Below are 144179 nucleotides of genomic sequence, written 5' to 3'. Positions count from 1 at the left end.
GGTCCAGAAAATTTCCTTTTTGGGGTATATTTTTTCTCCCTCTTCCATTGAGATGGATCCCGTCAAGGTGCAAGCTATTTGTGACTGGACTCAGCCCTCCTCTCTTAAGGGTCTTCAGAGATTTTTGGGCTTTGCCAACTTTTACCGCCGATTTATTGCTGGTTTTTCGGATGTCGTTAAACCACTGACTGATTTGACCAGACAAGGCGCTGATGTTGCTAATTGGTCCCCTCATGCTGTAGAGGCCTTTCAGGAGCTTAAGCGCCGTTTTGCCTCTGCCCCTGTGTTGCGTCAGCCTGATGTGAATCTGCCTTTTCAGGTTGAGGTTGACGCTTCGGAGATCGGAGCTGGGGCAGTGTTGTCGCAGAAAGGTTCCGACTGCTCCGTCATTAGGCCTTGTGCCTTCTTTTCTCGCAAATTTTCGCCCGCAGAGCGGAATTATGATGTTGGGAATCGGGAGCTTTTGGCCATGAAGTGGGCGTTTGAGGAGTGGCGCCATTGGCTCGAGGGGGCTAGGCATCAGGTGGTGGTATTGACTGACCACAAAAATTTGATTTATCTTGAGACTGCCAGACGCCTGAATCCTAGACAGGCGCGCTGGTCTTTATTTTTTTCTCGCTTTAATTTTGTGGTGTCATACCTACCGGGTTCTAAGAATGTTAAGGCAGATGCCCTTTCTAGGAGTTTTGACCCGGACTCTCCTGGTAATTCTGAACCCACAGGTATCCTTAGGGAGGGAGTAATTTTGTCGGCCGTTTCTCCTGATCTGCGGCGGTCCTTGCAGGAGTTTCAGGCGGATAGACCGGATCGTTGTCCGCCTGATAGACTGTTTGTTCCGGATGATTGGACCAGCAGAGTCATCTCTGAGGTACATTCTTCTGCATTGGCAGGTCATCCCGGAATTTTTGGTACCAGGGATTTGGTGGCAAGATCCTTCTGGTGGCCTTCCCTGTCACGAGATGTTCGAGTCTTTGTGCAGTCATGTGACGTTTGTGCTCGGGCCAAGTCTTGTAGTTCTCGGGCTAGCGGACTGCTGTTGCCCTTGCCTATTCCTAAGAGGCCTTGGACACACATCTCGATGGATTTTATTTCAGATCTGCCTGTTTCCCAGAAGATGTCTGTCATCTGGGTGGTCTGTGACCGTTTCTCTAAAATGGTCCATTTGGTTCCTCTGCCCAAGTTGCCTTCTTCTTCTGAGTTGGTTCCTCTGTTTTTTCAGAATGTTGTCCGATTGCACGGTATTCCTGAGAATATTGTTTCTGACAGAGGTACCCAATTTGTGTCTAGATTTTGGCGGGCATTCTGTGCTAGGATGGGCATAGATTTGTCTTTTTCGTCTGCTTTTCACCCTCAGACTAATGGCCAGACCGAGCGGACTAATCAGACCCTTGAGACATATCTGAGGTGTTTTGTCTCTGCTGACCAGGATGATTGGGTTGCTTTTTTGCCATTGGCAGAGTTCGCCCTCAATAATCGGGCCAGTTCTTCCACCTTGGTGTCCCCGTTTTTCTGTAATTCGGGGTTTCACCCTCGATTTTCCTCCGGTCAGGTGGAGTCCTCGGATTGTCCTGGAGTGGATGCGGTGGTGGAGAGATTGCATCACATCTGGGGGCAGGTTATGGACAATTTGAAGTTGTCCCAGGAGAAGACTCAGCGTTTTGCCAACCGTCATCGTCGTGTTGGTTCTCGGCTTTGTGTTGGAGATTTAGTGTGGTTGTCTTCTCGTTTTGTCCCTATGAGGGTCTCTTCTCCTAAGTTTAAACCTCGGTTCATCGGCCCTTATAGAATATTGGAGATCCTTAATCCTGTTTCTTTCCGTTTGGACCTCCCTGCGTCCTTTTCCATTCATAACGTTTTTCATCGGTCGTTATTGCGCAGGTATGAGGTACCTGTTGTACCTTCTGTTGAGCCTCCTGCTCCGGTGTTGGTTGAGGGTGAGTTGGAGTACGTTGTGGAGAAAATTTTGGACTCTCGTGTTTCCAGACGGAAACTCCAGTATCTGGTCAACTGGAAGGGTTACGGCCAGGAGGATAATTCTTGGGTCAATGCATCTGATGTTCATGCTTCTGATCTTGTTCGTGCCTTCCATAGGGCTCATCCTGGTCGCCCTGGTGGATCTGGTGAGGGTTCGGTGCCCCCTCCTTGAGGGGGGGGTACTGTTGTGAATTTGGATTCTGGGCTCCCCCGGTGGCCGCTTGTGGAATTGGACTTGTCATCCTCTTTCCTGTTTCACCTGGTTCCATCAGTAGTGGGTGTCGCTATTTAAGCTCATTTCTCTGGTGGTTTCTTGCCGGTCATCAATGTTATCTGATGCCTCTCGGTGCTTGTTCCTGCTTCTAGACAACTACTAGTTAAGTTGGACTTTTGTCCATGTTTTGTTTTGCCTATTTGTTCCAGTTCACAGCTGAAGTTTTGTTACTGTGTCTGGAAAGCTCTCGTTGATCAGGGATTGCTACTCTGGCGTTATGAGTTAATGCCAGAGTTTAAGGTAATCTCTGGATGGTGTTTTGTTAGTGTTTTTTCTGCTGACCATGAAAGTATACTATCTGTCTTCTGCTATCTAGTAAGCGGACCTCAAATTTGCTAAGACTATTTTCCTGCTGCGTTTGTTGTTTCATCTGAACTCACCGTCATTATATGTGGGGGGCTACTGTCTTCTTTGGAATATTTCTCTAGAGGTGAGCCAGGTCTTATATTTCCCTCTGCTAGCTATTTAGGTCTTAGGCCAGAGCTGGGCATCTAGCTATAAATAGGAAATGCTACCTGGCTATTTCTAGTTGCGCGGCAGGCTTAGTTCATGGTCAGTATAGTTCCATCTTCCGAGAGCTTGTCCCTCTATAGGCTTGCTATGATCTCTGCCTGCAGAGATCATGACAGAGCTGGACTGGAGAGCTGGAGATCGTGGAACTTTCGGGTGTGCCGGTGTACATGGCAGACTGAGAGACGGTTGGAGACGGTATTGTTTCCGCCGGTGCCCTAGATGCAATATTTCCTCCTACAAAACTGGTGGTTCCCTGACCCTGACTGCTTTTGGCTGGCAAAGAAACCTGCACAGATACTGCCGGTGGTGCGGAAAATGGTGGCCTTACAGTGACGGAAGGGATGTTGCGTTGCTGACTAGCTTCATTGGCCGAGGGTGCTACAACCTTAAGGGACGTTTGGTAGTTAGTCCAGGCTTGAAAATGCATGGTGGTTAAGTGTCTATGCATGCAACTAGTATTTAGACTTTTCAGATTCTGACCTCTGCTTAAGCTAGTTGAACATTTTTGACAGATGACTTTGCGCTGATCAGTTGGATGTTGTTTAAAAAAATGCCAGACTGCACTCTTCCTAGACTCGGATCCCTTTTCAGGGATTGCAGACTGAGCTTTAACCGGATGGCCACGCTGTCCTCCAACAGGTTTTGGCTTTGACACGCGTTTTGGGCCAGATACGGGCCCGGCAGATGGAACCTGTTGCGATGTTGATGCCTGCTGCGGCCCCTCCTCCACCTCCGCTTCTGAACTACTGCCGCCTGCACCCTGTTCCCCCAATGGCTGCCAATCGGGGTCAATAACTGGGTCATCTATTACCTCCTCTTCGAGCTCGTGTGCAACTTCCTCTGTGTCACTGTGTCGGTCGGTGGTATAGCGTTCGTGGCGGGGCAACATAGTCTCATCAGGGTCTGATTGTGGATCTGTACCCTGAGAGGGCAATGTGGTGGTCTGAGTCAAAGGAGCAGCATAGTACTCTGGCTGTGGCTGTGCATCAGTGCACTCCATGTCAGAATATACTTGTAATGGGCATGGCCTGTTAAATGTTTCACTTTCTAAGCCAGGGACGGTATGTGTAAAGAGCTCCATGGAGTGACCCGTTGTGTCGCCTGCTGCATCCTTCTCTCTTGTTGTAGTTTTTGCTGAGGAGGACAAGGAAGCGACTTGTCCCTGACCGTGAACATCCACAAGCGACGCGCTGCTTTTACATTTACCAGTTTCGGAAGAGGAGGCAAAAGAGCTAGAGGCTGAGTCTGCAATGTAAGCCAAAACTTGCTGTTGCTGCTCCGCCTTTAAAAGCGGTTTTCCTACTCCCAGAAAAGAGAGCGTTCGAGGCCTTGTGTAGCCTGACGACGAAACTGGCTCCACAGCTCCAGACTTAGGTGGAATATTTTTATCCCCACGACCACCTGATGCTCCACTACCACTACCATCATTACTAGCTGACAATGAACGCCCACGACGACCTCTTGCACCAGACTTCCTCATTGTTTTAAAATCTTAACCAAAGTAACTTTATTTGTTGCTGTCAAACAACTTACACGGTGAGCTATAACTTCAGTATGATTTCAATATCCCTTAACAGGTTGGTGAGACCACAAGGAAAATCAGGCACAATGTTACACACTCTGTTTTCTGTGGCACAAAATCACAGAGATGACACACACGCAGGACTGTCACTCAAGCACTAATGTCAATATTAATCTCCCACCTAATTTATTTTTTTTTCTCAGGGAGACTTTAGAAACCAAATAATATTAAAAAAAAAACAAAACAAAAAACAACAAAAAAAAGGCTTTCTATGGCCCACAATTAGAGAGAGAGAGGTGGCACACCCAGGAGTCAAGACTGGCGCACAAGCTGAAAGGGCAATATTACTCTCCCACTGTTTTTTTAAGTTTTTTTTTTATTATTTTCAGGGAGACTTTAGAAACCAAATAATATTAAAAAAACCAAAAAAATAAATAGCCTTTCTATGGCCCACTGAATGAGAGAGAGAGGTGGCACACCCAGGAGTCAAGACTGGCACACAAGCTGAAAGGGCAATATTACTCTCCCACTGTTTTTTTATGTATTTTTTGTTTTTTAAGGGAGACTTTAGAAACCCAATAATATTTAAAAAAAAAAAAAAAAAAAAGGCTTTCTATGGCCCACTGAATGAGAGAGAGAGGTGGCACACCCAGGAGTCAAGACTGGCACACAAGCTGAAAGGGCAATATTACTCTCCCACTGTTTTTTTATGTTTTTTTTTTTTTCAGGGAGACTTTAGAAACCAAATAATATTAAAAAAACCAAAAAAATAAATAGCCTTTCTATGGCCCACTGAATGAGAGAGAGAGGTGGCACACCCAGGAGTCAAGACTGGCACACAAGCTGAAAGGGCAATATTACTCTCCCACTGTTTTTTTATGTTTTTTTTTTTTTTCAGGGAGACTTTAGAAACCAAATAATATTAAAAAAAACAAAAAAATAAATAGCCTTTCTATGGCCCACTGAATGAGAGAGAGAGGTGGCACACCCAGGAGTCAAGACTGGCACACAAGCTGAAAGGGCAATATTACTCTCCCACTTTTTTTTATGTTGTTTTTTTTTTCAGGGAGACTTTAGAAACCAAATAATATTAAAAAAACCAAAAAAATAAATAGCCTTTCTATGGCCCACTGAATGAGAGAGAGAGGTGGCACACCCAGGAGTCAAGACTGGCACACAAGCTGAAAGGGCAATATTACTCTCCCACTGTTTTTTTATGTTTTTTTTTTTTTTCAGGGAGACTTTAGAAACCAAATAATATTAAAAAAACCAAAAAAATAAATAGCCTTTCTATGGCCCACTGAATGAGAGAGAGTGGTGGCACACCCAGGAGTCAAGACTGGCACACAAGCTGAAAGGGCAATATTACTCTCCCACTGTTTTTTTATGTATTTTTTGTTTTTTAAGGGAGACTTTAGAAACCCAACAATATTTAAAAAAAAAAAAAAAAAAGGCTTTCTATGGCCCACAATTAGAGAGAGAGGTGGCACACCCAGGAGTCAAGACTGGCACACAAGCTGAAAGGGCAATATTACTCTCCCACTGTTTTTTTATGTATTTTTTGTTTTTTAAGGGAGACTTTAGAAACCAAATAATATTAAAAAAACCAAAAAAATAAATAGCCTTTCTATGGCCCACTGAATGAGAGAGAGAGGTGGCACACCCAGGAGTCAAGACTGGCACACAAGCTGAAAGGGCAATATTACTCTCCCACTGTTTTTTTATGTATTTTTTGTTTTTTAAGGGAGACTTTAGAAACCCAATAATATTTAAAAAAAAAAAAGGCTTTCTATGGCCCACAATTAGAGAGAGAGGTGGCACACCCAGGAGTCAAGACTGGCACACAAGCTGAAAGGGCAATATTACTCTCCCACTGTTTTTTTATGTTTTTTTTTTTTTTCAGGGAGACTTTAGAAACCAAATAATATTAAAAAAAACAAAAAAATAAATAGCCTTTCTATGGCCCACTGAATGAGAGAGAGAGGTGGCACACCCAGGAGTCAAGACTGGCACACAAGCTGAAAGGGCAATATTACTCTCCCACTGTTTTTTTATTTATTTATTTTTTTTTCAGGGAGACTTTAGAAACCAAATAATAAGAAAAAAAAAAATAAAATAAATAGGCTTTCTATAGCCCACTGAATAAGAGATAGCACACACAGCAGTGGCACACAAGCCCTGACTGAGGCCAATATTTTTCTACCACTGATTGATGTAGTGTTTTTGTGTTGAGGTAGAATTTAGAACACAAATCACGGAAAAAATAAATAGGCTTTCTATGGCCCACTCAGTGAGAGATGGCACACACAGGGATGGCACTGTAGCAGAAATGCCAATCTTAATCTCCCACATGGCAGTTTTACAGCAGTTACATGGATACACGGGCAGGCAGCTGGTGATGAGTGGAGGAGTATTTAAAGTAGGGACCGCAGACAGGCTATCAAAGGCCTAAAATAACAAACAATAGGCTCATGGCAGTTTTACAGCGGTTACATGGATACACGGGCAGGCAGCTGGTGATGAGTGGAGGAGTATTTAAAGTAGGGACCGCAGACAGGCTATCAAAGGCCTAAAATAACAAACAATAGGCTCATGGCAGTTTTACAGCGGTTACATGGATACACAGGCAGCTGGTGATGAGTGGAGGAGTATTTAAAGTAGGGACCGCAGACAGGCTATCAAAGGCCTAAAATAACAAACAATAGGCTCATGGCAGTTTTACAGCGGTTACATGGATACACGGGCAGGCAGCTGGTGATGAGTGGAGGAGTATTTAAAGTAGGGACCGCAGACAGGCTATCAAAGGCCTAAAATAACAAACAATAGGCTCATGGCAGTTTTACAGCGGTTACATGGATACACGGGCAGGCAGCTGGTGATGAGTGGAGGAGTATTTAAAGTAGGGACCGCAGACAGGCTATCAAAGGCCTAAAATAACAAACAATAGGCTCATGGCAGTTTTACAGCGGTTACATGGATACACGGGCAGGCAGCTGGTGCTGAGTGGAGGAGTATTTAAAGTAGGGACCGCAGACAGGCTATCAAAGGCCTAAAATAACAAACAATAGGCTCATGGCAGTTTTACAGCGGTTACATGGATACACAGGCAGCTGGTGATGAGTGGAGGAGTATTTAAAGTAGGGACCGCAGACAGGCTATCAAAGGCCTAAAATAACAAACAATAGGCTCATGGCAGTTTTACAGCGGTTACATGGATACACGGGCAGGCAGCTGGTGATGAGTGGAGGAGTATTTAAAGTAGGGACCGCAGACAGGCTATCAAAGGCCTAAAATAACAAACAATAGGCTCATGGCAGTTTTACAGCGGTTACATGGATACACGGGCAGGCAGCTGGTGATGAGTGGAGGAGTATTTAAAGTAGGGACCGCAGACAGGCTATCAAAGGCCTAAAATAACAAACAATAGGCTCATGGCAGTTTTACAGCGGTTACATGGATACACGGGCAGGCAGCTGGTGATGAGTGGAGGAGTATTTAAAGTAGGGACCGCAGACAGGCTATCAAAGGCCTAAAATAACAAACAATAGGCTCATGGCAGTTTTACAGCGGTTACATGGATACACGGGCAGGCAGCTGGTGATGAGTGGAGGAGTATTTAAAGTAGGGACCGCAGACAGCCTATCAAAGGCCTAAAATAACAAACAATAGGCTCATGGCAGTTTTACAGCGGTTACATGGATACACGGGCAGGCAGCTGGTGATGAGTGGAGGAGTATTTAAAGTAGGGACCGCAGACAGGCTATCAAAGGCCTAAAATAACAAACAATAGGCTCATGGCAGTTTTACAGCGGTTACATGGATACACAGGCAGCTTGGTGGTGAGTGGAGGAGTATTTAAAGTAGGGACCGCAGACAGGCTATCAAAGGCCTAAAATAACAAACAATAGGCTCATGGCAGTTTTACAGCGGTTACATGGATACACGGGCAGGCAGCTGGTGATGAGTGGAGGAGTATTTAAAGTAGGGACCGCAGACAGGCTATCAAAGGCCTAAAATAACAAACAATAGGCTCATGGCAGTTTTACAGCGGTTACATGGATACACAGGCAGCTTGGTGATGAGTGGAGGAGTATTTAAAGTAGGGACCGCAGACAGGCTATCAAAGGCCTAAAATAACAAACAATAGGCTCATGGCAGTTTTACAGCGGTTACATGGATACACGGGCAGGCAGCTGGTGATGAGTGGAGGAGTATTTAAAGTAGGGACCGCAGACAGGCTATCAAAGGCCTAAAATAACAAACAATAGGCTCATGGCAGCTTTACAGCGGTTACATGGATACACAGGCAGCTTGGTGGTGAGTGGAGGAGTAGTGCAAGGAGTGTCTGTCCCAGTACTCCCAAAATATAAATAGATGTTAATGTCTCGCAAAACAACCAAAACAAAAAAAAAGGTGGCATACTTAGGTACAGGGGTGGGCTCATCTACTGAGTTTCTGACATAGTAATTTGGCAGTAACTATTTAATGGTGCCAATATAGGACACAGACACAGACTACTTTAAGTTGCATCATAGATGTCTACAAATTTGTATTGTCAGTGCCAGACATTGAATGATGTCAGCGAATAGACTAAAGATTGGTGGAGCTGTGCGACATAATTTTGCACGTGGTAGAGCACATTTTGAGCTGGGGTAGGGGGGAACTCTCTTGAGGCCGGCGGGACCGCCCCAGGGCCCCTCATGTTACAACGGTGTGTCTGACGTTGGGTGCGCACCGCCACCGCCAGAGACACTACATTGTACTATGAGGGACCCAGTAGCAATGCCGTCAACCAAAAGCGAGCACACCCACCTCTTCAGACAAACAGCAGTCTCACGGGTGCTTGCGCCAAGTCGCGATACTACGGCCCCGTGTGGGGAGTTTTGCCATTTAGGGAGGTGTAAACATGTCGTATGCTGTACAATCAGCTGCAGCAAATTAGACATTAGAAAAGTAATTCACAGGCAAGAGCTTTTCATAGGAAAGCTAGGTGTCGGCCGGGCAAGGTGGGGCAAAAGATTTCGAAATCCAGTTGTGGTTCATTTTAATGAATGTTAGATCGTCAACATTTTGGGTAGCCAGACGAGTCCTTTTTTCGGTTAATATTGAACCTGCAGCACTGAATACTCTTTCTGATAGGACACTTGCTGCCGGGCAAGCAAGCTCCTGCAATGCATATTCTGCCAATTCTGGCCAGGTGTCTAATTTGGAGGCCCAGTAATCAAATGGGAATGACGGTTGAGGGAGAACATCGATAAGGGATGAAAAATAGTTAGTAACCATACTGGACAAATGTTGTCTCCTGTCACTTTCAATTGATGCAGCAGTACCTGTCCTGTCTGCGGTCATAGCAAAATCACTCCACAACCTGGTCAGAAAACCCCTCTGTCCAACGCCACTTCTGATGTGTGCACCCCTAACACTCCTAGTCTGCTGCCCCCTGGAGCTCGTGTGAGAACGATCACGTGCGCTGTGTGCTGGGAATGCCTGAAGCAAACGGTCAACAAGAGTTGATTGTTTGGTTGCTAATATTAGTTCCAAGTTCTCATGTGGCATAATATTTTGCAATTTGCCTTTATAGCGTGGATCAAGGAGGCAGGCCAACCAGTAATCGTCATCGTTCATCATTTTCGTAATGTGTGTGTCCCTTTTTAGGATACGTAAGGCATAATCCGCCATGTGGGCCAAAGTTCCAGTTGTCAAATCTCCGGTTGTGATTGGTTGAGGGGCAGTTGCAGGCAAATCTACGTCACTTGTGTCCCTCAAAAAACCAGAACCCGGCCGTGACACGCAACCAATTTCCTGTGCCCCCGGGAAAGGTTCGGCATTAAAAATATACTCATCCCCATCATCCTCCTCGTCCTCCACCTCCTCTTCGCCCGCTACCTCGTCCTGTACACTGCCCTGACCAGACAATGGCTGACTGTCATCAAGGCTTTCCTCTTCCTCTGGTGCAGACGCCTGCTCCTTTATGTGCATCAAACTTTGCATCAGCAGACGCATTAGGGGGATGCTCATGCTTATTACGGCGTTGTCTGCACTAACCAGCCGTGTGCATTCCTCAAAACACTGAAGGACTTGACACATGTCTTGTATCTTAGACCACTGCACACCTGACAACTCCATGTCTGCCATCCTACTGCCTGCCCGTGTATCCTCCCACAAATAAATAACAGCACGCCTCTGTTCGCACAGTCTCTGAAGCATGTGCAGTGTTGAGTTCCACCTTGTTGCAACGTCTATGATGAGGCGATGCTGGGGAAGGTTCAAAGACCGCTGATAGGTCTGCATACGGCTGGCGTGTACAGGCGAACGTCGGATATGTGAGCAAAGTGCACGCACTTTGAGGAGCAGGTCGGAGAACCCAGGATAAGTTTTCAATAAGCACTGCACCACCAGGTTTAAGGTGTGAGCCAGGCAAGGAATGTGTTTCAGTTGGGAAAGGGAGATGGCAGCCATGAAATTCCTTCCGTTATCACTCACTACCTTGCCTGCCTCAAGATCTACTGTGCCCAGCCACGACTGCGTTTCTTGTTGCAAGAACTCGGACAGAACTTCCGCGGTGTGTCTGTTGTCGCCCAAACACTTCATAGCCAATACAGCCTGCTGACGCTTGGCAGTAGCTGGCCCATAATGGGACAACTGGTGTGCAACAGTGTCATCTGCCGATGGAGTGGTTGGCAGACTGCGTTCTGTGGAAGAGCTGTAGCTTCTGCAGGAGGACGAGGAGGAGGAGGGGGTGCGAACGCCTACAGCCAACTGTTTCCTAGACCGTGGGCTAGGCACAACTGTCCCTAAATTGATGTCGCCTGTGGACCCTGCATCCACCACATTCACCCAGTGTGCCGTGATGGACACATAACGTCCCTGGCCATGCCTACTGGTCCATGCATCTGTAGTCAGGTGCACCTTTGTACTCACAGATTGCCTGAGTGCATGGACGATGCGCTGTTTAACATGCTGGTGCAGGGCTGGGATGGCTTTTCTGGAAAAAAAGTGTCGACTGGGTAGCTCGTATCGTGGTTCAGCGTACTCCATCAGGGCTTTGAAAGCTTCGCTTTCAACTAACCGGTAGGGCATCATCTCTAACGAGATTAGTCTAGCTATGTGGGCGTTAAAACCCTGTGTACGCGGATGCGAGGATAAGTACTTCCTTTTTCTAACCAGAGTCTCATGTAGGGTGAGCTGGACTGGAGAGCTGGAGATCGTGGAACTTTCGGGTGTGCCGGTGTACATGGCAGACTGAGAGACGGTTGGAGACGGTATTGTTTCCGCCGGTGCCCTAGATGCAATATTTCCTCCTACAAAACTGGTGGTTCCCTGACCCTGACTGCTTTTGGCTGGCAAAGAAACCTGCACAGATACTGCCGGTGGTGCGGAAAATGGTGGCCTTACAGTGACGGAAGGGATGTTGCGTTGCTGACTAGCTTCATTGGCCGAGGGTGCTACAACCTTAAGGGACGTTTGGTAGTTAGTCCAGGCTTGAAAATGCATGGTGGTTAAGTGTCTATGCATGCAACTAGTATTTAGACTTTTCAGATTCTGACCTCTGCTTAAGCTAGTTGAACATTTTTGACAGATGACTTTGCGCTGATCAGTTGGATGTTGTTTAAAAAAATGCCAGACTGCACTCTTCCTAGACTCGGATCCCTTTTCAGGGATTGCAGACTGAGCTTTAACCGGATGGCCACGCTGTCCTCCAACAGGTTTTGGCTTTGACACGCGTTTTGGGCCAGATACGGGCCCGGCAGATGGAACCTGTTGCGATGTTGATGCCTGCTGCGGCCCCTCCTCCACCTCCGCTTCTGAACTACTGCCGCCTGCACCCTGTTCCCCCAATGGCTGCCAATCGGGGTCAATAACTGGGTCATCTATTACCTCCTCTTCGAGCTCGTGTGCAACTTCCTCTGTGTCACTGTGTCGGTCGGTGGTATAGCGTTCGTGGCAGGGCAACATAGTCTCATCAGGGTCTGATTGTGGATCTGTACCCTGAGAGGGCAATGTGGTGGTCTGAGTCAAAGGAGCAGCATAGTACTCTGGCTGTGGCTGTGCATCAGTGCACTCCATGTCAGAATATACTTGTAATGGGCATGGCCTGTTAAATGTTTCACTTTCTAAGCCAGGGATGGTATGTGTAAAGAGCTCCATGGAGTGACCCGTTGTGTCGCCTGCTGCATCCTTCTCTCTTGTTGTAGTTTTTGCTGAGGAGGACAAGGAAGCGACTTGTCCCTGACCGTGAACATCCACAAGCGACGCGCTGCTTTTACATTTACCAGTTTCGGAAGAGGAGGCAAAAGAGCTAGAGGCTGAGTCTGCAATGTAAGCCAAAACTTGCTGTTGCTGCTCCGCCTTTAAAAGCGGTTTTCCTACTCCCAGAAAAGAGAGCGTTCGAGGCCTTGTGTAGCCTGACGACGAAACTGGCTTCACAGCTCCAGACTTAGGTGGAATATTTTTATCCCCACGACCACCTGATGCTCCACTACCACTACCATCATTACTAGCTGACAATGAACGCCCACGACGACCTCTTGCACCAGACTTCCTCATTGTTTTAAAATCTTAACCAAAGTAACTTTATTTGTTGCTGTCAAACAACTTACACGGTGAGCTATAACTTCAGTATGATTTCAATATCCCTTAACAGGTTGGTGAGACCACAAGGAAAATCAGGCACAATGTTACACACTCTGTTTTCTGTGGCACAAAATCACAGAGATGACACACACGCAGGACTGTCACTCAAGCACTAATGTCAATATTAATCTCCCACCTAATTTATTTATTTTTTTTTCTCAGGGAGACTTTAGAAACCAAATAATATTAAAAACAAAACAAAACAAAAAACAACAAAAAAAAGGCTTTCTATGGCCCACAATTAGAGAGAGAGAGGTGGCACACCCAGGAGTCAAGACTGGCGCACAAGCTGAAAGGGCAATATTACTCTCCCACTGTTTTTTTAAGTTTTTTTTTTATTATTTTCAGGGAGACTTTAGAAACCAAATAATATTAAAAAAACCAAAAAAATAAATAGCCTTTCTATGGCCCACTGAATGAGAGAGAGAGGTGGCACACCCAGGAGTCAAGACTGGCACACAAGCTGAAAGGGCAATATTACTCTCCCACTGTTTTTTTAAGTTTTTTTTTTTTTATTTTCAGGGAGACTTTAGAAACCAAATAATATTAAAAAAACCAAAAAAATAAATAGCCTTTCTATGGCCCACTGAATGAGAGAGAGAGGTAGCACACCCAGGAGTCAAGACTGGCACACAAGCTGAAAGGGCAATATTACTCTCCCACTGTTTTTTTATGTATTTTTTGTTTTTTAAGGGAGACTTTAGAAACCCAATAATATTTAAAAAAAAAAAAAAAAAAAGGCTTTCTATGGCCCACTGAATGAGAGAGAGAGGTGGCACACCCAGGAGTCAAGACTGGCACACAAGCTGAAAGGGCAATATTACTCTCCCACTGTTTTTTTATGTATTTTTTGTTTTTTAAGGGAGACTTTAGAAACCCAATAATATTTAAAAAAAAAAAAAAAAAAAAGGCTTTCTATGGCCCACTGAATGAGAGAGAGAGGTGGCACACCCAGGAGTCAAGACTGGCGCACAAGCTGAAAGGGCAATATTACTCTCCCACTGTTTTTTTAAGTTTTTTTTTTATTATTTTCAGGGAGACTTTAGAAACCAAATAATATTAAAAAAACCAAAAAAATAAATAGCCTTTCTATGGCCCACTGAATGAGAGAGAGAGGTGGCACACCCAGGAGTCAAGACTGGCACACAAGCTGAAAGGGCAATATTACTCTCCCACTGTTTTTTTAAGTTTTTTTTTTTTTATTTTCAGGGAGACTTTAGAAACCAAATAATATTAAAAAAACCAAAAAAATAAATAGCCTTTCTATGGCCCACTGAATGAGAGAGAGAGGTGGCACACCCAGGAGTCAAGACTGGCACACAAGCTGAAAGGGCAATATTACTCTCCCACTGTTTTTTTATGTTTTTTTTTTTTTCAGGGAGACTTTAGAAACCAAATAATATTAAAAAAAACAAAAAAATAAATAGCCTTTCTATGGCCCACTGAATGAGAGAGAGAGGTGGCACACCCAGGAGTCAAGACTGGCACACAAGCTGAAAGGGCAATATTACTCTCCCACTTTTTTTTATGTTGTTTTTTTTTTCAGGGAGACTTTAGAAACCAAATAATATTAAAAAAACCAAAAAAATAAATAGCCTTTCTATGGCCCACTGAATGAGAGAGAGAGGTGGCACACCCAGGAGTCAAGACTGGCACACAAGCTGAAAGGGCAATATTACTCTCCCACTGTTTTTTTATGTATTTTTTGTTTTTTAAGGGAGACTTTAGAAACCCAACAATATTTAAAAAAAAAAAAAAAAAAAGGCTTTCTATGGCCCACAATTAGAGAGAGAGGTGGCACACCCAGGAGTCAAGACTGGCACACAAGCTGAAAGGGCAATATTACTCTCCCACTGTTTTTTTATGTATTTTTTGTTTTTTAAGGGAGACTTTAGAAACCAAATAATATTAAAAAAACCAAAAAAATAAATAGCCTTTCTATGGCCCACTGAATGAGAGAGAGAGGTGGCACACCCAGGAGTCAAGACTGGCACACAAGCTGAAAGGGCAATATTACTCTCCCACTGTTTTTTTATGTATTTTTTGTTTTTTAAGGGAGACTTTAGAAACCCAATAATATTTAAAAAAAAAAAAAAAAAAAGGCTTTCTATGGCCCACAATTAGAGAGAGAGGTGGCACACCCAGGAGTCAAGACTGGCACACAAGCTGAAAGGGCAATATTACTCTCCCACTGTTTTTTTATGTTTTTTTTTTTTTCAGGGAGACTTTAGAAACCAAATAATATTAAAAAAAACAAAAAAATAAATAGCCTTTCTGTGGCCCACTGAATGAGAGAGAGAGGTGGCACACCCAGGAGTCAAGACTGGCACACAAGCTGAAAGGGCAATATTACTCTCCCACTTTTTTTTATGTTGTTTTTTTTTTCAGGGAGACTTTAGAAACCAAATAATATTAAAAAAACCAAAAAAATAAATAGCCTTTCTATGGCCCACTGAATGAGAGAGAGAGGTGGCACACCCAGGAGTCAAGACTGGCACACAAGCTGAAAGGGCAATATTACTCTCCCACTGTTTTTTTATGTATTTTTTGTTTTTTAAGGGAGACTTTAGAAACCCAACAATATTTAAAAAAAAAAAAAAAAAAAGGCTTTCTATGGCCCACAATTAGAGAGAGAGGTGGCACACCCAGGAGTCAAGACTGGCACACAAGCTGAAAGGGCAATATTACTCTCCCACTGTTTTTTTATGTATTTTTTGTTTTTTAAGGGAGACTTTAGAAACCAAATAATATTAAAAAAACCAAAAAAATAAATAGCCTTTCTATGGCCCACTGAATGAGAGAGAGAGGTGGCACACCCAGGAGTCAAGACTGGCACACAAGCTGAAAGGGCAATATTACTCTCCCACTGTTTTTTTATGTATTTTTTGTTTTTTAAGGGAGACTTTAGAAACCCAATAATATTTAAAAAAAAAAAAAAAAAAAAGGCTTTCTATGGCCCACAATTAGAGAGAGAGGTGGCACACCCAGGAGTCAAGACTGGCACACAAGCTGAAAGGGCAATATTACTCTCCCACTGTTTTTTTATTTATTTTTTTTTTTTTCAGGGAGACTTTAGAAACCAAATAATAAGAAAAAAAATAAATAAATAAATAGGCTTTCTATAGCCCACTGAATAAGAGATAGCACACACAGCAGTGGCACACAAGCCCTGACTGAGGCCAATATTTTTCTACCACTGATTGATGTAGTGTTTTTGTGTTGAGGTAGAATTTAGAACACAAATCACGGAAAAAATAAATAGGCTTTCTATGGCCCACTCAGTGAGAGATGGCACACACAGGGATGGCACTGTAGCAGAAATGCCAATCTTAATCTCCCACAAAAAAAAAAAAAAAAAACAGGGACTGTCCTACAATTACTATCTCCCTGCAGTAATCTAAGCCAGGTATGGCAGGCAGCAATAGGAGTGGACTGATGCACAAATTAAATAAAAAGTGTGGACAAACAAAAAAGATAGCTGTGCAGAAAGGAACAAGAGGATATGTGCTTTGAAAAAAGCAGTTGGTTTCCACAGTGGCGTACACACAGCAATACAGCTATCACGGAGCCTTCTAGGGCAGCCCAATGAGCTACAGCGCTGAGGAAAAAAAAAAAAAAATAGCTTCCACTGTTCCTGCACACCGAAGGTGGTGTTGGACAGTGGAAATCGCTGCAGCACAAGCGGTTTGGTGGTTAGTGGACCCTGCCTAACGCTCTCCCTGCTTCTGACGAAGCGGCAGCAACCTCTCCCTAAGCTCAGATCAGCAGCAGTAAGATGGCGGTCGGCGGGAACGCCCCTTTATAGCCCCTGTGACGCCGCAGACAGCAAGCCAATCACTGCAATGCCCTTCTCTAAGATGGTGGGGACCAGGACCTATGTCATCACGCTGCCCACACTCTGCGTTCACCTTCATTGGCTGAGAAATGGCGCTTTTCGCGTCATTGAAACGCGACTTTGGCGCGAAAGTCGCGTACCGCATGGCCGACAAGCACAGGGGTCGGATCGGGTTTCATGAGACGCCGACTTAGCCAAAAGTCGGCGACTTTTGAAAATGATCGACCCGTTTCGCTCAACCCTAGGTATCAGCGTACTCAGGACAAATTGGACAACAACTTTTGGGGTCCAATTTCTCCTGTTACCCTTGGGAAAATACAAAACTGGGGGCTAAAACATAATTTTTGTGGAAAAAAAATGTTTTATTTTCACAGCTCTGCGTTATAAACTGTAGTGAAACATTTGGGGGTTTAAAGCTCTCACAACACATCTAGATAAGTTCATTAGGGGGTATACTTTCCAAAATGGTGTCACTTGTGGGGGTTTCAATGTTTAGGCACACCAGGGGCTCTCCAAACGCAACATGGTGTCCCATCTCAATTCCAGTCAATTTTGCATTGAAAAGTCAAACGGCGCTCCTTCCCTTCTGAGCTCTGCCATGCGCTAATACAGTGGTTTACCCCCACATATGGGGTATCAGCGTACTCAGGACAAATTGCACAACAACTTTTGGGGTCCAATTTCTTCTCTTACCTTTGGGAAAATAAAAAATGTGTGGCAAAAAATCATTTTTGTGAAAAAATATGATTTTTTTATTTTTACGGCTCTGCATTATAAAGTTCTGTGAAGCACTTGGTTGGTCAAAGTTCTCACCACAAATATAGATAATTCCTTAGGGGGTGTACATTCCAAAATGGTATTACTTGTGGGGGTTTCAATGTTTAGGCACATCAGGGGCTCTCCAAACACAACATGGCGTCCCATCTCAACTCCAGTGAATTTTGCATTGAAAAGTCAAATGGCGCTCCTTCCCTTCCGAGCTCTGCCATGCGCCCAAACAGTGGTTTACCCCCACATATGGGCTACCGGCATACTCAGGACAAATTGTACAACAACTTTTGGGGTCCATTTTCTCCTATTACACTTGGTAAAATAAAACAATTTGGAGTTGTTTTTTAAACATTCTAAAAATTCCTATGAAACACCTGAAGGGTTAATAAACTTATAAATAGTAGTTAACACTGGCGCTGCACTTCTCAGGCAATAAGAAAATAGGGGAGGGGGAAAATTAAAAGAGAGAGTAGGGAAATGTAGCTGCTGGTGGGGTGGCAGGGTCTGTGCTAAACCCTGTCTAAAATAATTGTAATAAAATTTTACCAATAAACCACCTGCGCTCTAGTAGATATAGGTACAGTGAGAAGGCTGTGCCCAACAAGCGTGGCAATAACACACCTGCGTGCGCATTAATATAATAAGTTCAATAGGCAGACTGTGCCATCACACATATAATCCTGGTTTGAGCAGGAGCTGACAGTGTTAAAGTGCCTGTTGGTGCATATACACTTACTAGTTATGAAGATGAAGATGGCTGCGGAGGTCGGAGAATGTGCAAATCACTTGTTGCTAAGCGTGTTGCGCTGCTCCGTGCAGCTGGAGGGGAGGGGTGCCCATGCCAGCTGTCCCCAGATAGGTGGCTCAACGCTGGGTGTCTGGAAGAGCAGGAACCGCCAACTCCTAGCGTGCCCCGGCCGGAAGCAACGCCGGAGCAGTAGCGGTGTGTGCGGGGGCATGGCTAACAAAGTGACGTCACAAGGTGGGCGGGCGCGTGTCAGGGCAACCAATCCAACGCGTTTCGAAGGGGGTACTCCTTCTTCGTCAGGGCTGGAGTTCCCTGAAGGACCCGTCCTAATATAGCCACTGCCGCCCTGATTCAGACCCGCCCCTATAGTACACAGAAGGTGTAGTTGTCATAATCCCTTGGTGTAAAACCTCTACTGCAATGTATACTGGGCATGTATAGGAGAATGTGTCCGTGAGGCTATAGACAGATCTAAGATAAAAAGGGGACTCCTCAGCGGGGCATTTAAAACTAGATGGCCTATGTGGTGTGCATATATGAACATAAACTAACCTATAGGCCTGGATAAGGAAAAAGACTGTGGGGGGGGTGAAAGAAAAGGGGGATTGTGCAGTGATCGGATGCGTGAGGGTTAAAAAGACGTTACTTAGATGACACTTTATTTTAATTCAGCTAAAACTTACATATCTAAAAAAACAGGTAAATATGCACCTGGTTCAATACTGAAGTGCAAACTAAAAACAATGAAAAAGGATAGACCTTTATTTATTTAAAAGGTTTGAATTAAAATTACATGGTTGATTATCTGAGCTCACCATGGGGTACTGACTTATATCCCCGTACCTGTAGTTAAATTGGGTAAAACATCATGTACTTAACTAGTGTAATGTAAAAAATATTAAAAACTAAACAAGTTATTGAAACGCATATAGCTCTATTCCTTGGTTGAGCCCCTTAGGGGCCAAAGTGTCCAGTGTGAAAATCCATTTGGATTCAACCCTGGACATTATTTTTAGAAAATCCCCTCCCCTGGGGTTTTGTTGGACTACTTGTATACCACAAAACAGGACATTGGTGTGAGACCGATTGTGCTTCTCAAGAAAGTGGCGAGAAAGAGGGTGACCTTTGAAACCTTTCTGGATGTTATCCAGGTGTTCTTTAATCCTGACCTTTAGGGGCCTTTTAGTTCTACCTACGTATATTTTCTTACACGGACAAGTAAGTGTGTAAATGACCCCAGCTGTTTCACAGGAGATGGTGTTTTTAATAGAAAAACTCCTGGTGCCACTTGAATCTGGAAATGTAGTTTGGGTACATCTTTTACGAGATGTACATATGCAACATGAACAATGTCCACATGGTGTGAACCCCATAGAACATCAATCAGCCATTGATATGGGTGCGTATTTTTTCGCTATGATCGGTTTTGTTGTAGGTGCTACCAAGAGTCCCAGATTTTGTGCCTTCGTATAGACAAATCTTGGGTGTTCAGATAAGAGATCTCCAATAATCTTATCTGTTTGTGGGATGGGCCAGTGCTTCCTAACTATATTGGTGAATTTCTTATACCCTGAATGGAACTGGGTCACTATCGGCAAACTATTGATTTGTTGACGTATATCTTGCCTCCTTTGTGGGCCAAACTCTCCCTGGGTATTTGGCTGACTGCCTGCCTGGCCCTATTCAAAATCTGTGGATTATAACCCTTGGCTTCGAACTGTTTAGTAATATGTGTCGTTTCATCAACATAATCTTTCAGGTCAGTGCAGTTCCTTCTAATACGAGCATATTGGCCCTTAGGGATGTTTGTGAGCCAGACTGGGAGGTGACAGCTGTTAATGTGTATGTAGCTGTTTGAATCGACCTCCTTGTGGAAACATTTAGTTTTTAATGTGTTATTTTCCACATAGATTGTAAGGTCTAGAAAATTGATTTCGGAACTGCTTGTAGTAGGTGTAAATTCCAAACCGAATTGGTTATTGTTTAGATTAGAGATGAAAGAATTAAGTTCGGTGGTTGTACCCACCCAAATAAACAAAATATCATCGATGAAACGACGCCAGAGTTTCAGGCCAGTATATAGAGAACCATCCTTAAAGATATATTGTTGCTCCCAGTTACCTACATATAGGTTGGCATAACTGGGCGCAAAACGCGTGCCCATTGCGGTGCCCCACGTTTGCAGGTAATACTGGTTATCATACTGGAAATAATTATGTTTGAGTATGAACTCTATGCTCTCCAAAAGAAATTGAATTTGGGGTTCCTTAAACATGCCTAGGGAGCATAGGAATAGGTGTGCTGACTCACAACCCTTTTCATGGTTAATTACAGTATATAAAGACCTAATGTCCAGGGTGCCTAAGATGAAGTGACTTTGCCAAATGATGGGTTCCAAAATTTGCATAGTGTGGGTAGTATCTTTAAGATATGCCAGAATCAGTGGCATACATTTTTGGAGGTGTACATCAAAATATTTTGAGAGATTGGCGGTCAGACAATTGATGCCCGATATGATGGGGTGACCTGGTGGGTTTACCGTATTCTTGTGAATTTTTGGTATATGATAAAAAATGGCTATTGTCCGGGTGCGGTTATTAATGAAATAAAATTCCTTTCTATTTAGGATTCCCAATGATTTGACTTTTAAGGCAAGGCCATTGAGTTTATGGATATAATTGGTAGTAGGATTAAATGTCAGTTTTTTGTATGTTATAGTATCATTGAGAAGCCTCAATGCCTCATTGTGGTACATGGTACGGTCTAACACAACGATGCCACCCCCTTTGTCCGCAGGGCAGATGACAATGTTGTGGTTGGTTTGTAAGTCCATAATGGTTTTCTTTTCACTCGTGCTTAGGTTATGAGGTGTGTTGTGAACTCCGTTTTCAGGCTCCCTCTTGTGGTCACAGATGGTATTGTGTGACTTTGGTTTTTTGGCTCCCCCTGGTGGTTTGGTTTATTTCCTGCGGGTCTGCTGGATCAGCTGCCTCGTTATTCACCAGGGAGGCTCCTACTTAGCTCTGCTTCACTTCCACTTGTTGCCGGCTGTCAATGTATTCAGTGCTATTCTAATTACTCCTGATTATCTCGTTTTCTGCCTCTTCAGGATAAGCTAAGTTCTGTTTGAATATTTTTTGCTCATCTGCCTGCAATATGATTTCTGTGTATGATGAGTCTAGTCCAGCTTGCTAACATGTGATTTCTTTTTGCTGGTAAGCTCTGGGGTACGGAGTTGCTTCCCCCGCACCGTTAGTTGGTGCGGGGGCTCGAGCAATCTCTGCGTGGATATTTTGAATAGGGTTTTTTATTGACCGCACAGTTTCCTTCCTATTTTCTGCTATCTAGTATTAGCGGGCCTCATTTGCTAAATCTGATTTCATCTCTGCGTTGGTGCTTTCCCCTTAACTCACCGTTAATATTTGTGGGGGGCTATTCTATATCTTTGGGGTTATTCCACTGAGGCAAGTGAGGACTTACTTTCCCTCCAGGAATAGTCAGTTTCTCAGGCCGTGACGAGACGTCTAGGATTTTTTAGGTAACGTTCCACGGCTGCCTATAGTTGTTTGCGGATAGGATCAGGTTGCGGTCAATCTAGTTACCACTTCCCCAGAGCTAGTAGTCTGTTCAGTTACTTAGCTAGTCCGACCTGCGATCCTTGCCACTAGGATCATAACAGTACAGCCGGCCTATAAAGTGTTAATTGCATGGCAGAAGCAGGAGAAAAGAAGCTTGGAGATATTTTTTTTTTTTTTTTTTTTTTGCTGCCGTGTGTCTAGCTGCTGTGTGTCTGGCTTCTCTCCTCCTCTTAATCTTGGTGTGGCTCTGAGTTCAGCTGCTGATATGGATATCCAGAGTTTAGCCTCAAGTGTGGATCATCTTGCTGCAAGAGTACAAAGTATTCAGGATTTTGTTGTGCACAGTCCTATGTCAGAGCCTAGAATACCTATTCCGGAGTTGTTTTCTGGAGATAGATCTAGGTTCCTGAATTTTAAGAACAATTGCAAGTTGTTTCTTTCTTTGAAACCTCGTTCCTCTGGGGATTCTGTTCAGCAAGTTAAGATTATTATTTCTTTCTTGCGTGGCGATCCTCAAGATTGGGCTTTCGCATTGGCTCCAGGGGATCCTGCATTGCTCAGTGTGGATGCGTTTTTTCTGGCCCTTGGATTGCTCTATGAGGAACCTAATCTTGAGAACCAGGCTGAAAAAGCGTTGTTGGCCCTCTCTCAGGGGCAAGATGATGCAAAGGTGTACTGCCAGAAATTTCGGAAATGGTCGGTGCTTACTCAATGGAATGAGTGTGCCCTGGCTGCAAATTTCAGAAAAGGTCTTTCTGAAGCCATTAAGAATGTCATGGTGGGGTTCCCTACGCCTGCAGGTCTGAATGAGTCAATGACTCTGGCCATTCAGATTGATCGGCGTTTGCGGGAGCGCAAACCTGCGCACCATTTGGCGGTGTCTTCTGAGCAGACACCTGAGTCTATGCAATGTGATAGAATTCTGACCAGAAGTGAACGGCAAAATTATAGACGGCAAAATGGGTTGTGCTTTTGCTATGGTTTTGTTTTGGAGCCTTTAAAATTCCCTATTCCACTAAGGGGAATTGATGCTACACCATTGGCTACGAATAAACCTCAGTACTGGACACAAGTGACCATGTGCATGACTCCTGTTCATCAGGGGGTGATTCGCTTTCTTGTATTGCATAATTTGCATGATGTTGTCGTGTTGGGCCTGCCTTGGTTGCAGACTCATAATCCAGTCCTGGATTGGAAAGCAATGTCTGTGTCAAGTTGGGGTTGTCAGGGAATTCATGGCGACGCTCCTGTGGTGTCAATTGCTTCATCCACTCCTTCTGAGGTCCCTGCGTTTTTGTCAGATTACCAGGATGTATTTGATGAGCCCAAACTCAGTTCTCTACCTCCTCATAGGGATTGTGATTGTGCTATAAATTTGATTCCTGGTAGTAAGTTTCCTAAGGGACGACTTTTCAATTTGTCAGTGCCGGAGCATGCTGCTATGCGGAGTTATATAAAGGAGTCTTTGGAGAAAGGACTTATTCGCCCCTCCTCCTCCCCTCTTGGTGCGGGGTTCTTTTTTGTGGCTAAGAAGGATGGTTCCTTGAGACCTTGTATTGATTATCGCCTTCTAAACAAAATCACGGTCAAATTTCAGTATCCTTTGCCATTGTTATCTGATCTGTTTGCTCGCATTAGGGGGTCTAGTTGGTTCACCAAGATAGATCTTCGTGGTGCGTATAACCTTGTGCGTATTAAGCAGGGTGATGAATGGAAAACTGCATTTAATTCGCCAGAAGGCCATTTTGAGTACTTGGTGATGCCTTTTGGACTTTCTAACGCTCCTTCTGTCTTTCAGTCCTTTATGCACGACATCTTCCGCGAATATCTGGATAAATTTATGATTGTGTATCTGGATGATATTCTGGTTTTTTCAGATGATTGGGAGTCCCATGTTAAGCAGGTCAGGATGGTGTTTCAGGTCCTGCGTGCCAATGCTTTATTTGTGAAGGGCTCAAAATGTCTTTTTGGAGTCCAGAAGGTCTCTTTTTTGGGTTTCATTTTTTCTCCTTCTGCTATTGAGATGGACCCAGTCAAGGTTCAGGCTATTCATGACTGGACTCAGCCTACATCTGTTAAGAGTCTTCAGAAGTTCTTGGGTTTTGCTAATTTTTACCGTCGCTTTATCGCTAATTTTTCTGGTGTTGTTAAGCCATTGACGGATTTGACCAAGAAGGGTTCTGATGTTACTAATTGGTCTCCTGCGGCTGTGGAGGCCTTTCGGGAGCTGAAGCGCCGGTTTTCTTCGGCTCCGGTCTTATGTCAGACAGACATCTCCCTTCCTTTCCAGGTCGAGGTTGATGCTTCTGAGATTGGAGCGGGGGCTGTTTTGTCGCAGAGAAGCTCTGATGGCTCTGTGATGAAGCCATGTGCTTTCTTTTCAAGAAAGTTTTCGCCTGCCGAGCGGAATTATGATGTTGGTAATCGGGAGTTGTTGGCTATGAAGTGGGCATTTGAGGAGTGGCGACATTGGCTCGAGGGAGCTAAGCATCGTGTGGTGGTCTTGACTGATCACAAGAATTTGATTTATCTCGAGTCGGCCAAGCGGCTGAATCCTAGACAGGCTCATTGGTCGTTGTTTTTCTCTCGTTTTGATTTCGTGGTCTCATACCTGCCTGGTTCGAAGAATGTGAAGGCTGATGCTCTTTCTAGGAGTTTTGTGCCTGACTCTCCTGGTGATTCAGAGCCAGCTGGTATCCTCAGAGAAGGGGTGATTTTGTCTGCCATCTCCCCAGATTTGCGACGAGTGCTGCAGGAGTTTCAGGTGGATAGACCTGACCGTTGTCCACCGGAGAGACTGTTTGTCCCGGATAGATGGACCAGCAGAGTTATTTCCGAGGTTCATTCTTCGTTGTTGGCAGGCCATCCTGGGATTTTTGGTACCAGAGATTTGGTGGCTAGGTCCTTCTGGTGGCCTTCCTTGTCGCGGGATGTGCGTTCCTTTGTGTAGTCTTGTGGAATTTGTGCTCGGGCTAAGCCTTGCTGTTCTCGTGCCAGTGGCTTGTTGTTGCCTTTGCCTGTCCCGAAGAGGCCTTGGACGCACATTTCCATGGATTTTATTTCAGATCTCCCTGTCTCTCAGAGAATGTCGGTCATTTGGGTGGTGTGTGATCGTTTTTCTAAAATGGTCCATTTGGTGCCCTTGCCTAAGTTGCCTTCCTCCTCCGAGTTGGTTCCTCTGTTTTTTCAAAATGTGGTTCGTTTGCACGGGATCCCTGAAAATATTGTTTCCGACAGAGGATCCCAGTTTGTGTCTAGATTTTGGCGGACCTTTTGTGCTAAGATGGGCATTAATTTGTCTTTTTCGTCGGCCTTCCATCCTCAGACGAATGGCCAAACCGAGCGCACTAATCAGACTTTGGAAACCTATTTAAGATGTTTTGTTTCTGCTGATCAGGACGACTGGGTGACTTTTTTGCCATTGGCCGAGTTTGCCCTTAATAATCGGGCTAGTTCTGCTACTTTGGTTTCGCCTTTTTTTTGTAATTCAGGGTTTCATCCTCGTTTTTCCTCGGGTCAGGTGGAGTCTTCTGACTGTCCTGGAGTGGATGTTGTGGTGGATAGGTTGCATCAGATTTGGAATCATGTGGTGGACAATTTGAAGCTGTCACAAGAGAAGGCTCAGCGCTTTGCCAACCGCCGTCGCTGTGTGGGTCCCCGACTGCGCGTTGGGGATTTTGTGTGGTTGTCTTCTCGCTTTGTTCCTATGAAGGTCTCCTCTCCTAAGTTTAAGCCTCGGTTTATCGGTCCTTATAAGATTTTGGAAGTCCTTAACCCTGTGTCATTTCGTTTGGACCTCCCGGCATCGTTTGCTATTCATAATGTGTTCCATCGGTTGTTGTTGCGGAGGTATGTGGTGCCTGTGGTTCCTTCGGTTGAGCCTCCTGCCCCTGTGCTGGTTGAGGGAGAATTGGAATATGTGGTGGAGAAGATCTTGGATTCTCGTATTTCTAGACGGAGGCTTCAGTATTTGGTTAAGTGGAAAGGCTATGGTCAGGGAGGATAATTCCTGGGTTGTCGCCTCTGATGTTCATGCGGCCGATTTGGTTCGTGCCTTCCATGTGGCTCACCCTAATCGCCCTGGGGGTTTTGATGAGGGTTCGGTGACCCCTCCTCAAGGGGGGGGTACTGTTGTGAACTCCGTTTTCAGGCTCCCTCTTGTGGTCACAGATGGTATTGTGTGACTTTGGTTTTTTGGCTCCCCCTGGTGGTTTGGTTTATTTCCTGCGGGTCTGCTGGATCAGCTGCCTCATTATTCACCAGGGAGGCTCCTATTTAGCTCTGCTTCACTTCCACTTGTTGCCGGCTGTCAATGTATTCAGTGCTATTCTGATTACTCCTGATTATCTCGTTTTCTGCCTCTTCAGGATAAGCTAAGTTCTGTTTGAATATTTTTTGCTCATCTGCCTGCAATATGATTTCTGTGTATGATGAGTCTAGTCCAGCTTGCTAACATGTGATTTCTTTTTGCTGGTAAGCTCTGGGGTACGGAGTTGCTTCCCCCGCACCGTTAGTTGGTGCGGGGGCTCGAGCAATCTCTGCGTGGATATTTTGAATAGGGTTTTTTATTGACCGCACAGTTTCCTTCCTATTTTCTGCTATCTAGTATTAGCGGGCCTCATTTGCTAAATCTGATTTCATCTCTGCGTTGGTGCTTTCCCCTTAACTCACCGTTAATATTTGTGGTGGGCTATTCTATATCTTTGGGGTCATTCCACTGAGGCAAGTGAGGACTTACTTTCCCTCCAGGAATAGTCAGTTTCTCAGGCCGTGACGAGACGTCTAGGATTTTTAGGTAACGTTCCACGGCTGCCTATAGTTGTTTGCGGATAGGATCAGGTTGCGGTCAATCTAGTTACCACTTCCCCAGAGCTAGTAGTCTGTTCAGTTACTTAGCTAGTCCGACCTGCGATCCTTGCCTCTAGGATCATAACAGAGGTGTATATTTGGAGTAGTTTATGTTGAGCTTTTTGATGTCTGTTATGACTAAGGTCTCAAAAGACCGGAAAGCATTTGAATGTTCGTTAATAGGATTAAACGTAGATTGCGGTGCCAGATTGGTATGGATATATTCCGTAGTAGTGATAGGGTGAGTGCTGTTTGTGTTAGTGCCCTTCTTTAAAAAATATTTTTTTAGGGCCAAATTGCGCATGAATTTCTTAATGCTAATGAATAGATTGAATGGGTTTGCTTTGGCTGTAGGTGCAAACTTAAGACCTTTTTGTAGTAGGTTCTCCTCGCTTTGAGTCAGTTGGTGTGAACTGAGATTAAAAAATTTTTGGATATGGGCTTGTGATTTGTTCATTCTACTTATGTTTTTCTTTTGGGCGAGTTTCCCACCCCTCTTACCTCTTTTAGTTTTAGAGTTTGAGGGTGGAAAAAATCCCATTTAATAGTGGAGTGCACAATGGGTTTTATACTTTTTCTTTTAGCTGCATAGTTTTTATTAGCTACGTAGTTTTTACTAGTGACCCTGTTTGGGACCCTCCTCTGATTCATACTGGGATTTGTGCCTCCTATTTGTTTATTTATCAAGTTTGTTTGGTTGGTGGGTTTACTTTTAATTTTACTTATTAAAGATTGATGTGGTAGATGAATGTTTGTACTTGTAGTGGGAGTGGGGTCATCCCATTCTGTAGTGGTTTCCACATCATCCCCCATCAAGGAAAGATGGGAAAACCGGTTCAAAGTAGGAATTTGAATGTTTTCCACAATATTGGGTTCCCCTAGTAGGGGACTAACTTCCTTGGTGTATATATCTGGAGAATCAGTGATACTTGGGGGTTCCCTTTGTATTGCTCCCCCATTAGTGCTAGTCCGAATTTACATTGGGGTGTATTGAGTTGAGTTTGTGTTGTATAGGAAGAGAATACTAGAGATACATCTTCCAGATGGTTGGTCGGAGATAAATTATATTCGTCTACTGTTACGAGTTCGTTCCTAGGACTGGACATAGGTTCATTCAAAAATTTGTTAGGTACAATGTTTTCAAAAGGTAGATTATCTCTAGCAAATTTTTTCATTTTTTTATTAATGATATCTTTTTATTTTTCCTTTATTCTATACATGATTCTAGGAATGAGGTCGTGTAGGTCCTCAATATGATTGTATATTTTTAATTGATCAAATAATTCTGTAATTGATTGATTGATTTTAGCAAGGTTAATGTGCCGTTTTTCTATTATAAAGTGGAGAGCTTTATTGGAAAAAGTTTTAAACATAGCGTCTCACTCGTTCTGGATTGCAGGATCTCCAAAATCACCTGCAAGGGTTTTCTGGATCACCAGCCCTTTGGGGACGATATCTGCTTCTGCATACTTTTCTAATGATGCGATCTCCCAAAGATTACGCATCTCATTGACTAGTTGTTTTTCCAGTGATCTCAATAGGGGTTTGACCTGGTCTATTTCATTGATAGACAATTTGTGTTGAGAAAATTGGGTCTGAATAAATTTTCATCTGAAATCTCTGTCGGTTTTTAGTGCATCCAAAGCCATAGCGTAGCTGCCCTAGTGTAATTGCACAGAAAATAGAAGATATAAATAGTAGTTAACACTGGCGCTGCACTTCTCGGGCAATAAGAAAAAAGGGGAGGGGGAAAATTAAAAGAGAGAGTAGGGAAATGTAGCTGCTGGTGGGGTGGCAGGGTCTGTGCTAAACCCTGTCTAAAATAATTGTAATAAAATTTTACCAATTAACCACCTGCGCTCTAGTAGATATCATAGGTACAGTGAGAAGGCTGTGCCCAACAAGCGTGGCAATAACACACCTGCGTGCGCGTTAATATAATAAGTTCAATAGGCAGACTGTGCCCATCACACATATAATCCTGGTTTGAGCAGGAGCTGACAGTGTTGTGCTGTGGCCATGAGAGCCTAGTGAAACTATATATATGTGAAGTTTCTGCCTAGTTTGCTATAAATATATGACTTGGTTGTGGTGATTCACCTATGCAGACAATTATGGCAGTAGTATGTAAATAGTTTATGGGCACAAGAGCACTTTATTTATTTTTTATTTTTTCAATAAAGCTGAATTTTGGAGGCCTTTTTGCTCCTTCCCTTTGTCCCTCACAATCTAGGTGACTATATATACATCCTAATAAATACAAAGGGTGAGCCCAGGGAACAGTCCTGGACTAAAAGCGGACATAAGTGCAATAAGTTTTTCAGTGCAATACTATATCTTGTGCATATCTACTGAATTAGCTTTTCTAGTTTGACCAAGTGTTTGTGGTTGTGTGTATGGTGTTGGGATTTGGGCGTGGGTAGATGTTAGGGTCCAATTAGGGCCAGAAGGGACAGTCTACACAGAGTGGGGGCGCCATGCCAAATTTAGGGTGCCAACCTCCACTGCCAGGAGGGTACAGTCCATTAGGAAGAAATTAGGGATAAAGTTAGGACTGCCTTTCTCTATCAGCACTTGGTATTTATTGCTGTACTAATACCCCGCTCTGATTTTAGGTTTTGGTGTTGGTTGTCATTTTTTCTATATATTAAATTTTAACATGGTTTATTAAAAGATATTTTTAAGGGTTGTTTTTCTTTTTTGGTTTATGTAAGGGTTATCTGAATAATATATTAATATATGATACAATTACATGTTTTGGACAAGTCCATAAGGGGAAGGATCAAGGGCCAGTAGAAAAGGGATGACTTCCTGATAGTTTGTTAGCTAGACATAGCGAAAGTGAGTTTGTTGGTCACAGTGGCAAGATCATACGAGTACATTTGTTCTGGGTAGTATGAGACCTTACAAGACTCCCTGCAGACATTTTTACAATGTTTTGCACCTAACGCTCTAAATAGATGTTATAGAGACTACCTTAAACCAAGGAAAATGGAAGTGGAACTGAGTGGGGGAAAGGTAAAGGATGTCGGCGATACTGTGGGACTGTACGGGAAATCCCTGGGGCTGAAGGAACCAGTAAGTGTAGGGATAGTGCAGTCAGAACGGAAAGTAAAGAGGGAAATGTACTGTATTGCAAAAACAAGAAATGGAGAATGCTATTCCTGGCACTGCGGGTTAAATTCTGATGTACTTGAACTGTCCAGTAAAGGTTTGAATGTTGAATCTAACTGGGTGTCCCCTGATATGTGTGCGGCTGTTCCTGAAGATGGAGACCAGAAGACAGCGGAGGCCTGCAAATGAGTGTAGGTACACTACACTAGACAGCACACTGGGCCTGGGGCACATTTTCCTGGAAAGTGTAAGGGTGTAATGGGGAAGCGTCTTAACCACGACTACCTCCCTCCAGCACCTTACATCAATAAGTCCCATTTTTGTCTTGGACGCAATAATAAGTGGAAATTGGTCTGGAGCCATCACGAGGGATCAGGAAGTGTCCCGAGACCCAGGGCCGGTTTTAGGCAAAGTGGAGCCCTAGGCAAAGTTTAAAATGGGGCCCCAAATGCTAAGATATTGCACATCATACAGAAGCATTCTGCTGTATTTACATGCGCTGATCTCAGGCCGCTAAACGAGTGTGATCGACAATACTGAAGTCGTTGGACGCTTGTTTCCCGGCCTCTTTCCACCGTCTGAGAAAGAATGAAGGGGACAGAACAATCACTAACAGATCACCATACAGTATCATGTTATCAGCAGCACATCTACAGTTTATACCAGCAATGTGCTGCTGAGAACAAGGATTTTTATTCCGGCATAAACAATCCAATCACCCAATGAATATGCAGCATTTTGCTTGTTTAGTATAATACACCCCATAGTCCTCCATATAATATAATGTGCCCCATAGTCCTCCATATAGTATAATACACTCCTCATAGTCCTCCATATAGTATTATACACTTCCCACAGTCCTCCATATAGTATAATACACTCCTCATAGTCTTCTATATATTAAAATATACTCCTCAGTCTTCCATATAGCATAATACACTCCTCACAGTGCTCCATATAGTATAATACACCGCCATAGTCATCCATGTAGTACAATTCACTTCCCATAGTATAATGCACCCCATAGTTCTTCATATAGTATAAGGTATTCCCCATAGTCCTCAATACAGTATAATTCAGCCCACATATAGTATAATGCAGCCACCACCCCACAGAGTATAATGTAACCCCCCACAGAGTATAATGTAGCCTCCCCATAGAATATAATGTAGCCCCCTCATAGAGTATGATGCAATCACCCCTCATAGAATATAAATATAATACAGCCCCCCCCCCCCCTAGAATATAATGTAGCCCCGAACAGGATATAATACAGCCCACCTCCCCATAGAATATAATGTAGCCCCATCAAAGGGTATGATGCAATCATCCCTCATAAAATCTAATAAAGCCCCCCACAGAATATATTGCAGCCCCCTCCATAGAATATTATGTACTCCCCAAATATATAACACAGCCACATAGTAAATAACACAGCCTCCCCCATAGAATATAATATACCCCCATAGTATATAGCACAGCCCACACAGTAGTGTACAGCACTGCCCACAGTAGTATACAGCACTGCTCACAGTAGTACACAGCACTGCCCACAGTAGTATACAGCACTGCCCACAGTGGTATACAGCACTGCCCACAGTAGTATACAGCAGAGCCCACAGTAGTATACAGCACTGCCCACAGTAGTATACAGCACTGCCCACAGTAGTATAGAGCACTGCCCACAGTAGTATAAAGCACTGCCCACAGTAGTATACAGCACTGACCACAGTAGTATACAGCAGAGCCCACAGTAGTATACAGCACAGCTCACAGTAGTATACAGCAGAGCCCACAGTAGTACACAGCACTGCCCACAGTAGCATACAGCACTGCCCACAGTAGTATACAGCACTGCCCACAGTAGTATAAAGCACTGCCCACAGTAGTATACAGCACTGACCACAGTAGTATACAGCAGAGCCCACAGTAGTATACAGCACTGCCCACAGTAGTATACAGCACAGCCCACAGTAGTATGCAGCACTGCCAACAGTAGTATACAGCACTGCCCACAGTAGTATACAGCACAGCCCACAGGAGTATACAGCACAGCCCACAGTAGTATACAGCACAGCCCACAGTAGTGTACAGCACAGCCCACAGTAGTATACAGCACTGCCCACAGTTGTATACAGCACAGCCCACAGTAGTGTACAGCACAGCCCACAGTAGTATACAGCACTGCCCACAGTAGTATACAGCACTGCCCACAGTAGTATACAGCACTGCCCACAGTAGTATACAGCACAGCCCACAGTAGTATACAGCACAGCCCACAGTAGTATACAGCACTGCCCACAGTAGTATACAGCACTGCCCACAGTAGCATACAGCACTGACCACAGTAGTATACAGCAGAGCCCACAGTAGTATACAGCACTGCCCACAGTAGCATACAGCACAGCCCACAGTAGTATGCAGCACTGCCAACAGTAGTATACAGCACTGCCCACAGTAGTATACAGCACAGCCCACAGTAGTATACAGCACAGCCCACAGTAGTATACAGCACAGCCCACAGTAGTATACAGCACAGCCCACAGTAGTATACAGCAGAGCCCACAGTAGTATACAGCACTGCCCACATCCCCCCTTCTCTCCCTGCCTCTCTCCTCCCGAGAATGGCCGCACAGTCCAGTAAAAAAAAAAAAAAACACAAGCTCCTTACCTCTCCCCGAGCCTGTGCTGCTCCCTGCTCCTGTGTCGGCAGCTGCCTGGCACTGCCTGGCACACAGTGAGTACGCGATGACGCGCACCCGCTGTGTCAGAGGCAGAGAGGGGAATAATGGGAGAGGGAGCGTCAGGTGACACTCTCTCCTCCATCATTGCTTTGAACTGTACCGGCAGACGCCGTTAAAGTTCAATGCGGCGGGGGAGTCAGCGCTGGCGGCAGGCGGGCCCCTCTGCCTCACAGGGGCCCCATAGCGGCTGCGTGACTTGCCGCTAGCTGGGGGCACATGGGGGAGCGGGGGCCCCAGGCAGCTGCTCGGTCTGCCTGCCCCTAACGCCGGCCCTGCCGAGACCTGTTATTCAACACAAGGTCACATGTTGCTCGTGCTACTGTGAGAAGCCTACATGGTCTGAACATTCTACCATGGCTTGCAGTATCTCCGAACTTGTCTTCCATTGAGCACATCTGGGCCATCATTTTTTTGGCAATTGCCAATTGATAACAGTCATGGTGAGTAAGTACGGTGAATTCTGTACATGCCTCTCATAGTCATCACTGAATAATTTGAGATATTTTGAAAATGTAGTTTCAATTTTCCCATCATTTGCATATCATTACCTTGCTTATCCATTGTGTGATTTACATATATCCAGAACGTTTCCTTCTTAGTGTTGCAATTGCAATGTTGGGGAATGCATTGATAGAGAGAAATACCCAATATATATTTATTTTAGAACTTTCCAGTCCATACATTGTAGTTATCAATCATACTTTAACAAACATTATCTGAATGAGTGACTCCTGTAGATATTTCCAGGTTTGGACCAGAAAAAAATGCCTGAAACGAGTTAGTAATAACTAGTAGTTTAGCCAGTTTATAAATCTTCAGTCATATTTCTACCGCGCTGACAGGTTTAACATCATTTTTGTCTATTCCTCACCCCTTATACATGAGAAAGTCAATAAGCAGGTATATAGAAGAATTTAGCTTCAGGCATGGCTGGAGAAACTCTGCAACATGATTTTTGATAGTACATGACACAATGTCGCTGAGGGTTCGGTTGCTCTGAGTCTTGTACATATTTGGGATAATTAAATTTTATTAAAAATATTAGAATATAGTGAACATTTTTCTGCTTTTTAGTAGTATAAACTATGTGATTAATAGTGATATATAAGGCAACGGTTTTTGCAAGAAACTCATTTATCTGGAAACAGGGAGACACAAAACGACTTAGGCTGGAATTATGTCGAGATTTTCACTATGGACCTGACTGATAGTAAAAACAAGTGCAAAACTCCTGCTGTAGGGAAAAGTATTACATGGCTGATTCTTCCAAAAGGAGAGCCACTGATATACAGTAATTCTCCGGTCTGGCTCTTTGACATGAATGCTGAATTACGGTAACTTCCCACCATTTTTGACACTCAGATGTAGTAAGAGTGCATACATAGCAAACATGACAACTTTGCAAAGGTTGAGTTGAGTCTAGACTAAGAACATAGGCACAGCCAAACTATACGCACCCTTTTCACAGGCCATCTCCCTGACCCCTAAATGTGCATTTGGATGAAAGTGCACAGTCTAAGGACAAAATATTGACGGCATCATGCACATGAAAACTTCCTAGACCCAGAGAGCAGAAGAGTTGGCGAGTATGCTGTATCGAAAAGATTTGTCAATGTGGGATGATTACTTCTTTAATAACTTATAATATATAGTTTTGTGCAGGTCACTAAGGAAATATGAAACTGGCTCAGGAGCTGAGCCTGCTTCATGCCAAGAAATTTCTGGCTGTATTATATAGGCAGCATCTGTCTGTACTGGAGCTTGCGCCAGTCACTGCAATTTAAACATTTCAATGTTGCTGTCTGTAAGGAGATAGACAGGACAGTGGGTACCTGCATGCTGGGTCTGGCAGTCTCTGTTCTCGTGGGGAAGCCTGAGTGGGTCGGACCTTCCCTTGCTGACTGGCGGAAGTCTGAGCGAGACAGAGCTTCCTGCTTTCCCAGGAGGGTGGGAAGAGCTAAAGAAGCGCACGCAGCGAAGGAGTAAGAGAGGGGGAGAGCGCGCGAGGCAGTGCAGTCTGGCGTGGGCGGAGAGCAGTGCAGAGAGCAGCACACAGAATGGTGAGTGGCCCGCTCTGCTTCCCCCACTGAGAGGACTGACTTGGCAATGGGCCGTATAGAAGGAGACTCCGTTGCCTGTGGAGAGATCCGTGCGGAGCAGAGCCATGCGGAGCGGAGTCTTGTAGAGCCGTGCCCGCAGAGCCAAAGAGAGGAGTGCTCCATCCAGGGAGCACCAGCGCCACACAGATCAGTGACAGCTGACGCCCCCCATTGACAGCGGGGACCAGAGAGAGACGGACAGCGTGTGCCCGGTGACCGCCATAAAGCCAGGTGCCAGTTGCTCCAGGATAGTGCGTACCGCGCACGTGCTGCTTGACAGAGACTGGAGCGTGATTGTCAGCTACCCCTGACTGTGATAGTTAATATCGGCCCAGACACTTGTGACCTAACCTTGCCAGCGTATGTTAGCAGAGCCACGCTGGGCTCGTACAGGACTGTGGCCCTCACCGTTGGTTGGCCACTACAGTATATGGACTAGTGGCAGTGGAAGGTACCTGAGACCGATCACTGTCACCTGAAGACTGGGTATTGTTGTGTGCTGAAACCCATTAATAAGGACACCGCGCCTGCCATTGCCGGCGCTATAGAGTGCGCAGCAGGAGCTGCAGCGTTTGGACGTCCTGTAACCCTTGTTACCATATTGTCGTCATTTGTACGTCAGTTTTGCCACTTACACTGTTTAACTCTTTACCTCCCTGCGTGGAGAATTTTCCCTGTAAATAAACCTGTTAACCCTTGTAATGCCTCCTGTCCGTCACTGAATCCCACGTTGCTGCTAGAACCCTTCATGTCAATATCTGATGCGCATGCACTCCTCCGCCTATAGCTCCCTGCAAAGCAATTGCAGGGAATAGGTTATTACGGAAGCTATAGGCCTGTAACTGCCATCGAAGGCTGGTTTCACATTTGCGTTCAGGAGGGCTGCGGATGGCTGCGTACTTCCTCCCTTCTTCCTCCCTGAAGCTCCGCCTATGTCCCACCTACTTCTGTATGCATCCTGCATTTCCCTGCATACTTATCTTTAACATTGGGTACGCATGAACATGTGTTGTATGCGGATGAGTCCGCATGCGTCGATTTGACGTCTGCGGTGACCGCACGGAAATGCCCTCCTGAGCGCAAATGTGAAACTAGCCTTAGCCCTCCTGTAAATCTAAGCCAAAGGCTGGGCTTCATAGGAGAACTGCCATTTCACTGTATATTACAATATTGTGGTTTACAGTTTACTGTATAGAATAAGCAATCAAACAATCTCAGGTTCAAGACCACTGATGAGAAAAAATAGGTTTAAAAAATATTTAAAAAATTGTCCCGTTTGAGACTCCCTTCAAACGAAACATCACAGGAAGTAAAGATTAAAAAAAACAGATATAGGGATTAGCTGTATTGGGAGAATGGTAGGGAATTTTATATGAAAGCAAGTGGTTAGTGCTTATAGAGGATGTCCTTTCCAAATCAATACAAATGTATGGAGTGACGCCGAGCTCACTGGCCGGGAGTCTGTATAGCTCATACATATTCTCCGATCCTGGGTCTGAAACTGGCAAATCCTCACAGTGCATGTGCTGGGGGATTCATAAATCCGCAGTCACACGATTTGAAGGGCATACCGGTAATAAATATTGGATAGCCCCTTTAAGGGGTTAAGGAACATATAGTAGAAATGAGAGCTTCATATAGGGGATCATAGAGAAAATGACATTGAGAAGTTAAAATTGGGTGAACTTTCTTTACCCTTTTCTCTTGTCTCTGCCCAAAACCACAGGAACAGGACTGGACTCATACGTTAGGCAGTGCGGTGTAAGGAGCCATTATGGGCATGAAAGCGTTTCTATATTGAGTAAATAACAATTCCAGGGACATCCATAAATCATATTGATTATTATAACAAAGAGAAGGTCTGTCTGCTAATCAGGCTACACGTGGGATCTGCGTTATCACAATCCATCTGCAGATGTGACAATAAGAGGCAAACTATCTCATTGTGTTTGTTGTGAATGTTAATTGTAGTCTGTCGCCAAGTGTTCGTGTACTAACAATAACCCTCATTGTTATGTATAACCTGATAGGAAATTCTGAATGCAGAATGAATTGCTATCTGCTGTGTAATAGGTGTGATACTTAGAAATGTAGGCCAGTAGATCATTATAGGAAGTGCTCGGGAACAGATCTCTACTTTGTTATGTATGTGTAACATTTATATTCCCTGCCACATTGCTTAGCCTACATTATTCTATGACAACGTAAAGGGTTGTCCATGATTTTGACATTGATATCCCATCCTTAGGTTAGGACTTCAATATCTGCTCAATAGGGGAGTGATACCAGGCCCCTTTAACGATCAGTCATTCCCAGGGTTGACCAGGAGTGATTAGTTGTGGAGCTACAGAGCTCAGTCAACTGTATAGTGACCGAATAGGGGTACTGCACATCACCCCCTATCAATTTGATTTGGGGGTGAATATCCAGTACTTAGCTGCAGCCACTGTACAGTTTGACGGAGCTAAGCACTTTACAGCCCACACTTCCATCAGGAACAGTTAATTGATGGGAGTGCAGGGAGCCTCACCCCCACTGATCAGATATTGATAGTCTTTCCTGCAGATAGGTCATCAATTTAAAAGTCCTGGACAGCTCCTTTAAAAACTAGCCATACCGTTAATTTTTATTTCATAAAATATATCTTATCAGAGAAATGCACTTCTTTCTTCTTCAGGACTGATCATTCTCTATGAATTCACGAGTAAAGTCTGTAAAATCTGCATCCAGTGAAGACAGATTTCACCATTTCTGAGATAGGAGATGACAATTGGTGCTTATAAAACTCCATGAAGGGGGAGGGAAGGAGCTAGAGGCCAACACAGACATTATGCTGCAAGTTCTCTGGAAAACACGGTAAGTTCTCCATAGAACTTTATGGAAAAGCCTGTCCTTACTGAAGACAGGTTTTACCTATGAATTGAGAATTTTTTTAGCTCAATCCAGGGGGTGAAAGAAGTAAGTTTCTCTGATAAGATATATTACAAAGTTTCTTATTTTTCTCTGATAAGATATATTACAAAGTTTCTTATTTTCACGAGTAATATTGATTTATGAAATTAAGAATTAAACCGACAATTGCTCTTTAATAGAAGGAAGAAGAAGAGGCAGCTAATAACACTACTCAACCATAATGTGATATTAGGAACCTAATAGAATGTGAGACAGGACGATGTCGGTGGTTCTCCTGATCAGGTCCGATCCTATATAAGTCTATCTAGAAGTCCATCTTGCTTCCTTTCTGTTGTTATCACCTTTATCTTGCAAATAAGTCAACTGATCTGCTGGAGGAGAAAACACTTCCTGGTTGCTGCCGGTAAGCTGCACGACCTGCTGGTGCGTCTCTTGTGTCTGGCGTTATGACAGGAAGAACAAAGGCAGGGAGAGCAGGTGGAGAGCGACAAGGTACAGAGAACCAGTCACTTACAGCTATGCTGACACCTTTCCCACAGTCGCTCACAGATAAAACCAGCAGAAATATCTTCTGTTTCTGCCTTCAAGTCTTCAGCCGGAGTTGAATCTGACAAGCACGGCTCTGAATATTCATTGGATTCTTAGGATAATTTCAAATTATTACAAACTTGAGAGGAGAAGCAAGTGGCTCCATAACAAAAGAGTGAAGAGATGGAAAATAAGACCTCCGAGGGGAAAACGATGGCTGAGCATAGAAAATCCGGTGGACTATCATCACATTGACGCTTCTTTCCAGGTACTACGCTGTTAGCATTATTATTTGTGCATTTTATGAGGTCTCCGTAATGTGCAGCTAGGGGGCAGAGTTACTTTGAGTAAATGTTTTGAAATTCCATAAAAATATATTTTCTAATACGTTGCTAACAAATTTTTTGCTATTAGAAGCTGATATCGACGTCTTCAGTTGATCGTTGGAGGCCAGGACAATTTATTGTTGAGGGATATCGATCCAGCATGTCTAATTTCAGACTGCCGATCGTATTGTCTTCTGCAGATAAGCCACCACCAGAAATATGTCACAGAGAACAGAGGAGAGCTAGGGAACAGAAAGCGGCAATAAGGTTCTAGCCGACAACCATTGGGATAAAAGGTTACACTCACCTGATTCAGTTGTGTGAGACACAACATTGAAACCGCATGTAGAACAACTGCTGCAGCCCCAATGGTTAAAACAACTGGTAAATGGTCAGTAAGGTAAGGAGAGATGGGTGTTCTGCACTGTTGATGAGGATCCAAGCAAACAATCAAAGGAAAGTTCCATGAGCCAGATAAAGTGTAGATATGGATTTATTTTTAACGCGTTTTGGTCATCCGACCTCTTCATCAGATTGGTAAGCCGTACAGATGAAGCTCTTCATCAGATTGGGAAGCCGTACAGATGAAGCTCTTCATCAGATTGGGAAGCCATACAGATGAAGCTCTTCATCAGATTGGGAAGCCATACAGATGAAGCTCTTCATCAGATTGGGAAGCCGTACAGATGAAGCTCTTCATCAGAATAGGAAGCCGTACAGATGAAGCTCTTCATCAGATTGGGAAGCCATACAGATGAAGCTCTTCATAAGATTGGGAAGCCATACACATGAAGCTCTTCATCAGATTGGGAAGCCATACAGATGAAGCTCTTCATCAGATTGGGAAGTCGTACAGATGAAGCTCTTCATCAGATAGGGAATCCGTACAGATGAAGCTCTTCATCAGATTGGGAAGCCATACAGATGAAGCTCTTCATCAGAATAGGAAGCCATACAGATGAAGCTCTTCATCAGATTGAGAAGCCATACAGATGAAGCTCTTCATCAGATTGGGAAGCCGTACAGATGAAGCTCTTCATCAGATTGGGAAGCCATACAGATGAAGCTCTTCATCAGATTGGGAAGCCATACAGATGAAGCTCTTCATCAGAATAGGAAGCCATACAGATGAAGCTCTTCATCAGATTGGGAAGCCATACAGATGAAGCTCTTCATCAGATTGGGAAGCCATACAGATGAAGCTCTTCATCAGATTGGGAAGCCATACAGATGAAGCTCTTCATCAGATTGGGAAGCCGCACAGATGAAGCTCTTCATCAGATTGGGAAGCCATACAGATGAAGCTCTTCATCAGATTGGGAAGCCGTACAGATGAAGCTCTTCATCAGATTGGGAAGCCATACAGATGAAGCTCTTCATCAGATTGGGAAGCCATACAGATGAAGCTCTTCATCAGATTGGGAAGCCGCACAGATGAAGCTCTTCATCAGATTGGGAAGCCGTACAGATGAAGCTCTTCATCAGATTGGGAAGCCATACAGATGAAGCTCTTCATCAGATTGGGAAGCCGTACAGATGAAGCTCTTCATCAGATTGGGAAGCCGTACAGATGAAGCTCTTCATCAGATTGGGAATCCATACAGATGAAGCTCTTCATCAGATTGGGAAGCCATACAGATGAAGCTCTTCATCAGATTGGGAAGCCGCACAGATGAAGCTCTTCATCAGATTGGGAAGCCATACAGATGAAGCTCTTCATCAGATTGGGAAGCCGTACAGATGAAGCTCTTCATCAGATTGGGAAGCCATACAGATGAAGCTCTTCATCAGATTGGGAAGCCATACAGATGAAGCTCTTCATCAGATTGGGAAGCCACACAGATGAAGATCTTCATCAGATTGGGAAGCCGTACAGATGAAGCTCTTCATCAAATAGGGAATCCGTACAGATGAAGCTCTTCTTCAGATTGGGAAGCCGTACAGATGAAGCTCTTCATCAGATTGGGAAGCCATACAGATGAAGCTCTTCATCAGATAGGGAGCCGTACAGATGAAGATCTTCATCAGATTGGTAAGCCGTACAGCTGAAGCTCTTCATCAGATAGGGAATCGGTACAGATGAAGCTCTTCATCAGATTGGGAAGCCGTACAGATGAAGCTCTTCATCAGATTGGGAAGCCGTACAGATGAAGATCTTCATCAGATAGGGAATCCGTACAGATGAAGCTCTTCATCAGATCGTCCTGTTTTTTCCCTGATTAAGAGGTCTGATGATTTCAAAACGCATTGAAAATAAAACCATATCTAGACCTTATCTGGATTGGTGAACTTTCTTTTGATTGTTCATTTGGATCCTCATCAGCAGTGCAGAATACCCACCTCTCCTTCCCCTATTGGCCACGTATGGCACAGCCAGGGGAGATGGCTGCCAGCTGAATGATCATCTGTAGCATCATTAGGCCGGCAGTCATCTGATGTTCATGGCCGACTTTTTCCCACTAATCGAGCCGGGCAGCAGAGGGAATTTCAGTTGCCATTCTGGTTTGGTGATAAGCAGACTGTGTAGACTGTCATTAAATGTCGGTTGCTTTCCCTACAATCCCTAGACCCTCTATAAATTTGCTATATGTTCACACAGAGTTCATTTCACGCTAATTTTGTTTTTAGTAGTACATCCGAGAAACCGATCGCAAGGCAAAGGATTTTTGTGCCATAGTTTTGTAAACGGATGCAACAATTCACTACTAATTTTTATTACTACTACTTTTCAATACTAAATTTTATCCCAGATCAGATATGCTTCCCTGACATGTCCAGTTTAAAGGTGAACTTCCTTTTAAGAAATTCTAGCGTTTTTTAGCTATTTTAAGCTTTTTAATGGAAGCTATAATCAGATAATGAACTATTATTTAAACTAGGTTTTTGTTACTTTTTTAAATGATTTTATTATTTTCCTTAAACTTTATTAAAAAAAAAAAAAGTAGTGATATTGTAATTTTCACATTGGCCGTTGGAGCTTCTTTTAGACTTTTAGGAAGATTTCTGAGCAAGGCTGCTTATCATCAGAGGCAGGGCTATAATGACAGGCAACACCTCTATACCAAGAGGAGAAAATAGTATCCATCAATCGCAAAAGTCGATTCATCCATCAATCCATCAATCACAAAAGACCCGACTCATTTTTTTTTTTTGCACATGCACATTAGATGCTTCAATACAAAACATGAATGTCTGATCTTTGTGGCTAATGTGCATGTGTTGTTTCCTAAAACAACACAAAATATACAGTAAGTCTGAAATAACCTCAATGGCCATTGTGAAATCTGCAAGAATATTAATTTTATTTTTCAATAAAGCTCATGATGTGAAAAAAACCTGATTTCAACAACAGGTTATTATTTTCTGATTATATCTTCTGTTTAAATAATCACTTTAATATATCATGAGGTTAATTAAAGATAAAGGAAGCCTTTGTAATCTTTGAATAAAATCTATTTGTAAAAAAAAAAAAAAAGCACCTTGCATGGTTACCCTCTGTACGTGCGCCACGTTTTCCTTATATCTCTATTAATAACTGTCCCCCAATGAGTTAACATTTCATCACAGAAGAGAATCATTACATAGTAATAAAAACATCTGTAGTCTTATATTGTGCACATCAGAGTGTGAGACGCTGTAAGCAGTAATTACCACTGCTCGTTTAATATCCAGTATCCGCCCTTCACAATTCCGTGTTAATGGATAAATACAGGCGAGTTGGCGTCGCGTACCGTATGTGCTGCTGGGAAAACAATCATCTTTAAAGTGAAGGTCAGAAAATGATACAATAAATTAACGCCCTTTTTTCACTTTATACAGCATTGTTTAACGTTTGGTATTTCGATGCAAGATCTTGAATCCAGTAGATTCATTAAAGGGGTTGACCGGGACTTTAAGGGTATGTGCACACGCTGCAGATTTTGCAGCGGATCCGCAGCGGTTTACCATGCATTTACAGTACCATGTAATGCTATGGGAAATGAAATCCGCAGTGCACATGCTGCGGAAAAAAACGCGCGGAAACACAGCGGTTTATTTTCCGCAGCATGTCAATTCTTTGTGCGGAATCCGCAGCAGTTTTTCACCTGCTCCAATAGAAAACTGCAGGTGAAAACCCGCAGCGGAAACCGCAATAAAAACCGCGATAAATCCACAGTAAAATCCCAGCGGGTTTGCACTGCGGATTTATCAAAACCGCTGCAGACAATTCCGCAATGGAATCCGCAGCGTGTGCACATGGCCTAACATTGATGGCATATCCTTAAGATAGATCATCAATGTCTGAATAGAGGGGGTGTGACAACTGACACCTCCGCTGATCAAATGCTCAGTTATGGAGCAGCACAGTATAGTGGCCGCGGTGGGTACTGCACATATTTAAATAAATAGATGTGGATGTGCAGTACCCGCGCCACTGTTCCGTCAATGGCGCTGTGCTGTGCAGCTCCATAACTGATCGGTTCCAGCCGCTGTCGACACCTGGAACAGCTGATTGGTGGAGCTGCTGGTTGTCACACCCCTACTGATCAGATATTGATGACCTACCCTAAAAATGGGACATCAATGTTAAAGTCCCAGACAACCCATTTAACATTTAATGCCCCTTGCAAACTCATTATTAAGTTGAGGTTTACACAGCCCCATTTGTCGCACGACAACAAAGTTCTGAATAGTCGCATGATAAAGCATTTCTGCTGCGTGACTATTTTAGAGCTCTGATTTTGCTGTACGCATGTAGCCCAGGCCTTATACTATGGGGTAATTTGCATGTCCATATGTAAATGAGATTTAGGGTCTATGCGTTCCAAATTCAATGTAACTTAGTATAATATGGGATCCGTCATCAACAGCCAGTCGGCTTGTGGATTCTTCTACATCTTACTCACGCACACATCCGTATTTTTAGTACAGGTATGATCCGACAAAACATGGGATCGCCCTTTGACCAATGTTACTCTATGGGGCTGTGCACATGTCTGATATTTTCCTTGGATCAAGAGAAAAAAATTGATGCATACTCAAGTTGGATCTATTTATCAGATAAAACTCAGCCATGCAAGTCAATGAGTCTGTGGAAACCACCAGACTGCACTTCGATGACATCTGAGTGTATTCTAATTTCCAATGACTGACAGAATGGAGAAAATAGTCATTGGAGAAATTTTGTCCCTATATTCTCCTTATCCGAGAGAATCAGAGTGTGATTGGCATAATTGTCTTGATCCTCTCGGATGAGAGAATATACATTGGTGTGACTAGCCTAAAGGGAACCTGACATTAAATTGATGCTGCTCCAACCACAGGCAGCAGGAATACGAACCAGAATGAGCGATTGCAGACAGATATGTTTTACACTGAAACGCTCCGTCATTTCGGACCAAATTTATTTTGAAAAGCCAGAAGTGACCTACCTGTCTGGCATCTCGCCCCAATTGATTAACACTTTTCTTTGTATGTAAACACATAGAGGGGAGACTTGTCATTGTCACTCATAGAGTTGAGCGACTTTTACTTTTTTCGGATCAAGTCGGGTTTCGCGAAACCCGACTTTGTCAAAAGTCGGGTCGGGTGAAATCGGCCGATTATTGCGAAAAGTCGGGGGCCGACTGAAACACGAAACCCAATGCAAGTCAATGGGGAATCAAAGTCGGCAGTGAGTGGAGGACAGGAAAATACCTACAGTGCCCATTTTAATGCCAAAAACATAAATTCTTATTACTGAAGCTTGTCAATCTTAATTTACTTTATAATAATAGTTAGGCATTGAAAACTGTGGGTCATTTGGCTAAAGTTGTGGGGGGTAGGGCTGACTCAAGATTTTCGTGGGCCCAGGAAACGCGGAATACGTCACGGCGGTGGAGCAGGGAGAGGTAAGTATTTCAACTTTGCAAGTGCTGTGATCCTGAGCAAGCAGGGGGGGCCCACTCGTTGGCATTGGCACTGGCACAGGGCCCCTCATAGTACGGCAGTGTGTTTGACGGCGGATGGCGCCTCCCACCGGCAGAGACACTTTTGCATACTATGAGGGGCCGTGTGCCAGTGACGTCGCGAACGAGTATGCCCCCCCACCTGATGAAGGAACCTGCACTTTCATCTGCACCTTCCTCTTTGTTCCCGTGTAAGGTGGTATAGTATGCGGGAAGGGGAACCTGACTTTCAGCAGGGTCAGATTCTGGCTGTGTAGAGTGCAAGGGGAATGTAGTGGTCTGGGTCAATGTACCAGCAGACTCATCTAGCAGTGGCTGGGCAATGGGCAGGATGAGGAGGAAACACAGATATAGGCCCAAATAATAAAGTGGGCTAAATGCAGTTCAAATGTGGTAACAGGACTAAACAGGCCGCATTGCTTTGTTCAGTGGAGGACAACTGTAATGTGTGGCAGACACAGTTAGTAGGCCCAAATAATAAAGTAGCCTAAATGCAGTTCAAAATTTGTAACAGGACTAAATAGGCAGCATTGCTTTGTTCGGTGGAGGACAACTGTAATGAGGGGCAGACACAGTTAGTAGGCCTAAATAATAAAGTAGCCTAAATGCAGTTCAAAATTGGTAACAGGACTAAACAGGCGGCATTGCTTTGTTCAGTGGAGGACAACTGTAATGAGTGGCATACACAGTTAGTAGGCCCAAATAATAAAGTAGGCTAAATGCAGTTCAAAATTGGTAACAGGATTAAACAGGCGGCATTGCTTTGTTCAGTGGAGGACAACTGTAATGAGTGGCAGACACAGTTAGTAGGCCCAAATAATAAAGTAGGCTAAATGCAGTTCAAAATTGGTAACAGGATTAAACAGGCGGCATTGCTTTGTTCAGTGGAGGACAACTGTAATGAGTGGCAGACACAGTTAGTAGGCACAAATAATAAAGTGGGCTAAATGTCTGCCAAAAAATTGTTCATAAATAAACAGGTGGCATAGCTAGGTACAGGGGTGGGCTCCTCTGCTGAGTAGCAGACAGTAGTAGTAGGTGCAAAGCATTAACTGGTCTAAATGGAGGCCAGGGCCCCTGTATATTTTAAGTATCATCTATCATTTCAACAAATTTGTATTGGCAGTGCCATTGAAGGATTTAACAGCACAGACTACACAGTGGTGGAGCAGGGAGAGGTACGTATTGCAAGTGGTAGAGCACTGTACGAGCTGGGGGGAACACTCTCTCGTGGGCGGCGGTACTGGCACAGGGCCCCGCATAATACGATGGTGTGTCTGATGTTGGTTGTGCACCACCACCGTCAGAGACTCTTCATTGTACTATGAGGGACCCTGTGCCAGTGCCGTCGCCCAAGAGTGGGAACACCCACCTGTCCAGGCAAACGGCACTCGCACGGGTGCTTGCGCCAGGTGGTGACCACGGCCCTGAGGGGGGAGTCAGCCCATTTAGGGAGGTATAAAAATGGCCTATGGTGGACATTCAGCAGCTGCAAATGGAGGAATTGGAGCAGTCAGTAAGAGGAGGCCAAAAGCAAGACATTTTTCAGGCAAGCTACGTGTCAGCAGGGGAGGGTGGGGCCAAATAATTTGAAATCCATGATTGGTTCATTTTAATGAAGGTTAGATCATCAACATTTCAGGTAGCCAGACGTGTCCTTTTTTCGGTCAGTATTGAACCAGCAGCACTGAAGACTCTTTCTGATAGCACACTAGCAGCAAGGCAAGCGAGCTCCTGTAATGCATATTCTGCCAATTCAGGCCAGGTGTCTATTTTAGATGCCCAGTAATCAAAGGGGAATGACCTGTGAGGGAGAACATTGATTTTTTGGGAGACTGAAACAAAACTCAGGCCCAGTGCATAAAACAACACAATCTAAGTGGCAGAAAGTGGCTGGCTGACATACAACAAACTAACAGGACTGAAGTATATCCACTTTGTGAGAATTTGAATCTCACTTTTTTTTTGGGAGACTGAACCAAAACTCAGGACCAGTGTATAAAACAACACAATGTAAGTGGCAGAAAGTGGCTGGAAGATATATAAAAAAAATACAAGGACTGTAGTACAATTTCAATCTCCCTACAATGATCTCAGGACAAGTATGGCAGCAATAAAAAGGACTGCTGCACACAAAAGTGTGGACAAATAAACAAGATAACTGTGCAGAAAAGAGCAACAGGATTTTTGCTTTTAAAAAAGCAGTTGGTTTGCACAGCAGCGTGCAAACAGCAATGCAGCTATCGGGGAGCCTTATAAGGCAGCCTAATAAGCTACAGAGCTAATGCACAAGAATATACCCTCCACTGTCCCTTCAAAAAAAAGGTGGTGTTGGACAGTGGAAATCGCTACAGCACAAGCAGTTTGGGGTTAATCTTCCCTCCCTAACTATATCCCTTCTTCTGATGAAGCTGCAGCAACCTCTCCCTATGCTAAGATCGGCAGAAGTAAGATGGCGGTCGGCGTGCACGCCCCTTTATAGCCCCTGTGACGTCGCAGAAAGCAAGTCAATCACTGTCATGCCCTTCTCTAAGATGGTGGGGACCGAGACCTATGTCATCACGCTGCCCACACTCTGTGTCCTCTTTTATTGGCTGAAAAATGGCACTGAGAGCATCATACGAAATGCGACTTTGGCGCGCAGATCGCCGACCGCATGGCCGATCCCACACTAGGATCGGGTCGGTTTCATGAATCCGGAGTTTGCCGAAAGTCGGCGATTTTTGAATTTGTCTTATCCGTTTCGCTCAACCCTAGTCACTCAACTGGAGTTGGGCAGTGAAATCACTGCCGGGGGACCTCATCAGACCAATCAGATCTCTCGGTATAGTTCATAGACATCTTGTTAAGCCGTGCTTTCTATAAAACCCTGCAGTGTTTCAGAGTATGACATACCTGGCTGCAATTACTCAGACCGGATCTGATTCATGCTCCCAATGGTTATGGCAGCAAGAATTTAATGATAGGTTCCCTTGAAAATGTGAAAACAAACAAAAGGTAAGGTAAGGAATATGTTCGGTATTACAAACATGTAGTTGCTGACCATACAGCTAGTAGTAACCATGCATCACACATTAATTTATTCACTGTAAACTGTAAAACGTTTACTACTTACTGTAAAGAAGTAGATTTTCACTTTTAACTCAGCGTCATTTTATTGGGGAAATAAAGAAGATGTATTACAATAAATAATTCTGAAGGACATTCATCTGGATTCATCATGCTACATCACTACACAGCACTTACATATTTGCCCGGTATTTACACAGCATTTACACAGTTTTTCCCCTGTTACAGTTGGTATGTAGAGTAATTAATATTGCAATTGCCTTTTGAAAGGAGCTGCGAGCAAGAGATCCAACGGATACTAAGTACACATCTTGCTTCATAACTGATCAGGTTGATTTCACAGAAGTGTGAGTTACTTGGAGTTACAGTGTGTTATTTAAGTGTTTTCTTTATGTTTTGAGCAGTGTATGTCTAAGGAGACCCCTTAGACCCCAGTCCAGAGCCTCTCACCTAGCCAAATCAGTTCTCGTGCTTCGCACTGACGAGGGCCAACAGCCCGAAACACTGTGTCTGCGAATTGAGATACTGATTTGGCTTTTATCCTAAGTCATATTGCACGACTCGTTAAAGGGTTGATTGTGACTTGTAGGATCGCTACTTCCAACAGGTGGCGCTATAGAGTTAAGTCCTCTTTTTCTCAGAAGAGGCAATTTGCATAAGGAGATAATGTCATAGATCCATGCCAGGCCATCTGTAACACCCAACGTGGAGCAAAACAGAGGTATGACAATACAGCATGTAATCTTAATTATGCAACATGTCTATTTTCTGTAGCCCAGGAGACATAGACAATTGTCTGAACCTAGACTATTGAATTTTTGTGCTTTTCTTCAGTGGGTCAAGGACCATAGACTGTTGTGATTTGCGTCTTAAAACTGACTATTGAAATTAATGAATGGCTGCTGTTTACCTGTTACATCAGCTCCTACAGTTTATTGCATTGCTATTTTTTTAAGGACAGGGACCCAGTGTTATTGAGCAATCGATGTTACAGTGCCTTGCGAAAGTATTCGGCTCCCTGGAACTTTTCAACCCTTTCCTACATATCATGCTTCAAACATAAAGATACCAAATGTAAATTTTAGATGAAGAATCAACCACAAGTGGAACACAATTGTAAAGTTGAACGAAATTTATTGGTTATTTTACAGTACATTTTTTTGGAAATTCAAAAACTGAAAAGTGGGGCGTGCAATATTATTTGGCCCCTTTACCGTCAGTGCAGCAAACTTACTCTAGAAGTTCATTGTGGATCTCTGAATGATCCAATGTTATCCTAAATGCCTAATGATGATAAATATAATCCACCTGTGTGTAATCAAGTCTCCGTATAAATGCACCTGCTCTGTGATAGTCTCAGGGTTCTGTTTGAAGCACAGAGAGCATCATGAAGACCAAGGAACACAACAGGCAGGTCCAAGATACTGTTGTGGAGAAGTTTAATGCTGGATTTGGATACAAAATGATTTCCAAAACTTTAACATCCCAAGGAGCACTGTGCAAGCGATCATACTGAAATGGAAGGAGTATCATACCACTGCAAATCTACCAAGACCCGGCTGTCCCTCTAAACTTTCTTCTCAAACAAGAAGAAGACTGATCAGAGATGCAGTCAAGAGGCCCATGATCACTCTGGAAGAACTGCAAATATCTACAGCTGAGGTGGGACAGTCTGTTCATAGGACAACAATCAGTCGTACACTGCACAAATCTGGCCTTTATGGAAGAGTGGCAAGAAGAAAGCCATTTCTCAAGGATATCGATAAAAAGTGTCATTTAAAGTCTGCAACAAGCCACCTTGGAGACACACCAAACATGCGGAAGAAGGTGCTCTGGTCACATGAAACCAAAATTGAACTTTTTGGCCACAATGCCAAACGTTATGTTTGGCGTAAAGGCAACACAGCTCATCACCCTGAACACACCATCCCCACTGTTAAACATGGTGGTGGCAGCATCATGGTTTGGGCTTGCTTTTCTTCAGCAGGGACAGGGAAGATGGTTAAAATTGATGGGAAGATGGATGGAGCCAAATACAGGACCATTCTTGAAGAAAACCTGTTTGTGTCTGCAAAAGGCCTGAGACTGGGACGGAGATTTGTCTTCCAACAAGACAATGATCCCAAACATAAAGCAAAATCTACAATGGAATGGTTCACAAATAAACATATCCAGGAGTTAGAATGGCCAAGTCAAAGTCCAGACTTCAATCCAATCGACAATCTGTGGAAAGAGCTGAAAACTGCTGTTCTCAAATGCTCTCCATCAAACCTCACTGAGCTCGAGCTGTTTGCCATGGATGGGCAAAAATTTCAGTCTCTCGATGTACATAACTAATAGGGACATACCCCAAGCAACTTGCAGCTGTAATCACAGCAAAAGGTAGTGCAACAAAGTATTAAGTTAAAGGGGCCGAATAATATTGCACGCCCCACTTTTCAGTTTTTGAATTTCCACAAAAATTTAAAATAACCAATAAATTTCGTTCAACTTCTCAATTGTGTTCCACTTGTTGTTGATTCTTCACCAAAAATTTACATTTGGTATCTTTATGTTTGAAGCCATGATATGTGGGAAAAGGTTGAAAAGTTCCTGGGAGCTAAATACTTTTGCAAGGCACTGTATGTAGCTTGTTGACCTGCAAAACAGTGAAGGATGAACTATGTAAATTGATTAAATACTTAAACAATGAGAGATAAACTCATTCCACCTACCCCCAACCTGTAAATCATGACCTGAACCATAGATGTGGGTATAAAAAGGCATGTCAATCCTTCTGCACCATCAAAGGGAACACAGATTTGCCATTCTACAGAATGGCAGCTTCAGAGTCCTCGGCTCTAGCTGAAGTAATACTGTTCTGCTCCAATGACTATCACTGAACCCATGGAAATGTTTGGGGAAGCCAGAATTGTGACCCTCTGGTCATTTGGCCTCATGGATACATTGGGAGAAGCCAGGATTTGGACCCACCCGTCACATGGCGTCATGGAGACATTTGGAGAAGCCAGGTTGGAACTCTTAAGTCACCTGGCCACGTGCCTCAATGTCAGCTTCCTAAGCTTGTCGTTACCTCCTCTCTGTGGGTGCTTGCCAAAAGCAGGGTGCCACAGGTGGGGGTAGTCAGCCCTGGAAGCCCCAAAGTCGCAGCTGCTCTAATCCCAGCCAGCCAGTGGAAGGGTGGAAACTCTGCTATTTGCACCATCTTGTGTACTGTGGATGTTAAGAAGGCCGGAATTTGTATTCATTGACTTTGGCTGGAATAAGAGATGTGTCACCTCCAGATAAATTAATAAAGCAGACAGGTGCTCCGTGCATGTGACTGACTGTGCACAAATAGAGTACAATACAAAGGCTTACCACAGACACATTTACTGCAATAAACACTAGCAATATGCCATCATTCTCAAAGAAAATGTCAATAAAAAATGTAAAAACACTGACGTGATACAGAAAAAAGGGTCCTGTTGTGTACCTGGTTCGTCCAAAATCCAGGCTAACTAGATGTACAGCGACCTTATTTTTCTGTATCACTTTCCTGTGTTTTAAAGTTATTTTCTAAACTTTTTCTTTTAGAATTATGATGCACGATGGCATGTAAAAGTTTGGGCACCCCTGGTCAAAATTACTGTTGTTGAGAACAGTTAAGCAATTGAAGATTAAATGATCTCTAAAAGGGCTAAAGTTAAAGATGACACATTTCTTTTGTATTTTTGGCAAAAAGTAGAAATATATTGTCATTTTTCACATTTTAACCCCTTCACGACATGTGCTATACTAGTACTGCTCTGCAGAAGGTGCGTTCAAGCAAACTGCAGAACTAGTATGGCGGCACGATCGCTGACACCCCGCAGCAACAGCCACGATTGGTGCTAGCACCGATCACAGGCATTTAACCCCTCTAATGCCGCTGTCAGCAGTGACAGCAACATAGAGGGGATCGGTGCAGGCAGGTGGTTCCCTGCGCACTTCCATCAGGACAACGCGATGCAATTGCGTTGTCCTGATGGTCTCCATGGAGACCTCCCAGCTCCAAGATGGCCGTGGGGTCCTTCTGGGTCCTGCAGGGAAGGTGGCGTGTGAGCGCCTGTTGGGAGCAGGTGCTGGCATGCCTCCCTCCCTGCCTGTCAGATTGCTGATCTGATATTCTGCAATGCAGTGTCAGATCAGCGATCTGATATAATACAGTCATGTCCCATACTGGGACAATGTAAAAAAGTAAAAAAAACTTCCTAAGTGTAAAAATATATATTTTTTTTTTAAATCACTAAATAAAAAAAAAAAATAAAATAATTTTCCAATAAATATATTTCTTTAATGTAAATAAGAAAAACAATAAAAGTACACATATTTGTTATCATCATGTCCGTAATGACCCGCTCTATAAAACTGTCCCACTAGGTAACCTCTTCAGTGAACACCGTAAAAAAAATAAATTAAAAAACAAGGCAAAAAACAATGCTTTATCTTCATACTGCCGGACAAAAAGTGAAATAAAATGCGATAAAAAAGATGTAAATAAAAACGGTACCGCTGAAAAGAGAATCTTGTCCTGCAAAAAACAAGCCATCATGCAGCTCCATAAGCAGAGAAATAAAAATGTTATAGCTCTCAGAATAAAGCGATGCAAGAATAATTATTTTTTATAAAATAGTTTTTATTGTGTAAAAGCGCCAAAACATTAAAAAAAGATATACATGAGGCATCGCTGTAATCATACTGACTCGAAGATTAAAGTGGTCTTACCAATTTTATCACACGTGAAACGGTATAAAAAAACAAATACAAAAAGCAATTCCTGAATTGCTGGTTTTTGTTCATTCTTTCTCCCAAAAATCAGAATAGAAAGTGATCAAAAAATATTATGTGCTCAAAAATAGTACCAATAAAAACGTCAGCTCATTCAGCAAAAAACAAGTGATCACATGACTCTGTTGGCCGAAATATGAAAAAATTATAGCTCTTAAAATATGGTGATGCAAAAACTAGTTTTCGCAATAAAAAGCGTCTTTAGTGTGTGACAGCAGCCAAACATAAAAACCTAATGTAAATTTGGTACCTCTAATCGCATGGACCCGAAGAACAAAGTCACCTAATCACTTATACTGCACGAGGAATGGCGTAAAAAATAAATACAACCAATTCTTCACATGCTGTTGATTTTTTCATTCTGCTTCCCAAAGATCGCAGTAAGGCTTGGCCCACGTTTATCCTGCGCTCTGAGCTGAGCACTTGCACAAGGGTTTCCAAGTATATTTTTGAAATAAGTGATTCAGACAGAACCCCCGGCGGAAAATTTCCTATAATGAGGCAGATGGAGGAACTGTGGACGCCATAAGACCTGTGATCCGGCAGTGTCTGTCTTTTTAGAATTGCATAAAAGTACTGTTGGCCACAGTTTTGTGCACTTCTGAGAAAGACAGATGGAGTCCAGAATAACTCTGTTGCCTCATTACAGTGAAAGGATCTCTTGGGGGTTTCATCTGTCATGTCACTCGGAAATTTAGATTGAAAACCCAAAGTAAGTGCTCAGCGTAGAGCACCGGATAAATGTGATCCCAAACGTTATGTAAAATGTTCCCAATAAATGCTTCAACTCAATCCACAAAAAATGCAAGGATATGACGGTCAGTTTTTTAAAATTTAAATTCACAAAAAAAGAAAGTCACCACTCAGATATGTCATCTGTTAACGGAAATATAGGGGGCAACCACTTTACTGCTAGTACAAAGCCTCTGGAAAAGCGAAATTGCTACTCATTCCCCAAAGAAAATTCAGCAAATTCTTCGCTCTCAAATCCGAATGCCCCCCTCCCTTCTGAGCCCCAGTGTGCCTAAGCAACATTTAGCGCCCATATGCTTGGTATTTCTGTAGTGATGAGAGCCTGCCTAATTTACAGGGGCTTGTCTGCAGAAGCATGAGCTGGGCATAATGTACTGGTGACTGCAATGTACTTGTCACTACAAAAGCAGTTTGCAATTTTCACTCTGCAACATCCACTGCTGCCTGTTTCTGGAAAATACCCATGGAGTCAAAATCGTCACTACATCTGTAGACATATTCCCAAAGGTTTATAATTTCCAAAATGGTGTCCCTTATGGGGGGTTCTGCTGTTCTGGCACCTCAGAGGCTGTGCCAATGTAAAATGGCATCCTCAAGCAAGAGCAGCAAAATCGGCATTGTAATATGGCGCTACTTACTTTCTGAGCTCTGCACTGTGCCTCAAAATAGTTTTTGACCACATATGAGGTTTCAGTGAACTCAGGAGATATTGTACAACAAACTTAGGGGTCCATTTTCCACTTTTGCCCTTGTAACAATACAAAATTTGTAGCCAAATAAGATTTTTTTGTGAGAAAAATTTGATTTTTTTATTTATTTTCAACGTTATAAACCTTTGTGAGGTACCTGGGGGGTTCAGGGTGCTCAATACACATCTAGATAAGGTCCCAAATAGGTCTAGTTTCCAAAATGGTGTCACTTGTGGTGGGTTCCACTGTTTAGGCACATCAGGGGCTCTTGAAATGTGACATGATGTCCACTAATTACTCCATCAAATTTTGCATTCAAAAAGTCAAATGGCGCTACTTCCCCTCCAAGCCGTACTCCCAAACAGTAGTATTCCCCCACATATGGGGTATCAGTGTACTCAGGAGAAATTGCGCAACAAATTGTATGAAGCAATTTCTCTTGCTACCCTTATGAAAATGCAAAATTTGGAGATAAAATTTTCCCACGGCACTCGGGTCGACATCACATAGGTGAAGTGAGTTCATTGGCAGTGAACTCGCAGGACCTGTTAGACAGCACCACGAGCAGGAGAACTTTCTCTCACTCTTGGTGCCCTCACATAGGGAATAGCAGTTCACAGATAGACACTGAGCACACAGTGCTGTGTCGACTGGATGCCAGGCTGTTTGGATGCATTATGCATCCATGCAGGCTGCCATCTAGGGGCTGCATCTGTCTGACCTTTGCCTGGACGAAATTGGGTGAGATGATATTCTGATACTGAGATCTGCTCTGTCTACACCTTTGTTACACACATAGGGTTATAACCACATTGGCATTATGCTTGCGTTATTTTTGATTATGATGGTTAGACAGTGGTATGATATACTTTATATACTATGATCTCAGATTACCCAGTCCTGTGATATATGCAATTGTGTCGGACTTTTCTGTTCTGTGTCCTTCACATTATACATTTCTTTGTCTTTTGAAAAGAATTTACGAATTATGTATTTGGTGATTTTATTGATAATTAATAAATAATTGTTATACTTTTATATATGGGCGTTTTTGTACTCCTTGTTTCTCCTTGTATATTGCCATCTGGTGTAGCTGAGCTGGACCCATCGTGGGACAAATGGATTAAAAGCATGAGGGCATCAGGGAATGTGTGAGGTCGTAAGTATGGTTTAATTTAAGAATATTAAAGGAGTCTATGTCATTCTTTCAATTAAATGACTTTTTTTGGGTGTCTGTGTTTTCTTACAATGTGACTATGGGGTTAGTAATGGGGACGTCTTATGGACGCCTCTCCATTACTAACCTCTGGGCTTGATATCACCTGACAATACAAAGGTGACATCAACCCCCCTAACTTTCACCCCACTTGCCACTGTTACAGAGCAAGTGGGAAGAGCAAGGCTAAGTGTCAGAATTGGTGCATCTTAGCCTTTTGTGGGATGGCTGAGAGCTGATGTCTTTAGCCTGGGGGGGCAGTATCCAAGGCCCCTTCCTAGGCTATATCAGCCTGCAGCTATCTGCATAGCCTTTGCTGGTTATTAATTATAGAGGGACCCTACATAATTTTTATTAGGGTCCCCCATTTTAATAGCCAGTAAGGCTAATTATACAGCTGAGAGCTGATATTAATAGCCTGGGAAGCTTCATGGGTATTACCCCCTTCCCAGGCTATAAACATCTGCCCCCAGCCATCGGATTTCCCTCTGCTGATTATGAAAATTGCACAGGAGCCCATGCCATTTTTTTCCCCAAAATTATCTTTTATTAACTAAATACATGTACAGTAAGCTGTACACACTGTACTAATTGTATTTGTCACCGACATCTGTATATCTACCTATTCTATTTGTTTTTACTGTGTGTAATCCATCTCTTCTATCCTGTCGGCCGGCTCCTGCAGTGATTTTACAGAACAAGGCAGATGAATTACTGTTTTTTTTATATTTATGTATCTATGTAATATATATATATATATATATATATATATATACAGTATATGTGTGTGTCACTGACAGCTATATATCTATCTATTCTATGTTTATATATATATATTCTATCGGCTTTTAAAAGGACATCGGTGTGTAAAGATCGGACAGCACTCGCATGGTCTGAGTACTGTGCCATTTTTTTCTCGCACCCATAGGCTTGCATTGGTGAGTCTCCGCCGAGTCTCGATTACAATTGCAGCATGAATACGCCAGAGAAATTAAATGGTGATGGGAGCTGCCCCATAGATTAACACGGGGTCGAGTGGTATGCAATGTTTTCTCGCATAGCACTCACCTGTATTCTACGGTAATGTGACCCCGGCCTAATATGTATTTTTGTGTTGTCATGTTACTATTTTTTTCTATTATTACCTTTATCTGCCTTCAACCTCTGATTACAGTATTTGATCTTGCCCCTTAATACAATGTCTTTATTTGTGCCCATTTCTATTTGAACACTGATTTTTATTCTTGTATTGTTACAGTTACGTAATTTTTTTATTAAAAAAATGGCATGTTTTGTATCCAAGCATTTTAGGTACATTTTAAAAGGAGTCATGCTTTAGTTTGGAGTATTTTCTTATAGATGCTGATATTAATTTTCACAACGTCCATGATCCCCTACCTCCCTAATACTCTCTTCCATTTTCTATGTTTAGATATTCATCTTACTAACTGTATGATTTCATCCAGGATCATTGTGGGGTTTCAGAGAAAAATGTACAGGACCAAGCCACATGGCAGACTAATTGGACAGGCAGGGATCCAGCGGCTTCTACCGCTCCCCTGGAGTGACAGGTCTCTCTCTATATGCATGGAAGACCTGTCAATCAAAGGCAGCAGACAGGGTGAAACCCATTGGGACCCTCCTATCCTACTAGTCTTCTATGCGGCTCAATTCCCGGCGGCTTTTAAAGTATGTTTTTCTTTGAAATGCTGCAGTGTTACTGGCTGAAATCATGCAGCCCATGTCTGATATATGCCTCTTGCACGTGGATTCTCACACCATCTCTCTTTAACTTTTACTCATAATTAGGGATGAGCAAATAGCTTTGGATAAGCCTTTATCCGAATAGCTATAGCCAGGTATGGACTGGGGCTGAAATTCAGTCCTGGCATTTGAAATCACACAGGCCCATGTTGTCCCCATCCCCATGAACCAGATGGGATATATTACTAATATTACCCCTGGATGGAGGAAAGGAAGATTTACTACTAGACAAATATTTCTAATGATACCGGGGGGGGTGGGCTGCTGGGGTAAGTGACAGAGTCAGCGACTTTGTGCTCCATCACAACTCTTAACAGTATGGGTGTCTTGAGAACACCGATTCTGTTAACAACGTAGCAGACAAGGCAGCCCATGACTAGACAGGCCCTTCTGGCATTTGCCAGAATTGCCAGATAGCCAGTCTGGCCCTGGCTATAGCGCTTACCGAATAGCTGCATCGGGAACCCGGATACCTGGAGATCTCCCAATAATCAGCTTTTTGACGCCGCAGCTGCATGTGTCGCGGGTGTGTGACAGTCACAACACATGCATGGAGAGCCCAACAAACAAGATCTCCATGTATGTGTTGTGACTGTCACACAGCCGCGACACATGAAGCTGCGGCACTGAACAGCTGATTATCGGGAGATCTCCAGGTATCCGGGTCCACGATGCAGGTATTCGGTAAGTGCTATAGCTATTCGGATAAGGAGCTAACTGAAGCTATTCGCTCATCCCTACTCATAATAGATAAATTCATCTGCTAATTGTACTTTTGTTTTTGTTTTACTTTCCAGAGATTACCTTCAATGTACCGAGTCCTGCAATTACAAGACTTTCAAAGTATTAACAGATAAACTGAATACATTTTTTAGTATCTCATTAAGAACTTGCTAAAAAGATCCCTAAGTCTTAAAATGGCCAACTCTCAAGTGAAATGTTTGGAAGATGAGCTGGAATTTGTAGACATTTCTAACACAAGTCCTGAATTTTATTATTCAGAAAAACAACGAAATGCCTTGGAAATACTTTTATCTACTGGGGAAGCGGCTTTCTACAATTATCTTAAAAATGAAGGAGCTCGACAATTTTTATCCCGAGAGGAGGTTATTTCTCTAGGAAGCTCGGCAGTTGATTCTCAACTAGGAAAACTGGAATGTGAGGAAGATTCAGAGCTAGATAGTGATTTAAGCGTGAGCTACTGGCCGGGAAACTCGGATGTACCAACTCCAATGCTGGACCTTGGGTGGCCGGAAGGAGAAACGTGGAAAGGAATTACTCGAGCAGAAGTTTACACACATCCTCCTACCAATAATGCTGCTCACATTAAAGTGGTGGTTCGGAGAACAATTCAGAATGCTGCTAAGGTATGTGCACAGGGATCATCATAAGGCATCCTCCTTGTTCACAATTTCTGTGATTGTATCAGTTTATTTTCTTTTACTTCTATTCTTTCTTACAACTAAACGGACAACAATTGTCTGATCGAAAGGGAAACCACTTTAGCTTTTACTGGTGATCTTCCCTGACTGTAACATGATATATGAATAAACATATGTCATTATACAAAACTGAGGTCACAAAGTTCATTCCTTAGATTTTATATAAACAGTTCCTCATTTTTTTACTTCCTGTTCCTGTGAAAGCAGTTTGAGGCAGTTCTGTGACTAAACTTTTTGTTCTAAACTATTGATAAAATTTCAGCACCCAGTGTAAAAATGTAATTCCTATATTGAATCACAGTTAAAATACATGTAGCCATGTACTGCGGTGATGATGAGCATGGCACAAGGCTAAATGTGTTTTTAAATTGTGAATCAATAAAGAAATTCAATTTCTAACAGGAGCTGAAATTTTGGATTAATTAAAAGTAATTCATGATCCAGGAGCATCTGTGCAAATGAGATCCAAATCCTCCAATACAGAAGCTTCTATTCAGGTGAGATGTATCCCCTTCTTTTTCTTCTATGTTCTGAACTTGAATTAAAGGGAATCTGTCTGTCGGATCAGCCCTCCCAAACAATGTATATGAGCATGTAGGTCATAAGAAGCTGAATAAAATTATACCTTAATGTAAATGAGCTGTTAAGATCTATGGGCCGGACACTGATCTGCAGGAGAATCTGCCCAAAGTTTATTTTCAATGAAAGGGGCATTACCAGTGTGAGACATGTAATGACTGACAGTCTGCTCTCATATTCACACAAGCTCTGCAACAAAAAGAAGGATTATATAATATTACAGAGCGATTTGGAGAAGCTGGAGAACATGAGCGGGAGTATCGCAAAAAATGATTAAGGTGGATAAATGAGAGTTTATATTGTAGGAAATCAAGCTGTCCCATACAATTATGTATTAAATCGCACTGAAAAAAAATTTTGATATTGGCGGACAGCTAAGGGATGGGCAGCTGCTGTCAAAGCAAACAAAATTGTGGAATGTATCAAAAGAGGCATAGCTGCGCATACAAGGACAAAGACTCTCCTGTCTAAAATTCCTTATTCCTGAGTAGTTTCCCTATGATAATTGCAGACCCATGTCATTTAAACAGATTAGCATGTAAAATAGTTCCCTGGCCAACATTGCTTATCTCTTCTTCACAAACAGTGTCATAGGAAGCCTATTGGTTAGTGTCATTTTTAGAGATACAATTGACTATACAGAACTGAGTAAATGGAAAAATGCACATCTGTGTAGCCCTCTTTATCAGGTCACTGTACACTTCAAAGGAACAATACCCCATGATTACATCGCTTCACATAGTTTAGTTACCAACTGTCCCGGGTTTCACTGATCACCTCAGCTGAAGGAGGGTAAATATAAAAGTACCTCCAAAATTGGGTAATTGGCATGGGCTGAGGAATATTGGGTTGGAAGGGGATTGGAGCAGGACTTAGAAATTATGGTAAATGTGCCTGCAAGTCTCACTTGAAAAAGATCTTCTCATCAAATTCCAGAAGTTTTTTCTTCTAACCTAAGCCCTTATATCCAGAGCCCCAACTTCATCAACAAGTCCCCACTCTTAAAACCCTTGCCTCATCCCACAAAGTCTCTGTTCTCAAGAGCGCCAGTCTTATTTGCCCAGAACCTGCAATTCAGAGGCCCCATTCCATTTTTATCAAGGCCTTTCCACCCCAGAGCCACAGCAGTTATTTCAGAGACAACTTTGTTGATGGACCACAAAACTGAACTACCCAGTGAACACCAGGTGTCAGATATAGTCTCAGCACCATTCACCCGTCCCTGGTTCCCGCCAGGCTGACAATATCTCTACATCTAATTTCTCTACTATACCCTTATACGCCTACTGGCACAATGATTTACTACTGTTTCTTGTAAATTGACTATAACGCTATAATGAAACTTAACAAATATCATTGGATAAACTTGCACAGGCACTACTAAGAGTATTTGCAAGAAGAAGGAAAAATGTAAACAACGGGATTTCATGGAGTTACTGGCAATATTTTTACAGGAGGAATTGGGCATGAAATGAGTTGAAGCAAAATTTGAGCCTCGCAACAACCATTTCCAATGCTTTATTCCACAAAAAGAAACAAAACTTCATAGCTGCATGCTGTTATTGTAAATCAGTCATCACAAAATAAATGAAATACTAAATAACTTGAAAACAAAATGTCATGAGGTTACTGCAACAGAGAGGAGCCAGAAGACCTCTGATGAAGACATCCGATAGCTCCTACTCCTGCGCTAAGAAGAAGCACTTCACCTTTTTAATGGTGTTTATTTCTTTTGGCAGAACATAAGCCATGTTGGAAACTCTAAACTCTCAGCTGAGCTCAATTAGCCAATCCCATCCCCTCAGTAATCTGGGTCTTGATTCAAACCCACGTCAGAGCTAGCATTTGCTGCATGGCTTAGGCAGAGAGGTGTTCATGTGAGAAGGAGTTTTGGAGGAGTTATCTGTGATTGTTGCCTGGTTTGTAAGTGTGGTAATTCCTTTCACACTTCTAAGGGCTAGCTCAGGAGATAAGACAAAGTTGGCAGCCCCGGCATCTTCACCTTCAGAAGTACCCCAGGAAATAGTGCGAGCTAGGGCACTCCTAATGTTAAGGACAGGGAAAGAGCCACTGGTCCCGAGTCACCCGACAGCTAAGTCGTGACACACAAAAATGTATGGAGCCAAATACAGCCTTCTCGAACATCTGCTGGCATACTGACTCAGAATGGTTCCACAAACATTCACCTAGTGGTGAGCGCTCATATTACAAATTCCCCATCTTCCAGAAGATATTTTATTTTTCTTCTAGGTCCCCTCCTTTGATGCAATTATCTTAATTCAGAGGACATGACCTGATGAAAGAATGGTTCATGTTTCATGGCGATAGTCTAAAATCAGTTCTAATAAGACTACTTGGTAGGTAGAGCCAATTATGTTATTAAGTTATCAATAGGATCAGGTTTTATTTACCGTATAACTTAGATGTCATAACTGTACAATAACAATGATGTTTCTAAATGGTACCGAAAAGTTGCGCAAGATCTTCTTTGAAAGAATGTATTGTTATTTAGGGCTTTTTCAAAGATCAGTGTTTGTTGTCTGTGTGTTGTCTGTTCTTTTTCCCACTGGCAGCACACCATATGCTTGATGGGTCTATTCAAAGGTCTGAATTTTTTTCTGAACTAATGGTCTGCATAAAGGTCAGAGATACAGGGGGTGAAATAAGTAATGAACACATCACCAATTTTCTAAATAAATATATTTCTAAAGGTGCTATTAACATGAAATTCTCACCAGGTGTCGGTAACAGCCCATCCAATCCACGCAGACAAAGAATATAACAATAGATGACTATAAATTAAGCTTTTTGCGTAATAGTGAGAAACTACACAAGGAAAAAGTATTGAATACATGAAGAAAAAGAGGTGGAAAGCCACGGAAAGTTATGACTCCAGCTAAAATATAGCAGTAACTAGAAAGCAATCCTGCCACTTAGTGAATGATAACATCATCTGGTTCAACTGATGGCTTATAAAAAGGTGTCATTACCAAGGTGACACAGAAGAAACATTTTATAATGGGCAAACCCAGTGAGCTGCCTCAAGACCTTTGCAACCTTATTGTTGCAAAACATACTGATGGCTTTGGTTACAGAAGAATTTCTAAACTGCTGAAGTTTCCAGTGAATACTGTTCGGTCCATAATCCAGAATAGGAAAGTGCATCATTTCACAATATACTGGCCATGACCAGGTTCTTTCCACAAGATTTCAGACAGAGGAGTGAAAAGCTGAAAAGAATTATCAAAAGAACGTCCAAAAGCCAAGTACCAACTCGGTAGAGCTATAGAAAGACCAGGAATCAGCAGGTACAATTCTCTCAAAGAAAATAAATAATGCACTCAATATCCATGGGCTGCATGTAAAACATATTCAAGCACATTTAACATTTTGTCAACAACATTTAGACAATCTTGAGAAATACTGAAAGAATATAGACTGGGCAGATGAGACCAAAATTGAAAGTTTTGGATGCCATAAAACACACTATATTTGGAGGCCAAAAGGCACTGCATGTCATCTCATAAACACCATATCAACAGTGAAGTTTGGAGGTGGGAACATCATGGTGTGGGTCTGTTTTTGAACATATGGCATTGGCAAACTTCATATAATTGAAGGAAGGATAAATGGACAAATGTACAGAGACATTCTTTATGAAAATCTGCTGGCATGTACCAGGATGCTGAAGATGAAACTAGGGTTGAATTTCAGCATGACAATGATCCCAAGTACACAGCAAAGGAAAGTCTCAATTGGTTTCAGAAAAAAATAAAGCTGCTAGAGTGGCCTAGCCAATCACCTGACCTGAATCCAATAGAATATTTATGAAAGGAGCTAAAGCTCTGAGTTCATAGAAGGAACACACAGGAACTTTAGGATTTGTAGAGTGTTTGTTTGTGTGAAAGAATTGACCACACCTGAGCAAGACGTGTGGCTAATTTCTCCATACAGGAGGTATCTTGAAGCTATTATCACCAACAAATGCTTGTGTATGAACTATCAATTCAAATTCAGTAAGTGTGTTCAATATTTTTTATCTGTGACATTTCTCATTATTGCACATAACTTTATTTATAGACATCTATGGTTTGATTTCTTTGTCTTTGTGGATTGGATAGGTTGTTACCCACATCTGGTGAGATTTTCATGTCAATAGCAGGTTTAGAAATATATTTACTCAGAAAATTGGTGACATGCTCAATACTTATTTATCCCACTGTATGTCACATTCAGATCCATTTGCAGACAAATCTCATTCATTCAAGTTGATGAATTCATGTACTGCTCATTTTTCATGGATCCATTGCTAGGTAGCAGGAAGGAAACCTTCCAATTTATTTTACGGGTGAGAAAAACAGGTAGATAACAACAAGTAGATGCACAGGACGCAAACCGATAAACAGATACTGTATATGAATCGTCAGAGCTTAGTAAACACAAAATGGACATGAATGTACGGCTAAGACTTCATATTTCACAGATTTCCCTAAAGTTACATGAATGTTCAAAAATAGAAAAACTATCTATGGCCCTTTACTAGAGTTGGATGGCTTATCCTATTTCTGATTGGCCCCTTTAATTTTATTCTATGGGGACAAATCCTAATTTCTGTTTGTGTGTCAAAGATTGCGTTCAACTGGTAAACTGTCTGATATTTGGAACTTTTAGCTAGCTTAAATTGTTCTAAAAAGAATCCTGCCATGCAGATCCAACTGGCCAAAAAAAAGCAAACAGGCATAACTTGAAGCTCCTAGGTAACAGTACACAATCTGAGACAAGGTTGTATAATCTATCAAGTGACATTTAGATTACTGAAATTATCTAATGAAGAAAAGAGAACAGTCAAGTGTATTGCGGTCTCTGGGGAGCGCAGAGGAGGCAGATAAGTCAGATGGAATGATAAGTTCACCGCAGCTCCAATCGTGTGTCTCCAATGGAGGATAGGTGCAGGAGTGGAATGCAGTAGTCTATATGGTGCAGTAGTGGAATGAAAAAACGGTCAAAGGAGCGCTAGGAACTACAGGGCACAGGTGTATTAGATGAATCCACAACGCGTTTCGACGATAACCCCGTCTTCATCAGATGGAGAAATCTCCACCTGATGAAGACGGGGTTACCGTCGAAACGCGTTGTGGATTCATCTAATACACCTGTGTCCTGTAGTTCCTAGCAATCCTTTGACCCTTTTTTTCATTCCACTATTTTTCTCATATAGACCTTCTTTCTTTTTTCTTAAAGAAGCACTCTTCCTCCCATCAAAGATTTTATCCTCTTAATATATTGCAATTGTCATATTATTGCAAGTGTCATAACACTTTGTACTTGCAATTGCTCATTTTGCCTTTTTACCCAATTAAATCTTGTTTTCCACTAGGTCTATGAAATCACGTGATTAAAAATTGACTAACTGAATGCTTCTAAACTCTATGTAGAAACAGGAGGAACATTATACCTGCATCACTCATGAGTCACTACAAAAGTCCCTGGCAGGAGGAGGAGCAGCTGGGTCAGGAGTTGAATACAGGAATGATTTATGCAGGGAAAAGAGACTTCCTGTTTCTACATAGATCAGAGAAAAGAGAAGAATTAGCTGGGTAAAAAAGGCAAAATGAGCACGTGTAAGTACACAGTGCTATATAATATGATGACTGCAATATATTAAGAAGATAGAAACTTTGAAGGGAGAAGTGCTTCTTTAATGGGTTAAAAACCATGTTAGGCCTCCTTCACACTTCGTGGTGATTCCTGTACAGGAAAAAACAGTACTGGTGTATGTATGTGACATCCGTTATATCTGTGTTTTGTCCGTGTTTGCTGTCCATATGTCAGTGTGTCCGTGTGTCTCATCAGTGTACCGACCATGTGTAGGTGTGACATGTACCGGCGGCTGAAGAAAACTACAATCATTGTCTCCTGGTTGCACGCCTGCAGGAGACAATGATGAGGGCTGCCTTCAGCAGCCGACCGGCACCCCTGAGAACAGCACAAACTGTGCCACTTGTTCCCAGGCATCGGTACTTGTCATGCTGATGACACACGGATGACTCAGAGTGCACGTGTGCAGCACGAATTTTGTCCATGTGTAGAAATCGCAGGAATGTGGAACGTCGCCACAAACAGGAGGCAGACCAAGAGTCAAAGTATTTATTTAACAAAGAACAAGACTCCTCGCAGGGAGTAGGGATTGAAGGGTGAAGGTAAGTAATGGGGCAAAACTGGGAGGATGGCAGTGTAGGATAGGGATGAACGGAAGTTCAGTAATAAAGAGGTTAAACTTATCGGACTGTAGACTTCTGATGTGAGGAAGTTCAAGGTTCCAATGGTGGCATCGGCAACAGTGGCGCGGGTTGTCTCTGACAGGCCGGAATCCAACGGTGGCACCTACAACAGACCGACAACATCCGTTAGCTTTGCAGCTAACAGACGTTTGAGCAGATAGTTCACCCTTTTCTTGATCATCAGCGGAAACCGTAGGGACTTCTTGCTCGAGTTCCTCAGTTTGGGGACTTAGTCCTGCCAATACATTTCAATAGCTCCCCCTCTCCTTGACAGGCACATTCCCGCCAGACCTGGATTCGGATGCGTTTAGACCATGCAGGCCAGACGCTTCGTCATCCGCGCTGTAGTCAGCAGGATCTTGGGAGCTGACGGCTGGCAAACTTTCCACCTCAGGGGATGACACTATCGGCTCTTCCTTCTCATCGACGAGAACTGTAGGAGTGGGCGTCTCGGGAACACTTGTCACCTTCTCTCCTTTGTCGGGAGCTTGTGGCAAGCATGATGGCGATTTACTCCAATGGACTGCTCGGGCAGCCATCCCTTCCTCCTCTTCGGGTCAAATCTCACTGTTAGGACCTCTAGACCCAGGTTGGAATTCTGCCAGAGTCGCCACCACGCGTCGGGACAGCGCAGGCATTTTACCGTGGACAGTTGACACCCTCTCTATCTCTTCTCGCCGTCCAAAGTCATGGCACTGCCTTGCTCTTAGGGGGGCTCTTCTCCTCTGGCCATACCATTCCCTCCAGGGGCGACATTCCCTCCAATTAGCAGGACCTTCAAAGGAGTGAGCGGATCTTTGCCATTGTTTTACTTGGGTAGGGCAATTTCTGGACAGGTGTCCCACTCTTCTGCATGCCCAGCACTCACATTGTAAAGATTATAAGGGATAACTCAGGAGACTCTTTGTATGGAACAAGACAACTACAGGACACAGTTTTATAAGTGGTAAAGTCTATATTATCACACGGTGATTCAAACAGGTGCAGAGGGAAACTCAAGTCCACAACACTTGATGTAAATATTAAACGCAGCTTAACAGTCTATAGGAAACTTCAGAGGAAAATGCAATCACGCAGAAAGTCTATGAAGCACAATTATTCTTGAGGATACTTGACACGAATAAGTCCTTGGTAGTCCAAACACAGATAGATATGCTTATAAGGCAGTTCAAATAATATCTTAGCACAACCAGGGAGGCCTGGGTAGAAGTCTCAGGTTTAAGCAGAGCAGCAACAACTTACATGTCCAGCAAATGCAGATGGAAACAAACACAAGCAGCCAGATGGAGGATTACTGGAAACCGATGTATGCAGCAGAAACTCAGAGCTGATTAGCAGCATCTCAACACAGGTTCACAGGAGCAGGTGCAGGTGCAGGTGCAAAGCCAGGGAGTCATCAGGAGCTGGATGCAAGGCAGAATACTCTAGCACAGACTAAAGGCTGGGGTGGAGTTATATAGCAGGAAGACACAGTGCACATGAGACCAAAGACGCCATCTTGGAAAAGGGCAGTAATGCATAAAAGGTAGTCAAAATGTTCAGAGTCCTGACATTACTCCCTCCTTAGAAGCGGCCTCAGGACGATCCAGGACCTGGTTTCTCAGGGAATCTTTGATGAAAACGAGAGATCTTCTGTTGGGCATTGATGTTTTCCACAGGTTCCCAAGAGTCTTCCTCAAGGGGATATCCCTGCCATCTTATAAGATATTGGAGCCGATTCCTGCGAATCCTGGAATCAATAATTTCCTCCACCACAAATTTTTCTTGCCCATCAATCACCACAGGCTGCGGAGGTGGCACAACACGACCCTGGAAGGTATTAGGAGATACAGGCTTTAGTAAAGATACATGAAAAACTGGGTGTACCTTCATAGTCCTAGGCAGCTTCAGACGGCAGGCCACAGAGCTCACAATACCGTTGATCTTGAAAGGGCCAATGAATTTCTGTCCAAGTTTTTGTGAAGGAATGTTTAACTTCAGATTCTTAGTTGATAACCACACGGAATCTTCTACCTTGAACATGGGTGAAGATTTACGCAATCTATCAGCCGATCTCTTATAACGTTCTTGAGCCGTGGTCAGGGATTCCTTCAGAACCTCCAGATTTTGCCTCATCTCAGTCAGCCTTTCCTCAACTGCTGGAACCGGAGAATTAATATGAGACCTAGGTAAGATACATGGATGATAACCCAGATTGGCAAAGAAAGGAGTGAACTTAGTGGAGGCACTCTGAGAATTGTTGTATGAAAATTCGGCTTACGTCAGTAATTACAACCAATCATCTTGGATATGGCAAACATAGCATCTTAGATATTGTTCCAACGTCTGGTTGGTACGCTCAGTCTGACCATTTGTCTGGGGATGGTAAGTGGAAGAGAGACAGACATTAATATTGAGTGCAGGGCAAAACCCCTTCCAGAATCTTGAAGTGAACTGTACTCCACGGTCAGAGATGATCTCATCTGGGGCCCCATGCAGCCGGAAGACATTCTGAATAACCAAGTTCACTTTATCCTTAGCTGAGGGGAGGCCGGTGCATGGAACAAAATTAGCGGCTATAGTCAGGCGATCAAATACTACCATGATCGTATTCATGCCCCCCGATGTAGACAGCTCCACAATAAAGTCCATTGATATAGACCCCCAAGGTCGGGACGGAACAGGTAATGGTTGCAGGAGACCCGTAGGTGCCACACGAGGAGTCTTGTAAAGAGCACATACCTCGCAAGAGAGAACATAGTCCTTAGTGTCCTTCAGGCAAGTTGGCCACCAGAAACATCAGCTTAGGAACTCTTGTGTCTTCTGTACCCCCCTGTGACCAGCCAACTTGGAGTCATGTACCAACTTGAGGATCTGCAGACGGATGGCCTCAGGGACGTAGATACGTCAATCTCTGAACCACATGCCACCCTTAAAGACAAGATTAATATCAACAGGTGGGTTGGCCAGAAATACATCACCGTCATAAGCCTCCCTGCACTTCTTGCACAAGTCCTGATCGTGGATAACTCTGATGAAATTGGCATCAGATAGAATGGTCTTGGACGGGGCTCCAGGTACGGAATCCGCAGCATGGATTCGGGATAAAGCATTAGCCTTCCCATTACGAGAACCTGGACGGTACGAAATAACAAAATTAAATTGATTTAAAAATAAATTCCAAAGAGCCTGATGAGGAGAAAGACATCTAGCGGATCTGAGGAACTCTAAATTGCGATGGTCAGTAAGAACTACGATCTGTTGTGCAGCTCCTTGCAGATGATGCCTCCATTCCTTGAAAGCCACAATAATAGCCAGCAATTCCTTGTCTCCCACATTGTAATTCTTCTCTGCTGAGGTTAGTCTAAGGGAAAAGAAAGCACAAGGATGTAGCAGACCCTTCTCTCCAGTTCTTTGGGAGAGAATAGCCCCCAAAGCATTATCAGAAGCGTCCACCTCCACAATGAAAGAAAGTGTTGGACCTGGGTGTATCAACAGCGGTGCTGAGGTGAAACAGATCTTAAGCCGATCAAAAGCTTCTTGAGCCTGTGATGACCACTTAAAGGGCTTTTCCTTCTTTGTCAAAGAAGTAATGGGACAGACAATATCAGAAAAATTTTGAATAAAACGTCTGTAGAAATTTGCAAAACCAATAAAACGTTGCACCTCCTTAACGTTCTTGGGAACCGCCCAGTCAAGGATAGCCTGAATCTTACCAGATTCCATGTTCAGCCCCTGGGGAGAAATGATATAACCTAAGAACTGTATCTCAGAACGATGAAACTTGCATTTCTCCAGCTTGATATACAGATGGTTCTCTTTCAGACGTCTTAAAACAGCTTTGACATGTTCTTCATGTTCCTGTAGAGAGTCAGAAAAGATTAGAATATCGTCCAAATAGATCACCACAAACTGGTCCAACAAATCTCTGAAAATGTCATTAGCAAGGTGTTGAAATGTTGCAGGGGCATTACAAAGCCCAAAGGGCATCACAAGATATTCAAAGTGTTCATACCGGCATCGGAATGCTGTCTTCCACTCATCCCCTGGACGAATACGCACCAAATTATAAGCCCCACGAAGATCCAGTTTAGAGAACACCTTAGCATGGCGGACTCTTTCCAGTAATTCAGGAATCAGAGGCAAAGGATAACGATTCCGTACGGTTACCTTATTGAGCTCTCGATAGTCCACACAGGGTCTCAGGGACCCATCCTTCTTCTTTACAAAAAATATAGGTGCCCCTGCTGGTGAAGAAGAAGGACGTATGAAGCCTTTGGCCAGATTTTCATCAATATACTCCTTTAAGGCTTGAAGCTCAGGTGCTGCCAAAGGATATACATTACCAAAAGGAATAGCTGCCCCAGGAAGCAACTCAATGGGACAGTCATAATGCCTATGTGGAGGAAGCTGATCTGCATTCTTCTTGTCACAGATGTCAGAGAACTCTTTATATGCTGAAGGTAAAGTAAATACCTGTACTGGAGGATCCGTAGCTGTGGACTCGGAGACAGCTTCAGTTAATGCTGAGTTGCTCCTTGTTGGAAAGATAATCTCCTTGGTCTCCCAGTTGATAGTTGGATTCTGAGAACACAGCCAAGGGATGCCTAAAATCACAGGAAAATGAGGAGAAGAAATTAACAAGAAAGAGAATTGCTCTTGATGATTAGGCTCCAACAAAATCTCAAGGGGTGTGATCTCCTGATCCACAGGCCCGGAGATTAAAGGTGACCCATCTACTGTTTCCATGGTAATTGGAGAGGCTCTTTGCTGAATTTCAATACCATGCTCCTTGGCAAATGCGATATCCATAAAATTGCCACCTGCATCAGAGTCAATCATAGCTGCACTGGAAATCCACTGTCCTGTACACAGGATCTTAATTGGGAAAGAACAGTGAGAGTTCTTTTCATTTAGCTCCTTGGCTGGTGAAGTCATAGAAAGTGAATGGAATACAGCGTTTAAAGGCAGGCTACATTCAGAGATGTCAGATTCATCATCATAGTTGTCATACTCCCCTACTGCTGCTAGCACCTTGTTAGGCCGCTTGGGACACTTGGGACAGTTGATTAGAAAGTGGTCAGACTGGCCGCAGTAGAAACATAGACTTTCTTGAAGGCAATGCTCCCGGCGCTCATTACTCTCGCGCCTCTGAACAGAATCAATTTGCCTGGGCACCTCCTCTACCTTGTGAGATGTTTTACCTGCAGGCTCTTTGGAAGGAAGGGAAAAGTTAGAAATACGGTTATATGCAGCAAACTTCTCCTGCCTACGCTCAGTAAGGCGAATGTTAATGCGCACACAATGCTGTATAAATGTTTCTAGCTCTTGTGGTGATTCAGAGCGAGCTAATTCATCCTTTACAATGCTAGACAGACCCCTTTTAAAAATAGGTAATTGTGCATAACTGTCCCAATTAGTATCTACCACTAATCTCCTGAATTCAGTAGCATACTCAATAACAGAATGTTTAGCCTGGCGTAAAGACAATAAAGCAGATTCAGTGGTTGCACGGCGATTAGGGTCATCAAACATTAATGCCATAGCGGCCAAAAAATTGTCCAAATTATTTAACCGCGGGTCACGAGACTCAATCATTGGATTCGCCCAGGCGAGCGCTCGTGCGGTCAGCAGCATTATTACACACAATACTTTGGATCTATCATTAGGAAAACGGTCAGCATGCACATCAAAATATAGCATACATTGATTCACAAAGCCACAAAATTTGTCACGATCACCATTAAATCTGAATGGGGGCAACTTAGGTGGGCTAGCTGGTGGCAGGTGCCCAGATGGTAAAGTCGCTTGTGCAGCCATTTGCGTGCTTATGTCCTGAAAAGCCTTTCCATACTGGGACTCTATACCAGCAAGTTTGTTTTCCTGGGCTGCCATGCGGGTGCTTAAGTCCTGCAAAGTTTGTCCAAACACTTGTTGATTGTGTTCAAAGCTTCCAAACTTCTTTTGCAGACCTTCCAGATCTTTCTGCAGTGATCTAATTATGGAGAACACCTGCTCTAGTCTGCTTTCTGCAGTCATTGTTCCAGCAGTCTCCTCTTTTGTGGCTGTTAAGATTATAAGGGATAACTCAGGAGACTCTTTGCATGGAACAAGACAACTACAGGACACAGTTTTATAAGTGGTAAAGTCTATATTATCACACGGTGATTCAAACAGTTGCAGAGAGAAACTCAAGTCCACAACACTTGGTGTAAATATTAAACGCAGATTAACAGTCTAAAGGAAACTTCAGAGGAAAATGCAATCACGCAGAAAGTCTATGAAGCACAATTATTCTTGAGGATACTTGACACGAATAAGTCCTTGGTAGTCCAAACACAGATAGATATGCTTATAAGGCAGTTCAAATAATATCTTAGCACAACCAGGGAGGCCTGGGTAAAAGTCTCAGGTTTAAGCAGAGCAGCAACAGCTTACATGTCCAGCAAATGCAGATGGAAACAAACACAAGCAGCCAGATGGAGGATTACTGGAAACCGATGTATGCAGCAGAAACTCAGAGCTAAGTAGCAGGATTTCCACACAGGTTCACAGGATCAGGTGCAGGTGCAAAGCCAGGGAGTCATCAGGAGCTGTATGCAAGGCAGAATACTCTAGCACAGACTAAAACCAAAGACGCCATCTTGGAAAAGGGCAGTAATGCACAAAAGGTAATCAAAATGTTCAGAGTCCTGACACATGTCTGCGTCTGTCTGGTGGACGCTTTCTTCTGGATCTTCAGCCTCTGCGGCAAGCGTATCCCATCTGTGAACGCTCTTTGCTCCACGACCTGGAAGCAAATTTCGGAGCAACTGCTGGGGTACCTCTGATGCTCAGCACCTCCCCTCTAACTTCTATTCTTCACTGTGAAGTACCTCAGGATATGACACTGGGCTTCAGAACAGCAGCAATGGGCTCTCTTCATGCTTTTGGCTTGGCTTTACTCGCAAGCGTTGTCTCAGAGCCTGCTTCAGCAGCACTTCACATAGGTCTGTCACTAGCTGGTCTCGCAGCACTAAGTCAATGGACCCTATGCCTACTCCGTCTTTGTGAGCAATGACAGTATGGAGTTCCAGCAGCACATTCATGAATTGTGTCACCGTCTCCCCCTCTCTTTGAATACACCTGAACAGGCACATATGTAACTCCCCTATGTCTGTAGGGTCCCCATGCATCTCCTCAAGTATTAACAACACTTTTCCCAGAGTGTCTCTCATCTGAGGGGGTCACAAGATGACAGAGTCCCTAGCCTCCCCGTCCAAAGCCATCACTGCTACCTCTGCTTCCAGGGCTGGGGTCATGGGATGCATCTTCAACATCCCCCTTAAGCGCTCAGTCCAACTCCATTACTCCCATTGAACTTTGGCATGTTATTTAAACAAGGCTCCCAGGGAAATGCTGGATCTAGGCCCCCCTCTAACAGCTTGATCTGCCACCACTGCACCATTGTGCGACATCCTGCCGACTACGCCAAGTGTAGTAATTGCAGGTATGCGGGATGTCGCCACAGACAGGAGGCAGACCAAGATTTAAAGTATTTATTTAACAAAGAACAATACTCATGGCAGGCAGTAGGGGGTGAAGGGTGAAGGTAAGAAATGAGGCAGAACTGGGAGGATGGCAGGGTAGGATAGGGACGACCGGAAGTTCAGTAATAAAGAGGTTAAACTTATCAGACTGTAGACTTCTGATGTGAGGAAAGTTCACGGTTCCAACGGTGGGACCGGCAACAGTGGCACGGGTCGTCTCGACGGAGTCTCTAACAGGCAGGAATCCAACGGTGGCACCGACAACAGCGGCGCAGGTCGTCTCGTCGCAGTCTCTGGGAGGTAGGAAGATTTCCCGTGCTTAAAACGTATCTAGCACGGTACTGAGTCTAGTATGGGAAACCATCGTAACAGGACTTTGCTCCGCTGTGTACACAAGTCCTTGGTAGAGAAGCTCTGGCCTAGCCGTCTGTCTCTCTCTGTGTTGCACACTCAGTGCAGCCTCTGCCTTCAACTAGGGTCACCTACTAGCATGGAGGGTAGCGGGGAGCTGACAGTCAGTCATCCACAAACGGAGGACCTGTATGCAGAGGTCTGTCAAGTATGTGGTCACTCTTGGGCAGAGAGTGTGCAGTACTCACTATCACGCCGGGTGCGGCACCTGGCTTTGCTCCACACAGCTCCGCTCTGCTGGCACAGCTCTGCACATCTCCGCTCTGCTGGTTTGGCTCTTCACTGCTGGCATGGCTCTGCTGGCACAGCTAATCTCCCCAGCACTACATCTCCTATCCCGGACAGCAGCAGCTCGGCCTGTCACAGGCCCAGCACTTTAAGATGGGGGAAGCAGAGCGTGCTGCTCACCACTCTGCACGCTGCACTTACTTGGTGCCAAAGCCTCCTACAGCGCATGCTTTTCCTTCTTATACTCCTGTGGCTGTGCGCTCTTTCTAGGCTCTCCCCGTCCCCTCCTCTCAGCAGGAAGCTCCGTCTCTCTCTCAGACCTCCCTCCGGCAGCAGGGGAAGGTCCGCCTTTCTCAGGCTTTCCCCCGGAAACAGAGGTTGCAGCCCTTTCAGTTCCGGACATGGAATGCAGGTACCTGTGGTCCAGTCTTTCTCCTTACCTTTGCTGTGCAGAAAAAAATGACATGTCTGCATGTTTTTCACACGACACACGGTCCGTGTGAAAAACCTGACACCACCAACATTGAATAAAATTTGTGTGCATATGTGCGACCCTTAAATAATGGTCCACATATAGACATACAAACCTGAATAAGACCTTAACATGACTAGTTGTTAGTGATGAGCGAGTGTACTTGTTGCTCGGGTTTTCCTGAGCACGCTCGGGTGGTCTCCTAGTGTTTGTGACTGCTCGAAGATTTAGTTTTTGTTGATACAGCTGCATGATTTACAGCTGCTAGCCAGTCTGAGTACATGTGGGTGTTGCCTGGTTGCTAAGGAATTCCCTCATGTATTCAAGCTGTCAAGAAGTCGCAAATCATGCAGCTGTGGCAAGGAAAACTAAATCTCAGAGCAGTCACAAATACTCGGAGACCACCCGATCATGCTCGGGAAAACCAGAGCAACGAGTACACTCGCTCATCAATACTAGTTAGGTTTTTTTTTATTACAATTCATGTAATTATATAAGAAATCTTAGAATCACATGATCAATTAATCACATGACTTACAAATAAAAAATGCAACCAAAAAAGGGAACGTAAAAAATTGGGTACTAAAGCATATATATAAAAAAATAAACTGCAGGATCTTTTACATGCATTATTATTTTATATAAAATAGCAAAAATAAGTTTGTGTATAGGCACCCATGATGGTTTTAACGTGATGTTATTTGGATGGTAACGTGTAGAAACAGACACACTGATCAAACTCTGGTGAACATTTTATTCAGAACACTGATGAACCTCGTGACCGTTTTTGCTTACATGACCATCACTGACAACTCAATAAGCCCTAAGACTATGTGCAGACAATCAGTAACTGCCGTCTATTGAACGCAGGTGATTCCGCATGTGATCACTGAACCGTGCGAATTCACCACGTCCAATACATTGTAGGGTGAAATTTCTCTTGTGGAGACTATGCTGTAACATCTGGATGCTGCAGGTTGGACACTGCACAAATACGCAGCATCCAACCCGCAGTGTTTACTGACCGTGTGCACATACCCTAAAGCTTTATTCACACATCAGTATTTTTGATCAGTATTTGTATGCCAAAACAAGGAGTGTCTACTAAACACAGAACAATCTTTCAATCATAGTTTTTCTCTGTAAGTTCCATTCCTGGTTTTGGCATACAAACACTGATTTCTGAATAAACCCTAACAGGAATAAACAACTGCTAAAACCTGGAGCTTATAACTGTTATGTTATTTTCCCTTGAAATCAGACATTGGGAAAAAATCTTCCCTGTTCAGATCCTCCAGGAAGGAAGGAATTACCGTGAGTAACTTTAGGTTTTTCTTTTAGGTCATTGCAGTGGTGATGGACATATTCACAGATCCAGATATTTTCTTAGACATGTATGAAGCAGCTACAAGACGCATGGTTCCAGTCTACATCATCCTAAGTTTACAACATTTGGCTTCATTTATTCATATGGTAGAATCAACCGGAGTCAATGTTAGATTCACAGAGGTACAGTTTCCACTCTTTTCTTATATCTACTGATTTTAAAAACAATAATTTCTCTTACATTATTTCCTAAAGTTTGACAATTGTGAAGAATTTGGAATAATGTGTTAAATTGCGACAGTCTAGAAAATCTCAAGGCTGCAATATTGTAATATTTCTGTTTACGGAGCTTTAGTTTCATTCTCATATGGCAGAAATATTGTAGAAGTCTACTGTTGACATGAGTTTCCATTCTTGATGGCTTAGTCTAGGTTCTCACACAAACACTGCTCTTTGCAGAGCTTTGTATCGGGGGGTTCTATCAGTATCCCCTAAAAACAGAATTCTGACAGAAAATCCAACAAGCCATAAAAAAGCCATTCACTATTATAAGGATGATGTAATCACTTTTGTCTCTGTTTGGCCACCCTCCTGGCAGTGTTGTTTTTTTTTAAGATGTGCATAAAAATATGTCAGACCTTGTTTGTATGCATGTCTGAAAAAGAAAAACACTGGCAAGACAGTCCAAACAGTGTCCAAAACAACTGCACTGGCATCATAAAATAAATGGCTTTATCAGGGTTACCTTCAGATTCCTGTTTTTTGGGGATTGTAACCAGAATCCTGATGCTGTTATGCATGGAGAACAATGTTTGTATATGTATCTAGCCTTAAAAAAGATCTTGAAATCAACATCTGTGATGGTCAAAGATTTTTATCTTCTCTTTACTCTTCTTTAGACTTAGAAAATATTATAAAAGGAGCTGAATGTTAACTGGTAAAATATCTTTGTGGTTATTAGTAGAGATGAGCTAGCAGCACTAAAATGCTCGGGTGTAGTTGGTATAATCCTACACTCAAAGAGGCTTTGCCCAAAGTGGAAAGCCAGGAAAACAATTATAAGTAGGGTCATCAATAGACCCTAGAAGGCAACAACTGGTGGGCCTTATTCAAATATAACATTAAAACACTTTATGTGCTGCTGTCATCTGGAGTTGTGGAAAAGTCGGGTCTAAGCCATGCTTTGTTCATTGTTATCAGAGTGAAGGTACCTTCACACGAAGCGACGCTGCAGCGATAGCGACAATGATGCCGATCGCTGCAGCGTCGCTGTTTGATCGCTGGGGAGCTGTCACACAGACCGCTCTCCAGCGACCAACGATGCCGAGGTCCCCGGGTAACCAGGGTAAACATCGGGTTGCTAAGCGCAGAGCCGATGTTTACCCTGGTTACCAGTGTAAAATATCGCTGGTATCGTTGCTTTTGCTTTCAAACACAACGATACACGGCGATCGGACGACCAAATAAAGTTCTGGACTTTATTCAGCGACCAGCGACATCACAGCAGGATCCTGATCGCTGCTGCGTGTCAAACTAAACGATATCGCTAGCGAGGACGCTGCAACGTCACGGATCGCTAGCGATATCGTTACAAAGTCGTTTCGTGTGAAGGTACCTTGAGTCTTTCAGCACTTTCTATTGACAGGCAAAAGCACCTGTCTGTTATGACTCCCCTGTGGCACTAAAAATCCGTTCAGACAAGACGCTAGCAGCAGGGCAGCACAACACCTACAAGACATAAAGGGACAGCTCATGCCAATTCGACAGCTTTGAGACACAATAGCTGAAGGTCGCAGAGGAATTAGGGACTACGCTAGTTTGGTCAGCCAGTTATTGCTTGACCATCTTTTAAAACTTTCCTTGTCAAAAATACTCAGTAATAAGGGCATGGATGCTGGGAGGCTGCCATCAAATTGACCCAGACTTTTGACAGTGTACCCCTGCCTCTGTTATACTTGGTGCGTGTCTCCCTCCCCTCTCCTCCTTAGTTGGTCAAGGAAGCTTGCCCCATTCCGCTAGCGTTTTCAACATATTTTCCACAATGGCCTTTGGGTATAGCAACATTTTACAAGACCTCTCCGACTCAGGAAGAAGAGATGCACAGTTCTACTTGTAGCGTGGGTCAGGTATGTTGAATAACCAGTACTCTTTTTTTGGCCAAGTAGAATTTAATGCTAGGGACATGGGAAAAGCAGCAGTACATAAAGTTTGCCATATGTGCCAAGGTCCCTACAGCCATCACTTCCCTGTCTTCAGCATAATGAGGACTCTCCACCTCTTACCCATCCACCTCTTCCTCCTCATTAACATCCTCAGCCCATCCACATTGGAGAGACAGAACAAAGCTTGTGTTTATACTAGCCTTTTTTTCAGCCAGCTCCTATTTCTTCTCCTCAGCCTCCATCTCCTCATTGTTAACCAATCTGTGGTGAACAGATTAAATGAGACTGGGTAGGGTTGTATCTCCCTGTCTCGTGTTTTTCTCTGTATCCTCCTGGTCAGCATGCAAAGCTTCATGCTTATTTGTCAGCAGCAACTGTTTAAATAGTCATAGAAGCAGGATCGTTAGACTGATGATGGTGTCACTGCTGCTCACTGTCTTAGTGTAGTCCTCAAAGTCTTGATGAGCCACACAAATGTATGACATATATGCCCACTCTTTTGTTGTTATGTGTGGAGGTTGACCTGAATACCGACTGGTGGTGGAGCAGGTATTCCATAACTAGCCTCTGTTGCTCACAAAGACTTACCAGCATGTGCAGTGTGGAGTTCCAGAGAGTGGTGATGTCACACATGAATCAGTGAGCTGGTACGTGCAAGAGCTTTTAAGGAAAGTGACCCTGATTCCAGGCATCAGCTCTTGAACCCTTCGAGGCATGCGTTTCATTTTTACTGCTTGCTGGTTGAACGAGATGTGATTGCGGGTACAGACTCTTCGATGTACCCCCTTCTCGGCTGCCCGTAGGAAGTAATGACCTTCCCCCAGGATGCCAACTGTTGTTACCTTGCGGCTAGCGAATCTGCTAGCATTTCTCTAGCCCTGCCTGGTCCTGGCTTGCAAACTTCTCTCTTCTGACCAGCCTAGGTCCCTCAGCCCGCTACTTGCTTGTTCCTTGCTCTCCTATCTGTAATCTGCAAAACACCCAGTGGTGAAAGCTGCAGCTTGGGTTCGGCCTTGGTAGTTCTTGTTAAAGCAGCTGGTTGTGGACAACAGGGTCTTGCCACCTCCACTGTCATGACAGCTTGGTCTGGCTTCGATATTCCTCTGGTTGCTCCCTTGGGAGTCTTGTGGGATTCGACCGTCTTTATTGCCTTGGTGACCAGTAGACTTGTTATTGTTACATTGTATGACTTACTATACTAATTTAATAAAAAAAAATTTTTTAGAGTGTTATATGCCAATTAAATGTACCCCAGAACAGGTTATCCTGTATGGATAAACAATATAATACCGATAATTTTTTGAAAAATTTTGCAGCGGGTTAGATACCAACTATATGTGACACAGAATATGTAATAGTGTATGGGTGTGCAATATATTAACGATACATTTTTTAGCACATTTTTTGAGGGTTATATACCAATAAAATGTGCTCCAGACTGCAGAATAGTCTATGGGATGAGTAATTAATCCAGAAAAACTTTTCAGCTCTTTTTACGTACCACCATAATGCAACAATAACCTTGTTAAACTGTATGGATGAGTCACTGAGTCCATAAAACATTTTTTAATATAAAGAGTTTGAAAGTGTATTTTATGTACTTATACATTCAGAAAGGATTCGCAGAAAGTGCAAAGCCAGTAAAAATTATAAAGAGGGTCATCCATAGATCCCTAAAAAGGCAACAACTGTCAGGCGTCATTAAAATATTTTTAAAGTATAGTTGCTGTACTCCAACACACATAAAGGCTTTGCACAAAGTACAAAGCCAGTAAAAAATTATAAGCAGGGCAATACAGTAATCCTCTTCAGGTACCTGCTTCTTCTTCTCCTTCCTCTAGGGGTTGGGGGACTGCCTCCATCTGTTTCCTGGAACCCAATTTCCAAGTGCCTGGGCTATAAGTGACCCAGCTTCTGGTAGTGCTGGAGTCCCTGACATATAGAAATGAGCAACAGTTCTCTGTGTTACCTGCATCATTGGCTGCTCCCTTATAGGAGGTGAGAATCACAAGGTCAGTACGATCTCTCGGGGGTGCTGGCAGCCTTTTCTCAAGGAGCCTCTCCCATGCCCATTAATTCCTCAAGAAGGGTTCATTATGCTCCCTTCCTTTTGGGATCACACTCACTGCATTCCAGCAATGTTGCCCCTTAATTTTGAGGATTGTAACCCTAGATCAAGCTGTCATCTCTTGCGGCCTTCGAGGCAAGTGTTTTGTCTCTTCTGCCCAATGGGTGAATGAGATGTGATGATGGGTCACAAACTTTTCAATGCACCCCCTTCTCCACAGACAGGTGTAAGTAACTAACACAACTCGGGATGCCAACTCTCGGTACATTACAGTTAGCGAGCCCAACAACATTTATCTAGTCCTGGTGCTGTCTCATCTTGTCCCTTCCGACCAGCCTAGGACCCGCAGTCTGCTCACCAGTTCTTCAATCCTGGCTCTCCCATCTGCAGTCCACCAGAACCCAAGCGATAAAGGATGCGTCCTGGGTTCGGGTCTTGGGGGGTCTGGGATATTGGCTGGATCAGGAACAAAAGCTCTTACCAACTCTGCTGTTGCGTCAGCTTCCTCTGGCTTCGATATTTCTCCGGTCACTCCTCTGGCAGTCTCATGTGCTTCTGCCATCTTTGCTGCACACTAAGCATGTTACACTGAATGGATGACAAATTAAATATAGTAAAATATTTGTAACACTTTTTTGGAGTGTTGTAAATCATAAAAATGTACGCCTATCCTCCGCAACAACGATCACATATTGCAATGCGCTGTGCCACACAGGCTTCTCTCGGGCATCCAGGCTACCTGAAACCCTTCTTGGAGTATCAATACACGACAGGATACCCATAACAAGATATAGAAGCCTCTCACCTATCCTATCAAATCAGTTCTGATGAAGGTTTAGATGTGAAGCGAAAACGTTTAACAACAACGTAATCAATGGATGTATAATAAATGAAACTCTTTTATTGCCATATTTCTTTCTGAGTGCCAAGTTTTTTCTACATTTAATTGAGATCAGCAGATTGATCTGTAGAGGACTGAGTCCAAGCTGAATTTCCTGAATTAATGATCTCATTTCATGGTGACACTTTGAGATTCATGTTTATGAAAAAAAAAAAAAATTGCCTTGCATTATTTCTCACACTGCTGAAAAATCATTGAGTGGCTAATGTGCTAATTTCGACATGCATGGCCACGCTGGCTTCCCTACAACGCCCTGCAGCTGCGACATACTTTGTACATTAGTGTACCATGTACAATATTATCACATTTCTCTCTCTTTTTTACACTCTTTCTCTTTTTCTGTCCTCTTCTCCTTACCAGTACTAAGATCAACATAAATTTATTTACTACAATTTGAATTTTTCGGGTAAATTTAGCAAAGCTGAAAGCTAAATTTCTCTTTTTGGTGAGCGAAGCCAAGAGAGACAGATCCCCAAAAAGACTGGATTGCCCATCACTAGATGACATCACCACCTCGGCACCCAAGTCTGGTTTCCAGGTCTCATACACCTCAGAATCATTATCGCTATCCATGATTTGCCTGACAATTGCCTCTGTGTGGGAAATGGTCTGACCTCTTTGCCTGCCTTATTTCCATTACAAGTTTTCCTCTGGCTCAGCTACTACCACTGTCAGTGCCTCTAGCTTCACGGCTCACAGAGCCAGCAGTTCAACTTGGCTTTAGAATCATGTTTTCCATCTCCTCTGGCACCATGTCATCCAAGTACAAGGGCTGACTGTTTACCTGAAAGAAGTTGACTTATGCAGTATCTTCCTCAGCCACTGTGGTGCTGTGGGTTATTGAACTAAAGGGCAGAACAGAAACAGGTGTCATTGATTGAATGGAAATGTACAACATTAAAGAGATTGTCCACAACTAGGACAACCGCTTCTCGATCTGAAAGTTTGGTTCCTATAGAATAAAAACACATACTCACTCAGTGACAGCGCCATTCCAGCAGTGTTGGGGCTTGCATTCTCAGGGCTCTTGTGCAGTTATGACACGTGAGCCCTGCGCCCAATCAGCTCTGGCATCACTGTCCCTACCTTCGGACAAATAAAATATCAAGAGAAAGTCAGAGAGTAGTGGACAACCCCTTCAAATTTTATGGCAATTGAAGAGGTTGACTGAGTAGAACATTGATTCAAGCTGTCAGAGGTGCAGTCATTCTGCTGAGAGGCAAAGAAGGCCAAGTGTAACCTGCATTTGGTACAATTACTGCCAAGATGGTTGATACCAGGAGTTCTAGTGGTGTTGCTGCCGCTAGCCACTCCCACATTTTTTTACATGGTATCTTTTTTTTTCTCTCTTACGCTACCATTTCAGGGCCGATTTTTGGTTTAACATACATTTTGGACACATGTTAAACGTTTAAGTTCAATTTTGAAAAAATATGGAATCAAGCAAAAATGCTAAGCAGGGATCACATGACAACCAAAAAGGCTAATGCAATACCAGGCTGCCCATAATATAGGTGTGTTTCCAATTTGACAATTTAAACAGAAGTGCTAGGACAGATCCATACAGTTAATTGTCTGAATTTATTGTAATAATTTGTTTGCAAATTAATTTCCTTTTGCCTTAAAACAACATAGCAACAAATGCCAGAAAGTAAAAACAGCCCACAATATAGTTGTGGTGTGTAAGATTGCCTAATCAGAATATTAAAAAAGTTGCACACTTGTTAAATTGTCAGTTATATAGAAAAATGTACCTTTATTTAATTTTCATATGATAGACATTTTTTTGGTTTAAATTCACCCACGCCTTTACCCCTGCTTGCAAATATTCAGTAACCCCCCCATACCTATGTAGCTATGTACGTACATGCACAAATAATAAGTTGTGGTAGCATCCAGCAGCTTTATTGTGGTGCGTGTACTTGTTAAATTAGACTAGCAAAACAGTTGCAAAACTTTAACCTTTTTTTATATTTGCCTTATTATTATTTGTTTTTAATTATTCTATACTTATCTCCAAAAATACAATGTAACCATAAACAGCTATTTTGCAGATTCATGTCCAGAATAAAACATATGACAATCAGTGATGCTAGTCATTACTCATGGACAGGCCGTGAGGCAGAAGAGTCAGACGTTCCCGGGTCAAGATGAAAGCGTACATCAGGTCACTGTCACGCCGTTCTGTCTGTATCTGGTTTTCGGCATGACAATGCATATGTTTGCTTTAACCCTTTACTCTGTTCCCCCTAATTTGAGCTGGGATATTGTTGGCTGTTACCTGGATGGAGCATTCTCAGTTCCCTGCTCTGCTGCGCAGCTGTACATGGTGGTTAGGTCTTTTCTATTTGCATACCTTCCTCAAGTGCGGTCCCTGGTTGCTGCTGTGGAAGCTCTCCACAGGTTGTGAGGTCATTTGCAGCTGGTGCATGACTTTCCATGTGTGTCAGTGCGTGCAGTCACAGCCTGGTGCCCTAAGCAACAGTTCCTGCACTGATTGTGCTGTAATGGTTTCTGTGTGTGCTAAGGGCATGCGCGGCCACACCACCCCTGCTTTTATAAGGGTTAGGGTGTGTACTTGAAATGCTGTCCCCAGCCAATTGCTGAGGGGCAGCTCCCATATAAAGTTCCCCTGCCCTATGGGTGGGGCCTGAGCTACTCACAAAGCTCCTGAACTTTGCTATGTGTGTTTGTGTTCCTGCACCTCTCCTGTCTATGTTTTGGTACCAAAGTCCTTGCCTTGATTCCTGTTTTGCCCTGTTCTGGCACCTGTCCTGGAGGCGGTATATCCAGGCCCAAATCCTTGATCCTGTACCTGTCCTGTACCTGAACCTGGCTTAACGGTCTGCTGTGATTATGTTCCTGGAATCCCCCTGCATCTGGAGCCTCACACCCAGTGACTTTGAGTCTCTTGTAACCGGTGTTTCTGCTGAGCATCTAATACTCTGTGCTCTGACTACCATGCGGTGTTAACCCCGTCTGGCCCACGTCCATTACGGCGGTGCTTGCACCATCAAGCTTGAGTTCCTTCCTAGGTCCGATGCCCAGAGCCTGACGACCGCAGTCTGGAACCTTATGACCGCTGCCTGGAGCTTGGAGCCTACTGACTGGTGGTGCCTGTAGGTCGTGTCGGATGTCCGGAACCGAACGACTCCTGTCTGATGTCTGCCGGGGACCCTGGGTCCAGATGTCCTGATGTCCTGTCTGTACCCTGATGTCCTGCCTGTGTCCTGATGATCTCATGGACCCTGATGTCCTGTCTGTACCCTGTCCTGCCTGCGTCCTGATGACCTTGTGTACCCTGATGTCCTGCCTGTGTCCTGATGTCCCACCTATGTATGCCTCAGTGATCCGTTGGTGCCTTGGGGTCCACTGGGTGGTACTCTTCTGGAGGTGTGGAATCGGGAGCCTGACATCGTCATGTTTTGTTTATGTACCGTGTGACTTTACTTTAGAAACTTTACTTTCTCTATACCTGAAGTTGTGCAGCGTAATCAAGTCCTACTTGTCTCTTTCCTTGTCCACATGCTCAGCTGCCACAGAACCCCGTCTCTGCCCTCCCCTAGATCGGGTTGGCCCGGGTCCCCCTCTGCGGTTTAAAGGGTCCGTATTGCGTCCCACGCCTTCTGAGGTTGGTCGGCTTGGGGGCATCTATGAGGTGGGCCGCATCTGCGGCTGCAGCTGACCATGACAGTCACAGTCCAGGGTCAATAACAAGACAAAGCAGATCATAAGCCAAAGGACAAGACAAAGGGATATTCAGAACATGGTCCAAAGGGTCAGGCAGCAGAAGATCAGAACTCAGAGCAACAGAATCAGACTAACACTCACCAAGAAGCACAAACTATGTCTGTCAGGGATCACGGGTAGACAGCTCGGTTAAGTAGCTGGGCAATCACCAGAACTCTGAACATCTGCAGAAAGTCAAAGCCAGAGCATCCTTAAGAGTATCCGTAAGGCCACGGCAAAAATGACACCTGAGAGCAGCATCATTCCATAGAACCTCAGCTGACAATCCCAAGACCTCTGAACTATAATCCTCAGCGGTGCAGCCCCTCTGCATCAGGTACATGATTTTAGCCTCTGCAACCTGGACCCTATCAGGTTCGTCATAAAACATCCCTAAAGCGTCAAAAAAGGTGTCAACATAAGAGTGTTCTGGTTATAGTGGGGAAAAAGAGAATGTCCATGTCTGAGGACCCCCACACAATATAGACATAATTATACCCAACTGCTGGGCCTCATCCCCAGAAGACCCTCACCTATCCGTCGTTCTGTCCCACGCTGTAATCCATGTCTGGAAATTAATAGCTTTCAACCTGGACGATACCAAAAAGCGACCGTCCAGGCTGAGAACCACTAATAAATGAGCTGCTGCGAGTGCAGCATCATTGACCAGCAGTGACATCATCGAGGTTACCGCCAGTTAATGAGGCTGCATTCCCAGCCGGGCTGAACTGCAGTGACCTCATCACTGTGGGGAAAAGCCATTGATGAGGTCACCGCAGTTCAAGCTCAGTTCAAGCTCAGTGTCTTCACAGCATATCACCGTGAAAAATTCTCTTGTGGCAGCAGGCATAGGCTGATGGGAGAAATAGTCCCATCAGCCCCCGCCTGCTGTCATTGTGATCACTTGAATACAACTGTCATCATTTTCCCCTGCTCGTGGTGATCGCCAGCAGAGCAGGGGAGAATGATGAAAGCGTCTTCAGCACCCTGCCCCGGAGAACAGCGCTTACTGTAGTGCTTCTTTTCTGGCGGCCGACTGTGTGGTACTGATGCGACACACGGATGGTACATAGTTGCCACACGTGTAATGCAGGTATTATTCACATGAACACCTGGACACTGATAGCTCCGGTACCGTTTTTTCCCGTGACGGAAATATCAGGACGTGTGAAACCGTCCTTAAGCACATTTTTTTATGACACCCAAGCCTTTCTTTTCAGGATTTTTCCTTAGTGTCAAAATTAGGACAAAGGAGCATTAAACTGCCTTTCTTGTTTGCAGAATGTGAAAAAAACAATACTGTTATTAAGGTGCTGTTACTTCATTATTTAACAGATCAATCAATTCACGGTCACACTGACTATGCAGGTACAACACTTCACTATCACTTGAATCTTTGTATTATTATTCACAGACTGAGATTAACACTCCTATTTTCAATGTGACTCAGCAATGCTGCAGTCCACCACTATGGATTTAGGCCTTTTTTATCCCTATTTATGATGAGCTGTACATTCTTACCTCCTATCAATGCACTGAAAAATCTTAAAATGGTTCTGCTTAGTCAGTCCTTATCTTTTATACTGGCTATGATATTCCACCCTGATGGACTGCGAAGAGCATCAGGAGCAGTGAAATTATGGAACCCTCTGCCCATGATTTTCCAACGGTTGATTCATTCAAGAAATTCAAAGAGGGGCTTAATGCCTTGTTTGAAAAATATAATATTACGGGTTATGGGCACTAGATTCTGAGATGGGACCTTGATCCAGGGAACCAGTCTGATTGTTAAATTACGTGTTATTAGGAAGAAATTAGCAATTAGCATGTGACCCATGGGTTTTTCACCTTCCTATATGTCTACCTTCAACCTTAAAAACTATGTCACTAGGAAATTGTTTGAATTCATGGGGACCAGAAAATTTTAGGAGTTTCAACTCAAAGTCATCCACAATATATCGATCCACACATCTCTAATGATTGCCTTATAACAAGTCTTTAAAAATGTTCATACTCTAATTCTAATTTTAAAACGAGATGGCAGGAGTATTCATCATCAAAGTAAGAAAAACTTTACATTAGGATTACTAAAGTAATAGTCATAAGAAAACACACCTCGCCTCTGTTCAGCCAATTATTCTCTCTTTTGTTCCTACACAACGTGATGACACCACAGGTGACTGACTTCAATTGACAATGTCAAGACTGTCACATTCTAAAGTTAAATTTATAATATGAACTCTTCAAAGTGTTATGTCTTATAAATTCATGATTTTTCTATTTATTAATACATTTCTACATTTGCTTAAAGCATTTTTTGCACAAATATCCATCATCCATACCACTGATGAGAAAAAGTAACTGACAGTTTTGGCATTAATATAGTCGATTCGACCACCAGTAGGAGCAATAATTGAAACCAAAGGCACATTGAATTTGTCTACCACATCATTTGGAAGATGTCAAGTCTTCATTCCAGAGATTCTTTATAGTATGGGTTTTTTCATGGTTACAGAGTTAGTATATTGAAAGAAGACATGTCTGTGAAGTTTTACCGAGGGATGAGAAAGGGCATGGGTATAAACAATATGCATGAATCAGTCTTCCCGATACTAAGTGTCGATTCACTGCATCAACATTCAGAAAAATATTTCATTTACATAAGTATTTAAGTTATTTTCTTCTAAGAAATCATCTAAGCCTTCTTAAAAAAAAAATCACAGACGGTTCGTGTGTAATAATTATAGGGGATAACTCAGGAGACTCTTTGCGTGGAATAAGACAACTACAGGACACAGTTTTATAAGTGGTAAAGTCTATATTATCACACGGTGATTCAAACAGGTGCAGAGAGAAACTCAAGTCCACAACACTTGGTGCAAATATCAAATGCAGCTCAGCAGTCTATAGGAAACTTCAGAGGAAAATGCAATCACGCAGAAAGTCTATGAAGCACATAATTCTTGAGGATACTTGACATGAATAAATCCTTATCTTAGTCCAAACACAGATAGATAAGCGTATAAGGCAGTTCAAATCATATCTTAGCTCAACCAGGGAGGCCTGGTTAATAGTCTCAGGTTTTTGCAGAGCAGCAACAGCTCACATGTCCAGCAAATGCAGATGGAAGTAAACACGAGCAGCAGATGAAGGAGGATTACTGGAAACTGGTGTATGCAGCAAGAACTCAGAGCAGAGTAGCAGGATCACCACACAGGTTCACAGGAGCAGGTATATATCCAGGGATTAATCAGAGGTCAGGAGCTGGATGCAAGGCAGAATACTCTAGCACAGACTGAAGGCTGGGGTGGAGTTTTATAGCAGGAAGACACAGTGCACATGAGACCAAAGACGCCATCTTGGAAAAGGGCAGTAATGCACAAAAGGTAATTAAAATGTTCAGAGTCCTGACATCATGCAGTGTTCAGTTTGGCTGTTTAATGGTTTTTATGTTATAGAAACCTCATCTCCTCTGGAGATTGGGCATTTTTTTTACTGCAGATATAGGGCGTGTACCTTGTCTGTTAATTATTTCATGGATTACTTCTTTGATTTTCTGACAAACCATATTTGGGGTTCAAATTTTAACCCCTTCCCGACATCGGACGTACTATACCGTCCGATGTCGGGTCCCCTGCTTTGATGTGCGCTCCGGCGGTGAGCGCACATCAAAGTCGCGACATGTCAGCTGTTTTTTACAGCTAACATGTGCGCGCAATAGCGGCGGGTGAAATCGCGATCACCCGCCGCTATTAACTAGTCAAATGCCGCTGTCAAACGCAGACAGCGGCATTTAACTACCGCATCCAGCCGGGCGGCCGGAAATTAGCGCATCGCCGACCCCCGTCACATGATCGGGGGTCGGCGATGCTTGTATATTGTAACCATAGAGGTCCTTGAGACCTCTATCGTTACTGATCGCCGGTGGCTGTGAGCGCCACCCTGTGGTCGGCGCTCACAGCACACCTGCATTTTAGCTACATAACAGCGATCTGATGATCGCTGTTATGTAGCAGAGCCGATCGGGCTGTGCCTGCTTCTAGCCTCCCATGGAGGCTATAGAAGCATGGTAAAAGTTAAAAAAAAAAAGTAAAAAAAAATGTGAAAAAAATAAAAAAATATAAAAGTTTAAATCACCCCCCTTTCGCCCCAATCAAAATAAATCAATAAAAAAATAATCAAACCTACACATATTTGGTATTGCCGCGTTCAGAATCGCCTGGTCTATCAATAAAAAAAAGCATTAACCTGATCGCAAAACGGCGTAACGAGAAAAAAAATCGAAACGCCAGAATTACTTTTTTTGGTCGCCGCGATTTGCATTAAAATGCAATAACGGGCGATCAAAAGAACGCATCTGCACCGAATTGGTATCATTAAAAACGCCGTCTCAGCACGCAAAAAATAAGCCCTCAACCGACCCAGATCATGAAAAATGGAGACGCTACGAGTATCGGAAAATGGCCCAATTTTATTTATTTATTTTTTTGCAAAGTTTGGAATTTTTTTTCACCACTTAGGCGAAAAATAACCTAGTCATGTTAGGTGTCTATGAACTCGTACTGACCTGGAGAATCATAATGGCAGGTCAGTTTTAGCATTTAGTGAACCTAGCAAAAAAACCAAACAAAAAACAAGTGTGGGATTGCACTTTTTTTGCAATTTCACCGCACTTGGAATTTTTTTCCCATTTTCTAGTACATGCCATGGTAAAACCAATGGTGTCATTCAAAAGTACAACTCGTCCTGCAAAAAATAAGCTCTCACATGGCCAAATTGACGGAAAAATAAAAAAGTTATGGCTCTGGGAAGGAGGGGAGTGAAAAACGAAAACGGAAAAACGAAAAATCCCACGGTCATGAAGGGGTTAAGGATGATCCTAATTTTTTTATTATGTTACTAGTAGAGTTGAGCAATAGAATTTGGGCCCAACGCAAAATCATTGTTTCGGTGTAATGCACGTGTAATGAGTCCTGAAAGTCTTTTTGCTGAACTTTAGTTTTTAGCAAGTCATGCATATAATGACATTGTCGTGATCATGCTTCATATCCAAACTATGTTAATACAGAGTTGTATAAAGTGTACACAGTAGTATTGGAATAACAAATAACTCCAACAGAGGTAAGACAAAAAACAAAGGAAGTGGGGACTCCTGAATGTATTAAATCCTATTTATTCAGTGTCAAAAAGTAAACACTCTATGATTATGATTAAAAAATTTTGAGAGATCACCAGTCACATATGACTCATGTCAACTGATCCCATAACACGTAAAAAGTATTTTTATACCATTAAGGGAAAGAAATGCAGTACATGTAACCCGGGTTCAATTAGCAAGTAGCTACCTTATATAATATACAGTACATTGAGGCAGCACAGTATACAATACTGCAACAGTTTGATAAATTTTTCAATAATATTTGTCAGTTAATTAACAACTGTCCATAGGGAACACAGTGTGACAATCACAGCCACCATGCAGAATGACTGTTCTCCGCAACTTTACATACAGTATGGCTACCACAGCCCCCTATGAAATACAATGGTCACCATAGCCCCCCGTACAGTATATTGTCCACCACAGACCCACCTACAGTATGGCCACCATAGACTGCTACATATTATGGTCACCAAAGTTCCCTACACAGCATGGCCACCACAGCCCCCTGTGATGCTGAGTCACTTCTCACGGACAAGCCATGAGGCAGCGAAGTCAATGAGAGTGAAGTCAAAAGCCAGGAGGGTGCATCAAAGACAAAGGAACAAGACAATTGGATAGTCAGAAACAAGGTCCCGGGTCCAAGTAAATTAGGTCAGAGTATATCAACGGCAAAAGGGGTAATACAAAAGAGTAGTCAAAATGCAAATCCAAGGTCCAGAAACAAAGATCAGAAAAATAAAACAGAGACCAATTGCACCACAAAGCAAAGCTACAGCTGGCAATGTTCTGATCATTCTCAGCCAGCTAAATAGCTGAATGGGTGACACCTGGAGGAAATCCCACAGGCCTGGCCAGATTGGACAGCTGGGCTGTCAGTATTGTGAATGACAGCCCAACAACAGATTGAATGACTGAGCTGCAACTCACCATACAGGCAGCCCAGCATGTGTTGTGAATTCCTGTCTCGGACTCCCTCCTGTGGTCATGAATGGTACTTTGGTTAGTTCTGCTCTTGGACTCCCTCTGGTGGCTTCGAGCGGAACTGCTGGTCACTGAGGTTGGCTTTATCAGCTGCTCTCGTTTATTTCTATGCTGGCTTCCTATTTAACTCCACTCAGATCGTTACTTCATGCCAGCTGTCAATGTTCCAGTATTGGTTCAGATCTCTCTTGGCCTTCTCTGAGGACCTGTCCACTCCAGCAGAAGCTAAGTCTTTGCTAGTTCATTTGTTGTTACTGCTTCCTGAATATATTTCTTAGTACTGCTATTTCTAGTCCGGCTTGCTATCATGATATTCCTTTGCTAGCTGGAAGCCCTGTTTCATTCCTGTGTTTGTGACTTTCCTCTTAACTCACAGTCAATATATGTGGGGGTCTGCCTTTACCTTTGGGGAATTTCTCTGAGGCAAGGTAAGGCTTCTATTTCTATCTTTAGGTGTAGTTAGCTCTTAGGCTGTGAAGAGGCGTCTAGGGAGAGTTAGGTACGCTCCACGGCTATTTCTAGTGTGTGTGATAGGGGTAGGGTTTGCGGTCAGCAGAGTTCCCACTTCCCCAGAGCTAGTTCCGATTTTGAGTTTACTCATCAGGTCATTCCGGGTGCTCCTAACCACCAGGTCCATAACAAGCATGCCCTTGATCATTTAGGGCGGCTGAGTTGTCACTCATACCATCCTTAGGACACCGTAAATGGTGGAATTGTGACAGTACATCCTCTTATAGCGGGAGCCAGACTATCAGCCTTCACAGATCAAACTGGAACCCAGGATGTCTCCACCAGTCCACATCCCTTCCAATAGATGCAGTTCTAAAGTGAAGTTTGGAGCTTCTGATAATCCACAACTCTCTGTACCTCACACTCTAAACTACCATCCACAGAAACTGTTAGGGATGCAGAGAGATGGAAAAAGCTTCAACCTAAAAGCCACCAGATTGACTACTTCCAGAATCTCATAGGGACCAATGAACTTTGAACCCCACTTAGACAACGGTACTTTAAGTTTAATATTTTTGGATAACAACCAAACCTTTTCACCTACTTTAAAGACAGGACCAGTTGAATGTTTTCTATCAGCTTTCTGTTTTTGGCAAATTTGAGTGGCCCCAATATTTTTTTGAATCTCCCTCTAGGCATCCCTAGTTTCTGTATGGCAAACTCCACCCAGAACATTCAAAACTAATCCTAAAAAAAATCATCAAAATGTGAAATGGATAAAAACCATAATTGCAAAAAATGGCAAGGTTCCAGTGGACTAAGTGACCAGACTGTTAAAGGCAAAATCAGCAAGAAATGAGACTGAAGACCAGATCTCCTGCGGAGCCGCAACAAATCAAAAAATTGATCAAAAGATTAATTTCTTTCTTGCTTCTGACTGTTGGGTTCATGTTGGTTGGGAGAGGAAAATGACAAGTCAATCCCCAGTCTATTACAAATGACTCTCCAAAATCTGGAGACAAATTGTACTCTCCAATCAGACACAATGTTAAGAGGATCTCCATGCAATCTCACAAAATGACAAACAACCTAGATAGTGTCTCTACATTAAGTAACCTAGACAAAGAAATAAAGTGAGCCTGTTTACTGAATCATTCAACCACTACCCAAATAATAGTTTTCCCACCAGAAAGAGGCCAATCCATGATGAAACCCATGAACAGAGGAATCCACGGTTTTTCTGAAATTGGCAATGGATGGACTTCCCTGGATATGACAGACCTTAGCGCAAATTTCACAAGCGGATACCAAATATTCAATATCATTATTCGTAGATAGCCACTAAAAGAGCCTAGCAATAGCTTTCCGCGTAATTGTGACCCTAGGATGGCCACTCAAGACAGGATCATGAAACTCTTACAACAGATGCAATCTTAGGTATACAGGTACAAATACCTTGGACCCTGGGGTGGCGGGAGAAGCCAACAACTGGACTTTACAGATTTCCGTAAATGAAGGATGGAGGTTCTGGAGGAGAAATAGAATTAAGACTATGCGATAATGTGTCAGCCTTCACATTCTTGGACCCCAGCCTTAATGTGATAGAGAAATTGAATGTAGAGAAAAATAAGGAACATTTGGCATGTCTAGGAAATGGCTATTTAGCTGATTCAATGTAAGCTAAATTCTTATGGTCAGTGACCACAATGACTTGATGAATTGACCCTTCCAAAAAATGCCTTCATTCCTGAAAGGCTGATTTAACAACGAGTAACTCCCGATTCCGTCATAGTTCCTTTCAACAGGTGAAAATTTTCTCAAGATAAATGCACATTGCCGCAAATTGGCCAAACATTTGGAACCCTGAAAAAGCAGCCCTTATTCCAACCTGCGAAGCATCCACCTCCAGTAATGTAAAGTTATCACTCTCCAGCCGGCACACTCCGACATGAGTATAATCGCTCCTGTCTGTGTCTAGTGCTGAGCTCCGGCAGTGAGAAAGTTCACCGGTGTTCATAGCTGAACTGCGGTGAAATCACTTACGGCACTGCTGGCTGCATGAGAAAGTTCTGAAGTATCGGTGTTTTGTGAATAGAAAAAATATTAATAGGTTTTTCCAGACTAACTGTTCCTAATCCTAATTTTAGAACCAGTCCCAAATCAATAAAGTTAATGCAGTAAATGAAAGCCGATGTTGGCAATGCTTTTTTTGAATGAAAAAAAAGATATTGAGCAGCACTTTATTTGAGAATAAAAAGGGCTCCTGGAAGTCTGGGTGACCCCCTCGACAATCACTCACTTGTTTTCCCGATATCCGGCTTGCTTGAGGGCGAGGCATGCAGTTCAAATTTCATATATTTCAGGTTTGTATGCTATAGCGATACGGGGCGCAACTTTATTTTGTTAGTTCTAAATGGAGATGGCTACGCTTAGGCTTCTTTCACACTTTAGTTGTTTGGTGTCAGTCTGCTCCGACATCGTGACGGATCGACGGATCCATCAAAATTGTTGAGAAAACGGTTCTAACGGATTTTTTTGATGGATCCTTTACACGGATGCGTAAAAAAAACGGATCGGTTAGAACCGTTGCGACCGTTTTTTACATCCGTTGGAACCGTTTTTTGACGGATCCGTTTTTAAAAACAGAGGATCTCAATGTGATTGGCTAATACAAAGTATTTGGAAATGTGACTGGCTACTGGAAACTACTGGGAAACTATATATACAGTGTATTTACACCACATCTTTGAAAGGTTGTAAAGAAAGTGGCAAAGATGGAAGGGGTGCTGGCGAATATTGTGAAGATATGTGCGGATTTCACTTTTGAGGCTAATCGGTTGGCAGTCATCGTTCGGGACAAGGAGGAAGAAAGACTGCGCATCCTGCGGCAGCATCGGAAGAGAAGGCTGTGGATCTATCCTATCACAGCCCAACGCATGACCCGTGGCGTTTATTCCACACTGTATATTGAATTGAGGGAAAATCCTGAAAAATTCTTCAGCTATGTGTGCATGAAAGCGGAAAATGTTGAAATTTTGTTGGACCATGTTGGAGAATCAATACGGAGACGAGACACCCAGTTGCGCTTCTCCATATCACCAGCGGAGCGTCTGATGGTGACTATTCGGTAAGTTCTGATGGTGACTATTCAGTAAGTTATTATTTTTTTAATGATTCTCATTCATCAGACTTAAAACTGTAATGTTGTTTTTTGAAGTTTTTATGAATTATTGTCTTTTCCTTTTGTTAACAGATTCCTTGCAACTGGAGAATCGTTTTCATCCCTACATTTTCAATTCAGGCTTGGGATAGCCACAATCTCAGGGATCATCAGAGAGACCTGCCAGGCATTGTGGGAGTGCTTACAAGCAGAATATATTCCAGAGCCATCACAGGAGAGGTGGCTGGAGATTGCCCACAATTTTGAAGAAATATGCCAGTTCCCAAACATGTGGGAGCAGTCGATGGCAAGCATATAAGGATTGTCAAACCTTCTGGTTCTGGATCTGAATTTTACAATTACAAAACGTACTTTTCTATTGTATTGATGGCCATAGCCGACGCACACTGCAAATTTATCGCTGTGGATATCGGTGCGTATGGACGCGCAAATGACTCCCAGGTTTTTAAAACTTCACCAATGGGGCGTCGTTTGTATGGAGAGACATTTCACTTTCCACCGCCTAGACCACTCCCTGGAACCACCGGTCTACCATTGCCATTTGTGTGCGTTGGAGATGACGCCTTCCAGCTTTCACCACACTTGATAAAACCCTATGGAAGTAGTGGACTGACCCAGAGGAAGAAAATTTTTAATTATCGGTTAACCAGAGCACGAAGAGTTTTGGAATGTGCCTTTGGGATATTAACTGCTAAATGGAGAGTCCTGCTAACTGCAATTAAACTGCAGCCTAAGACTGTTGATGATGTGGTGAAGGCTTGTGTGGTGCTTCACAATTTTGTATTATCCAAAGAACATGTTTCCATGGAGGAAAATGTGTCAGAAACCACCTTGCGGGATTACCACAACACAAGTTTTTGCAGTCCAGTTGCAGTCTCCAGAATGCGGGACAATTTTGCAGACTACTTCACGTCTCCTCAAGGATCAGTTGACTGGCAGTACGAAATGGTGTAAAATGTTTGGTTTTTTTCACACTTGTAAATATACCATGTTTTTTGTTTTGTAACAAAACCTTTGGACTTTTACCTCACAGAATTGTATGTTTTGTACCGGCACCCCTTTACACATTTTCTACTATTACTTTTACCATAAGCTTGGTGGTTTTATACAGTTTAAAAAAAAAGGAAAGACAATAAAATTGTTTTTAAACCAAAAAAAGTTTTATTTATTTACACGTTTATTACAGGTTCTCATAAGTTTGGGTGGAGATAGTAGCGGAGGGGCTGACAGGGCGGACCACGTCGATAATGGGGGACAGGACATCACAGGGAGGATCAGAAGTGGAATGGGTGGTGAAAACATGAGGTTGGGCAGGGAGTTGAGGTACAGATGTGGACTGTGGGAGGTATGGTGAAGGTGTTGGTGGGATTGGGAAAGGTGAAGTTAAAGGGGAAGAATGGAAAGGGGAAGGTAGGTACTGGGAAATGCTGAGGGGGGAAGGAAGGAATGGCGAAGGAGTAGAAGGAGGATGGACGGGAGGAGGATGGACGGGAGGAGGATTGACGGGAGGATAGATGGCGGCTTGAGGGGGGAAAGGTGTTGAAACATGAAGGGTAGGTGGAGGGGCTTGGGACATCACCTGCGCTAGAGCAGTGTGGCAGCCTTGCATCACATGCATCTGCAGGTCAGGAGTTAGATTTTCCATGTGCCTGAGGACCGACTGAAAAAAACTGTGTCTTGGTGACAGGTTTGCATCTGAATGCATCCTATCCAGATGACTGCTGAGTTCAAGTATGCTTTTGTTAACCATATTGTACCCAGCAGATGTTTGCTCACCCAAAAGCTTGATGGCATTCTGGAAGGCTGCATTCAGATGCAAAAACTCAGGCGCATAGCTCCTTTCCTGACCTCTCTGGCGCTGCCGTCCTGACCCCAAAGGTGGTCTAGATGTTGCAGCAGTGTCAGAGGGGTGGGGTAAAGGGAACTCTAAATCACCTGCAGCTTCATGTGACAAAGTCCGCCCTGCTACTCCAGCGCTGGTGGATGGGGCTGAGGGATCAAACAAAAGGGAAGTTACAGATACAGAGGGGTCGGGTCTTTCGACGTGGTCCCCGGTGGCGGACTCCTGTGAGATCGCTCCAGAGGGGTGCAACTCTGATGCAGGCTCCCGAGTGCTGCAGACAGTGCTGTTAAAGAAGAAGAAAAAAAAAATAGTATCTTGATATTACAATTGCCCTTGCTGCCAAAAAAACATTGAAGGTTACACATTTTAACAGTTTGACTGAAAACATGTGGTGTTGAATATTTACCTTCTGCTCAGCAGCATCGACCGGAGGAACGACAGGGCTCTGGCATGTTTGTACCTGCTCCTGCATCCTCTTGATCCACTTGGGGCCTGCATCTCCTTGTTAAACTCCCTCTTGAAGCGATCCCTGAGTGACCGCCACCGCACGATAACCCTGTTACCTGAAAAGATAAAGCAAAAATTGGTTACTATACAACACATTAAATCATGCTAACATAAGTTAATGAAGTGTGAATACTGACACGCTAGATCCTGGGCCCCAGCGTCGAGTTCCTCCAAGTTCTCCATAACAGCACCGCACACTTCCTCCCATAGCCGTCGGGTGATTAACTGGTCAGCATGGCGGCGGTCTGCCATGTTCCACAGTGGCTCCCGATTTTGGAACTCTTGGATGAGGGTGTCCACATCAATCCCCTCCTCTTCCTCAGCCTGTTCGGGAGCATGCTGTGAAGCCTTTAACAAAAAAAATTAAAAAGGGAAAGATTATACCACATGAATTTTAAAATTTACTAAACACCAAACCAAAAAGGAACTTACTCTTTGGTGACCGCCGCGATTAGCATTCCGACGGGAGGTGCTTCGATGAACTCTAGGGCGAGCCCCGGATTGTGAAGACTAATAAAAAAATAAATAAATTATGTGCTTGGATGGAGGCATATGTATTGTGTGTGCTGTGCTGAATGTTTGTGTTGGGTGTAGTGTGTTGTATGTGAGGATCTGTCTCTGCAAAACTTACACTATGCGCTCCCGCTCCTTGCATTTCTCCACCCTGCCCGTCTCCTTCTGGAAGCCCCTCTGCTTCAGCTTCCTGGGAAAACAGAATAAATACATATAGGTTTCAAAAACATGTGTTACCATAGTTGTACCAAAAAAAAATTATGAAGAAAAAAAATAAACACCTCAGGTGGCTGACGATGTGACGGGGGGCTCCCAGAAGAAGACATTATGGTCCCTGTTTTAAACTTGGGGGGCCTGACTGCATCTGTCTTGGGTCCCTTGCTTGGTCCCTCTTGGTCCCTAGAATCTGCAAGTATAAAGAGAGTTCTAAGCTACTATACAAAAGTATAGATGCAGCTTTCGGGACTTTATACTTACATCTGTTTTCCAAACTTGGGGGGCCTGCCTGCGTCTGTCTAGGGTTCCTTGCTTGCTTGGTCCCACTAAAATCTTCCAATTTAAAGACAGTTTTAATTAGAATGATTATGTATTGGTATGCCAACATACATTTTGATTCCCCCCCACAAAAAATTATTACCACACCAAAAAAAAAAAAATGAGTGTTAACAGTTAACCTTCAAACTTGATATGCTTGATGCGCAAGCTGCCAAACCCTCCACCTTCTGTTTCCCCCACAAAAAAAAACCCAAAAATTCCTTGAAAGCAACACCAACACTACTTCAAACTTGGTATGCGCCATGCGCATGCTGGTAAACCTCCCCCACCCCCCAAACAAAGTATCAACTTTATAAAAAATTTCCCTCATTCAAAGTTAAAATATCAATACCCAAAAATGTCAATTATGATTACCCTACAGTTACTATTTTCTAAAACCAGATAACATTTTCCATACCAAAGGTTTTCATTCCTCATTTGTATATAGAACCTCTAGCACCTTTATTGCATGTATGCCCAGTTTTAAATTTATCTTGAAATCATACTACGGACAGTTTTGTGGAATTTTTATTACAATATTTTTTTTTATTTTTTTTTGGGAAAGTAGGAGCTACACTGCTCTTTATTTTAAATACCAGTACAGTATGAAAAATAACAAAAATGCAGGACACACATATCACACGGCATTTATACACACACCACACACGTCACAGCACAGCTGTTCAAAATACAAGCACAGCATGAAAAATAAAAATATGCAAGGCGGGCGGACACACACACACACACACACTGGCAGAACTCATGCTGGATGGCAGTACTCACATGTCAGTCTCAGGCAGGGTCTTGCTGGCTGCTGGCAGGGTCTGTCTTGCTGGCTGCTGGCAGGGTCTGTCTTGCTGGCTGCTGGCAGGGTCTGTCTTGCTGGCTGCTGGCAGGGTCTGTCTTGCTGGCTGCTGGCAGGGTCTGTCTTGCTGGCTGCTGGCAGGGTCTGTCTTGCTGGCTGCTGGCAGTGTCTGTCTTGTTGGCTGCTGGCAGGGTCTGTCTTGCTGGCTGCTGGCAGTGTCTGTCTTGCTGGCTGCGGGCAGGGTCTGTCTTGCTGGCTGGCACTGTGTTCTCTCTCTGCTTGATGGCACATTGAGGAATGAAGCCCACCTGTCCTGTTTATATAGTTTTGGGGTTGTCTGGGCAAAGTATCTACTTTTTGGAGCATGTTCAATTGAAAAAGCGGATTGGGGCGACGGATCTGCCAAATGACGGATCGCGACTGATCTGTCGCCCATAGGCGGCCATTCTAGGAAATGGCGGACGCGACAGATCCACCGCGAACCGCCATCTTGGCACAGACAAAAAACATTACAATGTCCGTCAATGTCTAGACGACGTCCGCCAAATCTCGACGGGTCTGTCACATGGCGGATGGAACGGACGACCATCCACCACAATCCGTCGCTAATGCAAGTCTATGGGAAAATAGCGGATCCGCCAAAAAAAAATGGCGGATCTGCTATTTAAAGAAAACGGCGGATTCAAACTGACGCCAAAAGACTGAAGTGTGAAAGAGGCCTTAGTAAGCACCTGTACACACCTGATTTCTGTTAGGAAGTGACTGTCAGTCTTTTGATATTTATATTCTTCAGCATGGGCAAACTCACAGTGCATGTCTTCCTCCCTGTATGTAAAAATTGGGAGGTATTCCCTTCTTTAACTTTGCCTATGTATCGTGACCCCTCATATTCCACTGAATAACTTTTTTTGTGGGGGGGGGCTATTTGGAACTTTTACTATGGTTCTTCATAATTTCTATGTATGCTCCTGCATGATATGTTTGCTTTTTGATACTTAATAAATTGGATTTCATATATTCAGGTGTGCCCATTTCCTCCATGTATTGTCTTGCCCCTTTTTGTATGACCAAACTGTGCTCAGGCTTCGATATTCAGTTTCAGCTCTGTTCACCTTCAATTCCATATTCAATATTCATAAATGTCTGCAGTGCAGCACCTTCACAGTTATTTCAATAATGGAACATTCTTCATCTTCTTAGGCACAACCATCGCCATTTTTCACTGTTTGTAAAATTTGCTTTTTATACTATATTGGTATAAATGGAATTATATGCAAACATGAGTGGCAGGATAAGTCCTCCTTGCAAAATTCTTCTCTGTTCTTTCCACAGGAATATTTTTATGAGGTCCTATGGACCCCCAGTGGTTTAGAAATGTTTGCAGACCTCTATCATAAATCCTTCTAGTGTGCCAGATCTGTTAAAATCGGTGAGAGAAAAAGAGCCTGAGTAAAAACGCAAAAAGAGCACTCCATAGTGTGGGTCAATGAGATTTAAGTGTTATAATAAATAGTAAGAAACCTGTTCCCTAAACAATTAACACAACATGGCAGAGATCAATGACGTCACCTGTGGAGGCGGCGCTGATAAGAGCAGACCAGGGACTATCCCCGCCTTTGAAATGAGTGTCACTGATGACGCTTCATTTTAGGGAGGCTACCGCTTTTCCTTCCGCTCTGATGACACTTTTTTGACTATCCCAGGATGCACTGGGGGCTCTCAAATTCGTCATCAGACAGGAAATGAAAAACAATGAGACTAGCAGTTAAATAGTGTAGTTAGGGAACGGTAGGGAATTTTTAAAGCAAGTATATTACAAAATAACTTATATTATGGCATCAAATAGATAGGGATTTAGATAAAATTTACCTTCGCCTTCAGACCATCCCTTTAAGTTCAGATAGGCCACATGTAGTTTCACTTGGACATTGCCAATGATTTTGAAGAGTTTGGTCCAATGCAGTTAATAGGCTGTTTTGGAGATGATCTAACACCTCCATGATTAAAAAAAAAATGAGTATCCCCTATCCTCTATCCCCTTTTTAATGAATACTAATGATGTAATCAAATCAGAAGATCAAGAATGCACTCATAAAAATTAAGTAAACTTCTATTAATACAGTACATATAAATTAATATATAAAAAGAACAAGCAGTGTACATGCTCTGCCTGCTTTTACTGTACGCACTTTTCATTTGTATTTAACAGAATATTCGAGTACGGGTACTTTCTGGATGCACGTTTAGCACTCGACAATTGAAGCAAGTAACTGGAATGACGAAAGAGAAATTTCTGCTGGTTGATTGTAATACTGTAATCACTGGGACATATAGGTAAGAAAGTGAAATAATTTCATTTTTAATGTTTTTGCCATGGGCCACTACTACTTAGCGAGATACTGTCATAAGGATTTTATACCTAAACTGATGGCATGGATACTATGTGAAGGTGCTTTAATGCTGAGTACGTCCTCACCTTTCTTGTAGAAATCTGTTTTGCTATTTTATAGAAATACGTTGTCGAAATTGTATGCTAATGAGCCACAAGTGCAGTGAGCGGGCTCTGTGCTTCCAGCTCTCCTACCTCTCTCCCTATTTCCCACCCATTGCCTGCCTCCTGTCTCTGACTGACAGGTCACTCTTCTTTCAGTGATTTGTCAGTCAGAGACAGGAAGCATGGGGCAGGAAAAAGGTAGAGAGGCAGGAAAGCTCTAAGTGCAGTGCCCACCCCTATTGATTGTTCTAATACAGCAAATCAAATTTCTGCAAGAAAGATAAATAATCAACATGAAAGCCCTGTAAATACTGTACCTGCTGTAACACAGATGTCTCTGCATTATGCCTCCCTTCATAGACGCCGATTCACTCACCGCCGCAGCCCCGCACTCCCTTCTCCATCTCCTTCTTCTACTGCCTTGGGTCTACGCAATGCTATCAGATTCACGTACACTGTGCTTCAGACATGCACTCTGTCCCATGTTCTTAAAGGGCCAGCATGCTTCATCCTAATGTGTACCTGCCTCATGTCGCATGGGGGTCAGCTGCCACCCACCCGAGGTCAGGTGTATCACCTGATGTTGCCTCCCTTGTCCCTCCTAGGATTGCGATATTGTCAGCCACCTGGAATTCAAAGTTGTACTTGGTGAGGCACCTAGTCACATACCTCCAGCCTCTCCTTGGATCACAATACAGTGGTTCCACCACCCAGTCCACAAAAGTTGGCTTAGGCCACAGAATCCACTGGCTCTTAGGCTTCCTCCATCTCTGACCTGTACAGGAGGTCTCCCGCCAGAAACACCAACAGGATAAGATCCTATTCTCCCTGTGGACTGTAAAGACCAGCCTAGATACTATGACAACTCCTGCTGCATCCGCACCCACCTAAGCTGCAACAACTCCAGATGTGACTCATCAGCCTGCCACCTATGTACCCAGCCATGAACCACATCTGTCAGCTCCTCCACATTATGGCATTGATCCTGTTCTTTGTAGGGAGTTCATTAATCAGTGCTTGTTACACTTTGAATGCTTAGCTCATCATATAAGGCCAAAGTGCCTTCATCATGCCCCAACTCAATGGCGAGGGTCTGGCATGGCTCAACCCCCTATGGGAGAGAGTGGAACCTCTTGTGAGAATTACCAGTTCTTTCTAGAAGCCTTTCATAAGGTCTTCAATAAGCCTGGCCATGCTTCCACAGTAGCATCTTCTCTTCCCTGACTTCACCAGGGGAGCCTAACAGTGGGCCGGTACGCTGTATGTTTCCACGCCATGTCATCTGAACCCACCTGGAATAACAAGTCTTTGGTTGCCACCTTCTGAGTGGGCGTTTCTGGGCGAATCAAAGGCAAGCTCGCCAGTCATGATATACCCACCTTACTGGATGTCCCGGTGTCTCTGGCAACACTGATTTTTCTACCAATAGTACTGTATGAAACTGATGTTTGCTATCTGGAATAATAATTTAAAAAAAATTGGAAGGGTTGCTTGAATTGAAGTTTCAATGAGGACCTGGTGGTTAAGGCCTTAAAGGGAACCTGTCACCCCCAAAATGGCTGGTGAGGTAAGCTCACCGGCATCAGGGGCTTATCTACAGCATTCTGTAATGCTGTAGATAAGCCCCCGATGTTACCTGAAAGAGGAGAAAAAGACGTTTGATTATACTCACCCAGGGGCGGTCCCGCTGCGGTCCGGTCGGATGGGTGTCTCCGGTCCGCTCCGGCGCCTCCCATCTTCATTTCATGACGTCCTCTTCGGGTCTTTACGCCGCGGCTCCGGCGCAGGCGTACTTTGTCTGCCCTGTTGAGGGTAGAGAAAAGTACTGCAGTGCGCAGGCGCCGGAAAGGTCAGAGAGGCCGGCGCCTGCGCACTGCAGTACTTTGCTCTGCCCTCAACAGGGCAGACAAAGTACGCCTGCGCCGGAGCTGCGGCATAAAGACCCGAAGAGGACATCATGGAATGAAGATGGGAGGCGCCGGAGCGGACCGGAGACACCCATTTGACCAGACCGCACCGGGACCGCCCCTGGGTGAGTATAATCTAACGTCTTTTTCTCCTCTTTCAGGTAACATCGGGGGCTTATCTACAGCATTACAGAATGCTGTAGATAAGCCCCTGATGCCGGTGGGCTTACCTCACCAGCCATTTTGGGGGTGACAGGTTCGCTTTAACCACCAGGTCATCATTGAAACTTCAATTTTAAGCTGTAAATACTGGGCAAGACCCTGATACCTCATGCATGGCCCATGGCTAACTGCTGCTGTACCATTTGAAAATTTCTATTGTGGGTCAATTTATGCTACTTTCATGGTGTCTGCCCCTAATTTTAGTGGTTTGGGAAGCTGTTGTGTATATGTTTGGTTTGGCCTCTCATTGAATGTAATGGGGTTTGGGTACGTTCGTCAAACTGTTCGGCGAACATGTTGATGAACATCTAAATGTTCAGTGAATCAAACCAAACCTTAAATGGTTCGCTAATCTCTATTGCCGACTTCATGCTTTTTGACAGCCTGCTCCGCACTGCCTAACTGTGGGAGCCAGCTGTCAATCAGCATGACATCGGAAGTCATGCCCAGCAGAAAGAGCAGAGCAGAAAAGAAGTTGCTTCCCAACGTGAAGTCAGCAGAAGCAGCTGAATCGCCAGCAGGAGCCGTCTGTGACTGGTCTGTGCCGGTGAAAAATGCCACTTTTTTTTTTTTCTCACAAAGTACATCTTTTATATGAAAGGAGTCATTACCATTGTGATACATGCAATGTCTGCTCTCCTGTTCTACATGTCTCACATTGGCACTTTGGGCGATTACAGTTGATAAGCTGTGCTACAGTTCTAATAATTCTGTAAGGACCATATAGGTGGTCATACATAATAGAAATGGAAAGTAAAATATTTGGCAAAACACACTAAAATATCATCTTTAGTTATTGTTATCATGGAACAAAAACACATTTTAAGTCAAACAATGTGCACTTACATAAAGAATCAGATGGGGCGGGAATTTACAGTTGCATGGAGTATGTCTGTTGGATGGTTCACATGGTGCAGGAAACAGATCCCTTCCCTTTTGCACCCTAAATTAAAAAGGGTGGCTACAAGGACCTCGAGGACCCCACCTCCATTACTGTTTCCTTGTATAGACCCCAATGAAATCTTGCTCTAATCACAATCAATCCTTAATACATCCCTATGAAAGAGGTTAAACCACCCCAACATGACATATTTCTATCCTCACTGCAGGGCTCATTGCTGGACCGAAAAGAGAGAAGAATATAGGGAATTAGATAGGGAAACTCCACAAAACATCTCTTGTGTGAAAATTTCAGACATCTTTGTTTCTCACTTATACCATATGTTCTTTCTTTTTCAGCTTCACATGGAGTGACTCAAGACTAGACCGGAACTTGATCACACTTTTAACTGGAGAAATAACTGACTCATTCGATAATGAGTTCCGTACATTGTTTGCGGCCTCTCGGCCGCTTCAGAGATATGATTTTGCCAAAGATTCCAGTAAAGATACCAATAATAAAGTTACAATCCCTTCCCCTACGCCAGCTGTGATTAAAAATGCTGAAACCCTGAATTTCACCCCACAAGTTGTGCCAGTTGAGGTAGAACCCTATACAAATGGATTTTCATCACCACAAAGATTCACCACCAATGGAGCCTTGCAGCCAACAGATGTAATTTCTTCCCCATACTTGACCCCTATTATTGGACTACAATTTTCAAAAAGTATTAATAACATAGCAGAGCGGCGGACTGTTATACCAGCAGTAGTAAAAAGTAATGGTATGGATTTCAGGACTTCAGGTGCACCGCAGGACTCTTCTGTGATAGCTAAAGAAGCAGTAAATGTACCTGATTACTCCATCCGCCATCGCCTTGCTGCTTGTCGCAATTTTGAAGGACCTACCATGAATTTTCGAAGTCCACAGGAGTCTCACAGTGCTTTGAGTGATATCTTAAAGAATGTTCAGAAAAATAGGCTGTCTGTGGCTAAGACAACAGCGGGACGGCCAAGCAAGTCTCTTTGGGATCTTAGTCAGCTGTCTCAATTGTCAGGCTGCAGTGGAGAACTTGGTATAAGACAAAACCCTTTAGAACTTGGGGACGACACAAAGGTGAGTGCATTGTATTTTATTTGGCATAAAATGTATTTTTTATGACTATAAAAGATGTTATCTTTTTTTACAAAAGTTTGACAAATTTTATGTAGTATGTAATTTATAATAGTTTGTCTAACCCATGGATCGGCGGCCTTAGAGTGGTGGGTATTTAGTATTACTGGTAACTCGGGGTCTTGAGATCTATTTCTTACCAGGTTTTGAAGGCGATTTCTGTAGTGGATTATAGTATTTGCTGTACATTTTCAAGGGTTTTACTAGGGTCTTAAAACACACTGGTATTTTATTGATCAAGACCGTCGTTCATTGATGGAGGGCATGATGGAGTAAGACACTTCTAATTCATGAAGAGGCATATAACTCTTCATGAATCAGGAACACCGGATGAGTGCCATACACTTCAGTGTGTGTCTCACCACAAATCCTACTGCAGTCGCTGCTGGAGTAAGATTTGTGGAGTATCAAACACCATTTCTAGCCATAAATGTACGCCACCCCCTGACCCACCCCAGCCCTGGCCACTTTGTTGAGCTGGTTGATAATAATGTGAGAACACCAAACGTTTCAAAATTTTAGAGCAGCGTCGAGTTGCACCAAAATTCTGTGGCTTTTTACACTAGAATACTGATGTAAATGCTTTGATGAATCAGGTCCATTGTCTTTGAATGAAGATTTAGACTTTAATGTACATTGGGACTCTCAATCTAAATTCTACCAGGATGTCTTTGAGACGTTAGAGAAAACCCACAGAAACATGACGAGAACATACAAACTCACTGCAGATGTTGTCCTTGTTGGGATTTGAACCCAAGACCCCAGTGCTGCAAAGCTAAAGTGCTAACCACTGAGTAAGATACACACTCCAACCAGTCTGGTTGCCAGCACAGGACAGCTCGCAAATAGTACAGTATCACAAACTCTAACAGGTACGGACTGGGGCTGAAATTCAATCCTCGTATTTGAAATCACACAGGCCGATGTTGTCCCCATCCCCAAGCACCAGATGGTGATATATTTCTAATATTACCCTGGATGGAGGAAAGCAAGATTTACTACAAGATCAATATTTCTCATGATATTGGTGGCCTGCTGGAGTAAGTGACGGAGTCAACAACTTTGTACTCCGTCATAACTCTTAGCATTATGTGTGTCTTGAAAAGACCAAATCTGTTAACAACGTAGCAGACAAGGTGGCCCATGACCAGACAGGCCCTTCTGGCATTTGCCAGAGTTGCCAGATGGCCAGTCCAGCCCTCGACTCTAGTATCAGAAAAAGGTGCCAGGACCATTACTTCACCTCAAGTGAGAAAATCATTTGCAAACTGTGCATAAATGACTGATTGCTGGGTTATACTGCAATACTGATGAGACTTAAGATATACTCATGGATAAATGTCTGATTGATGCGGATTCCACTTCTTTTTATTTTTGGGTCCTGTGCACCTTTTTCTGTTACCTACAGCTGTGATGCTGCACTTTTTGTAGGCTGTTCTGTGCTGATAGCAAGATGATTACAAGCCCAAATGTTTTCAACACAGTAAAAAAAGCCAAAAGGGGTGTTACATAATTTTTAGGCTTTTTTGCCCAGTAGAGGTGACAAAACAGGACTGGGACCCAACTTTTGAAGGACGCCTTGATGTGACAGTTAGGAACACATATATTGGCCAATTTGTGTGCTAGGTACCTTCTTTTCTATTGTATTTTTCATAACAATTTTTGTAGATTAATATTTCATATATACATTATATAGCGCTTTTTTCCCTTTTTCTCTGGCAGTAATGCATCTTCAATGTCCAATGTATCTTGGTAAATCATGGTGCAACCTTTATCATTTTTCAAGTTATATGCTTTCTTTGGTTGGCGCCTGTTCACACCAGCTTGGATATGCTAGTCTTTTCCTCTATTTGTGTTACATAATGGCGGGGCATGGACCGAAATCCGAGGATGAGGATAACATTGAAAACAGTGTTTGGCTTGTGATCTAATCACCATCCATTGAAGGTCAACCTGTAAACCACCCAATCTGCTGCCGATTCCTGGTCTTTCCTATGAGTCTGACATTAGACTGAAGTAAATGGTTGCTAGATCTAAAAGCATACGGATTAGTTTTCATACCTCAGTTTGTCCTCTTGATCAAATAGTATTTGAAATCCAGCACCTGTTGGTTCTTACGGACACAAAATAATTTATGGCTAAGACTCGGTAAACTCTTGAGAATTTCTTAAGAAAGTGCTAAATACACAACAAATAAGTTCTTGGTATCAGATATCAAGGTAATTGGAAAGCCTGAAAAAATGTTTTTTGTTTTACTAATTTAAAACAGCAAAGGAAAAATATTTTTTATGTGTTGTTATTTTCTGCTGGCAATTTTTTATTTTATGTTTTTTTTATTTTATTGGCCAGCCATCTGAGATAACGTTTTCCAGAGATATCCTTTACAGCTGCTACATCATAAAAATGTTAATTTCCTTCAGAATTAGGCCACGTTCACACTTTGGGGTTTTTCCCGCGGATCCGCGGCGATTTTGATGCTGCGGGTCCGCAGCAGTTTCCATAGCGTTTACATTAACATGTAAACCCTATGGAAACCGCAAACCGCAGTGCACATGCTGCGGGAAAAACCGCGCAGAAACGCAGCGGTTTAAAACCCGCAGCATGTCACTTCTTTGTGCAGAATCGCTGCGATTCTGCACCCATAGGAAAGCTTTGAACCGCTTACTTCCCGCATGGGGCTGTGCCCACGTTGCGGGAAGTAAGCGGCTAATGTGCGGTTGCTACCCGGGGTGGAGGAGAGGAGACTCTCCTCCAGGCCCTGGGAAGCATAAATAGTGTAAAAAAAAAGAATTAAAATAAAAAATAATGTTATACTCACCTCTCAGCGCTGCACGCGGCCTCCCGGTCTCAGTTGCTGTGCGAGCAGGACCTGTGGTGACGTCGCGGTCACATGACCGTGACGTCACGAAGGTCCTTCTCGGCACAGCATCTTGGGAACCGGAGCGCCGCGTGCAGCGCAGAGGAGATCCGGACATCGGAGGGTGAGTATAACCTTGTTTTATTATTTTTACCATTACTATTGATGCTGCATATTGCTGCATATGCAGCATCAATAGTATAGGAGTAATCCCGCAGCGGAAACCGCGGAACAAACCGCGATAAATCTGCAGGGATAACCGCAGCGGTTTTGCCCTGCAGATTTATCAATTCCGCTGTGGGAGAACCCGCAGAGGGACGCCGCAAAGTGTGAACGTGGCCTTAGAGTTTTCTAGGAATGATTTGTGATCTGCGCACTAAGGAGGGAGAGAATAGAGCGATGTTACCTCTTGTGAAGGACATGACACAATATTACCTACAGATAGTCATGGACAAAAGTTTTGGGACTAACAAACTTTTGTTTGCACAAAAATTGCCATTTTTAGATTTTAGTAAGGTCTTTCTATGGTTACAGAAGTATAATTATCGGCATTTCACAAGTCTTTAAACTCTTATTGACCAATACATCAAGTTTATGCAAAGACTCAAGATTTACAGTGTAGACCTTTTTTTTTCGAGACTTTTGCCCTTCTTCCTGGCAGATGGATACTGCAGCGCCCCAGAGTCCTGGTCGTTGCAGTACTGTGGCTCCGCCACTGTGGGGAGCTATGGTGCGTCTGATGGCACTGAAGGAGTTCATCTGATCAGGTATCACAGACACCAATACATTTCACAGCCGGGCCTCCGGGGGGAGCTAAGGGTGCTATTCATTAGGCCACTCCCCACCATAGTGGGTAAACTGGGGGTCAGGCAGGAAGTCAGATCAGAAAGCTGACTGGGTTGGAACCAGGCAACACCTTGTGGCAGAGGGTGTTGTAGGGGAAGATACAGTAGGGTCTCTGTCAGGGGTGGGATCCTGACAGGGGCTTGGCAACAAGAACGAACGTAACGGGACCGTGCCTGCTCCGGGTAGCGGCGGTGCCCAAGAAAGGATTAGAAGAGAGATAGATTGTGCTGAGTGAGAAACGAGATCACGCAAAGGAGAAATACCAGTAGGAGTCGTGCTGTAAGACCGAAGCAACATCCTACTGAGGCGCACTACCGGTGGCCGGAACGCCGAGGGAGTAGAATAACATTCAGCTTCAAGCAATACTCCAAACAGCGGCAGGACAGTCAGTCTAAGGCGGGCTGTCTAACACATATCACCTATGCAGTCTTGGGGGTCAACTTTTGGAGAGGGGCGACTCTAGGGTCCCGGAAGAGCTCCGAGCCTACCCGTCAAACGGGTGCCGTCCCGACCAGAACACCAGGGAGGGACGGAGGATTAGCAGAACATCATCTAATCGAGTTGTGAGGGAACTTAAGAAACAGACACAACAGTTGTGGGGGACTTTCCGTAAGCACAGCAGGGAAGGACCACAACACATAGCGCTAGTTGGAAGGCACCGATTTCCACCTGTGAAGATAACTCTGGAGGTGCCATTGGACCGGCCGGACTTGCGCAGCCTGGTGAACCATATTCCGGACTGAGGACTCAGAGATCTTCAGTAAAGAGGTAAAGAGACTGCAACCTGGTGTCCTCGTTATTTACTGCACTGCACCACTACAGCGTCACCACCATCATCCACACCTGTTGTTCACTGAGCGCCCCACGGCAGGGTCACGGACCGGGGCCTAGCCGCCGTGACAACCCCAGAGCAGAGACTCGGAGGCCCGGTACCGGGTACCCCTCGGCCCTGCGGCAGTGGGGGCGCCACAACTTGGCGTCACGAACAGGATCTACTTAAGCCTGAAGAATCAGGTCATGTGTGCCTTGGAACTGTGATTTACTGTGCTTGGACCGTACTTTATTGCAAGGACTGTGCTGCGCCATTTGCCGCCAAAATCCGCCGCCATTACAGCGCTGAGGAGAGCGCAGGAAGAGAAGAGGGGCGTGGAGTGGGCGTGGACAAGCTGGTGAGCGCGAAGGATAATGGCCGCCCAGTCTAAATATTTCTGCACCGTGAGGACGTGTCCGTCAGCAGCAGAGATCCGCCTCCTAATCCTCAATGGAGGGCGGAGACCGAGAAAACGACACCGCCCACGAAAGAGAGAGCGGGAAAAAGACCAGGAAGTGACCCACATGGAGGACGCTATGGCCAGCAGCTCCGAACCCGACAGTGGGGTTGAAGTGGAAGTCTCCCCCAACTACCCGGATGAGCCCAGCAGCCCGTTCTCCGTGGACAGCACTGAACTTCTGCGGGTCGAGATGGAGAGCCTGATCGACCAACTCCTCCAACTGAACATGAAGGCCCAGGCTCCGCACCAGGCAGCGCCGGAAGAAGGTCCTCAGGCGTCGGATCCTGCACCGTTACCGGAGCAACCGCTGGGATCCTCGCCGACACCGCCGGAAGAACCCGCCGCGGAGGAGGAACCTGCATCGGCTGGTGAGTCCGCCGACCCCGTCCCGCTGGCCGAGGGTTTGCTGGTGGGTCCCGTAGCAGCACCACCTCTCCCGGGAACCCATAGACTCCAGCGCCTGTTACCATGGGAGGAAGCCACGGGCATGGAACACCGTATGCGAGCCCCAATCACCCCTACTCCCTTGCTGTGTGAGGTCCACGCGGAGCGCACAGTGTGCCGCTGGGTGAACCCCGGATCCAACCTTATGGGGTTCCCCGGGGTAGAGACCCAAGAGGGGGAGATGGTACAGGCCTTAAGCTGGGAGGAATACTGGGTCCAGCTAGAACAACAGTGGAAAGAGGAGGAGAAAACACACCAGGCCGGGCGGGAGGCCCACCATCAAAAAGACTTGGCGGTCAAGGACCGGGCCCGCAAGGACCCCACCACTCACCAGGCCCCGCGCAGGCAGGGCATTGTAGTTGACTTTAAGCTCCGTGGAGGCTGGGGCTTCATTAAAGAGCCGGGATTATACGCAGAGATCTTTGTCAACCGCCGGGATGTCGAGTCTCATCTTAGAGAGGGCCACCCTGACCGGGACCTCTACCCGGGGGACAGCGTTACCTACACCAGGCACCTTGCTGAGAATGGGTGGTTTGCTTTAAACGTTTACAAGAGGAAGCCGACGGAATCCCCGACCAAGGTGCCAGCAAAACCGTCCCCTGTGGCTAAGGTGCTGCCTTGTGGTTGGCCCACGACCACCACCCAGACCACCGTGGTCACTCCCACTTGTACACTTGTGAAGACCACGACCTGCAGTATTACTACCACCACCGCTGTGGTGGCTAAGGAGGCGCTTCCCCAGGTGACCAGTGTTCCTGCTGTGCCAGAGCGGAAGACGGTGGGTACACAGACCCCCAGATGGGACAACACTCCCCCTTATGCAGTACCAGGTGGTGCGCAGTATCCTGCGGGGTTGCCTCCACCGGTGCTGCCGCCTGCGTGGTTCCAGTAAGAAAGACACTGCATTGTATGTAAATAGTTATTGTTTCCTGATTTTTGCTGCTGAACCCGTCCAGGGTTAACTCTTAAGGGGATCCTTCTGTGGACCTGGGATCCCTATTGTTTGTTTTTGTTTGTTTTTCTAAAGTTTTGCACAAGTTTCTAGTTAAAAAGAACTGCTGAAATCATGAACAGTGCATGATCCGAACTTCTTGTACATAGTTTGCACCTTATTAAAGGCGCTCCCTACTGGTTTTACTTAAAGAAGGACTCTTTGTGAAGATACCACACTGGAACCTTTGCTGAGTATGGACTGGTAGCTTGAGAAGGCGTGCTACCTCATAGAGACTTGGTCCCCTCTTAAAGGGGATGTTCATTTGTTGCGCTTAAACCGTGATATTGCTTTAAGATTGGAAGCAATAATGTCTTGACCAAAGAAAGTGACGATAATGTTTACATGAGAAAGTTATATGTATTTAATTAGTTAATTGTGAAGAAATACTGATGATGTTCTCTGAGAAGAAAAAGGTGAAAGATAGAAGAAGGATGCAGTGGGCCCGTAGGGATAGACGTGGTGTCCAGCATGCATGATAGAAAGAAAGATAATGAGAAGGCTTAATGTTCAATAGAAAATGTTTTGATAATGTTGATAGATAGTTAGGATAGAAGGTAAACCCTGAGTCCTCATAGGAGTCATGTAGAGATGGCTCAGTGCTCTTAAACTGAAAGTAATGTTATGTTCTATACTGTGTATAGTAGTTGAAAAGGCAGTAGGCCCTGGCTGAACGGGGCGGTCCTGTAACCGAAAGGAGAGGCAGAAGGTCTGGTGCCGATAGGACAGGCGGTCAGGCAGATCTAAAGAAGGAGAATGAAAAAGTTAAATTACCTTATAATGTGATTATAGGAAGGTCTTTAGTGGATTTAGAGTGTATGTCCTTAAAGGCAATGTTAAATTATTGTTCAACAATTTTGCACTTAGTAGAATACCCGGTTGGGTAACAGGAGTTATTTATAGCCTGTAATTTATAATGTTAACCATGTTTGTAACGTTCAAGAGTCCTTACCTCCCATAAAGGGAAGCCTGTTCAAGTATACTTATTGTTATTGCACTCAACAAAACTGTATGTCTTTTTGCTAACTTGTATTGTTGTTTTCTTCCCAGTCCCGGAGTACTGTGTTTAACCAGGGGGAGTGCAGCGCCCCAGAGTCCTGGTCGTTGCAGTACTGTGGCTCCGCCACTGTGGGGAGCTATGGTGCGTCTGATGGCACTGAAGGAGTTCATCTGATCAGGTATCACAGACACCAATACATTTCACAGCCGGGCCTCCGGGGGGAGCTAAGGGTGCTATTCATTAGGCCACTCCCCACCATAGTGGGTAAACTGGGGGTCAGGCAGGAAGTCAGATCAGAAAGCTGACTGGGTTGGAACCAGGCAACACCTTGTGGCAGAGGGTGTTGTAGGGGAAGATACAGTAGGGTCTCTGTCAGGGGTGGGATCCTGACAGGGGCTTGGCAACAAGAACGAACGTAACGGGACCGTGCCTGCTCCGGGTAGCGGCGGTGCCCAAGAAAGGATTAGAAGAGAGATAGATTGTGCTGAGTGAGAAACGAGATCACGCAAAGGAGAAATACCAGTAGGAGTCGTGCTGTAAGACCGAAGCAACATCCTACTGAGGTGCACTACCGGTGGCCGGAACGCCGAGGGAGTAGAATAACATTCAGCTTCAAGCAATACTCCAAACAGCGGCAGGACAGTCAGTCTAAGGCGGGCTGTCTAACACATATCACCTATGCAGTCTTGGGGGGCAACTTGTGGAGAGGGGCGACTCTAGGGTCCCGGAAGAGCTCCGAGCCTACCCGTCAAACGGGTGCCGTCCCGACCAGAACACCAGGGAGGGACGGAGGATTAGCAGAACATCATCTAATCGAGTTGTGAGGGAACTTAAGAAACAGACACAACAGTTGTGGGGGACTTTCCGTAAGCACAGCAGGGAAGGACCACAACACATAGCGCTAGTAGGAAGGCACCGATTTCCACCTGTGAAGATAACTCTGGAGGTGCCATTGGACCGGCCGGACTTGCGCAGCCTGGTGAACCGTATTCCGGACTGAGGACTCAGAGATCTTCAGTAAAGAGGTAAAGAGACTGCAACCTGGTGTCCTCGTTATTTACTGCACTGCACCACTACAGCGTCACCACCATCATCCACACCTGTTGTTCACTGAGCGCCCCACGGCAGGGTCACGGACCGGGGCCTAGCCGCCGTGACAACCCCAGAGCAGAGACTCGGAGGCCCGGTACCGGGTACCCCTCGGCCCTGCGGCAGTGGGGGCGCCACAGATATCATCGGCTGGGCCTAATCCTGACTGATGGCAATCGATTCTTGTCTCATCAGTGCTTGTAGTTTATAACTATTTCTGTGTTTTTTTGCTTGTCCACCCATTTTTGGAGGCTTGACCATAGGTTCTTAATGGGATTGAGATCTGGGGAGTTTCCTGGCCATGGACCCAAAATGTCAATGTTTTGTTCAAAAGCTATTTAGTCATCACGTTTCTCTTGTGACATGGTCTCTGCCATGCAGGAAACAGCATTGTTCATCACCAAATTGCTCCTGGATCATTGGGAGGAGGTTTACATACCATTCTTTATTCATGGCAGTACTCTTAGGTAAAATTGAAATGATTCCACTCTATGGATGAGAAGCCCCCACACATGGATGGTCTCAGGATGCTTTACTTTTGGCATGACAAAGGATTCATAGTAATGTTGACCTTTTCTTCTCTAAACAATCATTCTTCCAATGTCTCAAACAGTATGACAGTGGATTCATCAGAGAAATTAACTTTTCAGGAAGTACAGAGTATGGACTGCTGAAGACTGTGGTAAAGTTACTTTCTCTGATGAAGCCGCTATAAGTGTCCGCTGGCCCCCCACAAAGCTATTAAGTGAACTGAAGGATTGTCATGGCAGCTGGTGGTCTGTGGAAAGCTTCATGCATGTAATGGTGGCCAGCATGTATCTGAGTTGCATAGGTGACAATGATTTGTAATGTATACTGCTACACTGCTGTATTTCTGTGTATAGCATATGCATTTAGCAAGTTCACGTTCCCCAAGGAAACTAAAAAAACATAAAAATTTGAATCACCCCCTTTTCTTCCATTAAAAATAAAGGTATTAAAAAAACATTTAGTATTACTGTATCTGTAAAAGTCTATTTTAAAAAATATAAAATTAATAAACAGAATTGGTAAAAACTGTAAAAATAAAAATATCAAAACAGTAGAATTTTTGGCCATTGCAACTCTGAAAAAAAAAATGCAACAAAAAGCCATCATAACATTGTATCTACCCCAAACTGGTATCAATAAAAAGGTCAGCTCACCATAGAAAATAAAAAAAATCCAGGGCACAAATGAAGACAACAGTTTTTCAAACACCACATTATGAATAATTTGGGAGTTTTCCAATAGAGTCCAGAATTTTCAATGTTGACTTCTAATTTGAATCCACAAAAAGTCTCAATGACAACTTTAATAACTGTAGTCAGAAGATGACAAGTCACCAGAATGTTCTAGGAATGAAGCATTATGCTCTAGGTCAGTAACTTGAAGACGTTACCACCTGTGTAGCCGGTTTAGCGCCACAGATCTCAGCAGCTTTTTTGTCGAGGAGCTGGATGGGCTTTCTCTGTGTACTACGTAATGTATGCTGTGATGTCGGCAAGTAACGGGCTCATTGAAGGATGGGGAGACAGCCCACCGCTGCATTTCTGTACAGCTCCTGCGTAGTGTCACACAGAGGACACTGCTGTGTTCTCTCAGTAGGCAGCCACAATAACAGAGGCTGCAGGCTGAACTGATGGACATGAAAACATTTTGTCAAGAAATCTCAGTACTACTATCTTTTATTTAATGTACTTAAGCACCTCTGTAAGATTCTACATTACAGGCAGGGCTGGCACTAGGGGCAGGAAGACCAGGCAGCTGCCTAAGGCCCCTGGAACTCCAGGGGCCCAAAACCAGTGGCATGCCACTAATAGTGGCACTCCACACGGCTGCTACAGGTAATAAATAGGTGGAACATAAAGGACACATATGTTTTGCAAAAATCTACTGCAAAATAAAGATGCATGAATAGATACAATAAACACATTTTTTAATACATATTTTATCCTGTTCCCAACATATATATAACCAGGGTCAATACAAAACTCACAAAAATTGATACATATGCGTGGCCGAGAGACAAGGTTTGTTATATCTCTCCCAATATTTCTGTCCGAAACAATAGGACAGTCTAGGAAACTCCCCAATAAATACAAAACAACAGAACGGAGTATACAAATCCCAATACGCATTTTATTTAAAAATTGTATAATTTTATTTGTATTATCAAAATATATAACTCAAACTGAGTACTCAAATATAAATACAATACATATAAATAAATAACAGGATTAGTGGAGGAGGAAACGCTATGATAGTGGCGGAGCGGGTGAAAACACCTATCACATCATATCACAAGGACTGCTATTATGGGAGCCATAGTGTGAAAACAATCTGTGGCAATAGCCCTAATCATCATAGCTATATTGCTTAAGAAAAGGTTCAACAGTGCGGATTATATCACTAGCTAAATTGCCATAGTGCCTACAGGGCTCATCACTAGTGTTGAGCATTCCGATACTGCAAGTATCGGGTATCGGCCGATACTTGCTGTATCGGAATTTCTGATACCGAGATCCGATATTTTTGTGATATCGGGTATCGGGTATCGCAACAACATTAATGTAATAATGTGTAAAAAAGAGAATTAAAATAAAAAATATCGCTATACTCACCTGTCCGACGCAGCCGGGACCTCAGCGAGGGAACCGGCAGCGTTGTTTGTTTAAATTTCGCGCTTTTACTTGGTTACGTGAAGTCCCGGCTTGTGATTGGTCAGGGCGGCCATGTTGCCGGGACGCGGACCAATCACAGCAAGCCGTGACGAAATTACGTCACGGCTTGCTGTGATTGGTCCGCGTCCCGGCAACATGGCCGCCATTAACCAATCACAAGCCGTGACGTCACAGGAGGCTGGACATGCGCGTATTTTGAAAAGCGCGCGTGTCCAGCCTCCAGTGACGTCCCGGCAACATGGCCGCCATTAACCAATCACAAGCCGGGACGTCACGGGAGGCTGGACATGCGCGTATTTTGAAAAGCGCGCGTGTCCAGCCTCCAGTGACGTCCCGGCAACATGGCCGCCATTAACCAATCACAAGCCGGGACGTCACGGGAGGCTGGACATGCGCGTATTTTGAAAAGCGCGCGTGTCCAGCCTCCAGTGACGTCCCGGCAACATGGCCGCCATTAACCAATCACAAGCCGGGACGTCACGGGAGGCTGGACATGCGCGTATTTTGAAAAGCGCGCGTGTCCAGCCTCCCGTGACGTCACGGCTTGTGATTGGTTAATGGCGGCCATGTTGCCGGGACGCGGACCAATCACAGCAAGCCGTGACGTAATTTCGTCACGGCTTGCTGTGATTGGTCCGCGTCCCGGCAACATGGCGCCGTGACCAATCATAAGCCGGGACGTCACTGGAGGCTGGACACGCGCGCTTTTCAAAATACGCGCATGTCCAGCCTCCCGTGACGTCACGGCTTGTGATTGGTTAATGGCGGCCATGTTGCCGGGACTCGGACCAATCACAGCAAGCCGTGACGTAATTTCGTCACGGCTTGCTGTGATTGGTCCGCGTCCCGGCAACATGGCCGCCCTGACCAATCACAAGCCGGGACCTCACGTAACCAAGTAAAAGCGCGAATTTTAAACAAATAACGCTGCCGGTTCCCTCGCTGAGGTCCCGGCTGCGTCGGACAGGTGAGTATAGCGATATTTTTTATTTTAATTCTTTCTTTTACACATTAATATGGTTCCCAGGGCCTGAAGGAGAGTTTCCTCTCCTTCAGACCCTGGGAACCATCAGGAATACCGTCCGATACCTGAGTCCCATTGACTTGTATTGGTATCGGGTATCGGTATCGGATTGGATCCGATACTTTGCCGGTATCGGCCGATACTTTCCGATACCGATACTTTCAAGTATCGGACGGTATCGCTCAACACTACTCATCACCTCATATCATATAGAGCAGCTTACCCATTAAGTCTGAGATGTCTCACCACGCTCCACACACCACCCCCTTAAGCTATGCATCATATAGCTATGATGATTAGGGCTATTGCCACAGATTGTTTTCACACTATGGCTCCCATAATAGCAGTCCTTGTGATATGATGTGATAGGTGTTTTCACCCGCTCCGCCACTATCATAGCGTTTCCTCCTCCACTAATCCTGTTATTTATTTATATGTATTGTATTTATATTTGAGTACTCAGTTTGAGTTATATATTTTGATAATACAAATAAAATTATACAATTTTTAAATAAAATGCGTATTGGGATTTGTATACTCCGTTCTGTTGTTTTGTATATATAACCAGGGTGTAGGAACCGTGCTTAGGATGTTCATACATGGTGTAATGCAGCTGTGTTCACACATTGCGGTAAAGAGGCAGTGCCCCAGGTTAGTCCAACTTAAAAGTCTTTATTTTGGCAACTTACAACAAAAAGGCAAACATTATCCTCCGGATCAGAGCCAGATTGTCTGTTACAATCCATAATGCTATATCACTCGTGTGTGCATCAGTGGCTTTGCTTCTCTGGCTCTGACCTGTGTTCAGACTGACACAGACCTGTCCTGCACAGAGCCTCCTGCTCTACTGCTTGCAAACCCAAAACTGACGCACCCAAAGATAAACTGGAAGTTTAAATGGGAATCGTATACATGGGCCACTCCCAAAACCCAGAGTGGAGGGAGAGATCTGTGGCACTACTAATCCTATACTAATCCTATATACCAATCCAAGCCTCGAAAAATAAAAGCCCATGTCAGATTTTCCTGAATCTGACCTGGTCAAGTAGCTTGACAAAGTCCACACTTACTTTTATTCTGAATTACATTTGCTCTAATTACAATGCTCTCCAGTGGGTTCAATATACCTCTAAGCACAATCTAGGGGATACATAATGACCCTTGCATATGGTTCCCCTTACTGTCCTACAATGGTAAAAAGGAAGGAGTTAATTAAAGGGAATCTGTCACCCCAAAAATCGTATATGAGCTAAGGCCACGGGCATCAGGGGCTTATATACAACATTCTGTAATGCTGTAGATAAGCCCTCGATGTAACCTGAAAGATGAGAAAAAGAAGTTAGATTATACTCACCCAGGGGTGGTCCCGCTGCGGTCCGGTCCAATGGGTGTCGCGGTCCGGGTCCGGCGCCTCCCATCTTCATACAATCACGTCCTCTTCTTGTCTTCCTGCTGCGGCTCCGGCGCAGGCATACTTTGTCTGCCCTGTTGAGGGCAGAGCAAAGTACTGCAGTGCGCAGGTGTCGGGAAAGGTCAGAGAGGCCCAGCGCCTGCACGCTGCAGTACTTTGCTCTGCCCTCAACAGGGCAGACACAGTACACCTGCACCGGAGCCGTGCCAGGAAGACAAGAAGAGGATGTCATCGTATGAAGCTAGGAGGTGCCGGACCCGGACTGTGACGCCCATCGGACCCGAACCGCAGCGGGACCACCCCTGGGTGAGTATAATCTAACCTGTTTTTCTTACATTTCAGGTTACATCGGGGGCTTATCTACAGCATTACAGAAGCCCCTGCACCTCCATTGCTCTGCCTCCTGTCTGTCACTGCATCCCACAACCTGCTTACAATAGCTTTGAAAATCTTCTGCAGGTACAACACTGATGTTATCACTAGGGGACTAGTGAGCCTGCTGACGTGTAGTCCAACCACTCATTGGCAGCTTTTTGTGCTCACTTCACAAGAGTAGAGAGCTGCCAATTAGTGGTGTGGGCGGGGTTATATACAGCTCAGCATTTGAGCACTGCTTGATCTGCAACAGATAAAACAGTGATTGTACCAAAATAACAGCATGCATCCAAGTAAGTGATTCATTGCTGGAATCAGAATCTTTGCCCCTGCATTATGCTGCTCTCAGATGGGGTAGCAAATACCTGGTGACAGATTCCCTTTAAGGAACAGATCAAATTAATCTCAAAACATGTTGTCCTACACATGATAATGATCTTGATCTGCCTCCAGCAATTTTCTTTCCTTGTGCTTTGGCCATGTAGAGGCAACATAATCTTTGCCCCAGCGCAGGGAAGGCTAGGCCTGACTCCAGATGATGACATCATGGTTTTCAGATGAACTTGTTACCCATGAAAGTGGAGTGAAAACATGTTCCTGCCTTTTATCCTCATCCATAGTGATCTTTGAATTGTGTTCTCCCGTGTGTGGTTTCCTCCCTTGTCTAATAGTCCCTCCACCTTGTTTCAATATTTGCTCTGCAGGTCCGATAGATTTGTCAGTTTGTCTATATAACTTTCTGATGCATTTAATCTTTTTATCAGCATGCAATAAAGTAATGGACAACATACTGTAAGATGCAGCAGGTAGAGCCCATGAACGCCGTCATATGATGTGACTGCTCTCACAGAGCATTAATATGGGTCAGGATAACACGTCACGGATTCACATATTTTAAATAATTCATCAAAGCAAATTCCAGCCGTGAAGAAACATTTTGTACAGCTGTGCCATCAGATGAAAGCCGGCTGCTATTTCTCAATAACTACCACGCTCTAATTTCTGAAGTTACACATCCAAGTGTCTCGTACCGGGTAAACAGTCATTAAACTATAAACAGGGAGAGAGGAGATTAGGAAGTGGAAATCTTCAAAAGCAAAATCTATGTGTCAATCAGCCTCAAAAATGAGTGATAGATGACATGAGAAATGTCCAAATAATGGTACCTGTCAAGGAGTGGGATAAACTTGGAAGCAAGGGAACAACCAGTTCTTAAAGGGAGTTTCTCAGTAGGCTTTTGCTACCCCATTTGAGAGCAGCATGATATAGAAGCATGGGTAATGGAAAAAACAAATGGGTTAATTCTGCGCTGTCACTGGAGAAAGGATAACAAATGCCAATCTAATTGTAAGTGTTTTATTTGTCAACGCGTTTCGAAGTCTATAACTTCTTATTCAGGAAAAACACCTGATGAAGCTATAGACTTCGAAACGCGTTGACGAATGAACCACTTACAATCAGATTGGCATCCGTCATCCTTTCTCCAATGGCAGTGCAGAAGTAACCCATTTGTTTCTTCCATTACAAAGAGCAGCGTGAACAGGGGAGAATGAATGAAAGAAAAACCCAATGTGGGGTTCCCCTATGTTTTTACACCAACCAGGCAAAACTCACAGGTGCGGGCTGCTATTCTCAGGCTGGGAAGGGGCCATGGATATGCCCCCCCCCCCCAGCCTAAAAACAGCAGCCCACAGCTGCCCAGAAGAATTGCAAAAATACACAGCATCAAAAGCTCATCATGGGAGCATAGCCTAGTAGGTTCGAGTGTAACCTATTTAGAGAAAAATTCCAGAAATGCCAAAAAACAATGATAATAATAGCAGAAGGAAAGAAAAGGGGTATACTATGATGTATGAGATAAAAATGCCATGTATACATGACAATAAAAATATCAAAAAATGCAAAACATATCTTATTAACATGATCAGATAAAAGAACATACAATAACACAAGACCTGATATAAACAGAGGATAGTAGATAATTAAATATAATGCACAAATTGTGTATATATACTGGATTTAATAATAACAGAGGTAAAAATAACCCAGGTTATAATTAAATTATGACTCCTTACAAATCATTGTTTATATAAATTAATGTGAACGTGTATAAACAAAGTGCATGTATAATTATTTAAAATATATACATGTAGGTAAAGTGTAAGTGCGGACAACCAATTATAAAGATTTAAAAAGGTGACAAAGGATTAAAAATTATGATACTGCATAAGGCCACGTTCAAATGATCAGTATTTGGTCAGTATTTTACCTCAGTATTTTGTAAGCCAAAACCAGGAGTGGAACAATCAGAGGAAAAGTATAATAGAAACATATGCACCACTTCTGTATTTATCACCCACTCCTGGTTTTGGCTTACAAATATTGAGGCAAAATACTGAACGTGTTGTAGTGCACCGGTAGCACCGTATGCAGTGAGGAGGCAGGGACCCACAAAGTTCAAGCACAAAGTCTTCTCAATGTGTTTTCTTCACAGCATTAAAGTTCAAATTCACCCAAATGCATATAATATTAGTGAGTAGTATTAGTGTCCATTTCACCTCAATACATATCACACTGCTTTAGATTGCAGTCCCTAAAACACGCTGGATCTCCCTTTGTCCAGTAACCGTGGGCGACTGCAGCGTCGTATTAAAGTCTCTTACTCACAGCTTTTCACAAGACACAATCTCCTTCAGTTTGCACAGTCACTAATCACGTTGGACCTCCCTTTGTCCAGTTTCCGTGGGCGACTGCAGTGCCATGACAATGTCTCTACTCACAGCTTTACGCGTTTAGTTGGCACAGTACACGATATACTTTATATTGTAGTCCCTATGCCGGTCCTCCAAAGACCTCCTTCTCTCCTCCACACTTATTCTCTCCTCACCTAACCGCCTCCAAGACTTCTCCCGAATATCCCCCATCTTCTGGAATTCTTTGCCCCAACACGTCCGACTATCAACCACCCTCGGATCCTTAAGACGGAACCTGAATACCCACCTCTTCAGGAAAGCCTACAGCCTGCACTGATCCCGCTGCCTCCTCACCACTACCGGAGCTACCGCCTAACCACTACCGGAGCTACCGCCTCACCAACACCAGAGCTCCTACAACCCTCAACCTATTGTCTCCATGCCCACTATCCTGTAAAATGTAAGCCCGCAATGGCAGAGTCCTCGCCCCTCTGTATCAGTCTGTAATTGTTAGTTTGCTTACTGTAAGTGATATCTGTAATTTGTATGTAACCCCTTCTCATGTACAGCACTTTGGAATCAATGGTGCTATATAAATAATAATAATAATAATGCCAGTTTTTCTCGGACTAGTTTCCGTGGGTGACTACACCACCGTGTTAATGTCTTTTTACTCACACAGCCGCACAGTCCTTGATATCCTCCGGATCGCAGCAGGGAACCATATCCTCCTGTTTGCAGCCATTAAACACGCTAGTCCTTCCTTTGGGCACAGGACATCTACCTCCGGTTCACCTCCATGCACAGGAGTTCCACCTCAGAGACCAGTCACTGTTGATGGCAGCACTACTGTGTACGCTGTGGGTGTCAGGCCTATTGCCTCCGATCACAGGCTGTGCTCTGCAACACCAACTGCACAGTAACAAGCACAAACTCACTCTGGCCCTGAAACTGGACCTGACGCTCCCAAACCCTTTCCTGCAGGGCTTTTAACAAAAGAACCTGTATGAAAAACCTGGGCCTGGAGAGAAACGGACTGCACAACTACTATCCTGCAGTCTGTTTCACAACACAACATCGCAGAGCAGGTTTTCCCTACATCCGTTTTGGACACTAGCATTTCCATGACTAACACTTATTTTTATTATTTTTAGTCTGTATCGCAGTCACAGCTATGCCCATTACTGCCATGCACTCCTATGGCCTTCATACACCTCCGTGCATATCCTGGGGAGGACACACAGTGACCCCTACCTGTGAAATCGGTCACTGCTTCACCATTGCATTCATAGCTACGCCTATGACTGCAATGCCCCGTCATGGCCTCAATGCACCTCTGTGCGTATCCTGGGGAGAACACACAGTGACCCCTACCTGTGACATGGGTCACTGCCTCACAGTGTGAATATGGCTTAACCCCTTAAGGACCAGGGGTATTTTTGTTTTTTGCGTTTCCATTTTTTGCTCCCTTTCTTTCCACGTCCATAACTTTTTTATTTTTCCGTTGATATGGTGATGTGAGGGCTTGTTTTTTGAAGGACGAGTTGTACTTTTGAATGTTACCAGTGATTTTATCCATATCATGTACTGGAAATCAGAAAAAAAATCAAAATGCGGTGAAATTTCAAAAAAAAGTGCAATTCCACAATCATTTTGTGGATTCTTTTTTACCATGTTCACTAAATGCTAAAACTGACCTGCTGGTATGATTCCCCAGGTCATTATGAGTTCACAGACACCAAACATGTCTAGGTTCTTTTTTATCTAAGTGGTGAAAAAAAAATCCAAAGTTTGTAAAAAAAAAAAAAAAAATGGCGCAACTTTCCGATACCCGTAGCTTCTCCATTTTTCGTGATCTGGGGTTGGGTGAGGGCTTATGTTTTTTGCTCTGATCTGACGTTTTTATTGATACCATTTTGATGTAGATAAGATCTTTTCATTGCCCATTATTGCATTTTATTTCAATGTTGCGGCGACCAAAAAACGTAATTCTGGCGATTTGATTTTTTTTTCTCGCTACGTCGTTTACCGATTGGATTAATTTTTTTTTATTGCTAGATCGGGCGATTCTGAATGCGGTGATGCCAAATATGTGTATGCTTGATTTTTTTTTATTTTATTTTGAATGGGGCGAAAGGTGGGTGATTTGAACTTTTACATTTTTTTTAATTTTTTTATATTTAGAAAATCTTTTTTTTTTTTACTTTTGGCATGCTTCAATAGTCTCCATTAGAAACTAGAAGCTGCCATAACTCAATCGGCTCAGCTACATACAAGCGATGATCAGATCGCCCTGCATGTAGTAGAATACTTCACTTGCTATGAGCACTGACCACTGGGAGGCACTCATAGCTACCAGGTTATGACAAGCACAGGGGTCTCCTGCTGACCCGGTGTTGTCATGCCAACCCATCGGCGACCCGCGGTCATGTGGCACAGGCGCCAATGGGAGGAGGTAATGACGCTCTTCCTACGCTGTTTGTTAAATGCCGTTGTCAGAGTTTGACAGCGTGAAGGTAAAATCAGCTGCACTCTCAATCATTTGCAAAAGTATTTAATATATGAAAATATTTACACCACATTGAAGAGACAGAAAAATATTTTTGTGTGCTGGACAGAAAAATCATGCAGCGTGTGACGTTTCGACCCCGGCTGGGTCTTTTTCAAACAAAGCTAAAAGGCAAATAGAAATTTGTCCATATATCGATGATCTGATAGCTGCTACTACACAGGCACCATCTTGGAGGAGGATTTTTTTTTCCCTAGCAAGATGGCGCCACCGGTGCTGCGCAGTAGCAGCTATTGGATCATCATTAGCTGCTACTGCGCAGGCGCTGGCAGTGACATTTTCAAATGGACTTTTTTATCTTTATCTTTATCTTTTGTTACCATCTTTTCAGTTAGCCATTAAAAGGTATCAACCACTGAGGACTCTCAATCCTAAATATTTTTTTATCTTTTAGAAACATCAGGATTACATCAAACAAATGTGTATAGAATTCATTACATACCATATGCGATCAGTCTGCAGCACAGGCACCATCACTGGCGCCTGCCTGCAGAAGGGGTTTTTATACAGTACAGACCAAAAGTTTGGACACACCTTCTCATTTAAAGATTTTTCTGTATTTTCATGACTATGAAAATTGTACATTCACACTGAAGGCATCAAAACTATGAATTAACACAGGTGGAATTATATACTTAACAAAAAAGTGTGAAACAACTGAAAATATGTCTTATATTCTAGGTTCTTCAAAGTAGCCACCTTTTGCTTTGATGACTGCTGATTTCCGAGCACAGGGATACACTAATGAGATACTAGTAACGTGTAGCAGACTGTGTGAAAGTGCTAGATCGTTTCTACCCTTGTGCCACCTTCCTCTGTTGTGAAATCCATGGGCTAACATAGTCACTACCCATTGAGACCAGCCTGCTGATGACGCCCACACATCTCTATGTGCATTGCTTAGTGAATACCAGTATCCGCTTCTTTTTGTACATTCTTGTTTTCCTTACCACACTGCTTGTTGTTGTTGCTGTGCCAGCACTGCGAATCTGGGCTACATGCCAGGCATGGCACCACATCTAATCTGCCTTGCATTCCAGCCCTGCCCGATTTTACATTTAGCATGCTGTTATCATGCTATTTAGCTTTTACCTTAAAATTGCCATCAAATATGCAATTATGTTTTTTTTGGCAATGGAGTCATAATGGCATTAAAGGGGTTTCCAGATTTAAAAACCCTCTTCCGTTGGCTGCATTTTTGGCAAAAAAATAAGTCCTTTAGGCTAAGTTCACATTAGCGTCTCTGTGCGCAGTGTATCATCTGCTTGCACAAACACATGCCAAAATGCATTCAAACACGTGGTTATTCTGCGCTTTTTATCCGCATCAGCTTACGCATGACGTGCTGCACACACATACGCTAATGTGAACCCGGCCTTACACATCCTTGCCTGGCCCATCGTTGAGTTTCCGCTGCTGCTCCCAGTGTCTGTTATTGTCTCCAGTGTGGATGTTCCATTGCCGGTGCTGGAGCCAATGAGTGAGCTTAATGGCACTGAGCGGCCAACGACATCTACTTCAACAGATCCACTGGCTCAGTTATTGGCCATAATGATGATGATGAGGTGTCCGTGCTACAGAAAATATCAGACACTAGGAGTAGAGGTGGAGGGTCGGCGCTGGATCCAGGGAGGATGAATGAAGCACAGTTTATTTTTTTTAAAGAAACTGCAGATGCTGGACAGGGCTTTTCCACACTGAAAATATAGTGATAAAAAAGTTTGTATACTTCGAAATCAACAAAGACAGTCAGCATTACCCTCCCTAAGTCCAGCACCCACTTTCCACAGCTAATCCTGTCTTAACAGGCTGCAGTTGTGACATCACAACTACAGTGCACATCACTGCTGTAGCCAATCAGTAAGCTCAGCCACTCTGCTGAAATAGACAGCTCAAGCTTCTGAGCTCAGTGATTGGCTACCGTGGTAATGTGTACTGTCGTTGTGATGTCACTGCTGCAGCCAGTAAACAAAGACCAGTTTAGGGCTCTTTTTTCACATATTTTTAAAGCTCCTTCTTCTTGGGTGCTGTTTGTAGACTCTCTAGTGCATCCCATAAGATGCAACTTCAGACTTTCTCCACCTCCTCCTCATTGTTATCAATGTCAGGGAGAATCCTATCACAAGCAGTAGTCATGGAAGACAGACTGAAGTTGTATTACAATAGTGTAGCGCAATACCGTGACAGAGGGGTCAGAAGATTGTGGCATCTGGCTACATGTACACCTGCACTGGATGGATCTGCTTTGCCTTCCAGTTAGCTGTGCATATTTCCTTTATTCTGAATTGTAAGGGTTAAACAGTTCTGTTTGTCTACTAAAGCTCTCCATCCTGAGATATCTCAACTGTTCGGTGTTTACCACTCTCCCCTGGTGTAAATGCTCACCTCTTAGCTTGAGTAGTTGCCGGTAATAGCTTGCTATAACCTGGTTTGGAGTTGGAGATGTGAGCATGGTGAAGAGAGATAGTCTAGGAGTTTTCTCTGGAGATATCTGTTTGGAAGTTTGATTTTTCCTTACCTTACCTCCTATTTGGTTTGCATCACCTAATCCTTCACTTTTCCCACTTCTGTAGTCTGGGAGCGTGTTGAGTGATTGCTGTTTCTTTTATCACTGTCTGTTTCCCTTTGTGTCTTTATGTTAGAGCAGGACTAGCATGCCTGCAGCCCTACGCACTAGTCAGGATCGTTATCAGGGTAACACAGGGATAGGAGCGTGATCGCCATGCAGGGTAAAATAACCCATCTAGGGACATTAGGGAGTTCAGGGTTGTGCAGGGCAAGTTTCATGGGTGCCCCCTTTAATCTTTCCCTAGTGACAGAGCTCCCCTTCCCTTCAGTCTCGAATTTTCCCCACTAAGAAAAGTTAATTTTATTCACTAGATCTTGGAATAAAAATAAGTTCCACAGTTGGATGTGACTAACAGAGATGTTCCTGTGCTGAGACAATCTTATAAATATTCCCCTGCTGTGTACTGTGTAATGGCTGTGTCTGACCATGCAGGGACATGGTCCGATCACAACAGCAACTGGGCACGGGAGGATGCAAAAGAGAGGATAGATAGGAAGGCTGGGATTAGAGTAAGGTTGGGTTGACCCATATCGGGTTCTCGCACATTCCTCCAAGCACAAAAACAAAAGTAGAACCCTAAATTGAATCTGAAGCCAAATATCAATATGCTGCCATATCGCTTACAAGGATTGTCTATGAATAATAGCTGAAATTTACATGTTCTGTTACTATAACACTTGCAGAAGAAATGTACATTATATTTGGCCAAATGATTGATTCATTCAATGACAATATCCACACAAAAAATCACAAAATACGAAAAATTTTACAAATACCTCACTAAAATCTTTGGGGTAGTGTGACATACACATACCTGGAAACCAAACAACCTAAGACAGCTTCTCAAAAATACTGCAAGTATAGTACAAGTAACACTATCCTGTACTCCAATGTACATTTTGCATCCTGCTTAGTCAGGGCCAGTATAACCAAGGAGGACATGAAATGCAACTTGGAGTGTGCAGTGACCTTATGTATAGGTATTGTGTGACTAGGAACATCTGTCCTGAAGGCTGCAGGTTTGCACCCAGGTGGTAATATGTATTTTCCTGGGACAAGTAGAATTCTGTCTCTAATCTCACTAGGGGTCCTGCTTAAAGCCAAGAAGAAAGGTAACATTTGACACCTCCTAGCTCTTGAAAGAGAGATGTTAATTACGGCCTGATAGTATCTCTGTGAGAACATTTACACAAAGGATCTCAGGAGAAAATAAAATATTCATTGGGGGGGCGTGGCCGTGGTCCAATCAAAAAACAAGCAATTATGATATTAACCTGAGGGGCTGGTCTAGAAACCTGACCTCCAGGCCAAAGCTATAAATTAGACCTGTATACAGAGAGACGTGTTCACATGCGATGGCAGCCAACGTTGATGTGTTCCACCAACTCCATTCACCCCTTAGGGAGCGAAAAGCAAGCTACCAGTTAGATGAGTTCGGTAAGTTTTCTCCTGTTATTTTATACTGTTTTGCATAAGTCGTATGTCTTTTTATTATCATATTTTTATAACTTTTTCTTACTGTAAGCACTGAACCATTTTTGTATTAAAGTATAAAACTTTAACATGTTGAACCTTGAATATTCTAAAAGAATCCATAGCCTAAGGTGTGTGAGCCTTATGAGTGGTAGACATTATTAGTATTAATATTTCCGGTACTCATCGCCCTTGTATTCGGTGAGTGGTGGCAGCATGTATGAGCGGGTGTGTGGCCTGGGTCAGTATGTGATTTATGCTCCCATTACAGCATAGAACAGAGGTTGAATGCTGGACTGAGAGAGGGGAGATAGATTAAACCTTGCAGGCACAACCCAAGTCACGTGCTGAGAGCAGGCACGTGACAAATTAGTGACACCACGGAGTAAGGGATCAGTGACAATTGATGGCAGAACGGTGTTATAGAATTATTTTTATTAGAGCATTAGTGCATGGTTTAAGCAATTATTCTCTGTACTAAAGAACTGGTATCCTTGCGAGGAGTGTTCCAGTTCTACAAGGTTCAACTCAGTGCTTACTTAGACATACTTGCAAACAGTTTCCCCTCCCCGTTTTTCTTTTCTATCTTTTATTTGGCAAAGGCTGTTCATCGATATGGCAGCCCAGTACAAGAAGCAAAGCAAAGAGGCTCTGTCCGGCCTCTGTGAGCAAAGAGGAATAGAGACGGGTGACAGATCCAGGGAGCTGCTGATACGTGCCTTGATCGAGCAGGACACAGATGTACGACAATTTGTGTGTGATCGGGAGTCACAAACTGCGGATCAGGCTGCAAGGATTGCAGACTTCTATGTGGCTAACAGGATGCCTGAGGTGCAGAAGTTATCAGGATTCAGCTGGAGGGGACCCTTCTCCCTCTGCCGGCCGATCACCAGTGCTTTCCAAGCCCACCTTCTATGGGGCCCCAGGGAATAGACATTCTCTAGGCAATGCACGCCGGTGCTTCTCCTGCAACAAAGTGGGACATGTTAGTGCTGTCTGCCCTGAAAGGGAGAACTCCCAACTACAACCACAAAGCCGTCTGTGCCCCCACCATCTGTCCTCTTTGTGGCCGGCTCTGATGCGAGGGCTAATGAGAACTGTCAATCTGTCACTCTATGGCAATAAAGTCACCATTGGTCTCAGGGACACTGGGGCAGAGGTGACCCTGGTGCGTCCCGCCATGATAACCCCTGCCAATATCATACCAGGAAAGACTATGTCTATAACCAGGATTGGAGGGGTCGGCCCTGCCGTGCCCATGGCCCGTGTGTACCTGGACTGGGGAGCAGGGAAAGGATTGAGGGAGTATCAGAGGCTATTCCCACCAACGTGTTGCTAGGCACGGACCCAGGGAGGATGGTGTCCCACTATGTTCCTCCTTTGCAAGTAAATGATACAGAGAAGGTGGAAGAAAGTGACCCACCTGAGATCCCGTGCGAGGAGGGAAAATGTCCCAATGCACAAAACTGTAAATATGTGGCGGCTGTGACCCGGAGTCAGGCTGCGGATCAGACTCAGGCCCAGAGATTAGAGGATGAGTCTCAGACAGAACTGCCAGGAGAGGAGGCCCATACTGTGGTCCCAGAGCCTCCTTACATGGAAGGCCCCCCAAGGTCCCTGATAACAGACACTGAAGACTCAGCTTCAGACCAGGGCCTGGCAGTCACACTAGGCCAGGGCCTGCAGGCTGACAGTCAGAGCTTCCAGGATGCCCTGCGGACAGATGTCAGTCTGAAAGAGCTCAGATGTCTTGCAGACCAACCCCCTGCTGCTTCTGGCAAAGAGAGAATATACTGGGACCAGGGCAGACTGTATAAAGAGACACTCCCCACAGATACTACAGAATCCTGGGACTATGAAAGGTGGCTGATCATCCCTTATTCATTTAGGGAACAATTATTGAGAATTGCCCATGAAAATCCTTTGGCCGGACACCTTGGAATACAAAAGACTAAAGCTCGCCTGACGCATAACTTCTATTGGCCAAAGATGGGGACAGATATTGCCAATTACAGTCGATCATGTGTAGTTTCTCATAGAGTTGGAAAGTCCGGGATTATACAGAAAGCTCCATTGATACCACTGCCTGTGATCAATGAGCCTTTCCAGCGAGTGGCTGTGGATATCATAGGGCCACTTGCAATCCCTAGCAGCTCTGGCAAAAAGTACATCCTCACAGTGGTGGACTATGCTACACGATACCCAGAAGCTGTGGCACTGTCCTCCATCCGAGCAGACAAAGTGGCGGATGCTTTACTGACTGTGTTCTCTCGCGTGGGTTTCCCCAGGGAAATGTTAACCGATCAGGGAACCCAGTCCATGTCCGATCTGATGGAAAGCCTCTGTGAAAGAATACAAGTACAGCATTTTGTGGCCAGCGCCTATCATCCCCAAACCAACTGAGTTTGCAAGTGTTTTAACGGAACATTAAATCAAATGCTCAAAATGCTGGTGGAGACTGAAGGGAGAGACTGGGAGCAGTACCTCCCCCATTTGTTGTTTGCCTATAGAGAGGTACCCCAGGCGTCTACTGGATTCTCCCCCTTTGAACTGGTTTACGGGAGGAGGGTCAGGAGGCCACTTGATTTGATTAAGGACTGTTGGGAAGATGACCCCAGAACTACTGGAGTCTCAGTGGTCGAATATGTACTGTGGCTCAGAGGAAGAATGCAAAAACTGAGCAACCTGGCCCATGAGAACGTGACGCAGGCCCAAATCAACCATAAGGTCTGGTACGACCATAATGCCAGACTGAGGGCCTAGGAGGAGGGACAGAAGGTTTCGGTGTTGCAAAATAAATTGCAGGCCGCATAGGAGGGACCATACACTGTACATAAGTGGCTAAATGATGTTAATTATGTGGTGATACTAGATGAGCATGCAAAGCGTCAGAAAGTATTTCATGTGAATATGCTGAAGGCTCATCATGACAGGGAGACCTGTGTCTTACCTGTCTGTAGCCTGCCTGAAGAGGGGGAGGCTGATCTGTTACTAGATGTGGGGGCCGGGACTCAGTATATGGAGTCCCTGGAGTCAGCAGAGTTTAACCCTGAGCTATCCCACAGTCAGAGGTCTGAGCTGATGGGGGCACTCAGCGAGTTCACTGACGTTTTCACAGGGGAGCCTGGGAGGACGCACTTAGCAGCTCACCATGTGGACACTGGTACTAACCCCCAAGGTGATACAAAAATCCCAGAGTGCCTGGGCCTCGCCTGTGGTTCTTGTCCCAAAAAAGGACCGTACTACCCGGTTCTGTGTAGACTACAGGAAATTAAATCTACTGACTACATGTGAGGTCTACCCCATGCCAAGGATAGACGAGCTGTTAGAGCAGCTAGCTAAGGTATCGTATCTCACCATCATGGACCTAAGTAGGGGCTATTGGCAGGTACCCCTGCCCAGAGAAGTGGCTTATGCCACCATTGAAAAGGAATGTTTGGCAATTGTGTGGACTCTGCAACCATACCTCTGTGGGTGTAACTTCACCGTGATCACAGATCATAACCCATTGAGTTGGCTCAACAGAGTAGTTGGGGACAATGGGAAATTGCTTAGATGGAGTCTGATATTACAGCAATATGATTTCACAATTCAGCATGGCAATGCTGATGGCCTATCTCGCAAGGTGGGGTGGAACCAGATACGTGCTCGGGAGCTGACCTGTAAGTCAACCCCCATGCACGTTCATAAGGAGGGAGGTGTGGTGAAATATGTGCATATATATATATATATATATATATATATATATGTGTGCAGTGACCTTATGTATAGGTATTGTGTGACTAGGAACATCTGTCCTGAAGGCTGCAGGTTCGCACTCAGGTGTTAATATGTATTTTCTTGGGACGAGTAGAATTCTGTCTCCAATCTCACCAGGGGGTCCTGCTGGAAGCAAAGAAGAAAGGTAACATTTGACACCTCCTAGCTCTTGGAAGAGAGATGTTAATTATGGCCTGATAGTATCTCTGTGAGAACCTTTACACAAAGGATCTCAAGAGAAAATAATATATTCATTGGGGGGCGCAGCCGTGGTCCAATCAAAAAACAAGCAATTATGATATTAACCTGAGCGGCTGGTCTAGAAACCTGACCTCCAGACCAAAGCTATAAATTAGGGCTGTATACAGAGAATTGGGTTCACATGTGAGGGCAGCCGACACTGATGTGTTCCGCCAACTCCATTCACCCTCCCTCAGGGAGCAGAAAGCAAACTACCAGTTAGATGATTTCTGTAAGTTTTCTCTTGTTATTTTATACTGTTTTGCATAAGTTGTTTGTCTTTTTATTATCATATTTTTATAACTTTTTCTTACTGTAAGCACTGAACCTTTTTTGTATTAAAGTATAAAACTTTAACATGTTGAACCTTGAATGTTCTAAAAGAATCCGTAGCCTAAGTTGTGTGAGCCTTATGAGTGGTAGACATTATTAGCATTAATATTTCCGAGACTCATCGCCCATGTGTTCGGTGAATGGTGGCAGTGTGTATGAGAGGGTGTGTGGCTTGGGTCAGTGTGTGATTTATGCTCCCATTACAGCATAGGACAGAGGTTGAATGCTGGACTGAGAGAGGGGAGATAGATTAACCCTTACAGGCAAAACTTAAGTCACGTGCTGAGAGCGGGCACGTGACAAATTAGTGACACCACGGAGAAGTGATCCGTGACAACACCCTTGACGTTGTTCCAGAAAATGAAGTATTTCTCCCAGAAAATGATTTAATTATATGTGTTTATTTCCTTAATGTGTATTGGAACAACACAAAAAAAAACAGAGAAAAATAGGTAAATTGGAGGCAAATTCATGCACTACTCCGAAAATGGGCCACTCAAAATTATTGGTACCCACAACTTAATGTTTGATTACACACCCTTTGGAATAAATAACTGCAATCACTTCCTATAACCATCAACAAGCTTCTTACACCTCTCAGCTGGAATTTTGGAGCACTCTTCTTTTGCAAACGGCTCCAGGTCGCTCATATTTGAAGGCACCATCTCCCAACAGCAATTTTAAGATCTCTCTACAGGTGTTCATTGAGATTTATATAAGAATCCTGGTTTTAATTCATTTTCACAATTGAAATAGTAAAGAGGACTAGTAACCCCACTCATCCTCGTGGTATATTTGAACTTTGTGGAGAAAAATATTTCAGCTCACCCATTAGAAGTCAAATCGCTGTGGTTGCAGACAAATCCGAGCTCGGAGAAAAACGTTGCTGCCAAGACATTGAAAACTTGAATGAAAAAAGTGGAAAATCCGGCTCCAGGACGTAAAATAGCACAAAATTCTTTATTTAAACATTTTAAAAACTGGATAAGTGCTTAAAAATGACCGGCATAAAACTGAGGAACAGCCATAAATCACTAAACGCGTTTCGAACAACTTCTGTGTTCGTAGTCTTCAGTATAGAGGTGGAGAATCCACGCCTCCTATAAACCATTCTCAACAGGTGGATAACATTAGCAATGAACATGTGAAAATCACAAATAAAGAAAAAAACAGCTAATCATACAAACAGATGATCAAAAAATAAAAATAATACAAAACAATACAAATATTAATGGAAATAAGGTTGGGCTCACATTACGTTATGGGCGTCCGTTAGACAGACTACGTTACACCGCGGCATAAACGCGGTGTAACGTAGTCCGTTACGGCCGCCATTACTTCCTATGTCGGACACATCGCTAGCGCACGCCCACAATGGGCGTGCGCTAGGGATGTGCCGTCATTGAGTGACGGACCCTGAGAAGCGGGCAGCAGCATTTCTGGATCCGTCACTGCTAGCGCAGATAGAGCTAGCAGATGCTCTTTCTGCGCTAGCGTGCTGCCATACCGGCACTTGCGTTTACAGCAGCCCGTTACCGTATGTGTTGAACGGGCTGTTGTAAACGCAATGTGAACCCACCCTAACCCTGCAAGAAAAAAGAGCGGAACAAAAGTAAATAATACAAAAAAAAATTATTAATAATGTAGCATAATTTCTTTTTTGAGATTTAGTCCTAAGGGTGCCCTGGTGTTTAGAATCCAGAAGGCTTCCCTATCACGCAATCTTTTTTCTCTATCACCACCTCGTATATCTTTATATGTTTGTTCTAATGCAAAAACTCTCAAAGATGTGGTTTGTCTGTTGTGGATTTTTATAAAATGATTAGACGCATTAGACACATGACGGATTGCTGGTTGTACAATATCGTAAAGGTGTTCACGAAACCTGTCTTTGAGCTTTCTTATTGTGGAGCCTATATAGAGTAATTCACAATCTACACATTCTATAATGTAGACTGCATAGTCTGAGTTGCAGTTTAAAAAATATTTTATAGGGAAGTTTTTTGGAACAAGAAAAAATTGCAGTCTCTTTTGTGCAAGAGCAGGTTCTGCAAGGATATGATGCACATTTGAAAAAACCCTTTGCGGATAACCAATTTGAAGAATTTTTAGATGCATTAGAATTAATGAAACTTGGAGAAAGAGAACTACCCAATGTGGGCACTCTTCTCGAGACTATTTTAACACCATTTTCAAGGATTGAGTCCATAATCCAGTCATCTTTCAAAAGATTCAAATTACGGAGAGCAATCTCCGAAATGGACCTAAAATATGTGCTATAGGTAGGCACTAGAACGGGATGTTCAGAATGTGTGTTCTTAATAGTCTGCCGTACATTGTTAGTTGTGTTACCGCAGCTAGATGAAATATCTGATGTGCAGCCTATAAGTTCTAATCTTTGCTTATTATCAGCTATGTTAAAGGCTCTGTCGATAGTCCACTTTGGATATCTCCTATGAGTGAGACGTTTACGAATGATAGATTTTTCACGATCAAAACCTGCTCTTGCACAAAAAAGACTGCAATTTTTTCTTGTTCCAAATCTAATCTAATTTTATAAAAATCCACAACAGACAAACCACATCTTTGAGAGTTTTTGCTATAGAACAAACATATAATGATATACGAGGTGGTGATAGAGAATAAAGATTGCGTGATAGGGAAGCCTTCTGGATTCTCTGTCTAAACACCAGGGCACCTTTTGGCCTAAATCTCAGAAAGGAAATTATTATTACATTATTAATACATTATTAATAATTTTTTTATTATTTACTTTTGTTCCACTCTTTTTTCTTGCAGGGTTATTTCCACTAATATTTGTATTGTTTTGTATTATTTTTACTTTTTGGTCATCTGGTTGTATGATTAGCTGTTTTTTTCTTTATTTGTGATTTTCACATGTTCATTGCTAATGTTATCCACCTGTTGAGAATGGTTTATAGGAGGCATGGATTCCCCACCTCTATACTGAAGACTAAGAACACAGAAGTTGTTCGAAACGTGTTCAGTGATTTATGGCTGTTCCTCAGTTTTATGCCGGTCATTTTTACGCACTTATCCAGTTTTTAAAATGTTTAAATAAAGAATTTTGTGCTATTTTACGTCCTGGAGCCGGATTTTCCATTTTTTCATTCATATTTGAACTTTGACATGACATGTCATGTGTTTGGTTTGGCGGCTTTTTTTCAAGATGAGACAGCATAAGGCCTCTTTCACACATACTGATATTTCCGGTACCGGAAAAACCTGTCCCGGAGATGTCTGTGTTCCCGTGTCCATGTGTGTATTACTTGCAGCACACGTGCGGCATCCGTGTTTCACCCATGTGCCACGTCAGTACCACAAAGACAGGCGCCGGGGAAGAAGCGCTACAGTAAGCGCTGTTCCCCGGCGGCTGGTGCTGAAGACGGCTGTCATCATTCTCCTCTGCTCTGCCAGCGATCGGCGCAAGCAGTGGAGACCCCTCTATTCTTGATAACCAACCTTGCTGAAGCTGACAGCTGAGGGTTACAGCCCCCAGCTGTGAGTTTTGCAAGGCTGGTTATAGAAAATAGGGGGAACCCACTCTGGGTTTTTCATTCATTTATTGAGTTATAGCGCAGGTGGTGGGTGAGGAATACCCTGATCATCCGCTCCTGTTGTCACTGTTATTAGCGGCAGCAGGTGTTGGATGAAAGGGCGTAAGAGTCCCAAAAGCCCCCACCTGCTGTCATTGTTCTGACTTTAATATAACTCTCATCATTCTCTTTTGCTCACACCGATCGCCGGCAGAGCAGGGGAGAATGATGAGAGCCGTCTTCAGCTCCTGCCACCGGGGAGCAGCGCTTACTGTAGCGTGTCACACGGATGACATCAATTTGTGTTCTCCGTGTGCAGGACATTCTGATGCCTGTGCTGACGGTAAAAAACAGACATGTCTAAGTGTGGAGCACACGTACACACGGTCCGTGGAATCACACTGTTATGTGCCTAGACCCATTCATTTCAATGGGTCTACGTGTCTCAGTGTCTCCGGTACGTGTGATAACTATCACCACACGTACCGGAGACACGGATGCGTGAAAGAGGCCTAAAGGACAGCTTTACCATACAGTCTCACCAGGTTGTAAACATTCTAAAAAATAGAGTAATACATCCTAATTGAATTTATTACAAATATTTTTATTATAATACAACAATTACAAAAAATGCCCAATACATATTACTGGCAAATTTGCCCAGTGACAGAATTTGAAAAAAGGGAAAAACAGGTGCAGCAAAAGTGCAACACCACCAAGCAAGAGTAAGAGGAAAAAATATATATTTTTCTGTGTCCATACAAGTCAGACTAAAGTGAAAGTGCGATGATGGATCAAATACATATATAAATAAAGTGACAGTGCAATAATGGATCAAAAACATCCACTGTGGTCATGTCAGCATTAATGTAGTATAACCTCCAGTGAGTTTTTTTAAATATAAACAATAGCTGAACATCAGACCACAGTCAATAATTACAACAAGTAAATCCTCTTACCCATGACCATAGAGGGTGCCACACGCTCCGCCCCAACGCGCGTTTCGCGTGGGCTTCTTCTGGGGGCCTACTGTTTTGTTCTGATGAACAGGTCCTGTGTGAAGTTGAAACACATTGACTTTAAACTTGCTTCAATAAAAGCATTTTATTTCACCGACAATTCGCCATCAGCAGCGCTTGAGTGTTACCTCCATTTTCCTCTTTATATACAGTACATGGTCATTTTCCCTGACCGGTATCTGTGCAGCAGCTGTTACATACCTGTTATATGTTGCCATGCAGCAACCTAACAAGGGGAGTGTATCTCCCCATTTTATGTCACCCCATTGTCACCGGATAAGACCCTATTGCGCCTTTTTCTTTCCCAGTCAGTTTTTCTATTATTATTAGATTGAAAACCCATTTGTAACCCAAAAAGATTTTAAGAAAAAAAAAAAAATCCATGAAATATTAACCCTTTGAAGTGGGCATTCAAGCATCAGAAGGCCTTGGTTGTGAAAGATTTAGTAATAGACTAGGCTGTACTGTATAGGCTAAAAAAATACTGGAGTACTTCTTTAAAATGACTACATGTTATGGCTTGTTCGGATGAGCATATTATACGGACATGTGCTGTCTAAGTACACATTGGAAAGCACACTGACCAATGTAATTCAATAGCGCTGATCAGATGACAGTTTTTTAACAATGACGGAGTGTTCATGTGAAAAAATGCAGAAGGAACTAGACTCCAGAAAAAAAATGAGATCCCATATGGATTATCTGAGTAGCATCAGATTTTTACAGATACATTATAATAAGGATGAAAATTGTTTGCGTTCCTGGATGAAATTTGGTTGGCAGGAAGAAGCATTGGCATTTTACTTATGCATGTATGTCTGCAGTGTGTGTGCTGTATAGGCATGCATGTCTATTCAATGTATTCGGACTGGCCTACAGGAGAACCGGAGAATTCTCCGGTAGGCCCCTGTGAAGCTTGATTCACAATTTGCAGAAAAAGGTATCATTCATTCATTAAACAAGCTAGCCAAATTAATATCATGTCGAAGAAAAATACATTTGTGTACTAGAATCAGGTTATATTTGTATGTAGCTGAACAGCAGGCCTAAAAATCAATGTTACTGGTGGGCCTTTGCCACCCAGTCCGACGCTGAAAGTATTTATATATGTGCTGTGATATCTGGGTTTAGATGATTGCAGATAGATCTGCTGTATAAATATGAACATATTACATGAAGTAATATGAAGTTGCCACTACAATTCTGGCTGCAGAACACCCAGAAGGTTGTGTACAGTCATAACACAATAATATTACATGGCGGTATTAAAAAAAAACTGTTTGTTTCTGTACTGGCCCAGAGTCGCTCAAAGATAAAGGAATTGTCAAGGCTGAACACAATGTTGCCTGGAATCTTAGATTCTTTGAATACATTAACCTCTCCCATACTCCAGCGTAGGACGCTCCTTTGGTCTGCAGCGGTATGAGAAGTAATTACGGAACCATTCACCTGTAATTGAGCAGCTACAGCCCGTGATTGGCTGCAGCGGTCAGGTGCCTGGAGCATCAGCGGATGTTTCTAAGTACAGGAAACAGTGGTTCCTGTGACCAATGAAGACCACAGAGCGGCCTGTGATATTACCGCAGGGGAGTATGGGGGAGTGTTTGTTATTTTCAGGGAGTCAAAGCCCAGAGGTAACATTGAATTTAGCCCTTTCATGGCTTTCATTTATAAGGGGATCATCCCCGGTAATCTAGAGCATATTTAGGGAACTGTACATGATGATGCTACAAGGGTTCATATATCTTATAAAGACCAGGTCTTGAGGGGACAGAGCTGTTTTTGTGGCTTAGGCGGGGAGTTTTACAATATTAAGGTGGTATTTTTAATATTATTGCTGATAAAGTCCTGTATAATTCTGAAGAATCGCTGATCTAAAGCTCTGATCTCTTTCCTGTAAGATGCTAGTACGTATAAATTTGTAGAAAAGTAACTTTCATGTCATAGATTACACTTGGTTGGATATACTGGTATTATTAATGGGGTGCTGTGCTGCCATTGAGGGCACATAGGCTGTCGGTGACAGGCTGCAGCAGTCAAATGTAGTCATCACGTCACCACTGCAGCCTGTTCACAGGGACCAGAGGCAACAGCAGAGAATAGGTGGGCGAGAAAGGCTTAGATTCTTATTTCCAGCTCTGTGAGTTTTATCGGTTAAAATGTATATACCGTTATAATTCTCCTATTATTGTCCTTTTGTCCTGGTGCTCCTGGATCCATAAGCCATCTCTGCCATATCTCAGTGTTACAGATAACAGCATGAAGGGAAAGAGGCTGAATATTACAGTGTGCAGAAGCATCTAAGTCTTTATGGAGGGCAGATTATACAGGATCTGCTATGCCAGACTGTAGATAGGAAGGAAAGCACTGTCAGTTTCAACATCATGTCACAGACTATGCTTGAGAGTTATTCTAGTAGTGAAGGGAGATGCTGTGGATGTTGGAAAGTGAACAATTATGTTATTTTTATCCCTCTTTAGTTTAACTATGAAAAACTATACAAGAGCTATAGGTGTAAAATGAGCTGCAGCAGAGTATTGTACTGGTGCATTTTGTATCAGAACCCGCGTGTGCCAATAAATAGTGAACTGGCGCCCTCTGTCGGCCATGTGCATTATCACACAGCAGATCGTTTCAGAACCAGATAGTTTGGAAGGTACTAAATACCACAAAGCACTTTCAAAATGTAATTAACCATAAAACAAATTCCACATATATATTTTTGCCAAAATATTTAATGACCAGTTATTTTAAAAGGCAAAAATTACTGTAAAAAAGCGATAAAATGTGTAATGAACATCGTATATGCGAACAAACATACTAAGTCCTCTTGTCGGTACAGGATCTTTCTGTACATAGTATATAGTTTTTTTTTAATTAGTTTTATTGACATCTGGTACAAAATACAGTATATGTAGCACTAATGACAGTATAAGGGGGAAATAACACTAATTGCAAATATATAAATGTTGAATAGCAGTTGAGGGCAATAAAATGTTGATCAATCATACATCGCACAGATTTCAACATTAGAACAAAAAGGTTGCGAAGAATTGAAAGTCACCCATTGAGGATCCACAAATAAAATAAAAAAAGTAGCCATAATTATGTGGGGGTACGTTCAGTGCTCTGATTGGGGAAAAGTACAGTAAGGGATATTGCACTGAAAGTGGATGGCCCCCAGGGATGAATAACCGGGTGCCATGTGTAACTATGTTGTCACTGCTGTATATATCTGGTTCATTGTAGTAATAGTGTGATGCTGCTGCTGATGCAAATGATCCATTATGGATGTCATTATAATTAGTGTTGTCAACTTGACTTTTTCTTTTTTCTGGGCCGCTTATCAAACAATCTTGGACATACAATAATTTTTACGAGCACATTGGAAAATCATAATAAATAATTGTGATTCTAAGTGGTACATATCTTGTCACGCTCTGATGGTCTTCAGTAAGGAAGAGGGGCCTCAAACTGTCCCTGGAACTGGGACCCTAACTATCCCTGTCCCGAGAGTACTCTTGAAGGTAGAGAGGCCTGGGTCTGAGACCTTACTACGTTCCTGGGAGCATGGGACAGAAATATAAAGTAAACAAAACATAAAGACAAAACAGGGATAACAGAAAACCTCTATCATACAAAAGAACTCACCAACAATAGGGAGGAGGATAGGGACAGGGAGGAATAAACTGCTTTATGTGAATTGGAACCAGGAGAAAAACACACACATACTAAAGCAAACTACAGATCACTACTACTACAACTCCATTCCAACCACTTAGCTTTAGCACTGAGCACAGGAAGATGAATCTTTCACCGGCAGGGACTAACCACCCAGAGCCAGTTTATATAGAGGAAGTAAATGATAATCAGTTGCAGCTGAAAACAGCAAAGCTGTATGGTCTCAGCCATCATGGAAAGATTTCTTAACCCTCAGCACTGACGGGAAGGAAATTCATTTAAAATAGGACATAATTCACACCATCTCTAAAGAAGACTATCTAACTCCAAGTCTGCCAGGGGGACATGACACTAGCGTGACATATCTACAGCCCATTATTCTGATATGAAGATATACAGATGCATTCACTGTGAACTATAAATTGCTGAAAATTACTGTCAAAAGTTTCTTCAGCTTTAAAAGAAAAGCATGAACGTCTTACATTTTTTTTACGGACAGGGCAAAAAAGTGCCCCATTTTTATGGACTGTTCTGGAATTTCTGGATGGTTGACAACCCTGATTATAATGCCAATACTTATGCTAATTATTTAACACGGCTATTGCTTATAATAAGATGTAAGGCTAGTATGATACTGTTACTGATGTTAATTATCTATCTACTATCCATTGGTAGATAGATGTATCCATTATCTCTCGTGGATCCACTGCGGATAATTATCTATTACTAATGCAATTATCTATTACTAATGCCATATTCACCCACTCCTGGTTTTGACCTATAAATACTGATGTAAAATACCAACCAAATACTGAAGGTATGAACGTGGCCTAATCATAGTGCTTACAATCTAAACCCTTATTCACACATCTGCTTTGTATGTCCGTATGCTGTCGATTTTTTGTTAAGTACCGCAAATATGGACATATACACAAAAATTGTATTCAATGGTGGCACACGCATCAGGTTTTTCACATGAACCGTGTGTCCATGTGAAGAACCCGAAGACATGTCAGTTTTTTTTGTGCAGGATTGACAAAATGTGTTTTGCAAGTTGTGCACTCTGATGACACATGGATAACATTGGAACAAATGGTACACTGGTTGCACTGTCCCTTAGCGCCGGCCGGCTGCTGAAGGCCACTAACTCTTAGGCTTGATGTCACCTGACAATACAAAAGTGACATCAACCGCCAACCATATTGCTCCACATGCCACCATCGCAGGGCAAGTGGGAAAAGCTAGGATAAGTGCCAGATTTGGCTTATCTTATGGATGCACCATTTCTGGAGTGGCTGAGGGCTGATGTTGGTAGCCTGGAAGGGGCAATATCTCTGACCCCTTTCCAGGCTATTAATATCAACTCAGAGCTGTCTGTTTAGCCTTTGCTGGTTTGAATTTATAGGGGGGCTTTACATTATTTTTTCTGGGGTTCCCCTTAAATTCACCAGGAAAGACTAGGCAAACAGCTGTCAACTGTTATTAATAGCCTGGGAACCTTTTGGGATATTGTTCCTTGACCCAGGTTTTTAACATCAATCCCCAGATAGTGATGAAAGCTGCCTTCAGCATCTGTCAAGAACTGGGATCAGCATGAACTGTACCAATTCTTCCCAGGTGCCAGTATCTGTCACGCGGACGGCACACGGATCTAAAACATGGGCATATGGACAGCAAACATGGATAGCACACTGACTGCACACAGATGTCTCATATGTATACACGGACACAGACCACTGATCTCACCAGTACTGGTTTTCCTATACAGGAATCACCAGGATGTATGAAGGAGGCCTCATATGGTATCCTACACTTCCAAAAAAATTATCTCACTGATGTCCTGTAACAATGGTGGCAGCCACGACTCTAATGATGCAAGAGAAAGTGATGCGACATGGCCATATATGATTGGTTCCTCGAGAGGGACTGAATGATTGTCTGGATCCATTGGGCGTCATGTTGGCCGTTACTCATAAATGCTCAGCTTTCATGCATATGGCTCATGTTGTGGCTAGAAGATGTTTAAATTCTCATGGGATTCTCCCTCCCTTACTCTCACATATGCAATTACAAGCTTTCTGATATTGAGATTTCCAAAAATTTATTCATAACAAATCACATTTTTGGGGAAAATTCATTGAAATCTGTAAATTCAAATGTTAAAAAATCTGCTCACCTCTTTAAAAAAATCTGTTGGAATGGATTGAAAAGCTTAGCACAGCGTATTGAAAAAAATAGATTAGATGATTACATATTTCCTTTAATCCATTTTCCAGTCATTCAAAAATTTTGAGGTGAGTTGGTAGCAATATACAATGGATATTCACACTGCCAAAACTAAGTGGAAAATGTAGTCTATTTTGTGTTAATTTTTGTTTAGTTTTCCTATTGAATGATCACTACTATATAAACTTTTCTGTGACCATCTGATAATCCAACACCTGTCAGATTGATCAGATTGATGCCAGATTCTAGAAATGTTACTGAAAAATACAGTATATATGTATCATAAAACCTAGTGAGTAAGCCTTAACATATCTTTTATTTCTTTCCACCAGAGCAAATCACGATGGAATATCAAGGATACCCCAGCAATGCTACTAATGCGACAAAGAGCTTTTCCTGAAGACAGCAGACCTCGAGAGTCCACCATTAAGCCATTTCAGTCACCAAATAATATACCGTTAAGACTGCAAGGACAATTAGTGCATGGTGTATCTAATACGTCTCTGCCTAGACCATGGACTACTTCCACAAGACAACTTGGACGACTACCCTACTATTGATCATCAGTTGTACTTCATGGAGATATTTGTTCTCTTTCAGTTCTACTGATAGTAAGGAAGATGCAGCCTTATTTTGTCCTCAGATCCTAGAATGAACCTTGTGTCATTTCTGTCTCTGCTGCATTTACTATCTTAGTAAGCTGAGAAGTAAGAGGTCAGACATGACACTTGAAGCACGGAAAGGTAATTTAGTGGAGGTACTTCTTCTGCTCATGTTATAATCTGTCATTGATTTTCAGGATGGTTTGGGGTTACTCTGTGCAATGAAGTACAAAGAGCAGGAGATATGCTCCGCAAAGTGGGAGAGGGGCACTGTAGGCAATATCAGCATGTGGAGCCTCCAAATTCTTCTCTGATGGGTGACGTTGAATTCAAACTCTCAATCACTTTGTTCTTATGGAAGATGAGATACCTCCCAATGTGTCTTACAGAAGCTTTCTCCCCTGTCCCCAATGAAAACACATGTTTTACCAATCCAAGCATAAGTGCATTGTGGTGGTGGTAGTGGGAGTTCATGGGAACTTTCCAATTCTTTCATGACAGATGAATCCAAAATAAAGAGTAAGGCACGTTCCAATCACAAAAAAATGAAAAAGTATCAATTCAACTCACCAGGCATGTGTTAGAGATAAGTATCTCAGGGGACTTCCAGGGCAAACATGATCTGGCTTTCAGGTCAAATAGCTCTCAATGGTTCAGAAGTAGATGTTCTCCAGCACCAAAGGAAGGTAGTTAAAACTTATCCTTTAATGATATAGGATTAAAAAAATGGGAGAATGTGGTCATATTAAAAAAAAGCATAATGGTCACACATTACTACATTTCGTATGTGCACAATGTGGATAATGAGAAGAGTAGTCCCAACAAGAGCTCTACCGCTGTTCTCCTATGTATAGCTTGCAGTCCGTATGCCTTACTCATAAGCACTCACCTTCCCTGGTAGTGCAGGCCGGGATGAGATCCGGGATCAGGTGCCTGTTGGAGGGGGTGGTCAGCAGGAAGATGGGTGCTATAGAACCCCCCCTGGTGGCTGCGGTTTGTGGGACGTTCTGTGTGGACTTCGTTTGACGGATCTTTGCACTGA

The 144179-nt window shown here is 43.5% G+C and overlaps 1 protein-coding gene and 1 long non-coding RNA gene across 2 annotated transcripts; one reads left to right on the top strand and one right to left on the bottom strand.

The window, feature by feature from the left end:
- Positions 1-38036: 38036 nt before the first annotated feature.
- FAM83E (family with sequence similarity 83 member E) lies at positions 38037-143676 on the top strand. Its single transcript, XM_077259476.1, has 6 exons — positions 38037-38363; positions 57446-58015; positions 74911-75078; positions 99940-100064; positions 103593-104349; positions 142868-143676. Exons 2-6 carry the CDS (start codon positions 57566-57568, stop codon positions 143093-143095), a joined length of 1728 nt encoding a protein of 575 aa, XP_077115591.1. The 5' UTR covers positions 38037-38363; positions 57446-57565; the 3' UTR covers positions 143096-143676.
- LOC143768572 (uncharacterized) lies at positions 78646-81114 on the bottom strand. Its single transcript, XR_013213951.1, has 3 exons — positions 81004-81114; positions 80811-80871; positions 78646-79713 (listed from the first exon to the last, which is right to left on the bottom strand). It is a non-coding gene; the product is annotated as an uncharacterized LOC143768572 (long non-coding RNA).
- Positions 143677-144179: the final 503 nt, after the last annotated feature.

Source organism: Ranitomeya variabilis, chromosome 4 (assembly GCF_051348905.1).
Source record: "Ranitomeya variabilis isolate aRanVar5 chromosome 4, aRanVar5.hap1, whole genome shotgun sequence".
NCBI classification, from domain to species: domain Eukaryota; kingdom Metazoa; phylum Chordata; class Amphibia; order Anura; family Dendrobatidae; genus Ranitomeya; species Ranitomeya variabilis.
Note: the sequence above shows the minus strand (reverse complement) of the source record. Positions and strands in the feature narration are given on the sequence as shown.

Coding starts and splice junctions, on each gene's coding strand:
- FAM83E (XM_077259476.1), top strand. CDS start 57,566: ATGGCCAACTCTCAAGTGAAATGTTTGGAAGATGAGCTGGAATTTGTA. Junction 58,016..74,910: donor CAATTCAGAATGCTGCTAAG/GTATGTGCACAG, acceptor TTTTTCTTTTAG/GTCATTGCAGTGGTGATGGA. Junction 100,065..103,592: donor GTAATCACTGGGACATATAG/GTAAGAAAGTGA, acceptor TTTCTTTTTCAG/CTTCACATGGAGTGACTCAA.